This window comes from Lathyrus oleraceus, chromosome 6, assembly GCF_024323335.1.
Source record: "Lathyrus oleraceus cultivar Zhongwan6 chromosome 6, CAAS_Psat_ZW6_1.0, whole genome shotgun sequence".
Taxonomy (NCBI): Eukaryota; Viridiplantae; Streptophyta; class Magnoliopsida; order Fabales; family Fabaceae; genus Lathyrus; species Lathyrus oleraceus.
Window position 1 is genome coordinate 305,615,238 of NC_066584.1, and position 144,179 is coordinate 305,759,416.

Sequence of the window (144,179 nt, forward strand, 5' to 3'; positions counted from 1 at the left end):
TTGATCCTTTAAAAGAAGTGGTATATTTTCTGAATTCGATAGATGGTGAATGGACAAATTATCCGGATATGAAGCAATTAGTTGATACGTAAGTGAGACTGTTCTAAATATTCGTGTATATTTATGTGAGATTGTTCTAAATATATGTTTTTATTTTGTTAGATCAATAAAAGTGTTCCGATCTCAAAGACAAGCTCGAGTACCACGTACTAAATCCAGCAACATTACGTGGATAAAAGTGCAGGTACTTTAATTTTCACAATTTTGCTTATAATAGTGATGCTACTTGATAAGAAAAGATAACTATACATTCTTATTTATTTTTCTATGTAGTGTCCTCTACAGCGCAACGGTATCGATTGCGGATACTTTGTAATGAGGTTTATGAGGGAAATCATTAATATGAATCAAATAGAGATTCCAATCACGGTATGGATTTATAACTTAGGATTTGTTTTAATATTTATCGAATATTTCATATTATTTATTACTTTTAACTAAATCATGCATATTATGTTTTGTTATGTAGTACTTTGATGAATACAAGTGTGCTCATTACACGAGACTGCAGTTGGAACAAATCAAGGAGGAATTGTGTCAATATTTTATTGAGAAAAGATTAATTAGTATATAATGGTTTCAAAATAACATGAATACTTTGATGAAGAATGGTTTCTGGTTGGCAAGTGTATAGTTCTTTATATTTTTAACAGATTAGTTATGACTCCAAATAGGCCGTATAACATATTAGTTTTGACTTGTGTATAGTTCTTTATAATTTTAGTGATATCTTTAATTTCATGGATAGATTAATATGTTCATTCTTGTGTTGGTTTGCTTTAAAAAATTACAAATGCTTGAATTATGACTCCAAATGTGTTCAGTGCCTATCTATCCTTGTGTTGGTTTGCTTGAATTATGACTCCAAATGTGTTCATTCTTGTGTTGGTTTAAAAAATTACAAATGCTTGAATTATGACTCCAAATGCTTGAATTAGAGAGGCTTGATTTACAGGTTTATGGGATTATTCCCAAAAAATATTACAGGTTGAAATGGTAGGCTTAAACTAAAGGCAGCGTTTTGTTATTTTACTAGAGGAAAAGACAGCGCTTTTTAGTAAAAAGCGCTGCTAAAGGTTGTCAATAGAGAGCGCTTTTTACTAAAAAGCGCTGCTAAAGGTTGTCAATAGAGAGCGCTTTTTAGTAAAAAGCGCTGCTATAGGTTGTCAATAGAGAGCGCTTTTTACTAAAAAGCGCTGCTATAGGTTGTCAATAGAGAGCGCTTTTTAGTAAAAAGCGCTGCTATAGGTGGTATATAGACAACCTTTAAGAGCGCTTTTTACTCAAAAGCGCTGCTAAAGGTTGTCAATAGAGAGCGCTTTTTAGTAAAAAGCGCTCTTAAAGGTTGTCTATATACCACCTTTAGCAGCGCTTTTTACTAAAAAGCGCTCTCTATTGACAACCTTTAGCAGCGCTTTTTAGTAAACAAAAAGCGCTGCTAAAACCTATAGCAGCGCCACCTACGGCAGCGCTTTTAAAGGCCAAAAAAAGCGCTCTCATAGGTCTTTTTTGGCGTAGTGTCATAATCTAGTGATTCATCAAATGGATGTCAAAACAGCATTTCTGAATGGTGATTTGGAGGAAGAAGTGTATATGAAGCAACCTGAAGGATTTGTAATGCCTGATAATGAGCATAAAGTGTGTAAGCTAGTTAAGTCGTTGTATGGGCTGAAACAAGCTCCGAAGCAGTGGCATCAAAAGTTTGATGAGGTTGTTTTGTCTAATGGTTTCATTCTAAACCAAGTTGACAAATGTGTATATAGAAAATTTGATACTTCCGGTAAAGGAGTTTTCATTTGTTTATATGTTGATGACATGTTGATCTTTGGCACCGACCAAAATCAAGTTGATAAAACGAAGAATTTCTTGTCATCAAAGTTCTCCATGAAGGATATGGGAGAAGCGGACGTTATTCTTGGTATTAAGATTAAACGAGAGAATAAGGGGATTGTAATTACGCAATCTCATTACATTAAGAAAATACTCAAGAAGTTCAATTATGAAAGTTGTTCTCCAGTAAGTATTCCCATGGATCCGGGAGAAAAGCTTATGCCAAATACAGGTAAACCTATGGATCAACTCGAATATTCAAAAGCTATAGGCTCTTTGATGTATGCTATGATTAGCACTAGACCGGATATTGCTTATGCGGTTGGAAAGTTGAGCAGATTTACTAGTAATCCTAGTAGACATCATTGGCATGCGATAACTAGGGTATTCAAGTACTTGAAGGGTACAATGAATTATGGATTGTCATATATGGGATTTCCTTCGGTGTTAGAGGGTTATTCAGATGCTAGTTGGATAAATAATGCTGAAGATTCATCCTCTACAAGTGGATGGGTGTTCTTGCTTGGGGGAGGTGCCATCTCATGGGCTTCCAAGAAGCAAACATGTATAACTGGTTCCACAATGGAATCTGAGTTTGTAGCATTAGCTGCTGCTGGTAAAGAAGCGGAATGGCTAAGGAATTTGGTATATGAGATTCCGATATGGCCTAAACCGATATCACCAATTTCTATCCGTTGTGATAGTACTGCCACATTGGCTAAAGCTTATAGTCAAATACACAATGGAAAGTCTAGACATTTGGGTGTTAGACATAGTATGATTAGGGAATTAATCATGAATGGGGTGATATCTATTGAGTTTGTTCGGTCGCAACAAAACTTAGCTGACCACTTGACGAAGGGGTTAGCTAGAGACTTAGTGAAGAAGTCGGTAATTGGGATGGGATTAAAGTCCATTTAAATCTATTAGCTATGGTATACCCAATTCCCTTCTAATACAACATTAGAAGCAGAATTCAATGTGGAAAGATCATAGTTAGAGATTGGAGCAATTGTGTTTATCTTCCCAAGGTATGTGCTCAGACCTGCAAGTGATGGCTAGGTTGAATTATATCTTCTTAATGGTTCTTTTGGAAAATTGCAAATGCAGGTGCAAGATTAAAAGAATCACCTATGTGAGCATGAAGTTTTGCCGCTTTAAGAAGCTTGGACTTGGCTTCCTATATGCTTATTAATGGATAAGGACACATGGCTTGTAAAGTGTCAAGTATGAATAGTAGAGTATTGTAAGAAACATATGTGTACTATATCTTCAGACACTCAAATGGATTGACGGGTTCAATCTCTATGACACCCCGATTTTCGAGTATTTGGAATGTGTATTTGTACTAAGATGAAAATTCAATCGCAAGACATTTTCATTTATGCATTTGTTTGATCGTTATACCTGTGTGTTATACCCTTGTATATACTGAGTAAATCAAGGATTACACTAAAATGGGGGGGATTTGTTGGTGATTTTAGTATCATCAATGTATTTTAGTAGTAATGTGATTTACTATAGGCCGATGCAATTATGCGTTAAAGCTTGAAAACGAGTTAGGAGTAGTGCGGAGTGCACGCTCGTTGAGCCAACGTATAATTGAATGCGAATAATTGAAACGGGGTTCCAAGGGGCGAAGCCCCTGGCGGGGTGCGGGGCAGCGCCCCGTTCGAAATTTTCTTTTGAACAGTTGAATCCTTTCCCAACCGACGTAACCGTTTCTGAACAGTTGCGTCTTTTCGGTTTCTATTATTGATCTCCTATATAAGGAGTCATTTGGCCTCAGTTTAAAAAATATAACGAAACCAAACTTTCTCTCTACATTTCTGAACATTTCTCTTTGCCAGAAACAAATTGTTCTTCAAGAATTATCCCCACAAAGATTTCGTGAACCCAGACAAGAATAGGGTCGAAATACTTTGTTCGGAAAGTGTACGAACACGATTCTTCAAAGTTATCCAGGATTATCATACCCGATTCTCTAACAGGTATCTCATTATTAATATTGATTTAAATTCATTATTTTCATTTTTTGTGTAAAACCAACTATTTGAGTAGCCTTAGCTAAACATAGGAACAATAGATAGCAGTAATTGTAATTGGTCCCTATGGATTCGATAATTTTTTATATTACATTGATATAGCTTGATATAACTGTATTCTTGCTGTCTATCAATCATTCATCAATTTGAGTAAATTAATAATTGTTAAAGAGAGATTGAGACAATGTGTGCGGATACAAACTTTCAAAATTAATTAGTTGACGATAATTGATATAGCTGTAAAAAATCAACCACTATGCAATTGCAATAATCTAGGCGTCCCTCCATTGAGACTCACAAACTATAAAAGCACAACGCCGAAATATATCAGAGAGTTGCACTACCACAAAAACGCAATGTGGAAATACTAATAAATGTAGCGAGTACACATACATATATTTAGGTGAATGTGTGCATTGTCTTATTAATTTAGGAATTACTCTATATTTTTTACGAGACTCTAATCACGGAGACACATTATATTAAAAAAAAATCTTGTTTCTATCAATAATAATGCGACGAGTCAAGTAGATTAAAAAAAAATCTCGTTTCTATCTCTAAAGTGACCATATCCTCTCTAAACAAAAACAAAAATCTAATTGAGAAAATTGAAATTCTTAAAGAAAAACATGATTTCTTAATTAACAACTCTCCTTCCACTCCTTTTAATATTCTAAATGATAAATCTATCAAGTATGTTTAATGTAAAATTTTAGAAAATAAATTGAATATCATCTTAGGCAATCAAAGACGGGCTAATAAAGTTAGATTAAGTTATCAACTTGAAAGGAATGCTAAGTTGTTTAGAAAATTTTGTCGCTGAAATATGACCTATAATAATAAAATGCCAGGCACCACATCATTGAGAGTTTCGTCACTCAAAGTTTTAAGCCATAATGGAAGTATTTGCTCTCAAACATTAATCATCTCAAACATATTCATCTAACATTAGTTCATTATGATAATATGGATTCAATTGTAACGGTCTTGCGGGATTATCAATCAAGAATATATAAAGGATACGAGAAAAACATGCTATTTTAATCAATAGTTTAACCAAAAAAAAGTAAAAATTATTTGATCTAATACAAACATATGATTTACATACCCACATTGTTAGTGTTATGAAATTTGAGTAAATTAATAATTATTTAATAGAGATTGAGATAATGCCTACAAATATGAACTTTAGAAATTGTATTAGTTGACAACAATTGATAGGGTTGTCAAAAGTCCGTCATGCTACAATTGCAGTAATCTACACTGCTATAAAAGTGTAAAGAAATTACTTGTATAACTTACATGTGACGAGAATAAATTATATGTTCTGAAAATTCTGTTTTAAATTTAAAGTTTTATTACAAAAGTAGAAACACAAAAACACTTTTATGCGTTTGAAAGAGCAAAATCAATTATGAACTTAGAAAATCCAGATTTTTAATTATCAAATCGCCAAAATTCATTGTTTTTAATTAAGAATTTTAAATTTATAGTTATGCATTACGAAAGTGTGCGATTACAGATTTCATCCGATAATGGACTGACGAAAGTGGACACTATCTCTAATTTAGATTTTTTCTTAGAAAATAATTTTCTCGTTAGTAAATTTCATGAGGTCTAGTAGATTCAATTTGTTGTAAAAACTATTCATAGAGCATTAGTTAATTTATTTGCCTTTTAGAATGAATAATTAATTTATAATGATAGTGTTGTGTGAATAAGTTAATAAATAGATTGTAGTGGTGAAAGTAGATTCAATTTGTTCTGAAAACTATTCATAGAACATTAGTTTATTTATTTGTCTTTTAGAATGAATGATTAATTTATAATGATAGTGTTGTTTGAATAAGTTAATAAATAGATTGTAGTGGTGAAAGTAGATTCAATTTGTTCTAAAAACTATTCATAGAACATTAGTTTATTTATTTGTCTTTTAGAATGAATAATTAATTTATAATGATAGTGTTGTGTGAATAAGTTAATAAATAGATTGTAGTGGTCAAAGTAGATTCAATTTGTTCTAGATTGTAGTGGTGAATAAGTTAACAAAAGATTCATGTAAATTGTACATTTGGCTAGATTGTTCAATTCTGTTTTAAAATGAATCTCAAGTTTGCCTCTTCATGACTAGTTTTTATTCTTGTTTATAATGTATTACTGTTGCAAGAGGATTATTTTACCTGCAGTTATTCTGTTTGAGATGGAACTTAATTTACTCTTTGAAAAATACTTTAACTTAGTTATATTTCATTTTCTTTTTTTGAAAAATACTTTGGAGTATTAGTTTAAAGATTAAAATGATGGTTTATTCATATCTTATTTAGTTTTTTTTCTTTCCAAAACTTGCAGCTATATGCTCATAGGCACTTTTTATTTCATCTCTTTAGTATTGAAGGATATAATGATCGTGTGACAGCAGTGGTCCACTGTGAGTCTCAAGTATGATTATTTCCTTCCCTGCTTTGTTTTTTATTAATGATATTTATATTTACTCGCAGAAAGACGGACATGGAAAAATTTGTTACAATTCTATATATTATGACATGATCATCTTCTAATATTTGGTTGGTTTCTCAATGATTATGTTTGTCTTCTCTTTACCTTTTATGGTTATGTGGTGATTTCTAAGGACATGGAGAAACTATATTTTAATAGCAAGTGATGGAGTTTGATAAAGATCGAAAAAAGATTGACAATCTAGATAAGGCTTCTGTTATTACCGCTGAGAGACGATTATTATAATATAATTGAAAGCTTTATATACTTTGATTAAAGGTTGTACCTGGAATTTGATAGTTCATGATTATAAAATTCTATAATTTGTCTTACATTATGCTTATAATTTTTTTGTATATTTAGACAAAAGTTCTTTGTAAGAGTACAACTGAATGTGAATTATTATTAATTGAAGATGATTCAAAATTATACACTCTTCACTCCTTATGTATTTTACCAATATATAATTTTAGATAATCCTTAAGATTAATGTACCCAATTTTTTCAATGTTATCATATAAAAATGGCTAAAAATGAGACTTTTCATAAATGTGTGGAAGAGTACTGAGTGGGTCTCTCCATTGTAAGTTAATTTAAGAAAAAGATTATTTCTGCTGCCCATGGTTTACAACTGTAGCCCAAAATAAACTATTAAAACAGTAGCTTACATCTAATGGGACAGTTTTATACTGTAGGGAAAAATAAATCGCGGTCAAAGCAAATTTTATAAACCGTAGGCAATAGACATATTTCAAGCGACACTTTTGAATTTCTGTGGGGTAAAGTTAAAAAACCATACCCTTTTAGAATAGGCAACAACCGTTTACTCCACGCCTGAAAAATCGTCCCTTAAAGGTTTAGACTACGGTTTTCATAGTTTAGGCTGCGAATTTTTGTTGTTGCATAAACTCATTTTTTTTTGTAGTGAAATGTATTCACAACCCTTAGATTTGTACCCCGAATTTGATCTAGATCGTTGATTGATCGTTGGTCTTCAACTGGTTCTTTTATAAAAATGGCCTTTATCCTCATAATTTCTTTTCACTATTATATAAATGCTCCTGCATGCCATTAGGAATTTGATAGGTATACAAATGAAGCAATATGTTTTGCATAAGCAATCCTTGAAATAAAAAGAAATATATATTCTAAACTAGTAATCAAAGCAACAAAATAGAAAAGTATTATTATAATATTTATCATTTAAACCCGCCTGGGGTCCACGATACACAATTGACGACATTGCGATTATGATAATTTTTCAACTACTGCAGTCATTATACATTTTATAGTGTCATTTCATGTTTTTAACTCGATTTCAACATATTTTAGTGTCATTTCGTGTACTTTTATTGCTTTAGGTTGGTTTTGTACTTAGTTTTTCAAGTACTAATCAATGAGCAATGACTACAAAGAAAAATGGAGAAAAACGGCAAAAGCGACACAAAAATACTACTTTATGACTTTCATGACAGGTAGATCAGGGCAGTTACACCTGTCATGCCTCCTCAACAGCTAACTGTCAATCATTCAAAAGAAAAAAAAACAAGTGTGTGTTTGATGACCATGACGGGAAGACAATCAACCTTGCTGTCACTCGTCATGGACCCACGATCAGGTTTCTCACTTAAAGCGTCATGACGGGATGATTTGCACGATTCAAGATTTCTAGCAATTGTTGCCTCCACGATTTAAGGATGATTTGCACGGTTTCTGGATGTTTTGCACCACTTTTTAAGGGAAAATTCACTTATGAAAAGTACTGTAAAGACTTGAAACAATCATCCATGCTTACTTGAGCATTAAATTCACTTGTTTTAGAGCATAATAAATTCCACATTGGGGTTTTTATGCAAGTTTGATTTTCTGCAATTTTAGAATTTTGCAATGTTGGAGTATTATTGTTGTTGTATTTTACTTTCCGCATTGCTATTTCATTATTGTATTGTCGTATAAGAACAAAGTCTCCTTTATGAGCAATTATTTTATGCGAGATTCAAAATTTATACAATTGCGAGGTTCATTTACTTTGTTGTTTTTTTATTATGTCTTCAACAAAAGTATTCTATTTAAATGTTTATTTCACCATGTTTGATTAGTTTGATTCCGAAACACGAGGACCGTCATACAGACGAAACTCGTATAACTTACATGCTTATTTAACTGTAACGAGAATACATTTTATGTTCTAAAAACTTTGTTTTTAATTTAAAACTTTATTACGAAAGTAGAAACACCAAAATATTGTTTACGCGTTGAAAGAGCGAAAACAATATTGGACTTAGAAAATCCAGATTTTTAATTATCAAATCGCAAAAATTCTCCAATTTTAATTAAGGATTTTAAAATTGTAGTTATGCACTACAAAAGTGTGCGATTACGGGTTTAAAATCCGATAAGGGGCCGGCGAAAGTGGATGGTATCTCTCATTTAGTTTTTTTCTACAAAAATAATTTTCTCGTTATGATTAAATATTTTAAATTGTATGAGTAACATAGGTAGACGGAAATCAACGTTTTGGTATCTCGTTATTAATATTGATTTAAATCTATTATTTTCAATTTTTGCATAAAATCAACTATTTATTTGAGTAACCTTAGCTAAACATAGGAATGATAGATAATGGTAATTGTAATTTGTCATAGTGAATTCGATAATTTTTTATACTACATTGATATTTCTGTATACTTGCGGCCTATCAATCATTCATCACTTTAATTATGCATGTCTAGTTTGGTTTTAATATATTACCTTGATTATGAATGATTGATATGCCACAAATATAGGACTATATCAGTGTAGTATAAAATGTGAAGTGCCACACCATTGAGGCAATGCATGTGAATACAAATATTAGTTGACGATAATTGATACAGATGTCAAAAGTCAATCACGGTGCAATTGCTTCAATTAGTAAATAGTAAAATTGATATTTATAAAATGTTACAATATTTTATTTATTTGTCTCTTAGAATGAATAATTAATTTATAATGATAGTGTTGTGTGAATAAGTTAATAAATAGATTGTAGTGGTCAAAGTAGATTCAATTTGTTCTAAAAACTATTCATAGAACATTAGTTAATTTATTTGTCTCTTAGAATGAATAATTAATTTATAATGATAGTGTTGTGTGAATAAGTTAATAAATAGATTGTATTTGCATAAATGAGCAAAATGAGACAAGTAATAAGTTATTAAATGAAAATATAAGAGTTTTTAAAATTTGAGTTGGGAGAGAGATTGTTTTAGCAAGGAGAGAAGTTGGTAGAAAATAAATAAAAGGACATGAAGTTGTACACCATGTTAGAGAAAATATACTATTAAGTTGATGTGCTTAGAAATACATAGATGGGTTAAAAGAAGGTTTGAGAAAATAAGTAGTGAGGGCATGATAAAGAATGTGGAAGCAAGTATAAGTTGTAATTGGTCTGTTCCAAGTCTCCTTGCATTGTGTTGTTAGCTTCCTGCTGCATAACAAAACATAGGAGACATTACATGCTGCTGCATAAGAATTATACCATATAACATGTGAGAGAAGATAATATTAAGTTAATTTGAGGTGGTTAGAAATACAGGAATCGTAGTTTAAACTGTGAAAGGCATAATATCCAAGCAACATTATGGTAATCCTGAATGATAATGTAACCTTAAAGGCTAGTTGATGATTGATTGATGAAGCAGTAACGCAACAAGGGTTCAAAATGGTGTACTGCTTTAAGCCCCACATCGGGAAGCAAACGAAGAAGCAGAGGAAATGTGTAATATAAAAACCAGAGCCAGCTGAGGGAAAAAGCATACCTTTCTCGGCCTTTTGGCTAAGATCAAGTGTAGTATCTGTTCTTATCAGTTTAATATCTGATATGTGGGCCATTGGTCCACACGATATTAAATTTATTTCTTGAGGGGAAGAGTCCACCACAATAGCTTGCTATTGGGTCTCTTGTGTGTCGCTTTTGCGTTGCACTATAGCAATTGCTGGCGCACCCCACCAATCCAAGTATTAATCTTTTCTTATTCTTCCCTGATTTTCAATTATTTTACAATAGTAGGATTCTATTCATTATTTGTGGCAAGCGACTTATTATTTTCATTCAAGTTCACCCTATTTCAACTGTCTGTTCGATGTGGGGACTAATACCACTGTGGTAACTTACAAATTTGCTTCTCAATTTTTACAAAATACTTCCAAGTTCTTATCAAAGAATCATACTACAACGTAAGCAAAATTTTTAATATCTTCATATATATAGCAATCAAATTTTATATTAACTGAATCATTTCGTTCATCAACAACAACTTTTTACTTTTTCTTTTCAAACCACTAATCATATACCTTTAATTTTTTCTTATGTCAAATACTGTGTTTCACCTTTTCTTTTCACATAAACTCTTTACTCTTACTTTTCATTTCCATTTTTTATGTTCAAATTCTACTTGTACATTTTTTTTGTTGTGTTGTTTTTGTTCATGTCCCTAATACAACAATGCCAATTGATTAGCATGAGAATAATATGTTATATTTTTTTCTTCTGAGATTTGTGGTGCTCGTGTTGTCACACTCAATCGAAATGATAATAACTTATTTGTTGTTTCATCCATATTATTTGCACACAAAAATTATCTTCAGTGGCGTGCTCTCTGCTCTGTTTCAATTGAGAATAATGAAAATATATATCTTCAAATTTCGGTTACACACTTTATTATTTCTTTTGATTTGGTGAATTCTCTTGATTTTGATTATGTAATTGAAATTAGTAGATTGTGAGAGAAACTTAAGAAATTCAATATTTCATATTTACTATTAAGATATTTTTATGATAATTAAGTGATGAACATATGATTGTATATACATATATTTATATTTATATTTGAATTTTCCGACAAGAATGGAAGGATCTATATTGAGTCCTGCATTGGAAGCATTGGAGCATGTAAAGGTATGAAGAAGGAAAAATTCTCACAAAATCTTTATTCATGGCTTTTTAATTATTCCCTATAAAAATACGTCTCTGAATTGCAGAGATCAGAGATTCAACATGATTATGACTCTTCATAATACAAATTTTTATACATCATGATTTAGAAAGAGATTGAAACTAAAACATAAAGGATTCAATTTAGCTGCACAAATTCTATACCGTGACTATCAAGGTATGAAATATCCGAGATTTAATTTAATTAATTATTGCTAATAATTATACTATTATCTTCTTACTATTTCATTTGCAACTGCAACTTGTTAGTAGCATGAATTACACAGTACGATCATATTACATAGTTTTTGTCATAAGATGATAATTAAACTTAATCTAAAATCACTCAATTGAATTATAGGTTGGATTGAAGTTTATTCCAGATAGAAAAAGTTCTATGAAAGCTATTGGTACAGGAGACCTATAATTCCAGTATCATTTAGTATTTGCTGAGAATCATAAAGTTCCGGTATCATTTTTTTACCATATTATTGTTATATTCAATATCTAAATTAACTTGAGTTATATTTTAAACTTATTTAATGTTTTTATTTTGTTCTTTTTGTTCTCATCTATAGTGGAGCAGTTTTTTAGTTTTATTATTTATACATTTTGATATTATAAAAGTATCATAGTCGCATAATACGTAACATCCAAAAAGGGTTATAGTTTGATTGAACACCTTACTACATATTAAAGCTTTGATAAATAATGACTTTATTCATTTAATCATTCTATGGTGGGTTTCTTAAACAACATACCTTTATTTTCCAAATTCTTGGCTATTGTAACCAATTTAGTGTATTCAATGAACACACCCCTTTCAAGCTCCTTCATTTGAAACAAGATAGTTATGAAGCAAATGGTAAGTTCAACTGATACTTTTCTGATCCATTTTACATCATGCAAAGTGTGAATAAGAGTGTACTCAATCAAAGTGAAATTCATCATATTAGGATACAATAAACTCAAGTGTATTGTGCCAGAGGTACGTCATAATGCATTTTACCATAAAGAAGTGTAATTCTTTAGGGTTTGCTTTTAAAGCGCACACATGCAAGCACTAAACATGATCTCAGGACGATTTGCTGTAATATAAAGAAGGGAACAAATAATATTTCTGTATTTACTTTCTTCTACTGTCTTGCTTTCCTAATCTTTGTCTTAATATTACAAAGTGTTAATGGGAGTTGACATATCATTGACATTCTGCTACCCTAATCTTTTGAGAAATTCTTTGCAATATTTTGATTGATTTTTTTTGATGAATTTTAAGACAAAAAATAAAACAAATAGAAATTATAATAAAAATAATGATAAAACTTAAAACGAAGATCGTCCGATTATCATCATCATACGGTAAAAAAATAAAAACGTAAAAATAAAATTTGGGACCCTCTAAAAAGTTTGAGACTGTGTGGGACTTAAAATGTTAAAGCTTAAAAATAATGTTTACTGAAAGTTGGAGGAAGGTCAAAAGTGGAAAGGATATGCAAATGTATGTGTATGCATGCAAATGCATGGGGTATGCAAAAAAAGTTTTTTTTAAAAGGTATGCTAAAAGTTTTATTTTGATACTAATGGTATGATGAAATAAACATCTCTTAACTTTAAAGATTTTTGTTAGGGTGGTCATGTAAGTATGTCCTATATCGGGTAGGCTGCTTAAGATTATGTTGAATATAAGGTTAGACTACCAAATCCCCTCACTTGTAGGATATAAAGTTTTGGATAAGATAATAGTCCTAGAGTCATGGACTATACCCTTGTTTTATCATGAGAAGGAGCAAGTCTTCCTACGGTAATCCTTCGGAATAAGTCTCATCTAGGCGGGACCTTAATAACGACCTTTGCAGGTTGATAACATAAAGTCACCCTAAGTTAAGAGGGTTATAGAAGAGATCCCCAGAGTCATGGATCGAACTCAAAGCTCTATCATGAAGAAGTGCTGGCCTTCTCATGAAAAACCTTTTGAATTGATCTATTCTAGGCTGAATCGTCATCAAAGACCCTACGGGATGAAAATTCCGGTGGCCTAGACAGGACGACCCCTTACTCAAGCTTAATTTTTCCTCGAGCTTGAGTTTTAGCTTCTCACGGAATATCAATTCCCACCAATGATATATGAAATTTTAATAAGATAAGATAACAATAAGGAGCATAAAAAGAAAAATAAATAAAGGAGAATCATTAAACAAACAAATAAATAAAAGCAAACAAACAAAGATGCACACAAAACCCCTAAAACCAGAGGTTAGGATATACTCTCTCTAGGAAAAGTATAAGAACTCCCCAGCAGAGTCGCCAGCTGTCGCGACTGGAAAAATGACAGAGTCGCCGCCATCCTTTATTCGTTCCTAAGGAACATGGAAATATGATAAAACCTACTAACTAAAGGTGAGATTCTGGGTTCAGGAGTCGGTTAAGTAAGGAGAAGGTGTTAGGCACCCCTTACCTCTATTGTACTTAATATGATCTTCCTTTAATTCTAGGGTTAGTGTGTTTCTAAGTGTTTGCTTTAATATTTATTAACTATTTAATTATTTACAAAAAATGTTTTATTAAAAAAATAAAATTTATTAAGAGAAATACCTAAAAAGGTTTTTGATTATTGTACTCGCCAGAGTTTACAACTCTATGCCTACGTACCTCCAATTTTATTGGAGAATCAGAGTCTCGTAGTTCTGGTAAAAAAATTTGTTGAATGTTTTTATCCCTTGAAAATTCTCACGCATCGGAGGCGGAGAAGTGATTGATTTTAAGAAAACACCTTAATACACTAAGGTAGAGGAATTATAGTTTGAAGTGTGTTGAATTTGATTTTATCCCTTAATTGTTTGTAAAAATAATATTTAAGTTATTTAAGAAAAAAAATTAGTGATTATACTAGAATATTAGACATAACCCCTTTATCCTGATTTCATCCCTAATTTAATCCTTAAAAACCTTAGAGTTTTATCCCATAATTTTATCTTTTGTATTTTTAATAATTTAGAAGTACAAATTTACTCTCACATTATAAAATTAAGATTTACTTAATAATGAGATCCAATTCTAAAAGGCTAGAAATGAGCTAGGCCCCAAAAATACTATTATGATATATAAAAAAATAATACGATGTAAAGTGTGTCATTACAATTCATATTGACAGTATAAAAAATACTATAATGTAAATTGTATCATTACAATTCATATTACAATTCATAAGTAAAACAATAGAAAAAAAGTATATATTTTTTCTAAACAACCACGTGAGAATGTAATGAGATAATATGAGAGTTTTTAAAATAAAAAGTTAATATAATAATAATAATAATAATAATAATAATAGTAATAATAATAATAATAATAATATTCTTAAAAGGCCTAATGCCACGGTAATATAAATAAAAAGAAAAGAAAATCAATGATTAAAAAAATAACAAATAAATAACTAAATAGAGAAATAAAAGAGACATGGATTACCATGTATTTTTCTTCTCTTTAATTTCATGGGATTCACTTCCACCATGAACATGACCTTACTTCCTTTCTCTTTTTCGGAACATAAAGCAACAATTTTTTCAGCGGCGGATGTGCGACGATGGCAGGTTCGAGAGAGGCGTCAGAGATGGTGTTGTCCGGCGTCGAAGATGGCTTAGCGGAGGCTGTGTGGGCCCGGTGTAGGAGGTGTCAGATTCGCGTGTGTATGAAGTTGGATTCAGTTTCTATTTGTTGTTGTTTCTGTTCATTGTTAGGAGGATGCTGTCATTTGCATATTAGATTGGTTTCGCTTTGAGAAACAATTCGAGATTCTATTTGATTTTATTCTTGAGATCAACTTCCATTGCCATGGTGTCAAAAGTTGCTAGATGATTGAACGGAACAAATTTCCATCTTGTTTCCCCATCGATGACATTAGCAAACAAGCACAAATGCTATATCGTCGGTGGCGTCATGAATATGTCAGAGATAGCTTCTAAGGATTATCCGTTTATCGATTTTTTAGAACGAAAACACCGATTTGGAACGCTCTTTTTTGTTGGTAATGAGGTTTGTGAAAATGGAATTTTTCTCTGCAGTTTTTATTCATGTTTGAATGTTGTTGTGAGAGTGAAGTTGTGGTTTATTGATTATCAATCGATGATAAAGATATTGATTTGAAGATTTCGTGCAACGAAAATGATGGTGTTGTTTTGTTATCTTTTAAAAACAAAATTATGAGATTTTTATTTAAAAGAAACTGTTTCTAATAGTAAATTTGGTCGAAGAGTTCATAATATGCATTGCAAAATTGAAATAAAATCAACAAAAATTAGACATAAAAAAAACAAGACTATGGTGACAAAAATTCACAAATACATCATGCGTAATCTAAGTAATTAAATTCACATCGATGATTTTTTTTTATGACGGATTAAGGTAAAAAATGCAAAAAGGTAAAAAAAAAAATCAAAATTTTAAAAATAAATTAATAAAAAAATTGAAAATAATAAATAAAAAGTAAAAAGTGAAAATTTTAAATATAAAATAATGTTTAGTGAAAGTAAAATATAAAAGGAGAGAAAAATTGTTGGAGTGAGCAACTTGATTAGACCATTACACTCATAACTTTTTATTTAAGTATTAGGAAGTTCCATTCTTAATGGTAGACCATTTCACTTTTTGTCATTTCAGTTTACGGTTCTTCTACCGTTGTTACTTCTTTTAGTTCTTATACCACTATCACTACTCTCGGGGTTTTACAACAATGATAATTTATTTAGCATTGGTTCTTATATCGAGGACGATTGAATTCTCAATCCCGAGCTATACAGGTACAATTCCCAAGCAAGAATGCTTTTTGGGCTTCCCCAATAAGTAACCATCTCCATAGAGCCTTTTCAATAAAGGACTTTCCTAACAAACTCACTCACCTTAAGTTGTCAGAGGAATCTATCTGGTAGTCGGTCATCCAGAATGATCGTTATCAATTATTTAGCGGGTATTCACCTCTTACATATCCAGCTTATTAACTTATCCCATATGAGGGATATGTTCCATCAAATGCACCAGGGTTTTATCAAAGGGTTACACCGGGGTTTTTCAAGGGGTTCCACCAAGGGTTGCATCAAAGAGTTTTTACCAGGAGTTCCATTAGGGATTTTATCAGAAGTATAAAGGATTTTCATCAATGGGTTCTATCAAGGGATTTTACCAAGGGATTTTATCAAAGGAATTTTATCAAAGGGGTTCAATCAAAGGGTTTTCATCAGATCATTATCCATCAAGGGTTCACCAGGGTTTTACCAAGAAGTTTCAACAAAATATTACTATCAAGGGATTTCATCATGGATTTATCAAAAGGGTTTCACCCGAATTTTCTATCAAAGGGTTCCACCAGAATTTTATCAAGGGATTTTATCAAAAGGGTTTTGTCAAGGGATTTGATCAAAAAGGGTTTATCAGGAATGTCATCGAAAGATTCCATCAAGGGATTCTTCCAGAATTTTACCAAGGGGTTTCATCTAGAGTGATTGGGGTATCAGTAGAGTACTACCCGATTCTCATAAAATGATCAGATGAGCATAGGAATCGTATGCAAGTTTCATCCAGAAGGGTTAAATTTGATCAAAAAGGGTTTCATCAAGAGGTTTCGTCAAAGGTTCCATTAAGGGGTTTTACAAGATTTCTATCAAGGGGTTTCATCAAGGGATTTCATCAAAAGGATTTTATAAAGGGTTTCATCTAGGGATTCCATCTGAAGTTTCATCAAAGGGGTTATATCAAAGGGTTTTCATCAAAATATTATCCAAAGGGTTTCACCAGATTTCTATCAAGGAGTTTCATAAAGGGATTTCATCAAAAGGGTTTTATAAAGGGTTTCATCTAGGGATTCTATTTGAAGTTTCATCAAAAGTTTCCATCAAGGGGGTCTACTAGAACTTTATCAAGGGGTTTCACCAAATTATCACGAGAGGGGCCTTATCCAAAGTGATTGTGATATCACTAAAGTCCTACTCGACTCCAGGGACATAATCAGATGATTATAGGCAAATATTACTCGGAGAGGTTGAAACTGATCATCAGGGATTAATCAAGGGGTTCCATCAGGGATTTGTCAAATGATTTCATTAGGGTTTTATCATCAGAGGTTCCATTAGAAGTTGTATCAGTGGTTTCATCTAGAGTTTTGAAAAGGATTTTATTATGAGTTTTATTAGGGGTTCTACCAAGGTTTATCAAACAACGACCGGAGGGTCGTCAGAGTCCTACCCAATTTCGGTAACATGATCAAATGATCATAGGAATTATATACAAATTTCACCCATATGGGCTGAAATTAATCGCCATGGTATTATTGGGGTTCCATCAAAGGTTGGTCTGGATGCCAATAGAGCATCAAGGATTGTTCAATCATTGCGTATTCCCAGAATCCACTAATTACGTGGTCAAAATTAGGGTCTCTCTATATATTTAATCATCTTCCACCGTGAGAAGATGAAGGCTCAGCGTCACCATCCTTTCAGTTAGAAGCTGATTAAATAGGGGCAGCTGTCGTACCCCAAATTTTGACCACCTTTTCATTTTTATTTTTAGCTGACACTAACACATCCAGAACATACCAGTCATCTGGTCAAATGACCTAAAAAGTTAAAGGGAGACCATTTTGATTTTTTAGTCCCTCTTAGGAGTTGATTTTAGTTTAGGGGTATTATTTAGATTTAAAAAAAACATAATTTGAAGGATTATGCTAAAAAGGGTTTATAACTATTAAAGTTATTTTTTTTCTTATTTTTAAAATAGATATGATTAGTAATTATAATAGTATATCTCATTAAATTATAATATTTAAAAACATAAGTATTATATTAGGGTGGGAATTATTTAATAAAATTATAGATTAATAGTCTATGAGGTTTTAAAAAAAATATATAGGTTAAAAGTTTAGTTATTATTTGTTATGAAAATATTTTAGTTATCTCGGTATTTAAATTATTTGTTTAAGTATGTGGAAGTGCTACTTTATTTCAAATAAGTGTAATGGTCTAATGTACCTATAGTACATGGATAGGGGTCTTGAGTGCAAGAGGTCATGAGTTCAATTCCCAAATGACTAATTTTTATAGTTTTTTCTTTCCTTTCTTGTTTTACTTTCACTAAACATTATTTTAAAATTAAAAATTTCACTTTTTTACCTTTTATTTATTATTTTCGATTTTTTTTATTAATTTATTTTTAATAAATATTATAATATTCATTTTTTATGTTTTTAATTATGTTTTATTATTATTTTCGGGTCAAATTAAATCTTTCTAAAAATAGATAATCTCATTCAATTCTTGACCTAATTCTCCATCTATAAATAGTACACAAATTCACACTTTTCAGGCATCCACAATTCACCGAAATCTTAAAGCTCCATCAACATCGATATTTTCGAAAAAGGCACGAGCAAAGAAGAAGAATTACGAGAAGGTCGGATCGGAAACGCAAAGAGTAAGGAGAAACAAAAGGAATTATTTTTCTCACCGGGGACAATCTCCTCCCCGTAGGTCGGTCCTTACTCCCTCACTTATACTTATTTGACATGTTATTTCTTGTTTGATGCTTAATAGAATATTGGTTTATTGTGGAATATGTTTTGTTTTTTTTCTATTTAAAAAAAAAAAAAAATTAATTGATAATTATCATTAAAAAATATGTATACACAATTGTTTTTTAGAGAATCAAACATAGTAATTATCTAACCAAATTGAATTAATATCATATAATAGAGAAACCAATCTCATATATTTCTTGAAACTAATACCATATAATACACAAATTTTAGGAAATTAAATCTTCAATTTAAATTAACATATTTCTTTAAACCAATTTCACAATAGTTAAAACCTAAACCAAACGCTAAAAAAAAACTCACACCCTATTTTTAAACTAATCATATTTTAACATGAATCGAACTGTTATATTTTAAAATAAGTCATTTAACCTTTTTCAATTAAATCCACATTTATCTATAAAAAACAGTGAGATCACACAACCATATGTATTTTAGAAACACATCCTAAATCCACTTTATCATCTTCAATATACAACTACCTCTGTAAGTAGGGAAAATGGACCAAATTTAAAAACGGCAACAACAAATTGTCTCGAATATATCCAGACGAAACTTCAATCTTTTTATCACAACCATGAAGCCAAACTACAAAAAAAACGAAGAACAATGTCAAACTTAAAGCCATACAAAATCGAGTCGGAAATTAACAAAAACTAAAACAAAATTCAAATTAAAACCAGTAGAACTCTGATACAAAACTAATTGAAATAGTGTTTAAAAAAAATGAACCGCAAAATACATCAAAAATCAAATTGAACTCGAATCTCACCGGAGTTTGTTAACTATTTGATTCCAGCCATGATCTCGTTTGAATCCACAGAGCGCCTCCGCCGCACAGATCTGTCACCACCATTACGGATCGCATGTTAGATCTGAAATCCACCGCTCACCCTTGTTTCGTTAATAATCACCTTGCAACTTTTGTGTTTTGTCAAAATTTGGGAGGAATATACAAGGTGTTATTGTTACTGGGATGTAAGATCCATAGATTTCCTTTTACAAAAAAGAAGAGATCGAAGGTTGGGTTGTGTGTTTGTGAATGAGAGTGAAATATTTGTTGAAAAAAGAAGAGATGAGCGTTCATATCGAATGAGGGAGAGAAGAAGCAGTTTTTTCTTCGTTCATTGTCATGAGAGAGAAAGTGAGAAATTGTTTGGTATCATTATTTTCCTTTTTAATTTTAATTAATTGGTTAATTATTTAATCAAATATTAATCGGGGATTTTATTTAATAGCTAAGATTAATTCATTTTAATTAATAATTGGGGATTTCTAAATTTTTAAATCCATGATTTAATCTATGTCATAATTGAATTTATTTATTTGTGGTTTGGTTATTTAAATTGGGATTATCACATGTAATTATTTATAATAGTCATATTTAATTAATTATGGATAAAATTAAGATTAATTAAAATAAGAATACGGGATAAAATTATGGGTAACTGCTAGGGCTTTAAGGGATAAAAACAAGGGATAAAAATAAGGGATAAAAACAAGGGATAAAAACAAGGGACAAGGGATACAAACACAAGGGATACAAACACAAGGGATAAAACACAAAGGATAAAAACAAGCGATACATCAAGGGACAAACATTTATAAAATTCTATAACAATTTCAAGGGATAAAAACAAGGGATAAAATTTATGGGATAAAATTATGAGATAATTTTAGGGATAATATGAGATAAAATTGTGGGATATATTTTTAGGATTTTAGGGATAAATAATCAGGAACATGATATTTTGTTACTTTATAATCATCGAATATTGTCATGGGTTTATTTTCTAAAATTAAAATATTCATCATATTTTGGTAAATTAACTAAGGGATAAAATCAGGATAAGAGATATGTTAAATTGCATATTATTTAATTTATTTTTCTTAATCAAATTAAATTTTTACAATTGAATAAGGGATAATAGGGGATAAAAACAAGGGATACACATATGGGATAAAACATTGTCTAAAAGTCTAGGATTTTCAAGGAATAAAATCGGGGATAAAATTGGGATAAAAGGTTATGTCTAATACCTAATTATGACTCATAACTTATTTTCTTAAATGAATTAAAATACTATTTTTGCATGGGATAAAAGGGATAAAATCAATTTGAACTCACTTTAAATCGTAAGACCTCTACCCTAGTGTATTGAGGCATTTTTCAAAATCAATTATTTCTCCGTCCCTGAGGCGTGAGAATTTTCAAGGGATAAAAACAACCAACCAAACAACATTTTCAAGAAGAACTACGGTACTCTGATCCTTCGCCTAATGCGAAGGTACGTAGGCATAGAGTTGTAAACTCTAGCGAGTACAATTATGACAAATATTTTTGGGTCTCTCGTCCATTTAAAAGTAATACCTTCGGTAAATAAATAAATAATTAATAATTAATAAATATTAAAGCAAACACTTTAGAAATACACACTAGCCCTAGAATTGTAGGAGGATCCCATTGAGTACAATGGAGGTAAGGGGCGCCTAACACCTTCCCCTTTCTTAACTGACTCCCGAACCTAGTCTCTCACCCGTAACTATTAGGTTTTATCATTATTTCCCTATTCCTTAGGAATGAAAAAAGGATGATGGCGACTCTGTCATTTTTCCAGCCGCGACAACATGCATGTTAAATATGATACCTAAGCAAGTTCAAGTATAATTCAAACATAGAAATTGATCAAACTTAGATCAAACCATAAAATGAACATCAAGAATTACATAGAACAAGTATATACATACATAGTTGATCAATATAGGTCAAATAGATAGGAACGATATTACCTACAATGATGATAGACGACGAGTGCCCTCACATATCCCGCACTTATAAATCAAGGAATGTACAAGCATAGATATAGAGTAGGCATCATATATAGATTTAAACGCAATCTGAGATATCAAGAACATTAAGTTCCCTACGGATGTGGAAGAAAGGCTCTGTCGTAAATGGTTTTTTGAAAATATCGGCAAGTTGATTTTTGCTATCAACATGCTCGAAGACAACATAACCTTTCTCAACATGATCCCTAAGGAAGTGATGTTGAATTTCAATATGTTTAGTGCGCGAATGTAGTATAGGATTTATGGTTAAATTTATGGCGCTTGTGTTGTCACAAAAAATGGGAATTGAACATTGAAGTCGACTAATTGTTGTTTGAGCCCTAAAATTTGAGCGCAATAATCACCCGCAGCAACGTATTCCACCTCAGTTGTTGACAAAGCAACTGAAACTTGCTTTTTGCTGTGCCAACTCACTAAGGAATTTGAATAAAAATGACAAGTGCCACTAGTGCTTTTCCTATCCGATTTGCAACCAGCAAAGTCGGAATCAGAGTAGCCTACCAAAGAGAAATCACATCCCTTAGAAAACCAAAGTCCATACTTTGAAGTACCACAGAGGTATCTAAGTATGCGCTTGACGACCTTTAAATATGACTCTTTGGGACATGATTGATACCTAGCACACATATATACACTAAACATAATGTCTGGTCGAGATGCGGTAATATAGAGGAGAGAATCGATCATACCTCTATACCTTTTTAAATCTACGACCTTACCATTTTTATCCCTATCCATATTAACCGCAGTATGAATTGGAGTGTTGATTATTTTGGAGTTTGCCATGTCGAAGCGCTTGAGTAACTCATTGCAATACTTCGTTTGGCACACAAAAGTTCCTTCTTCAAGTTGCTTGATTTGAAGTATGAGGAAGTAATTTATCTCCCCCATCATACTCATTTCAAATTCTCCCTGCATCAACTTAGAGAATTCCTTGACTAAATTTATGTTAGTAGATCCAAAAATAATGTCATCAACATAGACTTGAACTAAAATAGAGTGTTTTCCTTGATGCTTAATAAAAAGGATTGTATCAACCTTCCCTCTTGAGAATCCTTGTTCTAGTAGATATTTGCTAAGACGCTTATACCATGCCCTATGGGCTTGTTTGAGACCGTATAAAGCATGCTTAAGCTTATAGATGTAGTTAGAATGCTCATAATTTTCAAAACCGGGAGGTTGAGATACATAGACTTCTTCATTAATGTAACCGTTTAGGAAGACGCTCTTAACGTCCATTTGAAATAGTTTGAAATTTTGAGAATAAGCATAGGCAAGCAAAAGGCGTATAGCCTCGAGTCGGGCAACCTGAGCATAAGTTTCCTCATAGTCGATGCCTCCCTATTGGTTATAGACTTGAGCAACAAGGTGAGCCTTGTTGCGAGTTATAACTCTGTTTTCGTCTAACTTGTTCCTAAACACCCATTTAGTGTTGATTACTCGATGGTCTCGCGGAGGGGGAACAAGATCCCACACCTCATTTCTTTTGAACTGATTAAGTTCCCCTTGCATCGCTATAAACCAATGTTCATCGAGTAACGCATCTTTAGAGTTTTTAGGCTCAATTTGTGAGAAAAAAGCGAAATGATAACAAAAGTTACTTATCTTTAACCGTGTGGTAACTCCCTTTGATATCTCCTAGAATATTATTAATGGGATCATCCTTAGAATATTTCCATTCTAAAGGAAGATCATTGTTATTAATCGAATGATCGTCCTCTTTCTTTTCAGATATGTGATCCGGCTCCTCCACGGCTTTTTCCGGATAGGGTTCAACACTATTTTTTTCTTGATCTTTTATTATATCTTCCGAAGGAACACATGCACCATCAACAACAATACCTTCTCCAACAATTTTCAAATAAGATTCATTAAAGGAAACATGCACGAATTCTTCAACAATAAGTAACCTTTTGTTGTATACTCTATATGCTTTACTAGATTGAGAGTATCCGAGAAAGATACCTTCATCGGGTTTTGAGTCAAATTTACCAAAGTGTTCTTTACCATTATTTAATACAAAGCATTTACATCCGAAGACATGAAGATGTGAAATATTAGGCTTCCTTCCCTTTAACAATTCATAAGGAGTTTTGTTTAGAATAGGACGAATGAGTGTCCTATTCAATACATAACAAGTCGTATTTATGGCATCGGCCCAAAAATATTTAGGAAGGCCGTTTTCATTGATCATAGTCCTTCCAAGCTCTTCTAAAATTAGGTTTTTGCGTTCCACTACTCCATTTTGCTGTGGAGTTCTTGGAGCAGAAAATTATGATCAATGCGGTTTGTTTCACAAAATTCCTCAAAGAGGTGGTTTTCAAATTCACCTCTGTGATCACTTCGAATAGTAACTATGCTAGTGTTCAATTTGTTTTGAGACATCTTGGCAAACTTTTCAAAAGCAGGAAAAGTGTCACTTTTACTTGCTAAGAAGATGGTCTAACAAAATCTAGAGTAGTCATCTACTATAACAAAACCATAGTAGTTTCCACCTAGACTTTTAATTCTAGATGGCCCAAAAGGTCCATATGGAGAAGTTTAAGGGGTCTCGTTGTGGAAACAATATTTTTAGATTTAAAAGAGATCCTTATTTGCTTTCCCATTTGGCACGCATCACATAAGTGATTTTTGAAAATTTGATTTTGGGAAGACCAACTACTAGATCTTTTGCAATAACTTTATTTAGCAAGTCAAAGTTGACATGCACTAATCGCCTATGCCAAAGCCACGAGTCTTCACCCATGGAGACGAGACATTTAGCGCTAGTCAAAGATACTTCATTCAAGTCAAGCATGTATACATTATTTACCCTCCATCCCTTAAGCACATCATTCTTTTTATCATTATGTTCAATCATGCAACAATCTTTTGAAAATGATACTTTATATCCTTTGTCTCATAATTGGCTAATACTAATGAGATTGTGCTTAAGGCCTTTAATTAAAAGGACGTCTGAGATAGTAGTAGATGAGGGATTATCGACACTACCTTTTCCGACTATAGCTCCCTTGTTATTATCACCTAAGTTACAAACCCTTTCTTCTTAGCCACAAAGTCAAAGAACAAGGAAGTGACACCTGTCATATGTCTTGAGCATCCACTATCGAGAATCCATGTTCTCTCCGTATCCTTAAGACATTCCACCTACAAATTTAAACAAGGGAAGGAGGTACCCAATTTTCATTGGGTCCTAGTGTGTGAGTGAAACTTTGGTTGCATTTGGGCAACCATTGAAAAATGCCTTTAGGAACTAAAAATCTCCTAAATTGGCATTTAGCAATAGTATGTCCCCTTTTGCAACAATATAGACAATTTAAGTTCGGATGAGAGTTGCTTTTGCTAACTTGATCCTTTACCACATAAGTGTATTTTTGATAAGGATTATTCATGTTACTTCTAAAATGTGATTGATCAATAGCAAAGGTAATTTTAGGTTGTAAAGCCTTGTCTAATTTAGCTTGAAGAGTTCTAACCTCTCTTTGCCAAATGTGACAAGTTTCACATCCATACCATCTAAAACAAAATCCCTTATCATCTTCAATTTTGCCTTTAGTAACCTCTATCATAGATTTCTTAAGAGTTTCTAATTCCTTTTCGGAATCAGAAATCTTCTTTTCTAAATAACATAAAATTTTCTTATTTGAGGCCAAACGTTTAAAAGCTTTCTTGGCCTCATTGTGTAGAGTACTAAAGGCATTCTACAATATCAACATGATCATACTTAGAACGCCTTACATTATTTTTCTTCTTTTGATGATTCGTAAGACAAATATTGACATTTTCCTCTTCATCACTTGAGTTATCATCACTTGAGGACTCACTATCGCGCTCCCATGCAATGTATGCTCTTCTAGCTTTGCTAGATTTGTTGTGACGTTTGTCTCTTCCTTTGTCTTTCTTCAACAAGGGACAATTCAGCTTATAGTGACCGGCCTTTCCGCAATTATGGCATGATCCTTTTGACTTAGTTGTCTTACCTTCCTCTCGATTCAGGAATTTTAAGTGTCTTCTATAGTTGACAATATTTTTATCCGAATGTTAAACTTCATTCTTTATAAGGTATCAGTTATACCTCCTTACGAACAACCCCATGTCTTCATTCGAATCTTTATCATCATCACTTGATTAACTCTCACACGTATTATTGGTGGATGACTTAGATCTTGAAGCCTTTAAAGTGATAGACTTCCTTTCAGTGTCCTTAGCTTTCTCCTTCTTTTCCTTCTTTTGACTCTTCTCATGTTTCTCAAGGTTCATGAGCTTTTGCTCATGCTCTTGAAGCTTACCAAACAATGTTGTCATGTCCAATGTTCTTAGATCATTGGCTTCCTTAATCATGGTGACCTTTGGTAGCCAGTCCCTATTAAGACATCTTAAGATTTTGTTAGTAGCAACATCATTAAGGGTAGTTCTATCAAGAGCATTTAACTGATTGATTAGATAAGAAAATTACTTTTGCATATCGGCAATGGTTTCACCATTATCCATATGAAAAAGGTCAAATTCTTGAGTTAAAGAGTTGATTCTAGCTAGTTTGACATCATTGGTTCCCTCATGGGTAATTTGCAACGAGTCCCATATAGCTTTAGCACTAGTACAATGGGAAACCCTATAATACTCTTCAACACCTAAGGTGGCGATGAGTGTATTTCTGGCTTTCCAATCATAGATATACTTTTTCCCATCTTCTTCATTCCATTGTGCCTCCGGTTTAGGTATAACAACACCACCTGCATTGGTCATGGTTATTTCCATAGGACCATCTTGGATGACTTTCCATACCTTCCTATCAATAGAGGTGATATGGCTACACATACAATCTTTCCAATAATTATAGTTTTCACCAGTAAAATTAGGCACCCTATTGTACGCCCCTTTAGGATCGTTACTCATTTTCTAAAAAATTATTTGCGAAACACTAGATGAACCAACACTCGTGATACCATTTGTTAGACGACAATACCAATCTAGAAGTGCGGATGAATATGTCAGTATTTAAAATTTAGCGCTTTTTAAAATGTTTTCAAAGGTTACAAAAGCTCCCTAGACCACAATCGTCTAAATGATATGTTAATGGAAAGATCAGATATGCGTGAAACCGAATGGAATAACTACGATAGAGATAATCAACCACTATCTAAATCAATCCATTAATTACCAATATCCTTGATATCATTACCTCTAATAATGAGTTAACACAATAAGAGAGCAAGTAAAATATTAATACATTTGTGTGAGATTAATTTTATCGAACACTTGGTGAGCATTCCACACCAACTCTCAATTTCACTCAAATTGAATGTGCATGATTTTACTTAGTTGCAATCAAAGTGATTGCACCAATTTATTAAACAACTAATATGCACAACAATTAAGCGAGATTGATTTTACTATTAATTTAATACAAAACATAATTAATGCAAAGTTTAAAGAGTTAAGAGAAAGAGAGAACAACACCAACTTTGTTTAGGCAGTTCCCCTTTCGCCTTCGCTTAGGGTACGTCTGCCCCCAATTCTAAAACTATATTTGAGATCTTTATTATCAATTTGCAAAGTTATTACAAGAGAAGAAATGATCACCACCAACCAACTCTTATTGTTATTGCAGATCCTATTCACTTCTCTCCCCTTGATTTTAGTTGAACCAAGTCCTTCAAGCGTTCCGAACAACCCTCCGGTTGCAGCTACCTTATTGCAAGAACTCCACGTTCTCCAAAACTCTAGCTCGCCTGATTTCAACCGGATATGCATGAAACCACCGGTTGTAGCTACCTTATTACAAGAACTTCACGTTCTTCAAAATTCCATCTCGACTGACTTCAATCGCAAGACGCTTGAACCCTAACCTTCCTTCACAATCCTCCGGTTACCGTTACTTGTTTGAACAAACTCACCGTTCTTCAAACCTTTCACTCAGATGAATATATGAAGCAAATATTAGTGCAAAAAACTCCAATTCTTGGAGGACAAAACCCCAATGGTTTTATTCAAGAAAAACCCACTTAAAGTCTCTACCCAAACTAAGATTACACAATCCTATTTGGACGTTATCACCACAACAATGCTAAATGATTAACAAAGATTGTTATGTGTGATTGTTGAGAAATGCAATGAAGAATGAAGATGAAGAGCATTTTAGTGTATATCTTTCACTTTTCTTGTTGCTAGTTGAAGAAGAGACTCTAGATTATTTATATGATGCATGGACAAAGTAACAGAAATAACAGAACAATTTTGCAAAAATGTACAACAGAAAATTGAGTGCAAAACGTGACCAGTCGACCTGTTCACATAGGTCACTCGACCTGTTCAGACCCGAGACAAAAACTACTCAAGTGAAGCAAGAGATGAGTCGACTCAAATAGGGGATGAGTCGACTCAAACAGGGTTTTTCCAGAGTTGAGTCGACATATGACTCGACATGTTCAGATCCGTGGTAATCATGGTTTAAATGAATCATACAATGAGTCGACACAATCATGTGGATGAGTCGACTCATTTGGTTTTCCCAGGATTGAGTCGACCTCTGACTCGACCTGTTTAGACCCGAGAGTTTCACAGACTGGGATATGTATGAATGAGTCGACCGGTTCAGGATGTGAGTCGACTCAAACTTCTTAGACTGTCAAAAAATGATTTTTGAGACATATTTTGATCATTTGAAACCATTCTTTTATGAACCTAAGGTACTAACGATGATCAAGTGTATTATTCAGGTTAATGAGATGCTCCTAGATGCATGAACACATTTCACATATATTTTGAGCATGTTGGAGGATGAATGTGTTTTATGAGTGTAGAAATGATTGGGACATGGTGCAAATATTAAGAATAGCTTAGGCCCAACCCAAATGACACTAAAACCCTAATTACTACATAATAATAATAATAAATTAAAAAGAAAAAAAGAAAAAAAAATGGGATAAGTTGTAAATGGAGGAGGGATGCACTGCATTTGGAAAGAGAGAAACAATTTTTTTTTTTTAAATTTCAAAAGCCTTCACTCAACTCTTGACACATGGAATTGGATTAATTTATTAAATAATAATAATAATTAAAAAAATAAAACTAAAAAAACACAATAAAATTAAATAAAACGTTTCCAGAATATTTACAGCAACACACTCATTCTTATGTCAAAGATGAATATGCCTCCCAGCAAAACATGATTTCATAAAGGGGGCGACTGACCGACCAACTCAGTGGCGGAGACACCTCCACCATCCTCTCTCATTCTCTCTTCTCTACTTCATGTTCATCATTCAAAAATAAAATTGCAAATTCCCGATCCAAATAAAAATCAACGAAATTGATCGCGTGAAAGAATGAATACTTAATCATATAAAAGATGATGGTGACAAATTTAGCGAAAAGCGATCGGCGGCGGTCAGAGAGTTGCAAGTGGCGCGCATAGTGCAGATGTTGTGAGCGGATGACGGATGTGGTGGTTCTGATTCGCGTGCATGGGAGTGAAGATGTGCGAGGTTTTATGTTTGCGGCTTCGATCTCTTCCGTTCTTCTTCTTCTTTTTTTTTCTTTTTCTTTATCGTGACCTTATTGTTTAGTTATTGTTGAGTTGTTGTGTTAAAGTTGTTTAAAGTGTTGTTGTTATGTTGATGATGGATTGCTGTTGAGGTTTGAGGCGAATGAAAGTTTGGTTATTTTTAATTCTGACGATGATGTTAGTGCATAGTGGAATCGTTGTTTTATGGTGGTGATGGGTGGATTTCAGTAATGAGGTTGATGAAGAGTTATGGAAGACGGATTGGATACATGGACATATTTTGTTGTCATGGTGGAAAGGGTGTTATGGAGATGTGAGGTTGTGATGTGTATGCTTTGTGTTAAGGTTGGGTTGAGTTTGGATGGAGTATGAGAGGTGCTTATGGTTGTATAAAGGAATGATGTTTAGTGGTGCAATGAAAGTAGAAGGGATAGGTAAGTGGTGCAACAGAAGTAGAAGGGAGAGGTAAGTAGAAGGAATGGTGTTTAGTGGTGCAACGAAAGTAGAAGGTTTATTGAGTTTAGTTGGAGGAGTTGTGGAAGTTATATGGTGGTTTGGGTGATGTAATAGTAGTAGAAGTTTGATGGTGTTTATAGTGTGTTGGTTATGAAGAAAAAATGGTGAGAGGAGGAAGATATGTATGAGTTCTGTTAATGAAGATGCAAGAGGAACTTTTAGCACCTCTGTTATGGAGAGGAGAGTGAAAGAAGAAGATAAAGGTGAGGTAATGGTTTTGAGCAAGAGAGATGAAAAAAATAGTCGTGCGGTCTTTTTCAGGTTAATGCTTGGTATTTTTTTGTCATTGCCAGTGAGAAAAAAAAAGTGATGTGGTGGTGAGGGTATCCAATGCAGACGTGTCACTAAACAAGTGGAGTCTATTTTTTGTTACAACAAGAAATGAGTAGGACAAAAAGGATTACGTGGCCCACCAAGAGTGGGCTCTTTCTTTTGGTTATTTTTAAATTGTGATTTTTCTGATTGGTTAAGAGATGATCACATGGATAGTCAATAAGAACTAATGATCAACCTCGACTCGGTTGTCAAGATGATAACAAAGAAACACAAATTATCAATTGAATTAAAATGTACATTATGCCCTTTCTAGAAGCTTTTAAAATATTTAAACTAAATTAAATCAATTTAAACCACTAAAATACACTCTTAAATAAATACAATAAAAATAAAATGAAGACATGGAAATTCCTATTTAATTTTTCTGAATCCTTTGACAAAAGAATAAAAATGAACGGAATTAAACTGAACAAAAAATTGGGCGCAAAAGTCCTCGAAAAATTAAACTGATTGTACCAAAATGATCAGTGCGAAATAAACTTCTCGAAAATATACATGTTTTGATCAAATTTTGAAGTAAAAAATGACCGATTAAAATGCTCAGACTGATTAAAATGCGACAAAAAAATAGTCGAAAAATTAAAACGAGCACACCAGGTTAAAGTACGTGAACCGTAGATTAATAAAACTGACGTCTGCAAGCTCGATTTATAAATTTTTTGCCAGCTTATTTCACATACTTTTGAGGATCAGTTCGACCGATCTGTCCGTAAATCTGGAACTTTATTATGGCTAACATTCTAAGCAATATGCGAGATGAAATGTATGTTATGCTATGCAGATAGTGTAAATATCATGATGAATGTATTGACTTGCTGAATGAGGGGCAAAGTTGGGGTATGGCAATTGCCCCTATTTAAGTATCTTCAACTAGAGAAAATGAAGAAGAATACTTTTCATATGATCACGATGAGAGATAGTTAAATACTAAAAGAACCAAATTTTATCCCTGAATGCAGATGAAATGAGAGATATATTATGAATGCATGAAAGAACCATCTTTGTTTTGGTTTGCTAGGGATATGATGCAATATGAGATGACTCCTAACATGATTTTTTTATGATGGATGAAGAATGACAGATGGACCTGTGGGGAAAATGGAGACATATGGTAGTGATGATTCACAATAAATGACAAAAGTAATAAGGCTGAAAAAAACTCACTGGAGATAAAAGATTTTTGGGGAAAAGAAAAGACAAAATGCTAGACAATGCTGGACTTTAAAATGGCAGAATGCCAACTGGACTTTAAAATGAAATGTCATGCGAGAGTGGACTTAACCGCAGGCATCAGTAAAATATTTATCGGCTTCGAACAGAGTTTTCTAGACAACACTGGACTTGACCGCAGACATCAGTAAAATATTTAACGACTTCAAACAGAGTTTTCCAAAATAAAATTGGGCTTTGAGGACAGGGGGTATAAGATCAACCATCGAGACCAGGGTCAATGCAAAATGAGCTCGAATTACACTTCAGCTATGCATGATTTGAATTTACTTCTCTGTATGATATATGAATGATCAAATGTTGATATTCATGAAATGATGCTTGGAGAGATACCTTTATTGGTGAATGGAAATGCAAGATGAAGTCATTGGGGACAGAAGTGATCAACTACTTCGACTGCTTGCATGTTCTTTCGAGAATAATCTTCTAAAGAAATTCCAACAAGAAAGACTACTAATGAGGCTCCTTGAGGAAGATTCAAAAGAAACTCACTAGAAAGACTCCTTAGGAGGTTGTCGTTACTGTTTTAGAATCGGGTTTATATTTCATCCAAAATCTCCCTGAGAGGGATAAGATGGAAATAGCTTCTGAGCTCGCTCACAACATGTTCAAACATGCTTCTATTTTTTCTCTCGTCTCTGTTGGACGAGGTGATGTTCTGGCCCCGGGTAGTCCCTTCAACGAGATGAATACTTGGAAAGAGAAGCCTGAGGCTATGGAGCTAAAGTGAACTAATATTTAGAAAGAGCTTGTTACTCCGCGGAAGAGGATTGAAGCTGCAGACTCTTTGCAAGAGACAGTTGAAGTATATGGTTTTCCTTCTGCTTGGAAGCTCGTGTGACTGAGCTGGAGGGTTCTCATTGAGGTGTAAAGAAGCGATACAAAGTAGCTTCTGATTCCATTGAGGAAAAGGCTTGTGCCAAATATATGTAGAGGATCGTAAGGCTCTCCAAGACAAGGTGGTCGATCTTGAGTTGGTCCTTCATGATACTCTTTGAAAGACTATGCGGGATATGCCCGAAGTCCAAGAACGAGTTATGGAGAAGGCGAAGAAGTTATGTTCGGGTGAAATAATTTCCGTCGAGGCTCTAGACATGTTTAAATCCGCTTTTAGGGTCAATAAAAAAGGTGGTCCTGGTGCATCGGCTTCAAACGCTCCAACTTATTTTTCTTTTTTCCTTCTATTATTTACTTCCTGCCAAGTTCCCAGACTTTCGTGCCTTGAGTGTAACAATTTTGTATTTTTTATTTAAATATGTTACCTTGATATCTCAAGTAATGATAGCTTTAGAGCTTTATGTCGGCCTTCACGTTATCATTATCGCTATTCACGATTTGTTATAGCTCCAAGCTTGATCTCTTCATCTCCAAAGTCTTTATTTAATTTTAGAATTTAGGTCAGACCATCAGTGTTCGTTGGTGATGATGGGATATTTTTTGTGGGTGGGAGAGCCTTTATAGCTTTGTTTTGAGTAGACGCAGCGTATTTGATTGCAATAAGATGGTCGACATGCCTATGAAACTTTCCTTGTAATTTTGTAACTCGTTGCATCGGCTGATGTCGGTCATCCTTTTTATTTCCTATATTCGATCCTTGCCTTTAGCGTTTGTTGTAGTAGTAGTGTATTGATTTGAATATACATATGTTGCGTTTGAAGATTTGTTTGTGCTTCCTAAGCAATGCTCATGATCGGAGAAATGGGTGTCATGTAATCGTACTTTAAACTGTGCCTGGCATCACAGAAAACCGTTCCCCGACCAAGGGTGGGATCCATATCCCTGCCCCCGAGGCTTGACTCGGATGGATGTGGACGTCTCCATGCTACATCACATACGCCTTGGGATTGGCTAGATCCGAGAGGGTGTGCCATCTATGCAAAATTGTGTTTATTAAGCCTCAAATGCGAGATGTGCATTTGTTCTCATATTCCAAACTTTATAATAAAAAGAAGGACAAATAAACACCCATTGGGGCGTCGAAATGCCTTCTCTTTGATTGCATGGTGGACAAACCCTTCCAATCTTCGTCACTCTGGTTGTCTCTAGCCTTATTCTTCTTGATGTGTTGCCTTGGGATGGTAGTGACGAGGTAGTCCATCAATGGAATAAATTGTTATCCCGCCCAAAATGATGTAATTAAACTGACCAGTTTTTCCCCGATTTATTGCAATGGACCAGTTTCTCCTTTGGTATCGATAGTCGGTGTCCCATACCAATATATGCCATGTATGAACTGCGATCTTGTGGTATATTTATAGAGTTGACCATGTAATCATCTCGGCGACGGTAGGGTGTATAGATGTAGCTAGGTCGAATGGTGGATTACGAGGCTTCGGTCCAACCTTCACGAAATTCGCCTTCAAGCCCTGACATAAACCCTAGATCCGAACTTGTAATCCTTCTGTAATTATTCTTCAGATTCCTCAGGAATATCATGGACCTTGATGGCAGGGAATTGAGGCAAAAACAACGATCAATCGAGTAAACTACGATCAAGTCGACCGAATGCCTTCGACTTGGGATCTGAAGGAGTCGTGACAGTGAAATTGAGGCACAAACGCAAGTTCAGCGAAAACATAGAAATTAGAAGTTGATTCGTTTCCGGATTCCACGTTTGAGGATGTTACAAGCTGGTAAATCGAAGATTTGGATATCAACTTCAAGGATCCAGATCTAGAATTTCCACATTCGTTCAAAGGCGTTTGTGAAGCGGTTCGTGATTTTTGTGGAAATCGTAGGAATCAAGAGTTGATTTCCATAGACGACGCCACTATTTTATTTGGGAACCAAAAATGGATAATCTAGTTTTACGGAGGAACTGGAAATGAACAGAGATTGGATAATGGTGGTCTTGAACAATGACTATGATATCCTTTACGGTGGCACAAGATGGACCTGCATGGTTAACATTCTAACATCCAAGTCAGTTCAAGATTCAAGATGAGCATATTGAAATTAAAGATCAGATATTGTGTACCTTTTCATTGCATGTGAACTATTTTTATATTTGGATAGAGTATAGTGGACTTGAGACGGATTTGACTTTTAATTGAGTCTTTGGACAATCCATAACAAGATATATATTTTTAGTTAGTCATATGTGTTTTATTTATATGTGTGTTCTTAAAGTGTATGTTTATTCAATATATGTTTAGTGAATCATATATTAGGATTAATGTCATAGTTGGTCTATTTAAACCACTTATTCTCCTTATACATAGAAATATTTCATTAGTGAAACAGTAAAGTATCATCACCCTCTCTTTTATTATAATAGGATTCTACTTTACAATTAATTGATGTGAAACCAGGGCTTCATCTTCTCATGGCATACATTGTTTTGAGTTAATCAACCATATAATAAATTGTTGACATATGATTTTTTTTACTAAAAGTTTTTTAGAAAAGTGTTAACAATTATCCTTGACAACACAAATGTAATGATGTGGTTGTATCTTATTTGAAAAAAAACACCTAAGAAATGGAAAGCTTTAATAGGTGAAAGTTTTTTTTTTTTTTTGCATATGAGGTGTGCTGTCCATATCTTAAATTTGGTAGGGAGAGATGGACAAATAGATCATGAATTGGCTATTGAAAATATTCACAATGCTGTTAGGTTTATGAGATCTTCACCACAAAGAGGTTTAAAGTTTAAGGAGTGTAAAAATTGTAAAGATAACATATAAACAAAACTTTGTCTTGTGTTTCTACACGGTGAAATTCCACTTACTTGATGTTGGATGCTGCTGAAAAGTTTCAAATAATGTTTGAAAAGTTAGATGATGAGGGTCTTGAATACATGGAGTTTTTTGACTTTTTCAATTCATCTTGTTTTGTTAATTGGGAAAAATCTAGGGCTTTAATGATTTTTTTAAAAATGTTTTATGAAGCAACCAAAGTGTTTTCATCTTCGCAAGAAGTGTCCTTGCATTCAACCTTTCATAATTTGTCTTAAATTTTTTGTGAGTTTCAAGAAACTTCTTTGAACATGAATACTTTTGTGTCCGCAATGGTTTCAAATATGAAGGCTAAATATGATAAGTATTGGAGGGAAATGGAAAAAATTAAACATTTTATTTACTTTAGAGTGATATTTGACCCTAGATTTAAGTTTGACTATACTGAGTGATCTTTTAATGACATGTAAGGGGTTGATAGTGAATTTTCTAAGAAAAGAGTTGAGTTTGTACAAATAAATTTCTTTAAAATGTACGATTGGTATAAATGTGATCATGATAAGATTGTTAGGGCTGGTATCTTAAATGCACCATCAAAGAGCACTTTCTTGGGAGAAACATCTTCCCAACATAAAAATTCTTCACATTTTACGAGGGCCGATGCTTTTAAAAAACACTTGAAGGAGAAAGTCACAATTGATAATCAAAATGAATTAGAGAAGTACTTAAGTAACCTTTTTTGTGGGGATGCTGAAAATTTTAACATTCTAAATCAATAGAAAGAGAATTGCATTTGTTATCATATATTAGCAACATTTGTTTGGTATGTCTTGACAACACCTGTATCCAACATAACTTTAGAAAATTCATTTAGTACGAGGGAGGATTTTAGACATGTATAAGAACTATTTGAGTCCATAAATGGTCGAGGCACTTATTTGTAAAAAAATTGAAGGTGGATGCCTCTGCCGACTTGGAGAGGGAGACACTTTAATATAGTGACATGTAGGGACCTTATCAAGGAACTTAAACTTCAACATCTTTAGGAATTAAAAAATTGCCCTCTTTATGTGATAAGGGTTTTAACAACATCAACTTTATATATGATCATCTTGACATGCCTGAGGAATTAAAAATGGCGATAAACATGGGCACAAAACAAATTTTACATATGGTTGAGACCTAAATGTTGAGGAAGGCTCTTATAGGGAGAGCTATGTTTGAGGACTATGAACAGGTGGAGAATAGTGAAAAAAAATGTAAAATCAAATATAGGGAGGATGAAAGAAAACTTTAATCGTAATAAGATTTTTGTAGATTCAGCGAATGAGAGGCTCCATTCCTTGGAGACTGAGCTAAAAAAATATTAGTGATCTATGGTGAAACTTGAGGCAAAAAGGTAACAGAAAAATAAGATGTGTCAAAAGTTGAGCGAGGAGTTGATGCAAGCAGAGGAATATATATGATTTCTAAAGAAGGTGATCAATGTTGATGATGATATCGTGGTTTATGTTCCGTTTATGAACCATAATTGAATACAGTAGATGAACTATTAATCTTGAACCAACAACATTGATCTCTAATACAATGAAGCGAGTTTGATCTGCAAGGTTAGCACTCCAACGCTCAAGTCAGTATAAGATTCAAGGTGAGAGTAGTGAAAAATGAAGATCAGAGAATGTACATTGCCTTTCGCGTGAGGTGACTTATATACCTTGGGTTAAGTTGGGTGGATTTAAGATGAGTTTGGCCTTTATCCATTTGGGCCTCTGGCTGGCCCACGATAGTTACCTCTAAGGCTTTGTAAGACACTAAGGGAGTCGGGGAAGCCTTAGGTGATTTTGGCCGACCTCTAGGATGTTGTTTGGTGGGATCTGGAACGTAAATTCTTCTAATCAATTAAAAAGTAGTCGGGGACATAAATATTATATAATTTATTATCACCAAAGCATTTTGTTGTCCGCTCCCAGCACATCATCATAGGTATGCATGTCAAGGAATGATTCTCCTACCTAGGGTACTTGAGTACCTCCAGTGCTTCGAGCTACTAAATGGGAAAACACTACAACATTTTTGACTTTAGGCAACAGAATAATAGACAACGACTTAAAAACCGTTGCTTAAAGTATTAATAGGCTGCAGATTTAACGCGTTGTCAAAATTCTGGAATTTTGATAAAAACTGTGGTATATACATTTTAGGCTACACTCTTAAATCGTGGGCGTAAAATAACCGTCCTTTATTCACTTAAAGTTACCGTTTTGAAGGTGTGGCCATTTGATCTTTAAAAAACAACGTTTACAAAACGCAACCTAATTCTATAGACTACCGTTTTTAAGTTTTTTCCTTTAAATGTGAATTTATGGGGTTCGAAACCTCCGTAAACTACACATATATGTTTTGCTCTACCACTGCTTTTTCTTTCAAAGCATATCATCTTAAATATTTATACATAATTATTTGTATAAATATTTTAATTATTTAGTTACCTTTATAGTAACTCGTTTAATATGAATCGCACAATTTAAAAAGTATGGTCTTGAAAAAATGTTTATTAACTTGATAGTTTATTATTTAATTGAGATAGTTAGTGTATTATGTATGTAATTATGATTCTTTTGTGCATACTCTGAATTTTTTTAATGCAGGTGGAGATGCTTAAAATTGAACTTGAAACATAAAACAGGGAAATGGAAAACTCAGGTAGATGAGTTACAACAAAAGATTCATGTAAATTGTACATTTGGCTAGATTGTTCAATTCTGTTTTAAAATGAATCTCAAGTTTGCCTCTTCATGACTAGTTTTTATTCTTGTTTATAATGTACTACTGTTGCAAGAGGATTATTTTACCTGCAGTTATTCTGTTTGAGATGGAACTTAATTTACTCTTTGAAAAATACATTAGCTTAGTTATATTTCATTTTCTTTCTTTGAAAAATACTTTGGAGTATTAGTTTAAAGATTAAAATGATGGTTTATTCATATCTTATTTAGTTTTTTTTCTTTCCAAAACTTGCAGCTATATGCTCGTAGACACTTTTTATTTCATCTCTTTAGTATTGAAGGATATAATGATCGTGTGACAGCAGTGGTCCACTGTGAGTCTCAAGTATGATTATTTCCTTCCCTGCTTTGTTTTTTATTAATGATATTTATATTTACTCGCAGAAAGACGGACATGGAAAAATCTGTTACAATTCTCTATATTATGACATGATCATCTTCTAATATTTGGTTGGTCTCTCAATGATTATGTTTATCTTCTCTTTACCTTTTATGGTTATGTGGTGACTTCTAAGGACATGGAGAAACTATATTTTAATAGCATGAGATGGAGTTTGATAAAGATCGAAAAAAGATTGACAATCTAGATAAGGCTTTTGTTATTACCGCTGAGAGACGATTATTATAATATAATTGAAAGATTTATATACTTTGATTAAAGGTTGTACCTGGAATTTGACAGTTCATGATTATAAAATTCTATAATTTGTCTTACATTATGCTTATAATTTTTCATATATTTAGACAAAAGTTCTTTGTAAGAGTACAACTGAATGTGAATTATTATTAATTGAAGTTGATTCAAAATTATACACTCTTCACTCCTTATGTATTTTACCAATATATAATTTTAGATAATCCTTAAGATTAATGTACCCAATTTTTTCAATGTTATCATACAAAAATAGCTAAAAATGAGACTTTTCATAAATGTGTGGGAGAGTACTGAGTTGGTCTCTCCATTGTAAGTTAATTTAAGAAAAAGATTATTTCTGTTGCCCATGGTTTACAACTGTAGCCCAAAATAAACTATTAAAACAGTAGCTTACATCTAAGGGGACATTGTTATACTGTAGGGAAAAATAAACCGCGGCCAAAGCAAATTTTATTAACCGTAGGCAATAGACATATTTCAGGCGACGCTTCTGAATTTTTGTGGGGTAAAGTTAAAAAACCATACCCTTTTAGAATAGGCAACAACCGTTTACTCCACGCTTGAAAAACCGTCCCTTAAAGGTTTAGACTACGGTTTTCATAGTTTAGGCTGCGAATTTTCGTTGTTGCATAAACTCATTTTTGTTGTAGTGAAATGTATTCACAACCCTTAGATTTGTACCCCGACTTTGGTCTAGATCGTTGATTGACCGTTGGTCTTCAACTGGTTCTTTTATAAAAATGGCCTTTATTCTTATAATTTCTTTTCTCTATTATATAAATGCTCCTGCATGCCATTAGGAATTTGATAGGTATACAAATGAAGCAAAATATTTTGCATAAGCAATCCTTGAAATAAAAAGAAATATATATTCTAAACTAGTAATCAAAGCAATAAAATAGAAAAGTATTATTATAATATTTATCATTTAAACACGCCTGGGGTCCACGATACACAATTGACGACATTGCGATTATGATGATTTTTGAACTACCACAGTCATTATACATTTTTTAGTGTCATTTCATGTTTTTAACTCGATTTCAACATATTTTAGTGTCATTTCGTGTACTTTTATTGCTTTAGGTTGGTTTTGTACTTTGTTTTTCAAGTACTAATCAATGAGCAATGACTACAAAGAAAAATGGAGAAAAACGGCAAAAGCGACACAAAAATACTACTTTATGACTTTCATGACAGGTAGATCAGGGCAGTTATACCTGTCATGCCTCCTCAACAGCTAATTGTCAATCATTCAAAGGAAAAATAAACAAGTGTGTGTTTGATGACCATGACGGGAAGACAATCAACCTTGCTGTCACTCGTCATGGACCCATGATCAGGATTCTCACTTAAAGCGTCATGACAGGATGATTTGCACGATTCATGATTTCTAGCAATTGTTGCCTCCACGATTTAAGGATGATTTGCACGGTTTCTGGATGTTTTGCACCACTTTTTAAGGGAAAATTCACTTATGAAAAGCACTGTAAAGACTTGAAACAATCATCCATGCTTACTTGAGCATTAAATTCACTTGTTTTAGAGCATAATAAATTCCACATTGGGGTTTTTATGCAAGTTTGATTTTCTGCAATTTTAGAATTTTGCAATGTTGGAGTATTATTGTTGTTGTATTTTACTTTCCGCATTGCTATTTCATTATTGTATTGTCGTATAAGAACAAAGTCTCCTTTATGAGCAATTATTTTATGCGAGATTCAAAATTTATACAATTGCGAGGTTCATTTACTTTGTTGTTTTTTTATTATGTCTTCAACAAAAGTATTCTATTTAAATGTTTATTTCACCATGTTTGATTAGTCTGATTCCGAAACACGAGGACCGTCATACAGACGAAACTCGTATAACTTACATGCTTATTTAACTGTAACGAGAATACATTTTATGTTCTAAAAACTTTGTTTTTAATTTAAAACTTTATTACGAAAGTAGAAACACCAAAATATTGTTTACGCGTTGAAAGAGCGAAAACAATATTGGACTTAGAAAATCCAGATTTTTAATTATCAAATCGCAAAAATTCTCCAATTTTAATTAAGGATTTTAAAATTGTAGTTATGCACTACAAAAGTGTGCGATTACGGGTTTAAAATCCGATAAGGGACCGGCGAAAGTGGATGGTATCTCTCATTTAGTTTTTTTCTACAAAAATAATTTTCTCGTTATGATTAAATATTTTAAATTGTATGAGTAACATAGGTAGACGGAAATCAACGTTTTGGTATCTCGTTATTAATATTGATTTAAATCTATTATTTTCAATTTTTGCATAAAATCAACTATTTATTTGAGTAACCTTAGCTAAACATAGGAATGATAGATAATGGTAATTGTAATTTGTCATAGTGAATTCGATAATTTTTTATACTACATTGATATTTCTGTATACTTGCGGCCTATCAATCATTCATCACTTTAATTATGCATGTCTAGTTTGGTTTTAATATATTACCTTGATTATGAATGATTGATATGCCACAAATATAGGACTATATCAGTGTAGTATAAAATGTGAAGTGCCACACCATTGAGGCAATGCATGTGAATACAAATATTAGTTGACGATAATTGATACAGATGTCAAAAGTCAATCACGGTGCAATTGCTTCAATTAGTAAATAGTAAAATTGATATTTATAAAATGTTACAATATTTTATTTATTTGTCTCTTAGAATGAATAATTAATTTATAATGATAGTGTTGTGTGAATAAGTTAATAAATAGATTGTAGTGGTCAAAGTAGATTCAATTTGTTCTAAAAACTATTCATAGAACATTAGTTAATTTATTTGTCTCTTAGAATGAATAATTAATTTATAATGATAGTGTTGTGTGAATAAGTTAATAAATAGATTGTATTTGCATAAATGAGCAAAATGAGACAAGTAATAAGTTATTAAATGAAAATATAAGAGTTTTTAAAATTTGAGTTGGGAGAGAGATTGTTTTAGCAAGGAGAGAAGTTGGTAGAAAATAAATAAAAGGACATGAAGTTGTACACCATGTTAGAGAAAATATACTATTAAGTTGATGTGCTTAGAAATACATAGATGGGTTAAAAGAAGGTTTGAGAAAATAAGTAGTGAGGGCATGATAAAGAATGTGGAAGCAAGTATAAGTTGTAATTGGTCTGTTCCAAGTCTCCTTGCATTGTGTTGTTAGCTTCCTGCTGCATAACAAAACATAGGAGACATTACATGCTGCTGCATAAGAATTATACCATATAACATGTGAGAGAAGATAATATTAAGTTAATTTGAGGTGGTTAGAAATACAGGAATCGTAGTTTAAACTGTGAAAGGCATAATATCCAAGCAACATTATGGTAATCCTGAATGATAATGTAACCTTAAAGGCTAGTTGATGATTGATTGATGAAGCAGTAACGCAACAAGGGTTCAAAATGGTGTACTGCTTTAAGCCCCACATCGGGAAGCAAACGAAGAAGCAGAGGAAATGTGTAATATAAAAACCAGAGCCAGCTGAGGGAAAAAGCATACCTTTCTCGGCCTTTTGGCTAAGATCAAGTGTAGTATCTGTTCTTATCAGTTTAATATCTGATATGTGGGCCATTGGTCCACACGATATTAAATTTATTTCTTGAGGGGAAGAGTCCACCACAATAGCTTGCTATTGGGTCTCTTGTGTGTCGCTTTTGCGTTGCACTATAGCAATTGCTGGCGCACCCCACCAATCCAAGTATTAATCTTTTCTTATTCTTCCCTGATTTTCAATTATTTTACAATAGTAGGATTCTATTCATTATTTGTGGCAAGCGACTTATTATTTTCATTCAAGTTCACCCTATTTCAACTGTCTGTTCGATGTGGGGACTAATACCACTGTGGTAACTTACAAATTTGCTTCTCAATTTTTACAAAATACTTCCAAGTTCTTATCAAAGAATCATACTACAACGTAAGCAAAATTTTTAATATCTTCATATATATAGCAATCAAATTTTATATTAACTGAATCATTTCGTTCATCAACAACAACTTTTTACTTTTTCTTTTCAAACCACTAATCATATACCTTTAATTTTTTCTTATGTCAAATACTGTGTTTCACCTTTTCTTTTCACATAAACTCTTTACTCTTACTTTTCATTTCCATTTTTTATGTTCAAATTCTACTTGTACATTTTTTTTTGTTGTGTTGTTTTTGTTCATGTCCCTAATACAACAATGCCAATTGATTAGCATGAGAATAATATGTTATATTTTTTTCTTCTGAGATTTGTGGTGCTCGTGTTGTCACACTCAATCGAAATGATAATAACTTATTTGTTGTTTCATCCATATTATTTGCACACAAAAATTATCTTCAGTGGCGTGCTCTCTGCTCTGTTTCAATTGAGAATAATGAAAATATATATCTTCAAATTTCGGTTACACACTTTATTATTTCTTTTGATTTGGTGAATTCTCTTGATTTTGATTATGTAATTGAAATTAGTAGATTGTGAGAGAAACTTAAGAAATTCAATATTTCATATTTACTATTAAGATATTTTTATGATAATTAAGTGATGAACATATGATTGTATATACATATATTTATATTTATATTTGAATTTTCCGACAAGAATGGAAGGATCTATATTGAGTCCTGCATTGGAAGCATTGGAGCATGTAAAGGTATGAAGAAGGAAAAATTCTCACAAAATCTTTATTCATGGCTTTTTAATTATTCCCTATAAAAATACGTCTCTGAATTGCAGAGATCAGAGATTCAACATGATTATGACTCTTCATAATACAAATTTTTATACATCATGATTTAGAAAGAGATTGAAACTAAAACATAAAGGATTCAATTTAGCTGCACAAATTCTATACCGTGACTATCAAGGTATGAAATATCCGAGATTTAATTTAATTAATTATTGCTAATAATTATACTATTATCTTCTTACTATTTCATTTGCAACTGCAACTTGTTAGTAGCATGAATTACACAGTACGATCATATTACATAGTTTTTGTCATAAGATGATAATTAAACTTAATCTAAAATCACTCAATTGAATTATAGGTTGGATTGAAGTTTATTCCAGATAGAAAAAGTTCTATGAAAGCTATTGGTACAGGAGACCTATAATTCCAGTATCATTTAGTATTTGCTGAGAATCATAAAGTTCCGGTATCATTTTTTTACCATATTATTGTTATATTCAATATCTAAATTAACTTGAGTTATATTTTAAACTTATTTAATGTTTTTATTTTGTTCTTTTTGTTCTCATCTATAGTGGAGCAGTTTTTTAGTTTTATTATTTATACATTTTGATATTATAAAAGTATCATAGTCGCATAATACGTAACATCCAAAAAGGGTTATAGTTTGATTGAACACCTTACTACATATTAAAGCTTTGATAAATAATGACTTTATTCATTTAATCATTCTATGGTGGGTTTCTTAAACAACATACCTTTATTTTCCAAATTCTTGGCTATTGTAACCAATTTAGTGTATTCAATGAACACACCCCTTTCAAGCTCCTTCATTTGAAACAAGATAGTTATGAAGCAAATGGTAAGTTCAACTGATACTTTTCTGATCCATTTTACATCATGCAAAGTGTGAATAAGAGTGTACTCAATCAAAGTGAAATTCATCATATTAGGATACAATAAACTCAAGTGTATTGTGCCAGAGGTACGTCATAATGCATTTTACCATAAAGAAGTGTAATTCTTTAGGGTTTGCTTTTAAAGCGCACACATGCAAGCACTAAACATGATCTCAGGACGATTTGCTGTAATATAAAGAAGGGAACAAATAATATTTCTGTATTTACTTTCTTCTACTGTCTTGCTTTCCTAATCTTTGTCTTAATATTACAAAGTGTTAATGGGAGTTGACATATCATTGACATTCTGCTACCCTAATCTTTTGAGAAATTCTTTGCAATATTTTGATTGATTTTTTTTGATGAATTTTAAGACAAAAAATAAAACAAATAGAAATTATAATAAAAATAATGATAAAACTTAAAACGAAGATCGTCCGATTATCATCATCATACGGTAAAAAAATAAAAACGTAAAAATAAAATTTGGGACCCTCTAAAAAGTTTGAGACTGTGTGGGACTTAAAATGTTAAAGCTTAAAAATAATGTTTACTGAAAGTTGGAGGAAGGTCAAAAGTGGAAAGGATATGCAAATGTATGTGTATGCATGCAAATGCATGGGGTATGCAAAAAAAGTTTTTTTTAAAAGGTATGCTAAAAGTTTTATTTTGATACTAATGGTATGATGAAATAAACATCTCTTAACTTTAAAGATTTTTGTTAGGGTGGTCATGTAAGTATGTCCTATATCGGGTAGGCTGCTTAAGATTATGTTGAATATAAGGTTAGACTACCAAATCCCCTCACTTGTAGGATATAAAGTTTTGGATAAGATAATAGTCCTAGAGTCATGGACTATACCCTTGTTTTATCATGAGAAGGAGCAAGTCTTCCTACGGTAATCCTTCGGAATAAGTCGCATCTAGGCGGGACCTTAATAACGACCTTTGCAGGTTGATAACATAAAGTCACCCTAAGTTAAGAGGGTTATAGAAGAGATCCCCAGAGTCATGGATCGAACTCAAAGCTCTATCATGAAGAAGTGCTGGCCTTCTCATGAAAAACCTTTTGAATTGATCTATTCTAGGCTGAATCGTCATCAAAGACCCTACGGGATGAAAATTCCGGTGGCCTAGACAGGACGACCCCTTACTCAAGCTTAATTTTTCCTCGAGCTTGAGTTTTAGCTTCTCACGGAATATCAATTCCCACCAATGATATATGAAATTTTAATAAGATAAGATAACAATAAGGAGCATAAAAAGAAAAATAAATAAAGGAGAATCATTAAACAAACAAATAAATAAAAGCAAACAAACAAAGATGCACACAAAACCCCTAAAACCAGAGGTTAGGATAGGCTCTCTCTAGGAAAAGTATAAGAACTCCCCAGCAGAGTCGCCAGCTGTCGCGGCTGGAAAAATGACAGAGTCGCCGCCATCCTTTATTCGTTCCTAAGGAACATGGAAATATGATAAAACCTACTAACTAAAGGTGAGATTCTGGGTTCAGGAGTCGGTTAAGTAAGGAGAAGGTGTTAGGCACCCCTTACCTCTATTGTACTTAATAAGATCTTCCTTTAATTCTAGGGTTAGTGTGTTTCTAAGTGTTTGCTTTAATATTTATTAACTATTTAATTATTTACAAAAAATGTTTTATTAAAAAAATAAAATTTATTAAGAGAAATACCTAAAAAGGTTTTTGATTATTGTACTCGCCAGAGTTTACAACTCTATGCCTACGTACCTCCAATTTTATTGGAGAATCAGAGTCTCGTAGTTCTGGTAAAAAAATTGTTTGTTGAATGTTTTTATCCCTTGAAAATTCTCACGCATCGGAGGCGGAGAAGTGATTGATTTTAAGAAAACACCTTAATACACTAAGGTAGAGGAATTATAGTTTGAAGTGTGTTGAATTTGATTTTATCCCTTAATTGTTTGTAAAAATAATATTTAAGTTATTTAAGAAAAAAAATTAGTGATTATACTAGAATATTAGACATAACCCCTTTATCCTGATTTCATCCCTAATTTAATCCTTAAAAACCTTAGAGTTTTATCCCATAATTTTATCTTTTGTATTTTTAATAATTTAGAAGTACAAATTTACTCTCACATTATAAAATTAAGATTTACTTAATAATGAGATCCAATTCTAAAAGGCTAGAAATGAGCTAGGCCCAAAAATACTATTATGATATATAAAAAAATAATACGATGTAAAGTGTGTCATTACAATTCATATTGACAGTATAAAAAATACTATAATGTAAATTGTATCATTACAATTCATATTACAATTCATAAGTAAAACAATAGAAAAAAAGTATATTTTTTCTAAACAACCACGTGAGAATGTAATGAGATAATATGAGAGTTTTTAAAATAAAAAGTTAATATAATAATAATATAATAATAATAATAATAAGTAATAATAATAATAATAATATTCTTAAAAGGCCTAATGCCACGGTAATATAAATAAAAAGAAAAGAAAATCAATGATTAAAAAAATAACAAATAAATAACTAAATAGAGAAATAAAAGAGACATGGATTACCATGTATTTTTCTTCTCTTTAATTTCATGGGATTCACTTCCACCATGAACATGACCTTACTTCCTTTCTCTTTTTCGGAACATAAAGCAACAATTTTTTCAGCGGCGGATGTGCGACGATGGCAGGTTCGAGAGAGGCGTCAGAGATGGTGTTGTCCGGCGTCGAAGGTGGCTTAGCGGAGGCTGTGTGGGCCCGGTGTAGGAGGTGTCAGATTCGCGTGTGTATGAAGTTGGATTCAGTTTCTATTTGTTGTTGCTTCTGTTCATTGTTAGGAGGATGCTGTCATTTGCATATTAGATTGGTTTTGCTTTGAGAAACAATTCGAGATTCTATTTGATTTTATTCTTGAGATCAACTTCCATTGCCATGGTGTCAAAAGTTGCTAGATGATTGAACGGAACAAATTTCCATCTTGTTTCCCCATCGATGACATTAGCAAACAAGCACAAATGCTATATCGTCGGTGGCGTCATGAATATGTCAGAGATAGCTTCTAAGGATTATCCGTTTATCGATTTTTTAGAACGAAAACACCGATTTGGAACGCTCTTTTTTGTTGGTAATGAGGTTTGTGAAAATGGAATTTTTCTCTGCAGTTTTTATTCATGTTTGAATGTTGTTGTGAGAGTGAAGTTGTGGTTTATTGATTATCAATCGATGATAAAGATATTGATTTGAAGATTTCGTGCAACGAAAATGATGGTGTTGTTTTGTTATCTTTTAAAAACAAAATTATGAGATTTTTATTTAAAAGAAACTGTTTCTAATAGTAAATTTGGTCGAAGAGTTCATAATATGCATTGCAAAATTGAAATAAAATCAACAAAAATTAGACATAAAAAAACAAGACTATGGTGACAAAAATTCACAAATACATCATGCGTAATCTAAGTAATTAAATTCACATCGATGATTTTTTTTATGACGGATTAAGGTAAAAAATGCAAAAAGGTAAAAAAAAAATCAAAATTTTAAAAATAAATTAATAAAAAAATTGAAAATAATAAATAAAAAGTAAAAAGTGAAAATTTTAAATATAAAATAATGTTTAGTGAAAGTAAAATATAAAAGGAGAGAAAAATTGTTGGAGTGAGCAACTTGATTAGACCATTACACTCATAACTTTTTATTTAAGTATTAGGAAGTTCCATTCTTAATGGTGGACCATTTCACTTTTTGTCATTTCAGTTTACGGTTCTTCTACCGTTGTTACTTCTTTTAGTTCTTATACCACTATCACTACTCTCGGGGTTTTACAACAATGATAATTTATTTAGCATTGGTTCTTATATCGAGGACGGTTGAATTCTCAATCCCGAGCTATACAGGTACAATTCCCAAGCAAGAATGCTTTTTGGGCTTCCCCAATAAGTAACCATCTCCATAGAGCCTTTTCAATAAAGGACTTTCCTAACAAACTCACTCACCTTAAGTTGTCAGAGGAATCTATCTGGTAGTCGGTCATCCAGAATGATCGTTATCAATTATTTAGCGGGTATTCACCTCTTACATATCCAGCTTATTAACTTATCCCATATGAGGGATATGTTCCATCAAATGCACCAGGGTTTTATGATCAAAGGGTTACACCGGGGTTTTTCAAGGGGTTCCACCAAGGGTTGCATCAAAGAGTTTTTACCAGGAGTTCCATTAGGGATTTTATCAGAAGTATAAAGGATTTTCATCAATGGGTTCTATCAAGGGATTTTACCAAGGGATTTTATCAAAGGAGTTTTATCAAAGGGGTTCAATCAAAGGGTTTTCATCAGATCATTATCCATCAAGGGTTCACCAGGGTTTTACCAAGAAGTTTCAACAAAATATTACTATCAAGGGGTTTCATCATGGATTTATCAAAAGGGTTTCACCCGAATTTTCTATCAAAGGGTTCCACCAGAATTTTATCAAGGGATTTTATCAAAAGGGTTTTGTCAAGGGATTTGATCAAAAAGGGTTTATCAGGAATGTCATCGAAAGATTCCATCAAGGGATTCTTCCAGAATTTTACCAAGGGGTTTCATCTAGAGTGATTGGGGTATCAGTAGAGTACTACCCGATTCTCATAAAATGATCAGATGAGCATAGGAATCGTATGCAAGTTTCATCCAGAAGGGTTAAATTTGATCAAAAAGGGTTTCATCAAGAGGTTTCGTCAAAGGTTCCATTAAGGGGTTTTACAAGATTTCTATCAAGGGGTTTCATCAAGGGATTTCATCAAAAGGATTTTATAAAGGGTTTCATCTAGGGATTCCATCTGAAGTTTCATCAAAGGGGTTATATCAAAGGGTTTTCATCAAAATATTATCCAAAGGGTTTCACCAGATTTCTATCAAGGAGTTTCATAAAGGGATTTCATCAAAAGGGTTTTATAAAGGGTTTCATCTAGGGATTCTATTTGAAGTTTCATCAAAAGTTTCCATCAAGGGGGTCTACTAGAACTTTATCAAGGGGTTTCACCAAATTATCACGAGAGGGGCCTTATCCAAAGTGATTGTGATATCACTAAAGTCCTACTCGACTCCAGGGACATAATCAGATGATTATAGGCAAATATTACTCGGAGAGGTTGAAACTGATCATCAGGGATTAATCAAGGGGTTCCATCAGGGATTTGTCAAATGATTTCATTAGGGTTTTATCATCAGAGGTTCCATTAGAAGTTGTATCAGTGGTTTCATCTAGAGTTTTGAAAAGGATTTTATTATGAGTTTTATTAGGGGTTCTACCAAGGTTTATCAAACAACGACCGGAGGGTCGTCAGAGTCCTACCCAATTTCGGTAACATGATCAAATGATCATAGGAATTATATACAAATTTCACCCATATGGGTTGAAATTAATCGCCATGGTATTATTGGGGTTCCATCAAAGGTTGGTCTGGATGCCAATAGAGCATCAAGGATTGTTCAATCATTGCGTATTCCCAGAATCCACTAATTACGTGGTCAAAATTAGGGTCTCTCTATATATTTAATCATCTTCCACCGTGAGAAGATGAAGGCTCAGCGTCACCATCCTTTCAGTTAGAAGCTGATTAAATAGGGGCAGCTGTCGTACCCCAAATTTTGACCACCTTTTCATTTTTATTTTTAGCTGACACTAACACATCCAGAACATACCAGTCATCTGGTCAAATGACCTAAAAAGTTAAAGGGAGACCATTTTGATTTTTTAGTCCCTCTTAGGAGTTGATTTTAGTTTAGGGGTATTATTTAGATTTAAAAAAAAACATAATTTGAAGGATTATGCTAAAAAGGGTTTATAACTATTAAAGTTATTTTTTTTCTTATTTTTAAAATAGATATGATTAGTAATTATAATAGTATATCTCATTAAATTATAATATTTAAAAACATAAGTATTATATTAGGGTGGGAATTATTTAATAAAATTATAGATTAATAGTCTATGAGGTTTTAAAAAAAATATATAGGTTAAAAGTTTAGTTATTATTTGTTATGAAAATATTTTAGTTATCTCGGTATTTAAATTATTTGTTTAAGTATGTGGAAGTGCTACTTTATTTCAAATAAGTGTAATGGTCTAATGTACCTATAGTACATGGATAGGGGGTCTTGAGTGCAAGAGGTCATGAGTTCAATTCTCAAATGACTAACTTTTATAGTTTTTTCTTTCCTTTCTTGTTTTACTTTCACTAAACATTATTTTAAAATTAAAAATTTCACTTTTTTACCTTTTATTATTTTCGATTTTTTTTATTAATTTATTTTTAATAAATATTATAATATTCATTTTTTATGTTTTTAATTATGTTTTATTATTATTTTCGGGTCAAATTAAATCTTTCTAAAAATAGATAATCTCATTCAATTCTTGACCTAATTCTCCATCTATAAATAGTACACAAATTCACACTTTTCAGGCATCCACAATTCACCGAAATCTTAAAGCTCCATCAACATCGATATTTTCGAAAAAGGCACGAGCAAAGAAGAAGAATTACGAGAAGGTCGGGATCGGAAACGCAAAGAGTAAGGAGAAACAAAAGGAATTATTTTTCTCACCGGGGACAATCTCCTCCCCGTAGGTCGGTCCTTACTCCCTCACTTATACTTATTTGACATGTTATTTCTTGTTTGATGCTTAATAGAATATTGGTTTATTGTGGAATATGTTTTGTTTTTTTTTCTATTTTAAAAAAATAAAAAAATTAATTGATAATTATCATTAAAAAATATGTATACACAATTGTTTTTTAGAGAATCAAACATAGTAATTATCTAACCAAATTGAATTAATATCATATAACAGAGAAACTAATCTCATATATTTCTTGAAACTAATACCATATAATACACAAATTTTAGGAAATTAAATCTTCAATTTAAATTAACATATTTCTTTAAACCAATTTCACAATAGTTAAAACCTAAACCAAACGCTAAAAAAAAACTCACACCCTATTTTTAAACTAATCATATTTTAACATGAATCGAACTGTTATATTTTAAAATAAGTCATTTAACCTTTTTCAATTAAATCCACATTTATCTATAAAAAACAGTGAGATCACACAACCATATGTATTTTAGAAACACATCCTAAATCCACTTTATCATCTTCAATATACAACTACCTCTGTAAGTAGGGAAAATGGACCAAATTTAAAAACGGCAACAACAAATTGTCTCGAATATATCCAGACGAAACTTCAATCTTTTTATCACAACCATGAAGCCAAACTACAAAAAAACGAAGAACAATGTCAAACTTAAAGCCATACAAAATCGAGTCGGAAATTAACAAAAACTAAAACAAAATTCAAATTAAAACCAGTAGAACTCTGATACAAAACTAATTGAAATAGTGTTTAAAAAAAATGAACCGCAAAATACATCAAAAATCAAATTGAACTCGAATCTCACCGGAGTTTGTTAACTATTTGATTCCAGCCATGATCTCGTTTGAATCCACAGAGCGCCTCCGCCGCACAGATCTGTCACCACCATTACGGATCGCATGTTAGATCTGGAATCCACCGCTCACCCTTGTTTCGTTAATAATCACCTTGCAACTTTTGTGTTTTGTCAAAATTTGGGAGGAATATACAAGGTGTTATTGTTACTGGGATGTAAGATCCATAGATTTCCTTTTACAAAAAAGAAGAGATCGAAGGTTGGGTTGTGTGTTTGTGAATGAGAGTGAAATATTTGTTGAAAAAAGAAGAGATGAGCGTTCATATCGAATGAGGGAGAGAAGAAGCAGTTTTTTCTTCGTTCATTGTCATGAGAGAGAAAGTGAGAAATTGTTTGGTATCATTATTTTCCTTTTTAATTTTAATTAATTGGTTAATTATTTAATCAAATATTAATCGGGGATTTTATTTAATAGCTAAGATTAATTCATTTAAATTAATAATTGGGGATTTCTAAATTTTTAAATCCATGATTTAATCTATGTCATAATTCAATTTATTTATTTGTGGTTTGGTTATTTAAATTGGGATTATCACATGTAATTATTTATAATAGTCATATTTAATTAATTATGGATAAAATTAAGATTAATTAAAATAAGAATACGGGATAAAATTATGGGTAACTGCTAGGGCTTTAAGGGATAAAAACAAGGGATAAAAACAAGGGATAAAAACAAGGGACAAGGGATACAAACACAAGGGATACAAACACAAGGGATAAAACACAAGGGATAAAACACAAAGGATAAAAACAAGCGATACATCAAGGGACAAACATTTATAAAATTCTATAACAATTTCAAGGGATAAAAACAAGGGATAAAATTTATGGGATAAAATTATGAGATAATTTTAGGGATAATATGAGATAAAATTGTGGGATATATTTTTAGGATTTTAGGGATAAATAATCAGGAACATGATATTTTGTTACTTTATAATCATCGAATATTGTCATGGGTTTATTTTCTAAAATTAAAATATTCATCATATTTTGGTAAATTAACTAAGGGATAAAATCAGGATAAGAGATATGTTAAATTGCATATTATTTAATTTATTTTTCTTAATCAAATTAAATTTTTACAATTGAATAAGGGATAATAGGGGATAAAAACAAGGGATACACATATGGGATAAAACATTGTCTAAAAGTCTAGGATTTTCAAGGAATAAAATCGGGGATAAAATTGGGATAAAAGGTTATGTCTAATACCTAATTATGACTCATAACTTATTTTCTTAAATGAATTAAAATACTATTTTTGCATGGGATAAAAGGGATAAAATCAATTTGAACTCACTTTAAATCGTAAGACCTCTACCCTAGTGTATTGAGGCATTTTTCAAAATCAATTATTTCTCCGTCCCTGAGGCGTGAGAATTTTCAAGGGATAAAAACAACCAACCAAACAACATTTTCAAGAAGAACTACGGTACTCTGATCCTTCGTCTAATGCGAAGGTACGTAGGCATAGAGTTGTAAACTCTAGCGAGTACAATTATGACAAATATTTTTGGGTCTCTCGTCCATTTAAAAGTAATACCTTCGGTAAATAAATAAATAATTAATAATTAATAAATATTAAAGCAAACACTTTAGAAATACACACTAGCCCTAGAATTGTAGGAGGATCCCATTGAGTACAATGGAGGTAAGGGGCGCCTAACACCTTCCCCTTTCTTAACTGACTCCCGAACCTAGTCTCTCACCCGTACCTATTAGGTTTTATCATTATTTCCCTATTCCTTAGGAATGAAAAAAGGATGATGGCGACTCTGTCATTTTTCCAGCCGCGACAACATGCATGTTAAATATGATACCTAAGCAAGTTCAAGTATAATTCAAACATAGAAATTGATCAAACTTAGATCAAACCATAAAATGAACATCAAGAATTACATAGAACAAGTATATACATACATAGTTGATCAATATAGGTCAAATAGATAGGAACGATATTACCTACAATGATGATAGACGACGAGTGCCCTCACATATCCCGCACTTATAAATCAAGGAATGTACAAGCATAGATATAGAGTAGGCATCATATATAGATTTAAACGCAATCTGAGATATCAAGAACATTAAGTTCCCTACGGATGTGGAAGAAAGGCTCTGTCGCAAATGGTTTTTTGAAAATATCGGCAAGTTGATTTTTGCTATCAACATGCTCGAAGACAACATAACCTTTCTCAACATGATCCCTAAGGAAGTGATGTTGAATTTCAATATGTTTAGTGCGCGAATGTAGTATAGGATTTATGGTTAAATTTATGGCGCTTGTGTTGTCACAAAAAATGGGAATTGAACATTGAAGTCGACTAATTGTTGTTTGAGCCACAAAATTTGAGCGCAATAATCACCCGCAGCAACGTATTCCACCTCAGTTGTTGACAAAGCAACTGAAACTTGCTTTTTGCTGTGCCAACTCACTAAGGAATTTGAATAAAAATGACAAGTGCCACTAGTGCTTTTCCTATCCGATTTGCAACCGGCAAAGTTGGAATCAGAGTAGCCAACCAAAGAGAAATCACATCCCTTAGAAAACCAAAGTCCATACTTTGAAGTACCACAGAGGTATCTAAGTATGCGCTTGACGACCTTTAAATATGACTCTTTGGGACATGATTGATACCTAGCACACATATATACACTAAACATAATGTCTGGTCGAGATGCGGTAATATAGAGGAGAGAATCGATCATACCTCTATACCTTTTTAAATCTACGACCTTACCATTTTTATCCCTATCCATATTAACCGCAGTATGAATTGGAGTGTTGATTATTTTGGAGTTTGCCATGTCGAAGCGCTTGAGTAACTCATTGCAATACTTCGTTTGGCACACAAAAGTTCCTTCTTCAAGTTGCTTGATTTGAAGTATGAGGAAGTAATTTATCTCCCCCATCATACTCATTTCAAATTCTCCCTGCATCAACTTAGAGAATTCCTTGACTAAATTTATGTTAGTAGATCCAAAAATAATGTCATCAACATAGACTTGAACTAAAATAGAGTGTTTTCCTTGATGCTTAATAAAAAGGATTGTATCAACCTTCCCTCTTGAGAATCCTTGTTCTAGTAGATATTTGCTAAGACGCTTATACCATGCCCTATGGGCTTGTTTGAGACCGTATAAAGCATGCTTAAGCTTATAGATGTAGTTAGAATGCTCATAATTTTCAAAACCGGGAGGTTGAGATACATAGACTTCTTCATTAATGTAACCGTTTAGGAAGACGCTCTTAACGTCCATTTGAAATAGTTTGAAATTTTGAGAATAAGCATAGGCAAGCAAAAGGCGTATAGCCTCGAGTCGGGCAACCTGAGCATAAGTTTCCTCATAGTCGATGCCTCCCTATTGGTTATAGACTTGAGCAACAAGGTGAGCCTTGTTGCGAGTTATAACTCTGTTTTCGTCTAACTTGTTCCTAAACACCCATTTAGTGTTGATTACTCGATGGTCTCGCGGAGGGGGAACAAGATCCCACACCTCATTTCTTTTGAACTGATTAAGTTCCCCTTGCATCGCTATAAACCAATGTTCATCGAGTAACGCATCTTTAGAGTTTTTAGGCTCAATTTGTGAGAAAAAAGCGAAATGATAACAAAAGTTACTTATCTTTAACCGTGTGGTAACTCCCTTTGATATCTCCTAGAATATTATTAATGGGATCATCCTTAGAATATTTCCATTCTAAAGGAAGATCATTGTTATTAATCGAATGATCGTCCTCTTTCTTTTCAGATATGTGATCCGGCTCCTCCACGGCTTTTTCCGGATAGGGTTCAACACTCTTTTTTTCTTGATCTTTTATTATATCTTCCGAAGGAACACATGCACCATCAACAACAATACCTTCTCCAACAATTTTCAAATAAGATTCATTAAAGGAAACATGCACGAATTCTTCAACAATAAGTAACCTTTTGTTGTATACTCTATATGCTTTACTAGATTGAGAGTATCCGAGAAAGATACCTTCATCGGGTTTTGAGTCAAATTTACCAAAGTGTTCTTTACCATTATTTAATACAAAGCATTTACATCCGAAGACATGAAGATGTGAAATATTAGGCTTCCTTCCCTTTAACAATTCATAAGGAGTTTTGTTTAGAATAGGACGAATGGGTGTCCTATTCAATACATAACAAGTCGTATTTATGGCATCGGCCCAAAAATATTTAGGAAGGCCGTTTTCATTGATCATAGTCCTTCCAAGCTCTTCTAAAATTAGGTTTTTGCGTTCCACTACTCCATTTTGCTGTGGAGTTCTTGGAGCAGAAAAATTATGATCAATGCGGTTTGTTTCACAAAATTCCTCAAAGAGGTGGTTTTCAAATTCACCTCTGTGATCACTTCGAATAGTAACTATGCTAGTGTTCAATTTGTTTTGAGACATCTTGGCAAACTTTTCAAAAGCAGGAAAAGTGTCACTTTTACTTGCTAAGAAGATGGTCTAACAAAATCTAGAGTAGTCATCTACTATAACAAAACCATAGTAGTTTCCACCTAGACTTTTAATTCTAGATGGCCCAAAAGGTCCATATGGAGAAGTTTAAGGGGTCTCGTTGTGGAAACAATATTTTTAGATTTAAAAGAGATCCTTATTTGCTTTCCCATTTGGCACGCATCACATAAGTGATTTTTGAAAATTTGATTTTGGGAAGACCAACTACTAGATCTTTTGCAATAACTTTATTTAGCAAGTCAAAGTTGACATGCACTAATCGCCTATGCCAAAGCCACGAGTCTTCACCCATGGAGACGAGACATTTAGCGCTAGTCAAAGATACTTCATTCAAGTCAAGCATGTATACATTATTTACCCTCCATCCCTTAAGCACATCATTCTTTTTATTATTATGTTCAATCATGCAACAATCTTTTGAAAACGATACTTTATATCCTTTGTCTCATAATTGGCTAATACTAATGAGATTGTGCTTAAGGCCTTTAATTAAAAGGACGTCTGAGATAGTAGTAGATGAGGGATTATCGACACTACCTTTTCCGACTATAGCTCCCTTGTTATTATCACCTAAGTTACAAACCCTTTCTTCTTAGCCACAAAGTCAAAGAACAAGGAAGTGACACCTGTCATATGTCTTGAGCATCCACTATCGAGAATCCATGTTCTCTCCGTATCCTTAAGACATTCCACCTACAAATTTAAACAAGGGAAGGAGGTACCCAATTTTCATTGGGTCCTAGTGTGTGAGTGAAACTTTGGTTGCATTTGGGCAACCATTGAAAAATGCCTTTAGGAACTAAAAATCTCCTAAATTGGCATTTAGCAATAGTATGTCCCCTTTTGCAACAATATAGACAATTTAAGTTCGGATGAGAGTTGCTTTTGCTAACTTGATCCTTTACCACATAAGTGTATTTTTGATAAGGATTATTCATGTTACTTCTAAAATGTGATTGATCAATAGCAAAGGTAATTTTAGGTTATAAAGCCTTGTCTAATTTAGCTTGAAGAGTTCTAACCTCTCTTTGCCAAATGTGACAAGTTTCACATCCATACCATCTAAAACAAAATCCCTTATCATCTTCAGTTTTGCCTTTAGTAACCTTTATCATAGATTTCTTAAGAGTTTCTAATTCCTTTTCGGAATCAGAAATCTTCTTTTCTAAATAACATAAAATTTTCTTATTTGAGGCCAAGCGTTTAAAAGCTTTCTTGGCCTCATTGTGTAGAGTACTAAAGGCATTCTACAATATCAACATGATCATACTTAGAACGCCTTACATTATTTTTCTTCTTTTGATGAGTCGTAAGACAAATATTGACATTTTCCTCTTCATCACTTGAGTTATCATCACTTGAGGACTCACTATCGCGCTCCCATGCAATGTATGCTCTTCTAGCTTTGCTAGATTTATTGTGACGTTTGTCTCTTCCTTTGTCTTTCTTCAACAAGGGACAATTCAGCTTATAGTGACCGGCCTTTCCGCAATTATGGCATGATCCTTTTGACTTAGTTGTCTTACCTTCCTCTCGATTCAGGAATTTTGAGTGTCTTCTATAGTTGACAATATTTTTATCCGAATGTTAAACTTCATTCTTTATAAGGTATCAGTTATACCTCCTTACGAACAACCCCATGTCTTCATTCGAATCTTTATCATCATCACTTGATTAACTCTCACACGTATTATTGGTGGATGACTTAGATCTTGAAGCCTTTAAAGTGATAGACTTCCTTTCAGTGTCCTTAGCTTTCTCCTTCTTTTCCTTCTTTTGACTCTTCTCATGTTTCTCAAGGTTCATGAGCTTTTGCTCATGCTCTTGAAGCTTACCAAACAATGTTGTCATGTCCAATGTTCTTAGATCATTGGCTTCCTTAATCATGGTGACCTTTGGTAGCCAGTCCCTATTAAGACATCTTAAGATTTTGTTAGTAGCAACATCATTAAGGGTAGTTCTATCAAGAGCATTTAACTGATTGATTAGATAAGAAAATTACTTTTGCATATCGGCAATGGTTTCACCATTATCCATATGAAAAAGGTCAAATTCTTGAGTTAAAGAGTTGATTCTAGCTAGTTTGACATCATTGGTTCCCTCATGGGTAATTTGCAACGAGTCCCATATAGCTTTAGCACTAGTACAATGGGAAACCCTATAATACTCTTCAACACCTAAGGCGGCGATGAGTGTATTTCTGGCTTTCCAATCATAGATATACTTTTTCCCATCTTCTTCATTCCATTGTGCCTCCGGTTTAGGTATAACAACACCACCTGCATTGGTCATGGTTATTTCCATAGGACCATCTTGGATGACTTTCCATACCTTCCTATCAATAGAGGTGATATGGCTACACATACAATCTTTCCAATAATTATAGTTTTCACCAGTAAAATTAGGCACCCTATTGTACGCCCCTTTAGGATCGTTACTCATTTTCTAAAAAATTATTTGCGAAACACTAGATGAACCAACACTCGTGATACCATTTGTTAGACGACAGTACCAATCTAGAAGTGCGGATGAATATGTCAGTATTTAAAATTTAGCGCTTTTTAAAATGTTTTCAAAGGTTACAAAAGCTCCCTAGACCACAATCGTCTAAATGATATGTTAATGGAAAGATCAGATATGCGTGAAACCGAATGGAATAACTACGATAGAGATAATCAACCACTATCTAAATCAATCCATTAATTACCAATATCCTTGATATCATTACCTCTAATAATGAGTTAACACAATAAGAGAGCAAGTAAAATATTAATACATTTGTGTGAGATTAATTTTATCGAACACTTGGTGAGCATTCCACACCAACTCTCAATTTCACTCAAATTGAATGTGCATAATTTTACTTAGTTGCAATCAAAGTGATTACACCAATTTATTAAACAACTAATATGCACAACAATTAAGCGAGATTGATTTTACTATTAATTTAATACAAAACATAATTAATGCAGAGTTTAAAGAGTTAAGAGAAAGAGAGAACAACACCAACTTTGTTTAGGCAGTTCCCCTTTCGCCTTCGCTTAGGGTACGTCTGCCCCCAATTCTAAAACTATATTTGAGATCTTTATTATCAATTTGCAAAGTTATTACAAGAGAAGAAATGATCACCACCAACCAACTCTTATTGTTATTGCAGATCCTATTCACTTCTCTCCCCTTGATTTTAGTTGAACCAAGTCCTTCAAGCGTTCCGAACAACCCTCCGGTTGCAGCTACCTTATTGCAAGAACTCCACGTTCTCCAAAACTCTAGCTCGCCTGATTTCAATCGGATATGCATGAAACCACCGGTTGTAGCTACCTTATTACAAGAACTTCACGTTCTTCAAAATTCCATCTCGACTGACTTCAATCGCAAGACGCTTGAACCCTAACCTTCCTTCACAATCCTCCGGTTACCGTTACTTGTTTGAACAAACTCACCATTCTTCAAACCTTTCACTCAGATGAATATATGAAGCAAATATTAGTGCAAAAAACTCCAATTCTTGGAGGACAAAACCCCAATGGTTTTATTCAAGAAAAACCCACTTAAAGTCTCTACCCAAACTAAGATTACACAATCCTATTTGGACGTTATCACCACAACAATGCTAAATGATTAACAAAGATTGTTATGTGTGATTGTTGAGAAATGCAATGAAGAATGAAGATGAAGAGCATTTTAGTGTATATCTTTCACTTTTCTTGTTGCTAGTTGAAGAAGAGACTCTAGATTATTTATATGATGCATGGACAAAGTAACAGAAATAACAGAACAATTTTGCAAAAATGTACAACAGAAAATTGAGTGCAAAACGTGACCAGTCGACCTGTTCACATAGGTCACTCGACCTGTTCAGACCCGAGACAAAAACTACTCAAGTGAAGCAAGAGATGAGTCGACTCAAATAGGGGATGAGTCGACTCAAACAGGGTTTTTCCAGAGTTGAGTCGACCTATGACTCGACATGTTCAGACCCGTGGTAATCATGGTTTAAATGAATCATGCAATGAGTCGACACAATCATGTGGATGAGTCGACTCATTTGGTTTTCCCAGGATTGAGTCGACCTCTGACTCGACCTGTTTAGACCCGAGAGTTTCACAGACTGGGATATGTATGAATGAGTCGACCGGTTCAGGATGTGAGTCGACTCAAACTTCTTAGACTGTCAAAAAATGATTTTTGAGACATATTTTGATCATTTGAAACCATTCTTTTATGAACCTAAGGTACTAACGATGATCAAGTGTATTATTCAGGTTAATGAGATGCTCCTAGATACATGGACACATTTCACATATATTTTGAGCATGTTGGAGGATGAATGTGTTTTATGAGTGTAGAAATGATTGGGACATGGTGCAAATATTAAGAATAGCTTAAGCCCAACCCAAATGACACTAAAACCCTAATTACTACATAATAATAATAATAAATTAAAAAGAAAAAAAGAAAAAAAAATGGGATAAGTTGTAAATGGAGGAGGGATGCACTGCATTTGGAAAGAGAGAAACAATTTTTTTTTTAAAATTTCAAAAGCCTTCACTCAACTCTTGACACATGGAATTGGATTAATTTATTAAATAATAATAATAATTAAAAAAATAAAACTAAAAAAACACAATAAAATTAAATAAAACGTTTCCAGAATATTTACAGCAACACACTCATTCTTATGTCAAAGATGAATATGCCTCCCAGCAAAACATGATTTCATAAAGGGGGCGACTGACCGACCAACTCAGTGGCGGAGACACCTCCACCATCCTCTCTCATTCTCTCTTCTCTACTTCATGTTCATCATTCAAAAATAAAATTGCAAATTCCCGATCCAAATAAAAATCAACGAAATTGATCGCGTGAAAGAATGAATACTTAATCATATAAAAGATGATGGTGACAAATTTAGCGAAAAGCGATCGGCGGCGGTCAGAGAGTTGCAAGTGGCGCGCATAGTGCAGATGTTGTGAGCGGATGACGGATGTGGTGGTTCTGATTCGCGTGCATGGGAGTGAAGATGTGCGAGGTTTTATGTTTGCGGCTTCGATCTCTTCCGTTCTTCTTCTTCTTTTTCTTTCTTTTTCTTTATCGTGACCTTATTGTTTAGTTATTGTTGAGTTGTTGTGTTAAAGTTGTTTAAAGTGTTGTTGTTATGTTGATGATGGATTGCTGTTGAGGTTTGAGGCGAATGAAAGTTTGGTTATTTTTAATTCTGACGATGATGTTAGTGCATAGTGGAATCGTTGTTTTATGGTGGTGATGGGTGGATTTCAGTAATGAGGTTGATGAAGAGTTATGGAAGACGAATTGGATACATGGACATATTTTGTTGTCATGGTGGAAAGGGTGTTATGGAGATGTGAGGTTGTGATGTGTATGCTTTGTGTTAAGGTTGGGTTGAGTTTGGATGGAGTATGAGAGGTGCTTATGGTTGTATAAAGGAATGATGTTTAGTGGTGCAATGAAAGTAGAAGGGATAGGTAAGTGGTGCAACAGAAGTAGAAGGGAGAGGTAAGTAGAAGGAATGGTGTTTAGTGGTGCAACGAAAGTAGAAGGTTTATTGAGTTTAGTTGGAGGAGTTGTGGAAGTTATATGGTGGTTTGGGTGATGTAATAGTAGTAGAAGTTTGATGGTGTTTATAGTGTGTTGGTTATGAAGAAAAAATTGTGAGAGGAGGAAGATATGTATGAGTTCTGTTAATGAAGATGCAAGAGGAACTTTTATCACCTCTGTTATGGAGAGGAGTGTGAAAGAAGAAGATAAAGGTGAGGTAATGGTTTTGAGCAAGAGAGATGAAAAAAACAGTCGTGCGGTCTTTTTCAGGTTAATGCTTGGTATTTTTTTGTCATTGCCAGTGAGAAAAAAAAAGTGATGTGGTGGTGAAGGTATCCAATGCAGACGTGTCACTAAACAAGTGGAGTCTATTTTTTGTTACAACAAGAAATGAGTAGGACAAAAAGGATTACGTGGCCCACCAAGAGTGGGCTCTTTCTTTTGGTTATTTTTAAATTGTGATTTTTCTGATTGGTTAAGAGATGATCACATGGATAGTCAATAAGAACTAATGATCAACCTCGACTCGGTTGTCAAGATGATAACAAAGAAACACAAATTATCAATTGAATTAAAATGTACATTATGCCCTTTCTAGAAGCTTTTAAAATATTTAAACTAAATTAAATCAATTTAAACCACTAAAATACACTCTTAAATAAATACAATAAAAATAAAATGAAGACATGGAAATTCCTATTAAATTTTTCTGAATCCTTTGACAAAAGAATAAAAATGAACGGAATTAAACTGAACAAAAAATTGGGCGCAAAAGTCCTCGAAAAATTAAACTGATTGTACCAAAATGATCAGTGCGAAATAAACTTCTCGGAAATATACATGTTTTGATCAAATTTTGAAGTAAAAAATGACCGGTTAAAATGCTCAGACTGATTAAAATGCGACAAAAAAATAGTCAAAAAATTAAAACGAGCACACCAGATTAAAGTACGTGAACCGTAGATTAATAAAACTGACGTCTGCAAGCTCGATTTATAAATTTTTTGCCAGCTTATTTCACATACTTTTGAGGATCAGTTCGACCGATCTGTCCGTAAATCTGGAACTTTATTATGGCTAACATTCTAAGCAATATGCGAGATGAAATGTATGTTATGCTATGCAGATAGTGTAAATATCATGATGAATGTATTGACTTGCTGAATGAGGGGCAAAGTTGGGGTATGGCAATTGCCCCTATTTAAGTATCTTCAACTAGAGAATATGAAGAAGAATACTTTTCATATGATCACGATGAGAGATAGTTAAATACTAAAAGAACCAAATTTTATCCCTGAATGCAGATGAAATGAGAGATATATTATGAATGCATGAAAGAACCATCTTTGTTTTGGTTTGCTAGGGATATGATGCAATATGAGATGACTCCTAACATGATTTTTTTATGATGGATGAAGAATGACAGATGGACCTGTGGGGAAAATGGAGACATATGGTAGTGATGATTCACAATAAATGACAAAAGTAATAAGGCTGAAAAAAAACTCACTGGAGATAAAAGATTTTTGGGGAAAAGAAAAGACAAAATGCTAGACAATGCTGGACTTTAAAATGGCAGAATGCCAACTGGACTTTAAAATGAAATGTCATGCGAGAGTGGACTTAACCGCAGGCATCAGTAAAATATTTATCGGCTTCGAACAGAGTTTTCTAGACAACACTGGACTTGACCGCAGACATCAGTAAAATATTTAACGACTTCAAACAGAGTTTTCCAAAATAAAATTGGGCTTTGAGGACAGGGGGTATAAGATCAACCATCGAGACCAGGGTCAATGCAAAATGAGCTCGAATTACACTTCAGCTATGCATGATTTGAATTTACTTCTCAGTATGATATATGAATGATCAAATGTTGATATTCATGAAATGATGCTTGGAGAGATACCTTTATTGGTGAATGGAAATGCAAGATGAAGTCATTGGGGACAGAAGTGATCAACTACTTCGACTGCTTGCATGTTCTTTCGAGAATAATCTTCTAAAGAAATTCCAACAAGAAAGACTACTAATGAGGCTCCTTGAGGAAGATTCAAAAGAAACTCACTAGAAAGACTCCTTAGGAGGTTGTCGTTACTGTTTTAGAATCGGGTTTATATTTCATCCAAAATCTCCCTGAGAGGGATAAGATGGAAATAGCTTCTGAGCTCGCTCACAACATGTTCAAACATGCTTCTATTTTTTTCTCTCGTCTCTGTTGGACGAGGTGATGTTCTGGCCCCGGGTAGTCCCTTCAACGAGATGAATACTTGGAAAGAGAAGCCTGAGGCTATGGAGCTAAAGTGAACTAATATTTAGAAAGAGCTTGTTACTCCGCGGAAGAGGATTGAAGCTGCAGACTCTTTGCAAGAGGCAGTTGAAGTATATGGTTTTCCTTCTGCTTGGAAGCTCGTGTGACTGAGCTGGAGGGTTCTTATTGAGGTGTAAAGAAGCGATACAAAGTAGCTTCTGATTCCATTGAGGAAAAGGCTTGTGCCAAATATATGTAGAGGATCGTAAGGCTCTCCAAGACAAGGTGGTCGGTCTTGAGTTGGTCCTTCATGATACTCTTTGAAAGACTATGCGGGATATGCCCGAAGTCCAAGAACGAGTTATGGAGAAGGCGAAGAAGTTATGTTCGGGTGAAATAATTTCCGTCGAGGCTCTAGACATGTTTAAATCCGCTTTTAGGGTCAATAAAAAAGGTGGTCCTGGTGCATCGGCTTCAAACGCTCCAACTTATTTTTCTTTTTTCCTTCTATTATTTACTTCCTGCCAAGTTCCCAGACTTTCGTGCCTTGAGTGTAACAATTTTGTATTTTTTATTTAAATATGTTACCTTGATATCTCAAGTAATGATAGCTTTAGAGCTTTATGTCGGCCTTCACGTTATCATTATCGCTATTCACGATTTGTTATAGCTCCAAGCTTGATCTCTTCATCTCCAAAGTCTTTATATTAATTTTAGAATTTAGGTCAGACCATCAGTGTTCGTTGGTGATGATGGGATATTTTTTGTGGGTGGGAGAGCCTTTATAGCTTTGTTTTGAGTAGACGCAGCGTATTTGATTGCAATTAGATGGTCGACATGCCTATGAAACTTTCCTTGTAATTTTGTAACTCGTTGCATCGGCTGATGTCGGTCATCCTTTTTATTTCCTATATTCGATCCTTGCCTTTAGCGTTTGTTGTAGTAGTAGTGTATTGATTTGAATATACATATGTTGCGTTTGAAGATTTGTTTGTGCTTCCTAAGCAATGCTCATGATCGGAGAAATGGGTGTCATGTAATCGTACTTTAAACTGTGCCTGACGTCACAGAAAACCGTTCCCCGACCAAGGGTGGGATCCCTATCCCTGCCCCCGAGGCTTGACTCGGATGGATGTGGACGTCTCCATGCTATATCACATACGCCTTGGGATTGGCTAGATCCGAGAGGGTGTGCCATCTATGCAAAATTGTGTTTATTAAGCCTCAAATGCGAGATGTGCATTTGTTCTCATATTCCAAACTTTATAATAAAAAGAAGGACAAATAAACACCCATTGGGGCGTCGAAATGCCTTCTCTTTGATTGCATGGTCGACAAACCCTTCCAATCTTCGTCACTCTGGTTGTCTCTAGCCTTATTCTTCTTGATGTGTTGCCTTGGGATGGTAGTGACGAGGTAGTCCATCAATGGAATAAATTGTTATCCCGCCCAAAATGATGTAATTAAACTGACCAGTTTTTCCCCGATTTATTGCAATGGACCAGTTTCTCCTTTGGTATCGATAGTCGGTGTCCCATACCAATATATGCCATGTATTAACTGCGATCTTGTGGTATATTTATAGAGTTGACCATGTAATCATCTCGGCGACGGTAGGGTGTATAGATGTAGCTAGGTCGAATGGTGGATTACGAGGCTTCGGTCCAACCTTCACGAAATTCGCCTTCAAGCCCTGACATAAACCCTAGATCCGAACTTGTAATCCTTCTGTAATTATTCTTCAGATTCCTCAGGAATATCATGGACCTTGATGGCAGGGAATTGAGGCAAAAACAACGATCAATCGAGTAAACTACGATCAAGTCGACCGAATGCCTTCGACTTGGGATCTGAAGGAGTCGTGACAGTGAAATTGAGGCACAAACGCAAGTTCAGCGAAAACATAGAAATTAGAAGTTGATTCGTTTCCGGATTCCACGTTTGAGGATGTTACAAGCTGGTAAATCGAAGATTTGGATATCAACTTCAAGGATCCAGATCTAGAATTTCCACATTCGTTCAAAGGCGTTTGTGAAGCGGTTCGTGATTTTTGTGGAAATCGTAGGAATCAAGAGTTGATTTCCATAGACGACGCCACTATTTTATTTGGGAACCAAAAATGGATAATCTAGTTTTACGGAGGAACTGGAAATGAACAGAGATTGGATAATGGTGGTCTTGAACAATGACTATGATATCCTTTACAGTGGCACAAGATGGACCTGCATGGTTAACATTCTAACATCCAAGTCAGTTCAAGATTCAAGATGAGCATATTGAAATTAAAGATCAGATATTGTGTACCTTTTCATTGCATGTGAACTATTTTTATATTTGGATAGAGTATAGTGGACTTGAGACGGATTTGACTTTTAATTGAGTCTTTGGACAATCCATAACAAGATATATATTTTTAGTTAGTCATATGTGTTTTATTTATATGTGTGTTCTTAAAGTGTATGTTTATTCAATATATGTTTAGTGAATCATATATTAGGATTAATGTCATAGTTGGTCTATTTAAACCACTTATTCTCCTTATACATAGAAATATTTCATTAGTGAAACAGTAAAGTATCATCACCCTCTCTTTTATTATAATAGGATTCTACTTTACAATTAATTGATGTGAAACCAGGGCTTCATCTTCTCATGGCATACATTGTTTTGAGTTAATCAACCATATAATAAATTGTTGACATATGATTTTTTTTACTAAAAGTTTTTTAGAAAAGTGTTAACAATTATCCTTGACAACACAAATGTAATGATGTGGTTGTATCTTATTTGAAAAAAAACACCTAAGAAATGGAAAGCTTTAATAGGTGAAAGGTTTTTTTTTTTTGCATATGAGGTGTGCTGTCCATATCTTAAATTTGGTAGGGAGAGATGGACAAATAGATCATGAATTGGCTATTGAAAATATTCACAATGCTGTTAGGTTTATGAGATCTTCACCACAAAGAGGTTTAAAGTTTAAGGAGTGTAAAAATTGTAAAGATAACATATAAACAAAACTTTGTCTTGTGTTTCTACACGGTGAAATTCCACTTACTTGATGTTGGATGCTGCTGAAAGGTTTCAAATAATGTTTGAAAAGTTAGATGATGAGGGTCTTGAATACATGGAGTTTTTTGACTTTTTCAATTCATCTTGTTTTGTTAATTGGGAAAAATCTAGGGCTTTAATGATTTTTTTAAAAATGTTTTATGAAGCAACCAAAGTGTTTTCATCTTCGCAAGAAGTGTCCTTGCATTCAACCTTTCATAATTTGTCTTAAATTTTTTGTGAGTTTCAAGAAACTTCTTTGAACATGAATACTTTTGTGTCCGCAATGGTTTCAAATATGAAGGCTAAATATGATAAGTATTGGAGGCAAATGGAAAAAATTAAACATTTTATTTACTTTAGAGTGATATTTGACCCTAGATTTAAGTTTGACTATACTGAGTGATCTTTTAATGACATGTAAGGGGTTGATAGTGAATTTTCTAAGAAAAGAGTTGAGTTTGTACAAATAAATTTCTTTAAAATGTACGATTGGTATAAATGTGATCATGATAAGATTGTTAGGGCTGGTATCTTAAATGCACCATCAAAGAGCACTTTCTTGGGAGAAACATCTTCCCAACATAATGAAGGTGAGAAAAACAAGAAAGGGGGGGTTTGAATTGTTTGGAAAAATAAGCGCTTTTCAAAATGAAAACCACACAATGATTTTATACTGGTTCGCTTATAACACAAAGCTACTCCAGTCCACCCGGCCAATGTGATTTCGCCTTCAACAAGGACTTAATCCACTAATCTTGAAAGATTACAAACCACGTCTAAGATAAAAATCTCTTAGCCCTCTCAAGTATACAGACTACACAGAGTCACTTGAGGAAATAAACAAACAATAGATAAAAGATTTATGTAATCTAGAGTGCTTCTAAGATAAGCAAGTATTACAATAGTATGAACAAAGTGATTCACGTTATAAGCAAAAGCTTCGTGAAGATTTAGAGAGCAAGAAGGTTTTCTTGTGTTGATGTTTCAGTATGATTTTTCCTTGTATGTGTAGTAGTTACTGAATGTTGATTTGCAATCCTTTATATAGATCAATGAGGTAGTAGTTGAAACTGATGAGTAATAAGATGAATTTACGCCATAACATAAACAGCTTCTGCAGGATAACTTTTTCTCCTTGAAATGACTACTTACCACAAGTAGTATCTTCTTTATTGAAATTGGAGATTAACGTCTCTTTCTTAATTAGGAAAACCATTTGCAAATCTTTACTTGACTTTAACGTTACTCTTTCATGATTAGCAATTCCATGCTCAGAGTATTTGTGTTTCTGGAGAGTCTTGGAATCTTGCTTCTGATGTTGAGTTCAGATAGTTTCTTCAGATAGCGCTGATAACTTCTGGAATCTAGAGATAGTATTGTTCAGAGTCAGAACTTCTAGAGCTTACTTCTTGTTCAGATGCATCTGATACTTGTTGTTTTACTCAGAGTTAGACTTTCTTGAACTTGTTTTCACTTCAGATGCTCTTGATCATTTGATAGTTTGTGTAACACCCCGATTAAAATAAGAGAATTATTTAATTGAGTTAATATTATTTTATTAATTTAATTAAATAAAGTTGAATTATTGGATTATTTTTATTATTACTATAGATGTTATTTATTTTAATAATAATTAAATAAATAAATGGAATATGAAGAGTGGAAGGGTAAAAGTGGAAATTGGATAAAAGAGGCCAAAGTGAGGACTCAGGTTGTTTTCACGTGTTTTGCCTCAGAGTCAGAGAAAGGGGGGAGAAACGCTGAAGAGAAAGAGAAGGAAGAGGAAAAGGCCAAAGATTACTCAGAGCTTCCTTCAATCCAAAGAGGTAAGGGGTCTGAACCTTATTAAACAATAATATGCTGAAAATGGTGAAATATTGGATGAACGAAATTGGGATTTTAATCGAAGGAATTCGTAGAAATTATATGCAATGATGTTAGGATTTGTGAAATTGAATAGGGGACTATTTGTATTAGATGATATGAGTGATTTTGTGTGAAATTTGGACTGTGGAAGGATGAATTTGGATAGATCCCGTAGCAGAAAAAGCCATTGCAGATCTGGAAATCTGGTTTCTGGTCATACGCGTATGGCACTAGGCAATACGCGTATGAGATTGCTGGTACGCGTATGGCACTAGGCAATACGCGTATGGATGAGGAAGATGATGTTTTGAACGTGTTTTGGTCTCTGTTGGTACGCGTATGGGAATGTGATACGCGTAGCATACGCGTATGGACATGGGCAATACGCGTATGGATTTGGTTAGGCGTGGGTAATACGCGTACGGGCATAGGCAATACGCGTATGGGCAGACTTGTGGTCTTTCCTGGGCTGTTGTTGTGCAGTTTTTGGTTGTTTAGGCTGAGCGAGGTAACTTAGCTGATGCACGGTATACGAGGGATCATTTCCCGTTGCTTTGAGTGGTATAGATATTAGTAGAGTGTGATAATACTGTGTTTGATTATGTGGCATGATGTGATATGCTTTTGTGATAGAATGTGTTAATGATGATGATAACATGAATATATGATGTTGTTGTTGCTATGTTGATTATGATGCATGCTTGGTGTGCATGCATTCATGAAAGGCCGATGCCTAGTGATGAACGGACTGAGTTCCAATGATGTTGTTGACTCCGGGCTTGTTGAGAGGCTTGGTTCCTTGCGGGGAACTCAGATTCTATGGTGATGAATCTGGGAGTGGTGATCCTGTAGTTGGTCACAAAATGGGTATACCGAGTCGTGTTGAGTCATGCATGGGTGTGTGCATTGCATTTGATATGTTGTTTTGTTGATGTTCATGACTATGTTGATTATGATGATTATGATGAGCTGTGTTGGCATATGTGAAATATATTTATGTTTATATTTCTGTAGTTATATTATTATTTAATAATGTAATTCTCACCCCTTCTGCATGTGTTTATGTTCATCTATGATGAGCAATGTGCAGATAAAGAGGAGTAGCTATTGTTGAGGTTTGAAGAATAAGTGTAGAGTTATTCTACAGAGTCGAGTCAAATGCTCTGGTCATGTGACACCGGGGTTATGGGATTCGATAGATAATTGATTATTATTTACGTTGTTTATGATGACTAACATGTTGAGATGTTTTGTTGAGATAATGTTGAACCATTATTATGAATTGTTATATGATGAATGATAATATTAATGTTGTTGTCCGCTGCGAAGTTTTAATAAAATAAATAATATGTTTTATGTTGTGATGCGATAATTGTTATGTTGTAAGAAATGTAAACTCTTCTACATGTTGTACTCTGATAATCTATTTAAATATGTCGTTTGGGTAGAAGGGTGTTACATTAGTGGTATCAGAGCATGGTCAGTCCAGTCGAGTCATAATGTGATGTTTTCCCTGTTGGTCGATTAGTGTAAATGACACTGTCGATATTTAACGGTTGTAGTTGTGTCGTGCAGAGTATGGCTGGAGAAAATGACCGTGCGATTGCTGAGGCTTTGGCTGCTATGGCGCAGGCTATGCAGGCGCAGCAGAATCCGCCGGTCGACGAGTTTAGGAATTTGGGAAGGTTTCTGAAGAATAACCCTCCTACATTCAAGGGGCGCTATGATCCAGATGGTGCTCAGATTTGGCTGAAGGAAATTGAGAAGATTTTCCGGGTGATGACGTGTACTGAAGCACAGAAGGTGCAGTTTGGTACGCATATGTTATCTGAAGAGGCTGAAAACTGGTGGGATAACACTCGACAGAGGATTGAAGTACCAGGTGCTGAGATGACTTGGGAAAGGTTCAAGACGGCCTTTCTGGAGAAATATTTTCCTGCTGATGTGCGATGTAAGAAGGAGATGGAATTTCTGGGACTGAAGCAGGGTAACATGTCTGTTGCTGATTACGCTTCGAAGTTTGAGGAGCTGGTGCAGTATTGTCCTCATTATAATAATGCTGATGCTGAGGAATCCAAGTGTGTCAAGTTTGAGAACGGGTTGCATCCCGAGATCAAACAAGGCATTGGTTACCAGGAGATTCGTAGGTTTCCTACACTGGTTAACAAGTGCAGGATATTTGATGAAGATAGCAAGGCTAGGACTGCTCACTACAAGAGTCTTAGTGAGAAGAAGAATAAGGATCGTGGTAGTCCTTATGCATCTCCGAATGGTAAAGGTAAGCAGAAAGTGGTAGATGAGAAGAAGCCAAGTGGAGGAGGATCTCCCATAGCTGGTAAATGTTTCAAGTGTGGCGAGCCAGGCCACCGTGCTGATAGCTGTACCAAGAAAGTGCTGAGATGTTTCCGATGCGGTCAGGCTGGTCATAGAGTTACTGAATGTAAGGATGCTGGTCCGACATGTTTTAATTGTGGCGAGAAAGGCCATATCAGTTCGCAGTGCTCGAAACCGAAGAAGGCGGCTACTGCAGCTCATACTACTGGTAGGGTGTTTGCTCTGAGTGGGGCTGAAGCTCCTAAAGAAGATAATCTGATTAAAGGTACTTGCTTGATTAATAATGTTGAATTGCTTGCTATTGTTGACACTGGTGCTACCCATTCGTTTATTTCGTATGAGTGTGCGACCAGGATTGGTGTGATTATGTCGTCCCTAGGCGGAAGTATGGTGATAGATACTCCTGCTAATGGTTCTGTGAAGACTTCTGTTGTCTGTCGAGGTTGTCATTTGACGATCTTTGAGAGAGAGTTCGTGGTTGATTTGGTGTGCTTACCCTTGCACCAAATCGATATTATTCTGGGAATGAATTGGCTAGAATTCTATGGCGTGTTTATCAACTGCTATAGGAAGACGGTGCGATTTCTGAAGTTGGTGAGAATGATGAGGCAAGATTTCTATCTGCTAAGCAGGTGGGGGATTTTGTGAAAGATGAAGCTCAGATATTCGCTTTATTTGCGTCTCTGCAAGCGGATAAGAAAGTGGTGAGTGTAGATTTGCCTGTTGTCTGTGAATTTCAGGATGTGTTTCCGGAGGATGTAAGTGAATTACCTCCAGAACGTGAAGTCGAATTTGCCATTGACTTAGTACCAGGTACGAGTCCAGTGTCGATGTCTCCTTATAGAATGTCGGCAACTGAATTAGTTGAATTGAAGAAGCAACTTGAAGAATTGCTTGAGAAGAAGTTTGTGCGTCCAAGTGTTTCTCCTTGGGGTGCACCAGTATTGTTAGTGAAGAAGAAAGAAGGTACGATGAGGTTGTGTGTCGATTACCGGCAGTTGAATAAGGTGACTATCAAGAATCGGTATCCATTGCCGAGGATTGATGATTTGATGGACCAGTTGGTTGGAGCTCATATTTTCAGTAAGATTGATTTGCGGTCGGGTTATCATCAGATCCGAGTGAAGTCAGATGATATTGCGAAGACTGCTTTCCGTACGAGGTATGGTCATTATGAATACACTGTGATGCCGTTCGGTGTATCTAATGCTCCAGGTGTGTTTATGGAATATATGAATCGTATATTTCATCCGTACCTTGATGATTTTGTTGTGGTGTTCATAGACGATATATTGATATATTCTAAGACGGAAGAAGAGCATGCAGGACATCTGAGAATTGTTTTGCAGGTGTTAAGAGAAAAGAAATTATATGCAAAGTTATCTAAATGTGAGTTCTGGTTGAAGGAAGTGAGTTTCCTTGGCCATGTGATTTCGAGTGGTGGGATTTCTGTTGATCCGGCTAAAGTTGATGCTGTATTACAGTGGGAGACTCCGAAGTCTGCTACTGAGATACGCAGCTTTCTGGGGTTAGCTGGTTATTATCGCAGATTTATTGAGGGCTTCTCTAGGTTGGCATTGCCGTTGACGCAGTTGACTAAGAAGAGTCAAGTGTATGTGTGGGATGCAGCTTGTGAAGCAAGTTTTGTGGAGTTGAAGAGGCGGTTGACCAGTGCTCCAGTGTTGATCTTGCCTAATCCTGGTGAGTCCTTCGTTGTCTATTGTGATGCTTCTTTGATGGGTCTTAGTGGTGTTTTGATGCAGAATGGTAAAGTTGTAGCTTATGCTTCTAGACAGTTGAAAGTTCATGAGAGGAATTATCCTACGCATGATCTAGAACTTGCAGCTGTTGTATTTGTGTTGAAAATGTGGAGGCATTATCTGTATGGTTCCAGATTCGAAGTGTTCAGTGATCACAAGAGTCTGAAGTATCTGTTTGATCAGAAAGAGTTAAATATGAGGCAGAGAAGGTGGTTAGAATTACTGAAGGATTTTGACTTTGAATTGAGTTATCATCCCGGTAAGGCTAATGTAGTTGCAGATGCGCTGAGTAGAAAGTCTCTACATATGTCTATGATGATGGTTCGGGAGCTCGAGTTAATTGAACAGTTCCGTGATATGAGTTTGGGTTGTGAAGTTTCCGCTGATAGTGTAAAGTTGGGTATGCTGAAGTTGACTAGTGGAATTCTGGAAGATATTCAGAATGGTCAGCAAGTTGATGTCGCTCTAGTTGATCATATTACTATGGTTAACCAGGGTAATGGTGGTAATTTTGAGATTGATGAGAATGGCATCCTGCGATTTAAAGGTAGAGTTTGTGTTCCTGAGGTGTCTGAATTGAAAAAGAGTATTCTTGAAGAGGGCCATAGGAGTGGATTGAGTATCCATCCAGGTGCAACTAAAATGTATCAAGATTTGAAGAAGTTGTGTTTGGTGGGCTGGTATGAAAAGAGATGTTGCTAAGTTTGTGTATGCCTGTTTGACTTGTCAGAAGTCAAAGATTGAACATCAGAAACCGGCAGGTATGATGCAACCTTTGAAGATTCCTGAATGGAAGTGGGATAGCATTTCCATGGATTTTGTGACGGGATTGCCGAGGACGGTGAAAGGTAATGATTCTATTTGGGTGATTGTGGATCGATTGACTAAGTCGGCGCATTTCTTGCCGATGAAGATTAATCACTCTTTAGAGAAGTTGGCAGAGTTGTATATTGAGGAGATAGTGAGGCTGCATGGTATTCCATCCAGTATTGTGTCTGATAGAGATCCCAGATTTACTTCTCGATTTTGGGAAAGTTTGCAGAAAGCGTTGGGAACTAAGTTGAGGTTGAGTTCAGCTTATCATCCTCAGACTGATGGTCAGACCGAAAGAACTATCCAATCCTTGGAGGATTTGTTGAGAGCTTGTGTGTTGGAGCAGAGTGGTTCTTAGGATAGTTATTTGCCGTTGGTGGAGTTTACTTATAATAATAGTTTTCATGCTAGTATCGGTATGGCTCCATATGAAACATTGTATGGTAGGAGGTGTAGAACTCCATTGTGTTGGTATGAATCAGGTGAGAGTGTTGTACTCGGACCTGAGATTGTGCAGCAGACGACTGAAAGGGTTAAGATGATTCAGGAGAAAATGAAGATTTCTCAGAGTCGTCAGAAGAGTTATCATGATAACAGGAGAAAGGCACTTGAGTTCCAAGAGGGAGATCATGTGTTCTTGAGAGTTACTCCGACGACAGGTGTGGGTAGAGCTTTAAAGTCTAAAAAGCTTACTCCGAGGTTTGTGGGTCCGTATCAGATTTTGAAGAGGGTTGGGGAAGTGGCGTATCGGATAGCTTTACCGCCGTCGCTTTCTAATCTGCATGATGTGTTTCATGTATCTCAGTTGAGAAAATATATTTCGGATCCTTCGCATGTTGTTCAGTTGGATGATATCCAGGTGAGGGATAATTTGACCGTTGAGGTGTTGCCAATTCGGATAGATGACCGAGAAGAGAAGACCCTGAGAGGTAAGAAGATTGCTCTAGTGAAAGTTGTTTGGGGAGGTCCAGCTGGTGAGAGCTTGACTTGGGAGCGTGAAGATCAGATGAAGGAGTCGTATCCGGCTCTATTTGCTTGAGGTATGTTTTCGAGGACGAAAACTCTTTTAGTGGGGGAGAGTTGTAACACCCCGATTAAAATAAGAGAATTATTTAATTGAGTTAATATTATTTTATTAATTTAATTAAATAAAGTTGAATTATTGGATTATTTTTATTATTACTATAGATGTTATTTATTTTAATAATAATTAAATAAATAAATGGAATATGAAGAGTGGAAGGGTAAAAGTGGAAATTGGATAAAAGAGGCCAAAGTGAGGACTCAGGTTGTTTTCACGTGTTTTGCCTCAGAGTCAGAGAAAGGGGGGAGAAACGCTGAAGAGAAAGAGAAGGAAGAGGAAAAGGCCAAAGATTACTCAGAGCTTCCTTCAATCCAAAGAGGTAAGGGGTCTGAACCTTATTAAACAATAATATGCTGAAAATGGTGAAATATTGGATGAACGAAATTGGGATTTTAATCGAAGGAATTCGTAGAAATTATATGCAATGATGTTAGGATTTGTGAAATCGAATAGGGGACTATTTGTATTAGATGATATGAGTGATTTTGTGTGAAATTTGGACTGTGGAAGGATGAATTTGGATAGATCCCGTAGCAGAAAAAGCCATTGCAGATCTGGAAATCTGGTTTCTGGTCATACGCGTATGGCACTAGGCAATACGCGTATGAGATTGCTGGTACGCGTATGGCACTAGGCAATACGCGTATGGATGAGGAAGATGATGTTTTGAACGTGGTTTGGTCTCTGTTGGTACGCGTATGGGAATGTGATACGCGTAGCATACGCGTATGGACATGGGCAATACGCGTATGGATTTGGTTAGGCGTGGGTAATACGCGTACGGGCATAGGCAATACGCGTATGGGCAGACTTGTGGTCTTTCCTGGGCTGTTGTTGTGCAGTTTTTGGTTGTTTAGGCTGAGCGAGGTAACTTAGCTGATGCACGGTATACGAGGGATCATTTCCCGTTGCTTTGAGTGGTATAGATATTAGTAGAGTGTGATAATACTGTGTTTGATTATGTGGCATGATGTGATATGCTTTTGTGATAGAATGTGTTAATGATGATGATAACATGAATATATGATGCTGTTGTTGCTATGTTGATTATGATGCATGCTTGGTGTGCATGCATTCATGAAAGGCCGATGCCTAGTGATGAACGGACTGAGTTCCAATGATGTTGTTGACTCCGGGCTTGTTGAGAGGCTTGGTTCCTTGCGGGGAACTCAGATTCTATGGTGATGAATCTGGGAGTGGTGATCCTGTAGTTGGTCACAAAATGGGTATACCGAGTCGTGTTGAGTCATGCATGGGTGTGTGCATTGCATTTGATATGTTGTTTTGTTGATGTTCATGACTATGTTGATTATGATGATTATGATGAGCTGTGTTGGCATATGTGAAATATATTTATGTTTATATTTCTGTAGTTATATTATTATTTAATAATGTAATTCTCACCCCTTCTGCATGTGTTTATGTTCATCTATGATGAGCAATGTGCAGATAAAGAGGAGTAGCTATTGTTGAGGTTTGAAGAATAAGTGTAGAGTTATTCTACAGAGTCGAGTCAAATGCTCTGGTCATGTGACACCGGGGTTATGGGATTCGATAGATAATTGATTATTATTTACGTTGTTTATGATGACTAACATGTTGAGATGTTTTGTTGAGATAATGTTGAACCATTATTATGAATTGTTATATGATGAATGATAATATTAATGTTGTTGTCCGCTGCGAAGTTTTAATAAAATAAATAATATGTTTTATGTTGTGATGCGATAATTGTTATGTTGTAAGAAATGTAAACTCTTCTACATGTTGTACTCTGATAATCTATTTAAATATGTCGTTTGGGTAGAAGGGTGTTACAGTTTGTATCTGATCTGGTTTTGTATCTGATGACATCATCAGATTTCTTCCTTCTTTCTTTAGAACCCTGCACACTTAGAAACTTTTCGTTAGGGTGCCATTTTTGGTTTCATCCTTTGTTATCATCAAAATCAAGGAATCTGTTGTAGAACAATTTTTGTTCTTACAATCTCCCCCTTTTTGATGATGACAAAACAACCTTAATTAGCAGATGAAACATGAAAAATATTAGATCAGATAGACAGAAGCTCCCCCTGAGATAGTGCTAGGGAGTTCAGAAGTTCTTACCAGAGTTTCTTAAGTAAAGAGGTTTCTTGATATCCTCTGCAATTTCTTAAGTCCAGGTTAGATAAATTTATTTTTAAGAAAAATATGTTGCAGAATGCTTAAGGTATTAGACAATATTTTCATCAGAGCTATTAATGACTTCTCCCCCTTTTTGTCAGAATCAAAAAGACATAGTAAAAAAAAAAATAATGGAAGAGAAAAACATTGTATTAAAATAGAAGCACAAAGGCAACAAGAAATAAGAAAACATCAGATCCAGAGAAGGCAAAGAAAAAAAAGAAACAACAGGCAAGCAAAATAATTAAAATCCTAAGTGCCTAGGGGTTCGGAGGCGGAGGCATTCTCTGAAGCAGCATTGCAAGCATGTTCTGGATGTTGTCGTTGACAGTATCTTGCTTGTCCATTCTGGCCCGGAGTTCATTCTGATCTTGCTTAAGTTCTTTCAGAGTCTGAAGAACCATAGGGATCACAGAAGAGGACTCCCCCAGAGTCAGAGCCTGCTGAGCTTCAGCTTCAGCAGCAGCTTGTGCTTCTGCATCCGCCAGAGCCTTAGCTTCAGCTTCCTTTTCCCTTAGGATTTCAGCTTGACGAGCTTTTTCTTCTTCTTCTAGTCTTCTTGCTTCTTCTTCAGCTTCCTTGGCCAATCTCTCTTCCTCCAGCCTTCTGGCTTCAGCTTCTCTGGCAAGTCTCTCCTGGAGTCTTACCTCAGCATCTTTGATGTAGCCATTTCTGACTTGTTCAGATATGCTCTTCAGTCTAAAAGACTCAGAGGTCATCCAGCCAATGACTCTGTTCCAGTGTGTCCTTACAGATTTAGGATCATCACTGATTTCAGAGTTAGTGGTCAGAGACTTGACCTTTTGTACTGAAGCTTCTGCTACCTGCATGATGGCTTCCTCAAGGGTAGGTGTAGAAAGTTCAGGTTCATGTTCAGGTTCAGAGGTATGAGGTGGAGAGTTTGGAGGGCTGAGATTTAATGTGTGAGGTTCAGATTCTGATTCAGGTTGGGGTTCAGATTCTGCTTCTAGTTGAGGTTCAGATGTTTGGGGTGAAGCGTAAATAGGGTTTAAATCTAAGGGTTCAGTTTCAGCTTCAGGTGCAGCGGAGATGTTTGGTGGGGTGATATCAGAGGTGTGGGGTTCAGAGGGTTGAGTTTCAGAAGGTATGGTGGTTGTTTGTTGTGGTGGAGGTGAAGTTGCTTCAGATTGTGTTTGTGTTTGTTGTTGTGAAGCAAGTTTATGAGCATAAATTGTGGCTATGGTTGGGGAATCAGGGTCAGGATATTCTGGGTCAGAAGAGATGGAAACATATGGGGGTGATTCTGGTTCTGAGGATGATGAAGAGGAAGTGCTTTGGTAGGTTTGTTTAGGTTCAGAGGGAGGTATGAATGTACGGGCTACATTTAGAACTGGTGAAGGTTGGGAGGTTCTGGTGGTTGAAGGTGGGATTTCAGAGGTAGTAAAAATAGGTTGTGAAGAGAGAGGGTTAGAAGAAGCCATCAGAGGATTAGTGGTAACAGAAGGAACAAACGTACCAGTAGATATATTCAGAGGAGCTGAAGATCTGCTTCCAGAAGCTTCTTCAATTCTTGCCTTCTTTGCCGGAGGTGCTATCTTCTTCTCAGAGAGACCTCTCTTGTATCTGACGAAGTCTTCTTCTGAATCCAGACAGTCGTCGAGGCTGAAGTCAGAGATGTCAACACCATCATCCAGCAGACGCTGAAGATAGATAGCAACAACATCTCTGGGTTCATTTTTGAAGAACCTGGCAAGGCCATGAGGCATCTTCCTCTGATCTTTCAAACAATCCCAGGATGTATCCAGAGTGGGTCTGACATGAATCTTCTTAATTATCCCCATACTCTTGAGATTTCTGGCATTCAGAGGCTTCCCAACATCTATTGCCAGATCTAGCATCAGCTTGGCCTTCTCCAGATGATCCACCAGCCCATTCTCAATGAAGACATCAAATAACAATCTTCCCAGAGGGATGTAGGATCTGGGCTTCATGTTGTTTCTGGTTTCTCTGACAGAATCTCTCAGATATCTGAATAGGAGAGCAGGGAGGCAGATCTTCACACCCTTCTGAATGCAGTACAGAATGCATTTCTGGTCTGCATTGATGTAGTCAGAGGAGTTAGAGGCTGGACGGTGGTGAATAGTTCCCAGAATAATCTTCAGCCACACTCTGAGGTTCTGATGCAGCTCCTTGTTCTTTGAAGGATTTCCTTCAGTGTTGGGTTTGAAGATTATTGGGTTGATTACATCAGTAATGCGCTTTGACCTAGGAGGGATGTTGTAAATCCTTTTTCCTCCACTTCTTTCCATGTTCAACAGGGAGGCAATTGACCTTTCAGTAATAACAATCTTCACCCCCAGAACATAGGATACGATGAAGTGGTCATCTGCATCTGCAAACCTCCAGAACTCCTTGATGAGAAGAGGGTAAACAGGACCATAAAGCCTTTGGAAATAGTTTTCCCATCCTTGTTTACGAAGCTCTTCAGTAAGATCAACGCCATTTCTCTTCAAGTTGTCGAAATCAACTAGTGATTCACACAACACGCCCAATCCTTCAAAAGGGGTTGAAAGGTTAATATGGCGTTCACGGTCAAGAACATGGGGTTCTTTGTAAACAGGGGTTATGGTGACGCCTGTAACCGTTGGTGTTGGAATGCTTGAGGTTTGAGCAGTAGAACTTGATTCCATTTCTTGAGAGAAGTTAAAGACTTGTTGTTGTTGAGCGTCCATGGTGAAGGAGAAGATGAAGATTGATGAAGATGAAGAACTTGCAGAGAATGCTTCAGAGAGGGTTTAGGGTTTTAGAGTGAGTGAGAGTGATAAGTGTGTGAAAAGTGAGAAAAGTGTTTATATACTCTAAGTGAAACACATGCAAAACGACACATAAAATTGCGTTAGCACAACGCTCAAGTAAGCACGCTTGGGGGGAAAAATGATTACAGCTAATTAATGAATGTCTAATCCCACAGTACGCACACTGCTCGAGGAGAACTCAAACGTCTGCCTTTTGAATTTCTTTTGACAGCTGTCTAGAAGTTCTAAGGTTAGACGCTCAGAGCTCCACGTGTTGATGTATCTGATCTTCAGGAATACCAAGGGTTTGTTCCTGGAGATTTCTAACTCAGATATCTTCTTAACTGGTAGAAGTATCAGAGTCAGAGGCAGAAGTGTATTTGTTTTTATCAGAGTCTCATTTTACATTTTCAGAGCCATGCTTCACTCAGGGCAATTTTTAATGTTCAGATGTTCTAAGATAAAAAGAAATCTATCTTCAGCTAGAGGCTTAGTAAAGATATCTGCCCATTGATGTTCAGTATCAATGAACTTCAATGTTACTATCCCTTTCTGAACATAGTCTCTGATAAAATGATGTTTTATTTCAATGTGTTTGGCTCTGGAATGTAGAATGGGATTCTTACTTAAACAAATAGCAGCAGTATTATCACAAAAGATAGGAATGTTACTTTCAAAGATTTGCAGATCTTCTAACTGATGCTTCATCCAGAGCATCTGAGTTGTGCACAGTGACGCTGAGATATATTCTGCTTCTGCAGTTGATAGAGCAATTGTTGATTGTCTTTTGCTAGCCCAGGATATCAGATTGTTTCCCAGAAGCTGGCAATTTCCAGAAGTGCTTTTTCGTTCTATTCTATCTCCTGCATAATCTGCATCACAGTAACCCGAGAGTCTATACTCTGATGTTTTCTCATACATCAGGCCCAGGTTAGGAGTTCCTTTCAGATACTTAAGAATTCTCTTAACTGCTGTTAAATGAGATTCTCTAGGATCTGATTGGAATCTGGCACAAAGACAGACACTAAAGAGAATATCAGGACGAGTAGCAGTCAGATAGAGAAGAGAGCCTATCATACCTCGATAGAGCTTCTGACAAACCTTGTTGCTTACCTCTTCCTTTTCAAGAATGCAAGTTGGGTGCATGGGAGTTTTTGCAGAGTTACATTCAGTCATGTCAAACTTCTTCAGAACGTCCTTAATATATTTATTTTGATGGACGTATGTGACTTCTGGAGTTTGATTAATTTGAATTCCCAGAAAGAACTTTAGTTCTTGCATTAAACTCATCTCAAATTCTGACTGCATTAACTTAGAAAATTCTTGGCAAATAGAGATATTAGCAGAACCAAAAATAATATCATCAACATAAATCTGGCATATCATGAGATCATTATTAAGGTTTTTACAGAAGAGTGTAGAATCAACTTTCCCTCTGATAAAATTTTGTTCCAGAAGAAAATTGCTTAATCGTTCATACCAAGCTCTGGGAGCTTGTTTGAGTCCATATAATGATTTCTTAAGTTTAAAAACATGTTCTGGAAAATTTGAATTTTCAAAGCCTGGAGGTTGATTGACATACACTTCTTCTGAAATATAACCATTAAGAAATGCACTCTTGACATCCATTTGATATAATTTGATAGAGTGATTAATAACAAAAGATACAAGAAGACGAATAGATTCTAACCTCGCGACTGGAGCAAAGGTTTCATTATAGTCAATACCTTCTTGTTGACTGTAACCTTGAGCTACCAGTCGAGCCTTGTTTCTGACAACTTCTCCTTTCTCGTTCAGCTTGTTTCTGAAAACCCATCTGGTTCCAATGACATGAGTGCCTCTGGGTTTAGGAACGAGATCCCAGACATCATTCTTTGAGAATTGATCCAATTCTTCTTGCATAGCTGCCACCTAGTCGTTATCCTGAAGTGCTTCATCACAAGACGTAGGCTCAATCAGAGACACTAGTCCCAGAGTAGTATCTTCAGAAGTCCTGAAGGTAGATCTGGTTCTGACAGGTTCGTCCTTGTTTCCCAGAATCAAATCTTCAGATACATTGATACGACTTTTGACTTTCTTTGGGATTTCTGGAGATTTAATTTCTTCAGAGTTCTGAGTGACAGTTGCTTCTGGAATTTTATCAGATTCTACAAGAGTGATTTCCAAATCTGCAAACTTTTCAACTAGCTTTGACTTTTCAGGGTCAAGCTTATCATCAAATCTGACATGAATTGATTCTTCCACAATTTTGGTTTCTATGTTGTATACTCTGTAGCCTTTAGAGCGTTCTGAGTATCCTAACATAATACCTTTCTGTGCTTTGGAATCAAACTTGTTCAGATGTTCTTTAGTATTTAATATAAAGCAAGAACATCCAAAAGGATGAAAATATGAAATGTTTGGTTTTCTTCCTTTACACAGTTCATAGGGAGTCTTTTCTAGAATAGGTCTTATAGAGATTCTATTCTGAATGTAACACGCTGTATTTACAGCTTCTGCCCAAAAGTGCTTTGCTACATTAGTTTCATTGATCATGGTTCTGGCCATCTCTTGGAGTGTCCTATTCTTCCTCTCTACAACTCCATTTTGTTGTGGAGTTCTAGGGCAGGAGAAATCATGGGATATTCCATTAGAATCAAATAATTCTTCAAAATCTTTATTTTCAAATTCTCCACCATGATCACTTCTGACTCTAATAATTTTAGAGTCAAATTCTTTTTGCACTTTGGAACAGAAACTGGTGAATACAGAGTGAGACTCACTCTTGTGCTTTAGGAATTTTACCCATGTTCAGCGACTGTAATCATCAACAATGACTAGTCTATACTTCTTTCCATTAACTGATGCTGTTTTCACAGGACCAAATAAGTCAATGTGAAGAAGTTCCAGAGGCTTAGAGGTAGAAACAACATTTTTCTTTTTAAAAGATGTTTTTGAAAATTTTCCTTTCTGACAAGCTTCACACAGAGCATCTGAAGAAAACTTCAGTTTAGGTAGGCCTCTGACTAACTCGAGTTTAGTTAGCTGAGAAAGTTTCCTCATGCTAATGTGGCCCAAGCGTTTATGCCATACCCATTGCTCTTCGTGAACTGACATTAGACATTTAACATTTTGATCTTTTAAATCAGAAAGATTTATTTTGTAAATGTTGTTTTTCCTCTTGCCTGTGAAAAGGACAGAGCCATCGTTCTGATTAATGGCTTTACATGTTTTTTGATTGAAGATTACATCATAACCGTTATCACTTAATTGACTTATGGATAACAAGTTATGCATTAATCCTTCCACATAAAGAACATCAGATATAGAGGGAAGAGTACCATTACCAATAGTTCCGGAGCCTCTGATCCTTCCTTTCTGATCTCCTCCGAAGCCTACAAATCCAGCATCTTTAAGTTCCAGACTTTGGAACATAGACTTTCTTCCCGTCATGTGTCGCGAGCATCCAGAGTCCAGGTACCATGACTGGTGTCTGAACTTTGCTGCATAGGATATCTGCAACATACACAATCTTATCTTTTGGTACCCAGAATCTCTTGGGTCCTTTCAGATTAGTTTTCCCAGAGTTTCTTATAACTTTGGGTTTTCTAGCATTTTTAAATTTTTGTTTTTGTGTGTGTGTGTAATGATATGAAAAGGGAGACTTAAGTTGGTTACTGGTAGAAGTTTTATCTTCCTTAGAATCATACCCAATTCCCTTTTTATTGTTCTGACTAACTCCATAAATCATGGATGCCATAATACTCCTATCTATCCCATTTTTCAGAAATTCTTGAAAGGCTTCTTCATATTGATAAATTATTTTATTTGAAGTTTGTGGTGCTTGAGATAATGCTTCTTCTAATTCTGAGCTTTTTGTTTTTGCTTCATCTCTTTCTAACATTAAAGATTTGATTGTATCTTCTCGTGATAAAATTGTTATCTCAAGCTCTCTACATTCTTCAAATTTTGCTTTAAGACAGCCTTTGATGTTTTTAAACTTTTGTTTTAATTTCTGATATGAGCTTAGAGTTTCTGACAAGCATGATTCTAAATCAGAACGAGAAAGTTCAGAAAATACCTCTTCAGATTCTTCATCTGAGCTGCTGGATGTGGTAGCCATAAGTGCTACGTTGGCCTGTTCATCAGAGTCAGATTCTGATGATCCAGATTCACTATCATCCCAGGTGGCCATTAATCCTTTCTTTGTTCTGAAGGTATTTTTCTTGAAGCTTTCTTTTCTAGAGTTGTCTTTCTTCAGCTTGGGGCATTCATTTCTGTAATGACCTGTTTCTTTACATTCATAACAGGTAATATCTTTGTTAGCTTTACCTTTTGAAGTTGACTCTGATCGATCCCCTCTGGGTCTTGGTCTTCTGAAGTTGTTGTTCCTCTTTTTCCAGAGTTGCTTGACTCTTCTGGTTAGTAGGGACAACTCTTCTTCATCATTAGAGTCTTCTGGTTCAGAATCGTCAGTATCTTCAGTTTCTGCCTGGAGAGCTTTGGTTCTGTCAGGTTTCCGTCTTTCAGATCGGGACTTTAGCGCTACGGACTTGTTCTTTTTCTGAGGCTTATCCTCCTCTAGTTCTATCTCATGGCTTCTGAGAGAACTAACAAGTTCTTCAAGGCTGATATTGTTCAGATCCTTTGACAGCTTTAGAGCAGTAACCATAGGTCTCCATTTCTTTGGCAGACTTCTGACTATCTTCTTAACATGATCTGCAGTCGTGTATCCTTTGTCTAGCACTTTAAGACCTGCAATAAGAGTTTGAAATCTAGAAAACATAGCCTCTATAGCTTCGTCATCTTCCATTTTGAAGGCTTCATATTTCTGGACAAGCGCCAGAGCCTTCGTCTCCTTGACTTGGGAGTTTCCTTCATGGGTCATCTTCAGAGAGTCAAGTATATCTTTGGCTGTCTCTCTGTTGGTGATTTTTTCATATTCGTTGTATGATATAGCATTTAGAAGTATTGTTCTGGCCTTGTGATGATTTTTGAAGATACGTTTCTGATCTTCTGACATCTTGTTTCTGGGAACTTCAGCTCCATTTTCTAAGACTGGAGGTGTATATCCATCTGTGACTATGTCCCAGAGGTCAGCATCATAACCCAGAAAGAAACTTTCGATTCTATCTTTCCAGTAATCAAATTTCTCTCCATCAAAAACAGGAGGCTTAGCATTGTAAGAATCTCTTTCATTTGAGTGGGCCATTGTTTTTCTCGTACTGGATCTCTCTACACGGTTAAGTGTTTGATTAGAAAATCAATAACAGAGCCGGAGCTCTGATACCAATTGAAGGTGAGAAAAACAAGAAAGGGGGGGTTTGAATTGTTTGGAAAAATAAGCGCTTTTCAAAATGAAAACCACACAATGATTTTATACTGGTTTGCTTATAACACAAAGCTACTCCAGTCCACCCGGCCAAGGTGATTTCGCCTTCAACAAGGACTTAATCCACTAATCTTGAAAGATTACAAACCACGTCTAAGATAAAAATCTCTTAGCCCTCTCAAGTATACAGACTACACAGAGTCACTTGAGGAAATAAACAAACAATAGATAAAAGATTTATGTAATCTAGAGTGCTTCTAAGATAAGCAAGTATTACAATAGTATGAACAAAGTGATTCACGTTATAAGCAAAAGCTTCGTGAAGATTTAGAGAGCAAGAAGGTTTTCTTGTGTTGATGTTTCAGTATGATTTTTCCTTGTATGTGTAGTAGTTACTGAATGTTGATTTGCAATCCTTTATATAGATCAATGAGGTAGTAGTTGAAACTGATGAGTAATAAGATGAATTTACGCCATAACATAAACAGCTTCTGCAGGATAACTTTTTCTCCTTGAAATGACTACTTACCACAAGTAGTATCTTCTTTATTGAAATTGGAGATTAACGTCTCTTTCTTAATTAGGAAAACCATTTGCAAATCTTTACTTGACTTTAACGTTACTCTTTCATGATTAGCAATTCCATGCTCAGAGTATTTGTGTTTCTGGAGAGTCTTGGAATCTTGCTTCTGATGTTGAGTTCAGATAGTTTCTTCAGATAGCGCTGATAACTTCTGGAATCTAGAGATAGTATTGTTCAGAGTCAGAACTTCTAGAGCTTACTTCTTGTTCAGATGCATCTGATACTTGTTGTTTTACTCAGAGTTAGACTTTCTTGAACTTGTTTTCACTTCAGATGCTCTTGATCATTTGATAGTTTGTATCTGATCTGGTTTTGTATCTGATGACATCATCAGATTTCTTCCTTCTTTCTTTAGAACCCTGCACACTTAGAAACTTTTCGTTAGGGTGCCATTTTTGGTTTCATCCTTTGTTATCATCAAAATCAAGGAATCTGTTGTAGAACAATTTTTGTTCTTACACATAAAAATTCTTCACATTTTACGAGGGCCGATGCTTTTAAAAAACACTTGAAGGAGAAAGTCACAATTGATAATCAAAATGAATTAGAGAAGTACTTAAGTAACCTTTTTTGTGGGGATGCTGAAAATTTTAACATTCTAAATCAATAGAAAGAGAATTGCATTTGTTATCATATATTAGCAACATTTGTTTGGTATGTCTTGACAACACCTGTATCCAACATAACTTTAGAAAATTCATTTAGTACGAGGGAGGATTTTAGACATGTATAAGAACTATTTGAGTCCATAAATGGTCGAGGCACTTATTTGTAAAAAAATTGAAGGTGGATGCCTCTGCCGACTTGGAGAGGGAGACACTTTAATATAGTGACATGTAGGGACCTTATCAAGGAACTTAAACTTCAACATCTTTAGGAATTAAAAAATTGCCCTCTTTATGTGATAAGGGTTTTAACAACATCAACTTTATATATGATCATCTTGACATGCCTGAGGAATTAAAAATGGCGATAAACATGGGCACAAAACAAATTTTACATATGGTTGAGACCTAAATGTTGAGGAAGGCTCTTATAGGGAGAGCTATGTTTGAGGACTATGAACAGGTGGAGAATAGTGAAAAAAAATGTAAAATCAAATATAGGGAGGATGAAAGAAAACTTTAATCGTAATAAGATTTTTGTAGATTCAGCGAATGAGAGGCTCCATTCCTTGGAGACTGAGCTAAAAAAATATTAGTGATCTATGGTGAAACTTGAGGCAAAAAGGTAACAGAAAAATAAGATGTGTCAAAAGTTGAGCGAGGAGTTGATGCAAGCAGAGGAATATATATGATTTCTAAAGAAGGTGATCAATGTTGATGATGATATCGTGGTTTATGTTCCGTTTATGAACCATAATTGAATACAGTAGATGAACTATTAATCTTGAACCAACAACATTGATCTCTAATACAATGAAGCGAGTTTGATCTGCAAGGTTAGCACTCCAACGCTCAAGTCAGTATAAGATTCAAGGTGAGAGTAGTGAAAAATGAAGATCAGAGAATGTACATTGCCTTTCGCGTGAGGTGACTTATATACCTTGGGTTAAGTTGGGTGGATTTAAGATGAGTTTGGCCTTTATCCATTTGGGCCTCTGGCTGGCCCACGATAGTTACCTCTAAGGCTTTGTAAGACACTAAGGGAGTCGGGGAAGCCTTAGGTGATTTTGGCCGACCTCTAGGATGTTGTTTGGTGGGATCTGGAACGTAAATTCTTCTAATCAATTAAAAAGTAGTCGGGGACATAAATATTATATAATTTATTATCACCAAAGCATTTTGTTGTCCGCTCCCAGCACATCATCATAGGTATGCATGTCAAGGAATGATTCTCCTACCTAGGGTACTTGAGTACCTCCAGTGCTTCGAGCTACTAAATGGGAAAACACTACAACATTTTTGACTTTAGGCAACAGAATAATAGACAACGACTTAAAAACCGTTGCTTAAAGTATTAATAGGCTGCAGATTTAACGCGTTGTCAAAATTCTGGAATTTTGATAAAAAACTGTGGTATATACATTTTAGGCTACACTCTTAAATCGTGGGCGTAAAATAACCGTCCTTTATTCACTTAAAGTTACAGTTTTGAAGGTGTGGCCATTTGATCTTTAAAAAACAACGTTTACAAAACGCAACCTAATTCTATAGACTACCGTTTTTAAGTTTTTTCCTTTAAATGTGAATTTATGGGGTTCGAAACCTCCGTAAACTACACATATATGTTTTGCTCTACCACTGCTTTTTCTTTCAAAGCATATCATCTTAAATATTTATACATAATTATTTGTATAAATATTTTAATTATTTAGTTACCTTTATAGTAACTCGTTTAATATGAATCGCACAATTTAAAAAGTATGGTCTTGAAAAAATGTTTATTAACTTGATAGTTTATTATTTAATTGAGATAGTTAGTGTATTATGTATGTAATTATGATTCTTTTGTGCATACTCTGAATTTTTTTAATGCAGGTGGAGATGCTTAAAATTGAACTTGAAACATAAAACAGGGAAATGGAAAACTCAGGTAGATGAGTTACAACAAAAGATTCATGTAAATTGTACATTTGGCTAGATTGTTCAATTCTGTTTTAAAATGAATCTCAAGTTTGCCTCTTCATGACTAGTTTTTATTCTTGTTTATAATGTACTACTGTTGCAAGAGGATTATTTTACCTGCAGTTATTCTGTTTGAGATGGAACTTAATTTACTCTTTGAAAAATACATTAGCTTAGTTATATTTCATTTTCTTTCTTTGAAAAATACTTTGGAGTATTAGTTTAAAGATTAAAATGATGGTTTATTCATATCTTATTTAGTTTTTTTTCTTTCCAAAACTTGCAGCTATATGCTCGTAGACACTTTTTATTTCATCTCTTTAGTATTGAAGGATATAATGATCGTGTGACAGCAGTGGTCCACTGTGAGTCTCAAGTATGATTATTTCCTTCCCTGCTTTGTTTTTTATTAATGATATTTATATTTACTCGCAGAAAGACGGACATGGAAAAATCTGTTACAATTCTCTATATTATGACATGATCATCTTCTAATATTTGGTTGGTCTCTCAATGATTATGTTTATCTTCTCTTTACCTTTTATGGTTATGTGGTGATTTCTAAGGACATGGAGAAACTATATTTTAATAGCATGAGATGGAGTTTGATAAAGATCGAAAAAAGATTGACAATCTAGATAAGGCTTTTGTTATTACCGCTGAGAGACGATTATTATAATATAATTGAAAGATTTATATACTTTGATTAAAGGTTGTACCTGGAATTTGACAGTTCATGATTATAAAATTCTATAATTTGTCTTACATTATGCTTATAATTTTTCATATATTTAGACAAAAGTTCTTTGTAAGAGTACAACTGAATGTGAATTATTATTAATTGAAGTTGATTCAAAATTATACACTCTTCACTCCTTATGTATTTTACCAATATATAATTTTAGATAATCCTTAAGATTAATGTACCCAATTTTTTCAATGTTATCATACAAAATGGCTAAAAATGAGACTTTTCATAAATGTGTGGGAGAGTATGGTCTCTCCATTGTAAGTTAATTTAAGAAAAAGATTACTTCTGTTGCCCATGGTTTACAACTGTAGCCCAAAATAAACTATTAAAACAGTAGCTTACATCTAAGGGGACATTGTTATACTGTAGGGAAAAATAAACCGCGGCCAAAGCAAATTTTATTAACCGTAGGCAATAGACATATTTCAGGCGACGCTTCTGAATTTCTGTGGGGTAAAGTTAAAAAACCATACCCTTTTAGAATAGGCAACAACCGTTTACTCCACGCTTGAAAAACCGTCCCTTAAAGGTTTAGACTACGGTTTTCATAGTTTAGGCTGCGAATTTTCGTTGTTGCATAAACTCATTTTTATTGTAGTGAAATGTATTCACAACCCTTAGATTTGTACCCCGACTTTGGTCTAGATCGTTGATTGACCGTTGGTCTTCAACTGGTTCTTTTATAAAAATGGCCTTTATTCTTATAATTTCTTTTCTCTATTATATAAATGCTCCTGCATGCCATTAGGAATTTGATAGGTATACAAATGAAGCAAAATATTTTGCATAAGCAATCCTTGAAATAAAAAGAAATATATATTCTAAACTAGTAATCAAAGCAATAAAATAGAAAAGTATTATTATAACATTTATCATTTAAACACGCCTGGGGTCCACGATACACAATTGACGACATTGCGATTATGATGATTTTTAAACTACCACAGTCATTATACATTTTTTAGTGTCATTTCATGTTTTTAACTCGATTTCAACATATTTTAGTGTCATTTCGTGTACTTTTATTGCTTTAGGTTGGTTTTGTACTTAGTTTTTCAAGTACTAATCAATGAGCAATGACTACAAAGAAAAATGGAGAAAAACGGCAAAAGCGACACAAAAATACTACTTTATGACTTTCATGACAGGTAGATCAGGGCAGTTACACCTGTCATGCCTCCTCAACAGCTAACTGTCAATCATTCAAAAGAAAAAAAAACAAGTGTGTGTTTGATGACCATGACGGGAAGACAATCAACCTTGCTGTCACTCGTCATGGACCCACGATCAGGTTTCTCACTTAAAGCGTCATGACGGGATGATTTGCACGATTCAAGATTTCTAGCAATTGTTGCCTCCACGATTTAAGGATGATTTGCATGGTTTCTGGATGTTTTGCACCACTTTTTAAGGGAAAATTCACTTATGAAAAGCACTGTAAAGACTTGAAACAATCATCCATGCTTACTTGAGCATTAAATTCACTTGTTTTAGAGCATAATAAATTCCACATTGGGGTTTTTATGCAAGTTTGATTTTCTGCAATTTTAGAATTTTGCAATGTTGGAGTATTATTGTTGTTGTATTTTACTTTCCGCATTGCTATTTCATTATTGTATTGTCGTATAAGAACAAAGTCTCCTTTATGAGCAATTATTTTATGCGAGATTCAAAATTTATACAATTGCGAGGTTCATTTACTTTGTTGTTTTTTTATTATGTCTTCAACAAAAGTATTCTATTTAAATGTTTATTTCACCATGTTTGATTAGTCTGATTCCGAAACACGAGGACCGTCATACAGACGAAACTCGTATAACTTACATGCTTATTTAACTGTAACGAGAATACATTTTATGTTCTAAAAACTTTGTTTTTAATTTAAAACTTTATTACGAAAGTAGAAACACCAAAAATTGTTTACGCGTTGAAAGAGCGAAAACAATATTGGACTTAGAAAATCCAGATTTTTAATTATCAAATCGCAAAAATTCTCCAATTTTAATTAAGGATTTTAAAATTGTAGTTATGCACTACAAAAGTGTGCGATTACGGGTTTAAAATCCGATAAGGGACCGGCGAAAGTGGATGGTATCTCTCATTTAGTTTTTTTCTACAAAAATAATTTTCTCGTTATGATTAAATATTTTAAATTGTATGAGTAACATAGGTAGACGGAAATCAACGTTTTGGTATCTCGTTATTAATATTGATTTAAATCTATTATTTTCAATTTTTGCATAAAATCAACTATTTATTTGAGTAACCTTAGCTAAACATAGGAATGATAGATAACGGTAATTGTAATTTGTCATAGTGAATTCAATAATTTTTTATACTACATTGATATATCTGTATACTTGCGGCCTATCAATCATTCATCACTTTAATTATGAATGTCTAGTTTGGTTTTAATATATTACCTTGATTATGAATGATTGATATGCCACAAATATAAGACTATATCAATGTAGTATAAAATGTCAATTGCCACACCATTGAGGCAATGCATGTGAATACAAACTTTAGAAATTATATTAGTTGACGACAATTGATACAGATGTCAAAAGTCAATCACGGTGCAATTGCTTCAATTAGTAAATAGTAAAATTGATATTTATAAAATGTTACAATATTTTATTTATTTGTCTCTTAGAATGAATAATTAATTTATAATGATAGTGTTGTGTGAATAAGTTAATAAATAGATTGTAGTGGTCAAAGTAGATTCAATTTGTTCTAAAAACTATTCATAGAACATTAGTTAATTTATTTGTCTCTTAGAATGAATAATTAATTTATAATGGTAGTGTTGTGTGAATAAGTTAATAAATAGATTGTATTTGCATAAATGAGCAAAATGAGACAAGTAATAAGTTATTAAATGAAAATATAAGAGTTTTTAAAATTTGAGTTGGGAGAGAGATTGTTTTAGCAAGGAGAGAAGTTGGTAGAAAATAAATAAAAGGACATGAAGTTGTACACCATGTTAGAGAAAATATACTATTAAGTTGATGTGCTTAGAAATACATAGATGGGTTAAAAGAAGGTTTGAGAAAATAAGTAGTGAGGGCATGATAAAGAATGTGGAAGCAAGTATAAGTTGTAATTGGTCTGTTCCAAGTCTCCTTGCATTGTGTTGTTAGCTTCCTGCTGCATAACAAAACATAGGAGACATTACATGCTGCTGCTGCATAACAAAACATAGGAGACATTACATGCTGCTGCATAAGAATTATACCATATAACATGTGAGAGAAGATAATATTAAGTTAATTTGAGGTGGTTAGAAATACAGGAATCATAGTTTAAACTGTGAAAGGCATAATATCCAAGCAACATTATGGTAATCCTGAATGATAATGTAACCTTAAAGGCTAGTTGATGATTGATTGATGAAGCAGTAACGCAACAAGGGTTCAAAATGGTGTACTGCTTTAAGCCCCACATCGGGAAGCAAACGAAGAAGCAGAGGAAATGTGTAATATAAAAACCAGAGCCAGCTGAGGGAATAAACATACCTTTCTCGGCCTTTTGGCTAAGATCAAGTGTAGTATCTGTTCTTATCAGTTTAATATCTGATATGTGGGCCATTGGTCCACACGATATTAAATTTATTTCTTGAGGGGAAGAGTCCACCACAATAGCTTGCTATTCGGTCTCTTGTGTGTCGCTTTTGCGTTGCACTATAGCAATTGCTGGCGCACCCCACCAATCCAAGTATTAATCTTTTCTTATTCTTCCCTGATTTTCAATTATTTTACAATAGTAGGATTCTATTCATTATTTGTGGCAAGCGACTTATTATTTTCATTGAAGTTCACCCTATTTCAACTGTCTGTTCGATGTGGGGACTAATACCACTGTGGTAACTTACAAATTTGCTTCTCAATTTACAAAATACTTCCAAGTTCTTATCAAAGAATCATACTACAACGTAAGCAAAATTTTTAATATCTTCATATATATAGCAATCAAATTTTATATTAACTGAATCATTTCGTTCATCAACAACAACTTTTTACTTTTTCTTTTCAAACCACTAATCATATACCTTTAATTTTTTCTTATGTCAAATACTGTGTTTCACCTTTTCTTTTCACATAAACTCTTTACTCTTACTTTTCATTTCCATTTTTTATGTTCAAATTCTACTTGTACATTTTCTTTTGTTGTGTTGTTTTTGTTCATGTCCCTAATACAACAATGCCAGTTGATTAGCCTGAGAATAATATGTTATATTTTTTTCTTCTGAGATTTGTGGTGCTCGTGTTGTCACATTCAATCGAAATGATAATAACTTATTTGTTGTTTCATCCATATTATTTGCACACAAAAATTATCTTCAGTGACGTGCTCTCTGCTCTGTTTCAATTGAGAATAATGAAAATATATATCTTCAAATTTCGGTTACACACTTTATTATTTCTTTTGATTTGGTGAATTCTCTTGATTTTGATTATGTAATTGAAATTAGTAGATTGTGAGAGAAACTTAAGAAATTTAATATTTCATATTTACTATTAAGATATTTTTATGATAATTAAGTGATGAACATATGATTGTATATACATATATTTATATTTATATTTGAATTTTCCGACAAGAATGGAAGGATCTATATTGAGTCAAGCATTGGAGCATGTAAAGGTATGAAGAAGGAAAAATTCTCACAAAATCTTTATTCATGGCTTCTTAATTATTCCCTATAAAAATACGTCTCTGAATTGCAGAGATCAGAGATTCAACATGATTATGACTCTTCATAATACAAATTTTTACACATCATGATTTAGAAAGAGATTGAAACTAAAACATAAAGGATTCAATTTAGCTGCACAAATTCTATACCGTGACTATCAAGGTATGAAATATCCGAGATTTAATTTAATTAATTATTGCTAATAATTATACTATTATCTTCTTACTATTTCATTTGCAACTGCAACTTGTTAGTAGCATGAATTACACAGTACGATCATATTACATAGTTTTTGTTAGGGGTGGACATAATGCAACCACCCGACGGTATCCGACCGTTCTGATCCAAAATTTGAGACACCATTCGGGTTTAGTCGGTTGGTGGGTTAGGTCGGAAAGTTGCAAGAGGTGTATACGGGTTTGTGCGGTCGGATTCGGAGATTGGTTTTGGGCCCGTCGGAAAACCGAATCCGACCGAACTCTGATTTTGATTACATTCAACGTGTGGGGCCCTCTCTCCCTCCGTTTCAATTTCATTCTTCTCTTTCTCATCTTCATCTTCCTTCTCTCTGACAACTCTCCTCCTCCTCCGCTTCTCCTCCGAATCTAAGGGTATCTTTATGCAAAGTTTAACAGGGGAATTTTCACAAACATGTAGAGCACAGGTTGGTAGGCGAAACAAATTATGGCACGATAATGCTCGTCTGATAAATTCCTAAATCAACCGGCCGGCCCAACCAAAACCAAGACTCTCTCTCAGTCTCAAATCTCAATTCATTAGTTCCACTTCTTCGTGAGATTCATACGCACAAACAGCAACGTTACTCCGCTAGGGTTCATCATTCTCTCAGGTAATCGGTTGATTCTAGGGTTCATCCTTTCAATTTCCAGTTCGTGGTTTCATCGTTTAAGAACTAACTCTTTCTACCTTCCAATTTTTCGGTTGATCTTTGAGACAGTAACCTTGAGGTGGAAGTTGAATCATTCTCTTTCGGAGTAACAGCTTCAGGTTGGTTTCTAACTGAGTTTTGATATTTATGCCTATAAATGAATTTCATTTACTGAGAAAGCTTGTTGGTTAAATATTCCATGTGTATTTCTCATTTCATGGTCCAAAATCATGAATCTTGTCTTACTCATTTCAAGGTCTCACTCGTAATTGCATATACATGAATCTTGTCTTACTCATTTCATGGTATTTCTCATTTCAATTCTCATTTCTCATTTCAAATGACTATGAATCTTGTCTTACACGTGTAATTGCATATACATGTATTTCTCATTTCAATTCTCGAACTTTCAAACATAAACAAAATACAAAAACTAAAGGCAGTGAATGTCTTACTCATTTCATGGTCCAAAATCATGAATCTTGTTTGTTCTCAATAGTTTGTATGCAAAAAGTTGTAGTATAACTTCCACATGTCAAATATGAGTTTCACAAAGATAACCTTGTTGTTGAGTCTCAAAGTGACTCCAAAACATCCACACACAAAATTTACATATATGATATATAGATAGTTTAATAAAATCAAATTAATATAGCTAAAACCATATAATATGACCAAAAAATATAATTATATCTTTCGTACTTAAGAGTGAATTAAATTGATCCAGACTATCTAGGATTAGTTGCTTCACCAGCTAGATGAAATTCTGTAATTTATTAAAAGAAATAAAATAAATCTTAATTTTAACAAATGTTTTTTAGAATAATTTTAAAAAAGAAAAAGTTTTGATTCCTAAATTGTCCAAATGTTTTGAATCAATTATCTTATATCTTTAATAATATTAAAGACTTTTAAGCCGTTGTTAGAAGGCTTCAACCAGTTTTAAGAATAAATAAGTGTCTCGACCATTTCTGAACTCAAATAGTTCTTATACATGTCTAAAATCCTCCCTCATACTAAAAGAATTTTCTAAAGCTATGTCAGATACATGTGTTGTCAAGACATACCAAACAAATGTTGCTAATATAGGATAACAAATGCAATTCTCTTTCTATTGATTAAGAATGTTAAAATTTTCAGCATCCCCACAAAAAAGGTTACTTAAGTACTTATCTAATTCATTTTGATTATCAATTATGTCTTTCTCCTTCAAGTGTTTTTTAAAAGCATCAGCCCTCTTAAAATGTAAAGAATTTTTATGTTGGAAAGATGTTTTTCCCAAGAAATGCTCTCTGATGGTGCATTTAAGATACCAGCCCTAACAATCTTATCATGATCACATTTATACCAATTGTACGTTTTAAAGAAATTTATTTGTACAAACTCAACTCTTTTCTTAGAAAATTCACTATCAACCCCTTACAAGTCATTAAAAGATCACTCAGTATAGTCAAACTTAAACCTAGGGTTAAATATCACTCTAAAGTAAATAAAATATTTAATTTTTCCATTTCCCTCCAATATTTATCATATTTAGCCTTCATATTTGAAACCATTGCGGACACAAAAGTATTCATGTTCAAAGAAGTTTCTTGAAACTCACAAAAAATTTAAGACAAATTATAAAAGGTTGAATGCAAGGGCACTTCTTGCAAAGATGAAAACACTTTGGTTGCTTCATAAAATATTTTTAAAAAAATTGTTAAAGCCCTAGATTTTTCCCAATTAACAAAACAAGATGAATTGAAAAAGTAAAAAAACTCCATGTATTCAAGACCCTCATCATCTAACTTTTCAAACATTATTTGAAACTTTTCAGCAGCATCCAACATCAAGTAAGTGGAATTTCATCTTGTAAAAACACAAGACAAAGTTTTGTTTACATGTTATCTTTGCAATTTTTACACTCCTTAAATTTAAACCTCTTTGTGGTAAAGATCTCACAAACCTAACAGCATTGTGAATATTTTCAATAGCCAATTCATGATCTCTTTGTCCATCTCTCCCTACCAAATTTAAGATATGAACAGCACAACTCATATGCAAAAAAAAAAAAAACTTTCACCTATTAAAGCTTTCCATTTCCTAGGTGTTTTTTTTTCAAATAAGATACAACCACATCATTACATTTGTTTTGTCAAGGATAATTATTAACACTTTTCTAAAAAACTTTTAGTAAAAAAAATAATATGTCAACAAATTCTTTTATAAGCACTTGTATTAATACGCACAAGGGGTGCAACCCAATACAAAGGGAAAAGTTACAATCCAATGAAACTTGCAGGATTATCAAACCATAATTCTCTATTAATATCTATACTCCCCTTAGACAAAATAGAAATCCAATCCCATCCAACAGATTTAATAATCAATAAAATCTCTACCACATTCCAAATGGAATGTTTAAAAACCAAATTATTTCTCGCATTCCAAATGCTCCAACAAACCAAAGACCAAATAAACGCGAAAAAAGACGACTTCACTCTTCCATCCAAAGAATTAGATAAAAATAACAGCACATCTTCTCCGGTAACAATAATATCAATATTCGAAAAATCCAATATATCAACAATTTATTATATGGTTGATTAACTCAAAACAATGTATGCCATGAAAAGATGAAGCCCTGGTTTCACATCAATTAATTGTAAAGTAGAATCCTATTATAATAAAAGAGAGGGTGATGATACTTTACTGTTTCACTAATGAAATTTTTTTATGTATAAGGAGAATAAGTGATTTAAATAGACCAACTATCACATTAATCCTAATATATGATTCACTAAACATATATTACCTTGAATAAACATACACTTTAAGAACACGCATATAAATAAAACACATATGACTAACTAAAAATATATATCTTGTTATGGATTGTCCAAAGACTCAATTAAAAGTCCAATCCGTCTTAAGTCCATTATACTCGATCAAAATATAAAAACAGTTCACATGCAATGAAAAGGTACACAATATCTGATCTTTAATTTCAAAATGTTCATCTTGAATCTTGAACTGACTTGGATTTTAGAATGTTAACCATGCAGGTCCATCTCGTGCCACCCTAAAGGATATTAGAGTCATCGTTCAAGACCACCATTATCCAATCTCTCTTCATTTCCGGTTCCTCCGTAGAACTAGATTATCCATTTTTGGTTCCCAAATAAAATAGTGGCGTCGTTTGTGGAAATCAACTATTGATTCCTGCAATTTCCACAAAAATCACGATCTGCTTCACAAACGCCTTTGAACGAATGTGGAAATTCTAGATCTGGATCCTTGAAGTTGATATCCAAATCTTCGATTTACCAGCTTGTAACATCCTTAAACGTGGAATCCGAAAACGAATCAACTCCCAATTTCTACGTTTTCGCTGAACTTGCGTTTGTGCCTCAATTTCACTGTCACGACTCCTTCATATCCCAAATCGAAGGCATTCAGTCGACTTGATCGTAGTTTACTCGATTGATCGTTTGGTTTTGCCTCAATTCCCTTCCGTCAAGGTCCATGATATTCCTGAGGAATCTGGAGAATAATTAAAGAAGGATTAATAGTTCGGATCTAGGGTTTATGCCAAGGCCTGAAGGCGAATTCCATTAAGGTTGGACCGAAGCCTCGTAATCCACCGTTCGACCTAGCTACATCTACACTCCCTACCGTCGCCGAGATGATTACTTGGTCAACTCTATAAATATACCATAAGATCGCAATTAATAAATGGCATATAATGGTATAGGACACCGACTATCGATACCAAAGGATCTCAAACCAACATCCAAAGCCCCCTGGTCCATTGTAACAAATCGGGGAGAAACTGGTCTGTTTAATTACATCGTTTGGGCAGGATAACAATTTATTCCATCGATAGACTACCTCGTCACTACTATCCCAAGGCAACACATCAAGAAGAATAAGGCTAGAGACAACCAGAGTGACGGAGATTGGAAGGGTTCGTCGACCATGCAATCAAAGAGAAGGCATTTCGACGCCCCAAATTCTATTTGAAAAGGGAATGAACAAACTGTAACTCCGTACTTCCACCGGTATAACTACCCTAAAGGGAAGACTAGACAAGAGAGGTACCTCGAACACAAACTGTAACTCCGTACTTTCTCTAATGGGTGTTTATATGTCCTTCTTTTTATTATAAAGTTTGGAATATGAGAACAAACGCACACCTCGCATTTTAGGCTTATTAAACATAATTTTGCATAGATGGAACACCCTCCCGGATCTAGCCAATCCCAAGGTGTATGTGATGTAGCCTGGAGACGTCCACATCCATCTGAGTCAAGCCTCGGGGGCAGGGACGGGGATCCCACCCTTGGTCGGGGAACAGTTTTCTGTGATGCCAGGCACATTTTAAAATACGATTACATGACATCCATTTCTCCGATCATGAGCATTGCTTGGGAAGCACAAACAAATCTCCAAATGCAACGTATGTATATTCAAATCAATACACTACTACTACAACAAACGCTAAAGGCAAGGATCGAATATAGGAAATAAAAAAGATGACCGACATTAGCCGATGCAACGAGTTACAAAATTACAAGGAAAGTTTCATAGGCATGTCAGCCATCTTATTGCAATCAAATACGTTGCGTCTTTCTCAAAACAAAGCTATAAAGGCTCTCACGCCCACAAAAAATATCCCATCATCACCAACGAACACTGATGGTCTGACCTAAATTCTAAAATTAAATAAAGACTTTGGAGATGAAGAGATCAAGGTTGGAGCTATAACAAATCGTGAATAGCAATAATGATAAAGTGAAGACCGATATAAAGCTCTAAAGCTATCAATACTTGAGATATCAAGGTAACATATTGAAATAAAAAATACAAAATTGTTACACTAAAGGCACGAAAGTCTGGGAAGTTGACAGGAAGTAAATAATAGAAGGAAACAAGAAAAATAAGCTGGAGCATTTGAAGCCGAGGCACCAGGACCACCTCTTTGAATGACCATAAAAGTGGATTTAAACATGTCTAGAGTCTTGACGGAAATTATTTCACCCGAACATAACTTCTTCGCCTTCTCCACAACTCGTTCTTGGACTTCGGGCATATCCCGCATAGTCTTTCAAAGAGTATCATGAAGGACCAACTCAAGACCGACCACCTCGTCTTTGAGAGCCTTACGAGCCTCTACATATTTTTGGCACAAGCCTTTTCCTCAATGGAATCAGAAGCTACTTTGTATCACTTCTCTACACCTCAATGAGAACCCGCCAGCTCAGTCACACGAGCTTCCAAGCAGAAGGAAAGCCATATACTTCAACTGCCTCTTGCAAAGAGTCTGCAGCTTCAATCCTCTTCCACGGAGTAACAAGCTCTTTCTAAATATTAGTTCACTTTAGCTCCATAGCCTCAGGCTTCTCTTTCCAAGTATTCCTCTTGTTGAAGGGACTACCCGGGGCCAGAACATCGCCTTATCCAACAGAGACGAGAGAAAAAAATAGAAGCATGTTTGAACATGTTGTGAGCGAGCTCAGAAGCCATTTCCATCTTATCCCTCTCAGGGAGGTTTTGGATGAAATATAAACCTGATGCCAAAACAGTAACGACAACCTTATAAGGAGTTTTCTAGTGAGTTTCTTTTGAATCTTCCTCAAGGAGCCTCAGTAGTAGTCTTCCCTGTTGGAATTTCTTTAGAAGATTATTCTCGAAGAACATGCAAGCAGTCGAAGTAGTTGATCACTTCTCTCCCCAATGACTTCACCTTGCAATTCCATTCACCAATAAAGGTATCTCTCCAACCATCATTTCATGAATATCAACATTTGATCATTCATATATCATATAGAGAAGTAAATTCAAATCATGCATAACTGAAGTGTAATTCGAGCTCATTTTGCATTGACCCCGATCTCTTTGGTTGATCTTATACCCCCTGGCCTCAAAGCCCAATTTTATTTTGGAAAACTCTGTTTGAAGTCGTTAAATATTTTACTGATGTCTTCGGTCAAGTCCAGTGTTGTCTAGAAAACTCTGTTCGACGCCGATAAATATTTTATTGATGCCTGCGGTTAAATCCAGTCTCGCCTGACATTTCATTTTAAAGTCCAGTTGGCATTGTTTCATTTTAAAGTCCAACACTGTCTAGCATCTTGTCTTTTCTTTTCCCCAAAAATCTGTTATCTCCAGTGAGTTTTCAGCCTCATTGGTTTTGTCATTTATTGTGAATCATCACTACCATATGTCTCCATTTTTTCCCACAGGTTCATCTGTCATTCTTCATCCATCATAAAAAAAATCATGTTAGGATTCATCTCATATTGCATCATATCCCTAGCAAACCAAAACAAAGACGGTTCTTTCATGAACTCATAATATATCATCTCGTTTCATCTGCATTTAGGGACAAAATTTGGATCTTTTAGTATTTAACTATCTCTCACTATGATCATATGAAAAGTATTCTTCTTCATATTCTCTGGTTGAAGATACTTAAATAGGGGCAATTGCCATACCCCAACTTTGCCCCTCATTCAATAAGTCAATACATTCGTCATGATATTTACACTATCTGCATAGCATAACATACATTTCATCTCGCATATTGCTTACAATGTTATCCAAAATAAATTTTCAGATTTACAGACAGATCGATCGAACTGACCCTCAAAAGTATGTGAAATAAGCTGGCGAAAAATTTATAAATTGAGCTTGCAGACGTCAATTTTATTAATCTACGGTTCACGTACTTTAACCTGGCGTGTTCGTTTTAATTTTTCGACTATTTTTTTGTCGCATTTTAATCAGTCTGAGCATTTTAACCAGTCATTTTTTACTTTAAAATTTGATCAAAACATGTATATTTCCGAGAAGTTTATTTCACACTGATCATTTTGGTACAATCAGTTTAATTTTTCGAGGACTTTTGTGCCCGATTTTTTGTTCAGCTTAAGTCCGTTTATTTTTATTCTTTTGTCAAAAGATTCAAAAAAATTAAATAAGAATTTTCATGTCTTCATTTTATTTTTATTGTATTTATTTAAGAGTGTGTGAATTTTAGTTGTTTTAATTGATTTAATTTAGTTTAAATATTTTAAAAGCTTCTAGAAAGGGCATAATGGACATTTTAATTCAATTGATAATTTGTGTTTCTTTGTTATCATCTCGACCACCGAGTCGAGGTTGATCATTAGTTCTTATTGACTATCCATGTGATCATCTCTTAACCAATCAGAAAAATCACAATTTAAAAATAACCAAAAGAAAAAGTCCACTCTTGGTGTGCCACGTAATCCTTTTTGTCATATTCATTTCTTGCTATAACAAAAAATAGACTCCACTTGTTTAGTGACACGTCTGCATTGGATACCCTCACCGCCACATCACTTTTTTCTCTCGCTGGCAATGACAAAAAAATACCAAGCATTAACCTGATAAAGACCGCATGACTGTTTTTTTTTCATCTCTCTTGCTCAAACTCATTACATCACCTTTATCTTCTTCTTTCACTCTCCTCTCTATAACAGAGGTGATAAAAGTTCCTCTTGCATCTTCATTAACAGAACTCATACATATCTTTCTCCTCTCACCATTTTTTCTTCATAACCAACACACCATAAACACCATCAAACTTCTACTGCTATTACATCATCCAAACCACCATACAACTTCAACAACTCCTCCAACTAAACTCAATAAACCTTCTACTTTCGTTGCACCACTAAACATCATTCCTTCTACTTACCTCTCCCTTCTACTTTTGTTGCACCACTTACCTCTCCCTTCTACTTTCATTGGACCACTAAACATCATTCCTTTATACAACCATAACCACCTCTCATACTCCGTCCAAACTCAACCCAACCTTAACACAAAGCATACACATCACAACCTCACATCTCCATAACATCCTTTCCACCGTGACAACAAAATATGTCCATGTATCTAATCCGTCTTCCATAACTCTTCATCAACCTCATTACTGAAGTCCACCCATCACCACCATAAAACAACGATTCCACTATGCACTAACATCATCGTCAAAATTAAAAATAACCAAACTTTCATTTGCCTCAAACCTCAACAACAATCCATCATCAACATAACAACAACACTTAAAACAACTTTAACACAACAACTCAACAATAACTAAACAATAAGGTCACGATAAAGAAAAAGAAAAAAGAAGAAGAAGAAGAACGGAAGAGATCGAAGCCGCAAACTCAAAACCTCGCACACCTTCACTCCCATGCATGCAAATCAGAACCACCACATCCGTCGTCCGCTCACAACATCTGCACTATGCACGCCACTTGCAGCTCTCTGACCTCCGCCGATCGCTTTCCACTAAATCTGTCACCATCATCTTTTTTATGATTCAGTATTCATTCTTTTACGCGTTCAATTTCGTTGATTTTTGTTTGGATCAGGAATTTGCAATTTTATTTTTGAATGATGAACGTGAAGTAGAACAGAGAGAATGAGAGAGGATGGTGAAGGCGTCACCCCGACTGAGTTGGCCAGTCGATCGCCCCCTTTATGAAATCACGTTTTGCTGAGGGAGGCATATTCATCTTTGACATAAGAATGAGCGTGTTGTTGTAAATATTCTGGAAACGTTTTATTTAATTTTATTATGTTTTTTTAGTTTTATTTTTTTTAATTATTATTATTATTATTTAATAAATTAATCCAATTCCATGTGTCAAGAGTTGAGTGAAGGCTTTTGAAATTTGAAAAAAAATCTTGTCTCTCTATTTCCAAATGCAATGCATCCCTCCTCCATTTACAACTTGTCCCAATTTTTTTTCCTTTTTTTTCTTTTTAATTTTTTTTATTATTATTATTATTATTATTATTATTATTATTATTATTATTATTATGTAGTAATTAGGGTTTTAGTGTCATTTGGGTTGGGCCCAAGCTATTCTTAATATTTGCACCATGTCCCAATCATTTCTACACTCATAAAACACATTCATCCTCCAACATGCTCAAAGTATAAGTGAAATGTGTCCATGCATCTAGGAGCATATAATACACTTTATCATTGTTAGTACCTTAGGTTCATAAAAGATAGGTTTCAAATGATCAAAATATGTCTCAAAAATCATTTTTTGACAGTCTAAGAAGTTTGAGTCGACTCACATCCTGAAGCGGTCGACTCATTCATACATATCCCAGTCTGTGAAACTCTCGGGTCTGAACAGGTCGAGCCAGAGGTCGACTCAATCCTGGGAAAACCAAATGAGTCGACTCATCCACATGATTGCGTCGACTCATTGCCTGATTCATTTAAACCATGATTACCACGGGTCTGAACATGTCGAGTCATAGGTCGACTCAACTTTGGAAAAACCATGTTTGAGTCGACTCATCCCATGTTTGAGTCGACTCAACGCTTGCTTCACTTGAGTAGTTTTTGCCTTGGGTCTGAACAGGTCGAGTGACCTGTGTGAACAGGTCGACTGGTTGCCTTTTGCACTCAATTTTCTGTTGTACATTTTTGCAAAATTGTTCTGTTATTTCTGTTACTTTGTCCATACATCATATAAATAATCTAGAGTCTCTTCTTCAACTAGCAACAAGAAAATTGAAAGATATACACTAAAGTGCTCTTCATCTTCATTTTTCATTGCATTTCTCAACAATCACACATAACAATCTTTGTTAATCATTATGCATTGTTATGGTGATAACGTCCAAATAGGACTGTGTAACCTTAGTTTGGATAGATACTTTAAGTGGGTTTTTCTTGAATAAAAACATTGGGGTCTTGTCCTCCAAGAATTGGGGTTTTTTGCACTAATCTTTGTTTCATATATTCATCCGAGTGAAAGGTTTGAAGAACGGTGGGTTCGTTCAAATAAGTAACGATAACCGAAGGATTGTGAAGGAAGGTTAGGGTTCAAGCGTCTTACGATTGAAGTCAGCCGAGCTGGAATTTTGGAGAACGTGGAGTTCTTGCAATAAGGTAGCTACATCTGGTGGTTTCACGCATATCTGATTGAAATCAGGCAAGCTAGAGTTTTTGATAACGTGGAGTTCTTGCAATAAGGTAGCTGCAACCGGAGGTTTGTTCGGAACGCTTGAAGGACTTGGTTCAACTAAAATCAAGGGGAGAGAAGTGAATAGGATCTGCAACAACAATAGGGGTTGGTTGGTGGTGATCATTTCTTCTCTTGTAATAACTTTGTAAATTGATAATAAAGATCTCAATTCTAGTTTTAGAATTGGGGGCAGACGTACCCTAAGCGAAGGCAAAAGGGGAACTGCCTAAACAAATCTGATGTTGTTCTCTCCTTCTCTTAATTCTTTAAATTTTGCATTAATTACGTTTTGTATGAAATTAATAGTAAAATCAATCTCGCTTAATTGTTGTGCATAATAGTTGTTCGATAAATTGGTGCAATTACTTTGATTGCAACTAAGTAAAATTCCGCACATTCAATTTGAGTGAAATTGAGACTTGGTATGGAATGCTCACCAAGTGTTCGATAAAATTAATCTCACACAAATCTATTAATATTTTACTTGCTCTCTTATTGTGTTAAAGCATTATTAGAGGTAACGATATCTAGGATATTGGTAATTAATGGACTGATTTAGATAGTGGTTGATTAACTTTATCGTAGTTATTCCATTCGGTTTCACGCATATATGATCTTTCCATTAACGGATCGTTTAGACGATTGTGGTCTAGCGAGCTTTTGCAACCTTTGAAAACATTTTAAAAAGCGCTAAATTTTAAATACCGATCTATTCGACCCCACTTCTAGATCGGTAATATCGTCTAACAAGTGGTATCACGAGTGTTGGTTCATCTAGTGCTTCGCAAATAACTTTTTAGAAAATGAGTAACGATCCTAAAGGGGCGTACAATAGGGTGCCTAATTTTACCGGTGAAAACTACAGTTATTGGAAAGATTGTATGTGTATCCATATCAACTCTATTGATAGGAAGGTATGGAAACTCATCCAAGATGGCCCTATGGAAATAACCATGACCAATGTGGATGGTGTTGTTATACCTAAACCGAAAGCACAATGGAATGAAGAAGATGAGAAAAAGTATAGCTATGATTGGAAAGCCAGAAATATACTCATCGCCGCCTTAGGTGTTGACGAGCATTATAGGGTTTCCCATTGTACTAGTGCTAAAGCTATGTGGGACTCATTGCAAATTACCCGTGAGGGAACCAATGATGTCAAACTAGCTAGAATCAACTCTTTAACTCAAGAATTTGACCTTTTTCATATGGAGGATGGTGAAACCATTGCCGATATGCAAAATTAATTTTCTCATCTAATCAATCAGTTAAATGCTCTTGATAGAAGTACCCCTAATGATGTTGCTACTAACAAAATCTTAAGATGTCTTAATAGGGACTGGCTACCAAAGGTCACCGTGATTAAGGAAGCCAATGATCTAAGAACATTGTACATGACAACATTGTTTGGTAAGCTTCAAGAGCATGAGCAAGAGCTCATGAACCATGAGAAACATGAGAAGAGTCAAAAGAAGGAAAAGAAGGAGAAAGCTAAGGACACTGAAAGGAAGTCTATCGCTTTAAAGGCTTCAAGATCTAAGTCATCCACCAATAATGCGTGTGAGAGTGAATCAAGTGATGATGATAAAGATTTGAATGAAGACATGGGGTTGTTCGTAAGGAGGTATAACTGATACCTTAGAAAGAATGAAGTTCAACATTCGGATAAAAATATTGTCAACTATAGAAGACAATCAAAATTCCTGAATCGAGAGGAAGGTAAGACAACTAAGTCAAAAGGATCATGCCATAATTGCGGAAAGGCCGATCACTATAAGTCGGATTGTCCCTTGTTGAAGAAAGAAAAAGGAAGAGACAAACGTCACAACAAATCTAGCAAAGCTAGAAGAGCATACATTGCATGGGAGAGCGATAGTGAGTCCTCAAGCGATGATAACTCAAGTGATGAAGAGGAAAATGTCAATATTTGTCTTACGGCTCATCAAAAGAAGAAAAAGAATGTAAGTCGTTCTAAGTATGATCATGTTGATAAAATGTCTTATTTTGATTTGTAGAATGCCTTTAGTACTCTACACAATGAGACCAAGGAAGGTTTTAAACGCTTGGCCTCAAATAAGAAAAAAATTTGTTATTTAGAAAAGAAGATTTCTGATTCCGAAAAGGAATTAGAAACTCTTAAGAAATCTATGATAGAGGTTACTAAAGGCAAAACTGAAGATGATAAGGGATTTTGGTTTAGATGGTCTGGATGTGAAACTTGTCACATTTGGCAAAGAGAGGTTAGAACTCTTCAAGCTAAATTAGATAAGGCTTTACAACCTAAAGATACCTTTGCTATTGATCAATCACATTTTAGAAGTAACATGAATAATCCTTATCAAAAATACACTTATATGGTAAAGGATCAAGTTAGCAAAAGCAACTCTCATCTGAACTTAAATTGTCTATATTGTTGCAAAAGGGGACATACTATTGCTAAATGCCGATTTAGGAGATTTTTGGTTCCTAAAGGCATTTTTCAATGGTTGCCCAAATGCAACCAAAGTTTCACTTACACACTAGGACCCAATGAAAATTGGGTACCTCCTTCCCTTGTTTAAATTTGTAGGTGGAATGTCTTGAGGAAATGGAGAGAACATGGGTTCTCGATAGTGGATGCTCAAGACACATGACGGGTGACACTTCCTTGTTCTTTTACTTTGTGGCTAAGAAGAAAGGGTTTGTAACCTACGGTGATAATAACAAGGGAGCTATACTCGGAAAAGGTAGTGTAGATAATCCCTCATCTACTACTACCTCGGACGTCCTTTTAGTTAAAGGCCTTAAGCACAATCTCATTAGTATTAGCCAATTATGTGACAAAGGATATAAAGTATCATTTTCAAAAGATTGTTGCATGATTGAACATAATGATAAAAAGAATGATGTGCTTAAGGACTGGAGGGTAAATAATGTATACATGCTTGACTTGAATGAAGTATCTTTTACTAGTGCTAAATGTCTCGTCTCCATGAGTGAAGACTCGTGGCTTTGGCATAGGTGATTAGTGCATGTCAACTTTGACTTGATAAATAAAGTTATTGCAAAAGATCTAGTAGTTGGTCTTCCCAAAATCAATTTTTCAAAAGATCACTTATGTGATGCGTGCCAAATGGGAAAGCAAATAAGGATTTCTTTTAAATCTAAAAAAATTGTTTCCACAACAAGACCCCTTAAACTTCTACATATGGACCTTTTGGGCCATCTAGAATTAAAAGTCTAGGTGGAAACTACTATGGTTTTGTTATAGTAGATGACACTCTAGATTTTGTTGGACCATCTTCTTAGCAAGTAAAAGTGACACTTTTTCTGATTTTGAAAAGTTTGCAAAGATGTCTCAAAATAAATTGAACACTAGCATAGTTACTATTCGAAGTGATCACGGAGGTGAATTTGAAAACCACCTCTTTGAGGATTTTTGTAAAACAAACAGCATTGGTCATAATTTTTCTGCTCCAAGAACTCCACAGCAAAATGGAGTAGTGGAACGTAAAAACCTAATTTTAGAAGAGCTTGGAAGGATTATGATCAATGAAAACGGCCTTCCTAAATATTTTTGGGCCGATGCCATAAATACGACTTGTTATGTATTGAATAGGACACTCATTCGTCCTATTCTAAACAAAACTACTTATGAATTGTTAAAGGGAAGGAAGCCTAATATTTCACATCTTCATGTCTTCGGATGTAAATGCTTTGTATTAAATAATGGTAAAGAAAACCTTGGTAAATTTGACTCAAAACCCAATGAAGGTATCTTTCTCGGATACTCTCAATCTAGTAAAGCATATAGAGTATACAACAAAAGGTTACTTATTGTTGAAGAATCTGTTCATGTTTCCTTTGATGAATCTTATCTGAAAATTGCCGGAGAAGGTATTATTGTTGATGGTGCAAGTGTTCCTTCAGAAGATATAATAAAAGATCAAGAAAAAAAGAGTGTTTAACCCCATCTGGAAAAATCCGTGGAGGAGTCGGATCACATATCTGCAAAGAAAAAGGACGATCATTCGATTAATAACAATGATCTTCCTTTAGAATGGAAATCTTCTAAGGATCATCCCATCAATAATATTCTAGGAGATATCTCATAGGGAGTTACCACACGGTCAAAGATAAGTAACTTTTGTTATCATTTCGCTTTCGTCTCACAAATTAAGCCTAAAAACTCTAAAGACGCATTACTCGACAAACATTGATTTATAGCGATGCAAGAGGAACTTAATTAATTCAAAATAAATGAGGTGTGGGATCTTGTTCCCCCTCCGCGAGACCATCGAGTAATCAGCACTAAATGGGTGTTTAGGAACAAGTTAGATGAAAACGGAGTTATAACTCGTAACAAGGCTCGCCTTGTTGCTCAAGTCTATAACCAAGAGGAAGGCATCGACTATGAGGAAACTTATTCTTAGGTTGCCCGACTCGAGGCTATACGCCTTTTGCTTGCCTATGCTTATTCTCAAAATTTTAAACTATTTCAAATGGACGTTAAGAGCGTCTTCCTAAACGGTTACATTAATGAAGAAGTCTATGTATCTCAAGCTCCCGGATTTGAAAATTATGAGCATTCTAACTACGTGTATAAGCTTAAGTGTGCTTTGTACGGTCTCAAACAAGCCCCTGGGGCATGGTATAAGCGTCTTAGCAAATATCTACTAGAGCAAGGATTCTCAAGAGGGAAGGTTGATACAATCCTTTTTATTAAGCATCAAGGAAAACACTTTATTTTAGTTCAAGTTTATGTTAATGACATTATTTTTGGATCTACTAACATAAATTTGGTCAAGGAATTCTCTAAGTTGATGCAGGGAGAATTTGAAATGAGTATGATGGGGGAGCTAAATTACTTCCTCGGACTTCAAATCAAGCAACTTAAAGAAGGAACTTTTTTGTGCCAAACGAAGCAATGAGTTACTCAAGCGCTTCGACATGGAAAACTCCAAAATAATCGACACTCCAATGCCTATTACGGTTAATATGGATAGGGATAAAAATGGTAAGGTCGTAGATATAAAAAGGTATAGAGGTATGATCGGTTCTCTCCTCTATTTTACTGCATCTCGACCAGAAATTATGTTTAGTGTATGTATGTGTGCTAGGTATCAATCATGTCCCAAAGAGTCATATTTAAAGGTCATCAAGCGCATACTTAGATACCTCTGTGGTACTTCAAATTATGGACTTTGGTTTTCTAAGGGAAGTGATTATTCTTTGGTTGGCTACTCCGATTCTGACTTTGCCGGATGCAAATCGGATAGGAAAAGCACTAGTGGCACTTGTCATTTTTATTCAAATTCCTTAGTGAGTTGGCACAGCAAAAAACAAGTTTCAGTTGCTTTGTCAATAGCCAAGGCGGAATACGTTGTTGCGGGTAATTATTGTGCTCAAATTTTGTGGCTCAAACAACAATTAGTCGACTTCAATGTTCAACTTGAATGTATTCCCATTTTTTGTGACAACACAAGCGCCATCAATTTAACCATAAATACTATACTACATTTGCGCACTAAACATATTGAAATTCGGCATCACTTTCTTAAGGATCATGTTGAGAAAGGTGGTGTTGTCTTCGAGCATGTTGATAGCAAAAATCAACTTGCTGATATTTTTAAAAAACCATTTGCGACGGAGCCTTTCTTCCACATCCGTAGGGAACTTAGTGTTCTCGATATCTCGGATTGCGTTTAAATCTATATATGATGCCTATAATATATCTATGATTTTCTATTCCTTGATTTACAAGTGCGGGCTATGTGAGGGTACTTGTCGTCTATCATCATTGGAGGTAATATCGTTCCTATCTATTTGACCTATATTGATAAACTATGTATGTATATACTTGTTCTATGTAATTCTTGATGTTAATTTTATGGTTTGATCTAAGTTTGATCAATTTCTATGTTCGAATTATACTTGAACTTGCTTAGGTATCATATTTAACATGCATGTTACTGTATTTAGTTATTTGTCTTAAAGTTTATACTAAACAATTATGGCAATGTTATTTACTTATTTTCTTTTGCTCCGTGCAATATTTATGCCTATAATTCTTACATTGACTTCATGTTATGTGCATGGTTGTTAATGTCTATCTTTTGCAAAGTAGTTGACAAAGTACTTATGATTATCTTTGTTTCCCGTTGACCGTATCATTATTTCTTTTTTATGTTGTCAAAGGGGGAGAAGCAATGGAAACACAATAACACAATAGCAGATTTATAATAGCAGAATGTTTGAAGGCATGCATAAAACCAGGGGGAAGATGTCTATCAAAGTACACGATTGTGCCACGGTTTGCCATCATAAAAAATGGGGAGTATGTGAGGGCAAAGATTACTAGGCCTTATTTTAATGATGTCAAACCTTTCTAGTTGCTCATAACGTGTGCTTTGGACGGTGTCACCATATCATAAAACGCATTCATCCTCCAACATGCTCAAAGTATAAGTGAAATGTGTACATGCATCTAGGAGCATCTCATTAACCTGAATAATGCATTTGATCATTGTTAGTACCTTAGGTTCATAAAAGAATGGTTTCAAATGATTAAAATACGTCTCAAAAATCATTTTTGACAGTCTAAGAAGTTTGAGTAGACTCACATCCTGAAGTCGTCGACTCATTCATACATATCCCAGTCTGTGAAACTCTCGGGTATGAACAGGTCGAGTCAGAGGTCGACTCAATCTTGGGAAAACCAAATGAGTCGACTCATCCACATGATTACATCGACTCATTGTCTGATTCATGTAAACCATAATTACCACGGGTATGAACAGGTCGAATCATAAGTCGACTTAACTCTAGAAAAACCCTGTTTGAGTCTACTCATCCCCTGTTTGAGTCGACTCATCGCTTGCTTCACTTGAGTAGTTTTTGCCTCGGGTCTGAACAGGTCAAGTGGCATGTGTGAACAGGTCGACTAGTCGTCTTTTGCACTCAATTTTATGTTGTACATTTTTGCAAAATTGTTCTGTTATTTCTGTTACTTTGTCCATGCATCATATAAATAACCTAGAGTCTCTTCTTCAACTAGCAACAAGAAAAGTGAAAGATATACACTAAAGTGCTCTTCATCTTCATTCTTCATTGCATTTCTCAACAATCACACCTAACAATCTTTGTTGATCATTGTGCATTGTTGTAGTGATAATGTCCAAATAAGATTGTGTAATCTTAGTTTTGGTAGAGACTTTGAGTGGGTTTTTCTTGAATAAAACCATTGGGGTTTTGTCCTCCAAGAATTGGGGGTTTTTGCACTAATCTTTGCTTCATAGATTCAGCCGAGTGAAAGGTTTGAAGAATGGTGGGTTCGTTTAAATAAGTAATAGTAACCTAAGGATTGTGAAGGAAGGTTAGGGTTCAAGCGTCTTGTGATTGAAGTCAGCCGAGCTGGAATTTTGGAGAACATGGAGTTCTTGCAATAAGATAGCTACAACCGGAGGTTTCACGCAGATTCGGTCGAAATCAGCCAAGCTAGAGTTTTGGAGAATGTGGAGTTCTTGCAATAAGGTAGCTGCAACCGGAGGTTTGTTCGGAACGCTTGAAGGACTTGGTTCAACTAGAATCAAAGGGAGATAAGTGAATAGGATCCGCAACAACATTAGGGGTTGGTTGGTGGTGATCATTTCTTCTCTTGTAATAACTTTGCAAATTGATAATAAAAATCTCAATTCTAGTTTTAGAATTGGGGGCAGACGTACCCTAAGCGAGGACGAAAAGGGAATTGCCTAAACAAATTTGTTGTTGTTCTCTCTTTCTCTTAACTCTTCAAATTCTGCACTAATTACGTTTTATGTGAAATTAATTGTACAATCAATCTCGCTTAATTGTTGTGCATAGTAGCTGTTCGATAAATTGGTGCAATCACTTTGATTGCAACTAAGTAAAATTATGCACATTCAATTTGAGTGAAATTTAGACTTGGTGTGGAGTGCTCACCAAGTGTTCGATAAAATTAATCTCATACAAATCTATTAATATTTTACTTGCTCTCTTATTGTGTTAACGCATTATTAGAGGTAAAGATATCAAAGATTGTGGTAATTAATCGATTGATCTAGAGAGTGGTTTATTATCTCTATCGTATTTATTCCATTCGGTTTCACGCATATCCGATCTTTCCATTAACGGATCGTTTAGACGATTATGGTCTAGGGAGCTTTCGCAACCTTTGAAAACATTTTGAAAATTGCTAAATTTTAAATACTGATCTATTCAACCCCCCTTCTAGATCAGTACTATCGTCTAACAAAAACAGCATTAAGAAGAAAAACAACAACAACAACAAATTATATAAATAGAATCATTAGACAAGAATTTTTTTCCTGACACTATAACAACAACTACCATTGCTAAGTTGAATCCATGATTTTCATGCCTGATTTAATTTGGAGAAGAAATGATGGAGTATTGAAACTCGTTAATGGAATAAATGTTTTTGAGTTTCGTTTATGGAAAAATGATGTTTTCAAGTTTTGTTTAGTGTAGGAATAATATTTAGTAAATGAAAGAAGTTTGAAGGTAGAAGATGAAGTTTGTCTAATTACGTCTAGGGCAAAAGTGAATGAACTAAGAGCGTTATATATCTTTAAAAAGATTACAAGGCGCAACTTTTTACCACGGTTGGAATTCCAACCATGGTGAAAATTTTCTTTAAAATAAGTAAAAAATAAAAAATGTTGGTATTGAGATTCGAACCCATGACCATACGCACTTCTTGCCACGGTTGGAATTCCAAACATGGTGAAAAGTGGCTTAAAAATAAGTAAAAAAACCAAAAATGTTGGTGCTGGGATTTGAACTTGTGATCAGGCGTCACTTTTCACCATGATTGGAATCCCAAACGTGGTTAAAAGTGACACATTCTTATTTTTCATCACGGTTGGAGAAGAAATGATGGAGTATTGAAACTCGTTAATGGAATAAATGTTTTTGAGTTTCGTTTATGGAAAAATGATGTTTTCAAGTTTTGTTTAGTGTAGGGATAATATTTAGTAAATGAAAGAAGTTTGAAGGTAGAAGATGAAGTTTGTCTAATTACGTCTAGGGCAAAAGTGAATGAACTAAGAGCGTTATATATCTTTAAAAAAATTAGAAGGCGCAACTTTTTACCACGGTTGGAATTCCAACCATGGTGAAAATTTTCTTTTAAATAAGTAAAAAATAAAAAATGTTGGTATTGAGATTCGAACCCATGACCATACGCCACTTCTTGCCACGGTTGAAATTCCAAACATGGTGAAAAGTGGCTTAAAAATAAGTAAAAAACCAAAAATGTTGGTGCTGGGATTTGAACTTGTGATCAGGCGTCACTTTTCACCATGATTGGAATCCCAAACGTGGTTAAAAGTGACACATTCTTATTTTTCATCACGGTTGTTATCAAGGATCTTAGTGAAAAGTATTTTAATAAAATAAAATAAAAAATACAGGCGCCTAAATATCACCTATTACTTCGGTTGATTGAATAGTCGGGGTAATAACGTGTTACAAAAAATATATTTTGTAGTAGTGTTTAGTAATTCCAATCGTCTAGTCATGGTAAGGTCTTGAAAAACAAAACGAGAAGTAAAAAATGTTACTTTACAATTGTGATAATGGGTAATCTTATGGATGGAAATTAAATTGTTGGAAAGTTTATGAACATGAAATACCTATTTTAACTTAAATGAAGGTTGTAAGTCAATATTTCTAGTGCTAACAAGAATGAAAGTCCTTAGCAATATTGATATAAGAAATACTCGAATGTGAAGTATAAAAGGATATTAATGTGTAATCAAATGTGATATGGGTTTGAGTGCTTCTATGGGATTTGAATATCTAACCAAATCACATGACTCAAACAAAGTAACAAATAAAATAAGAAACACAAACAAGAAAAATATCGAGTATGGAAGAAATGAAAGAAATCGTCACTCCACAAAGGAATGCTAATATTAATGTAGAATCATCACAAGAGTAAGAGGCTCTTGATAAGATTCAAGTTTGGTTCAAAGAACAACCCTTGAGAGCATTTCTCTAAACTCACACAAAGTGTCTTTTTTTCTATTTTGAAAAATTATCAAATTTTATCCAAATAAAAATACATTCTAAGATAAAAGGACATAGTATCTAAGATGCACACAACTAAAGACATGGTACCTAAAATAACAAGTTCTTAGGCACACACAAACCAAACTTAATTTTTAATTTAAGATATTATTATCACATTCAAAAATAAAAATTGATCTTAAACTAGTTCTGTGATCAAGATATGAGAATGATATGGATTAATCTTGTCACGTGATTTTAAGTCAATAAAGTTAATAAGTTGTTGCTCCAATTGTGACATTAACTTTCTAGTCTTTCCTATATTTAATGCTCCTTCCACTCAAAGCTCTTGAGTACCCTAAGACTTTATGTAGGATAGGTCCTCATCAAAATGTTACATGATTAGTAGCACTAAAGTTAAGAATCTAAGCATTCTTAGAAAAATTACCACATATATTAAAAGATTGGGAGTGCAAACTCTTACTAGTAATTGTTACTTGATTGTGAGGTATGTTTTACAATACCGAATTTTAAATATTACCTTGATTGTGGTTGTTCAAAGCATATGAATGAAAATAAGTCTTTGTTTTCTTCTTTATCTCCTAAAAATAGAATTTTTTGTTTTCTATGATAATAATAACAAAGAAATGATTGTTGGTTTTGGTACTATAAATAAGTCTTTGTCAAACTTGAATTTTGAAAAGAATCCGTCGAGAGATTTGTGTCAAAAAGGTAAACAAGTAAAAATTTTATTTAAAACAAAATATATTATTTCTACAAATAAGCATTTATAACTCTTACATATGGATCTTTTTTAGTCCATCCAGAACTATGATTTAATATATTATAACATACGAGATATTCTTCATTTATAAACAATAATGTGATGAATCAAGTAGATTAAAGAAAAATTGGTTTATCTTTAAAGAGACCACATCCTCTCTTGAAAATTAAAATTAAAATTTAATCAAGAAAATTGAACTTCTTGTATGTTTTAAATGCAACCTAAGTTTTGAAAATATGACATAATTGTTTTACTAACATCGTGTCAAAATGAATTTTAAACTTCTAAGATGAGTGAGCCCCGCAATGATGACGGGACAAGCATCCCTTGATGAGAACTTGATTAGAGCTTGAGTGATCTTGAGAATAGCTTGCATATTGAGTGATGTGGCATAAACACATGAACCACCTCTGAATTAACATGAACAAATTTGCATTTCCCTTGATCAAAAGGCCTTTGTCTTGCCTTGATTTGAAGTATGATCACCTTATGAGCAATAAGAATAAACAAGTACCAACTCTTGTAGAAGTTATGGTTAGTTGTTAAGCAAAACAAGATGAAACCTTAATGTTAAAATACAAACCAAGATGTGGTCATGCTTGTGATTCCATGACCAAATGCAATGGTCATGCATGATATGTTTTGATGTATGCAAATGAAATATGCAAAAGGATAGAAAGGGGAGGGTAAATTTTGGGGTATGGCATATGGCAAAGACAAAAAAAATTCCAAAGCTTTTCTGATAGCTCCTAACTCATCTGAAAAGACTTTAAGGCAATTATGAAAATATTTTCTTAAGAAAAATAAGTTTAAAAATATGTTTTAGGTAGTTTGATTAGTCGTATACTTTACGAGAAAACCCTAGTGCTTTTACAATATATATTCACTCAAACGCATTTGGCCAGGCTTTCACACACTTCAAGACTTTGGCATAAACCTCCATTTTATAAACACTTGCTTGACCTTTATTTTAAGATGAGGTTTGAGTTATATTCCTTTAATTGCCATCATCGGAGAATCTAACTTATCAAGCTATATTAATTTAGTTGCATCTTTAATCGCTCTACACTTTACTTTAGTTGTTGTCATCAAACACTAGTTGTTGTCATCAAAATCATGTTTGTCTTTAATGGAACTTCCTTGATTAGTAACCTGAAAAACAAGGTTTCACGCCTTTAAACGATTGAAGCTTATGGACGGTGATGATTCTTATTATACTCTTTAAATATCTTCATGCATCGCTCTACAAGATAAACCCACCTTAAATAAACCAGTCCATAAAATATAATCTCCCTAACTAGATAAAAAGTTAAGTGAATCATAATTTCAAAAAAATTATAGAGGTAAATACATTTTCAATTGACACATGATAATTCCAGCGTCATGTTTCAACTCATCTAAGTTTTCTGGATCAATAACTTTATTTCCTGAATCCAGTCACCTAAATTCTTACCATATTTTTTCTTGCCTTGAATGTTGAGAAGTTTTCTAGTAAAAATATCACACACATTTTTCTCCACGTGCATCACATCAAGACAATGTCTTACATCGAGGCTAGGCCAATATTGAAGATCAAAAGAGCAGTGGCCTCTTTTTCCATATATTTTTCTCCACAAACCCTTTTTGGTTCTTTCCAAGGAAAAAATTAATGTGTTATTGTTGTTTATAAATTTTCTCCTTGGTTAAGATCTTTGGAGCGATATCAAACTTTTTCTCTCCATTAAAAGCCTTCCACAATCTACGATATGGATGATTGGATTTTTGAAATTTTTTATGCCCAAGGCAAACACTTTTTTTTTCATTATTTATTTGGTGGGAGCATGTATCATCTTCACATATACGACACATTTTATATCCCTTAATGGTGTACCCATACAAGTTATTATATGAAGGAAAGTCATTGATTGTGCAAAACAACATGGCATTTGTCTTTAAATTTTCACCCACATGCGCTTCATTAACATCAATGAATTTCTCCCATAAAAATCTTAAATCTTCAATCAATAGACTTAGATAAACATATATCTCATTTCCTAGTTGATTTGAACCCTAAATCAACATACATAACATCATATATTTGCGCATTATGAACAACCACATAGATAGTGTCGTGCCCCAAATTTTGACCATTCATCTTTTCCTTTTCAGCTAACTCAGAGTTTATATTATCGATATGTCTAGAGTCTCATACAAGTTGTTTGTTAAAATCCAATGACCTAAAAGAGTCAAAGGAGAATCATTTTGACTCTTTAGGAGTTTTGATCTCATCATACTTTAGTTGCTATTTTTGAGTTTTCCAAGGTATAATTTTAATTTTTTATTTAATATATAGTTTCAATTAATTAGCTAATTAGGATAGCATATATTCCTTACTTTAGAAAAGAAATTAGGACTAACCAAAAAATATTTAGAGATTTATTATTATTAGTTAGAATTTGATTATGATTAACCAATAAAGTTAAATAATTCATTAAGTATTTAAATTATTGGTTTTTTATTTAAGTATTCGGAAGTTCCATTTTATTTTGAATAAGTGTAATGGTCTAATGGAGGATAGCACATGGACAAAAAGTTATGAGTGTAATGGTCTAATCAAGTTGTTCACTCCAACAATTTTTCTCTCCTTTTATGTTTTAGTTTCACTAAATATTATTTTATAGTTTCACTTTTTACTTTTTATTTATTATTTTCAAATTTATTTATTTTTAATTTTTTTTTTTTTACCTTTTTGCATTTTTTACCTTAATCCGTCAAAAAAAAAATCATCGATGTTAATTTGATTACTTAGATTACACATGATGTATTTGTGAATTTTTATTAGCATAGTCTTGTTTTTTTATGTCTAATTTTTGTTGATTTTATTTCAATTTTGCAATGCATATTATGAACTCTTCGACCAAATTTACTATTAGAATCAATTTCTTTTAAATAAAAATCTCATAATTTTGTTTTTAAAAGATAACGAAACAACACCATCATTTTCCTTGCACGAAATCTTCAAATCAATATCTTTATCATCCATTGATAATCAATAAACCAGAAATTCACTCTCACAACAACATTCAAACATGAATTTAACCAAAATTCCTAAAACCCAACACAATCACAAACAAAAATAACAACAACACACCAATAGTTATTGTTATTGTTACCATGTTTCATTATAAACTCATCATCCGATCATTTCTCATTACTCATATTGTTTGTTTCGATGACTATTATTCAAAGCCAGATTAATATATGTCACGAAAAAACTGCAGAGAAAAATTCCATTTTCACAAACCTCATTACCAACAAGAAAGAGCGTTCCAAATCGGTGTTTTCGTTCTAAAAAATCAGAAAAAAATCGATAAACGGATAATCCTTAGAAGCTATCTCTAACATATTCATGACGTCACCGACGATATAGCATTTGTGCTTGTTTGCTAATGTCATCGATGGGGAAACAAGATGGAAATTTGTTCCGTTCAATCATCTAGCAACTTTTGACACCATGGCAATGGAAGTTGATCTCAAGAATAAAATCAAATCGAATCTCGAATTGTTTCTCAAAGCGAAACCAATCTAATATGCAAATGACAGCATCCTCCTAACAATGAACAAAAGCAGCAACAAATAGAAACTGAATCCAACTTCATACACACGCGAATCTGACACCTCCTACACCGGGCCCACACAGCCTCCGTTAAGCCACCTTCGACGCCGGACAACACCATCTCCGACGCCTTTCTCGAACCTGCCACCGTCGCACATCCGCCGCTGAAAAAATTGTTGCTTTATGTTCCGAAAAAGAGAAGAAAAATACATGGTAATCCATGTCTCTTTTATTTCTCTATTTAGTTATTTATTTGTTATTTTTTTAATCATTGATTTTCTTTTCTTTTTATTTATATTACCGTGGCATTAGGCCTTTTAAGAATATTATTATTATTATAATTATTATTATTAATATTATTATTATTAATATTATTATTATTAAAATTATTATTATTATATTAACTTTTTATTTTAAAAACTCTCCTATTATCTCATTACATTCTCATGTGGTTGTTTAGAAAAAATATATACTTTTTTTCTATTGTTTTACTTATTTATTTATTTACGTCATAATATGAATTGTAATATGAATTGTAATGATACAATTTACATTATAGTATTTTTTATACTGTCAATATGAATTGTAATGACACAATTTACATCGTATTATTTTTTTATATACCACAATAGTATTTTTGAGGCCTAGCTCATTTCTAGCCTTTTAGAATTGGATCTCATTGTTAAGTAAATCTTAATTTTATAATGTGAGAGTAAATTTGTACTTCTAAATTATTAAAAATACAAAAGATAAAATTATGGGATAAAACTCTAAGATTTTTAAGGATTAAATTAGGGATAAAATCAGGATAAAGGGGTTATATCTAATATTCTAGTATAATCACTATTTTTTTTTCTTAAATAACTTAAATATTATTTTTACAAACAATTAAGGGATAAAATCAAATTCAACACACTTCAAACTATAATTCCTCTACCTTAGTGTATTAAGGTGTTTTCTTAAAATCAATCACTTCTCCGCCTCCGATGCGTGAGAATTTTCAAGGGATAAAAACATTCAACAAACAATTTTTTTCTACCAGAACTACGGGACTCTGATTCTCCAATGAACTTGGAGGTACGTAGGCATAGAGTTGTAAACTCTAGCGAGTACAATAATCCAAAACCTTTTTAGGTATTTCTCTTAATAAATTTTATTTTTTTAATAAAACATTTTTTGTAAATAATTAAATAGTTAATAAATATTAAAGCAAACACTTCTTAGAAACACACTAACCCTAGAATTAAAGGAAGATCTTATTAAGTACAATGGAGGTAAGGGGTGCCTAACACCTTCTCCTTACTTAACCGACTCATGAACCCAGTATCTCACCTTTAGTTAGTAGGTTTTATCATTATTTTCATGTTCCTTAGGAACGAATAAAGGATGGCGGTGACTCTGTCGTTTTTCCAGTCGCGACAGCTGGCGACTCTGTTGGAGAGTTCTTATACTTTTCCTAAAGAGAGTCTATCCTAACCTCTGGTTTTAGGGGTTTTGTGTGCATCTTTGTTTGTTTGCTTTTATTTATTTATTTGTTTAATGCTTCTCCTTTATTTATTTTTCTTTTTATGCTCCTTATTATTATCTTATCTTATTAAAATTTCATATATCATTAGTGGGAATTGATATTCAGTGAGAAGCTAAAACTCAAGCTCGAGGAAAAATTAAGCTTGAGTAAGGGGTCGTCCTGTCTAGGCCACCGGGGTTTTCATCCCGTAGTGTCTTTGATGACGATTCAGCCTAGAATAGATCAATTCAAAAGGTTTTTCATGAGAAGGCCAGCACTTCTTCATGATAGAGCTTTGAGTTCGATCCATGACTCTGGGGATCTCTTCTATAACCCTCTCAACTTAGGGTGACCTTATGTTATCAACCTGCAAAGGTCGTTACTAAGGTCCCTCCTAGATGAGACTTATCCCGAAGGATTACCGTAGGAAGGCTTGCTCCTTCTCATGATAAAACAAGGGTATAGTCCATGACTCTAGGACTATTATCTTATCCAAAACTTTATATCCTACAAGTGAGGGGATTTGGTACTCTAACCTTATATTCAACATAATCTTAAGCAGCCTACCCGATATAGGACATACTTACATGACCACCCTAACAAAAATCTTTAAAGTTAATAGATCTTTATGGCATCATACTATTAGTATCAAAATAAAACTTTTAGCATACCTTTTAAAAAACTTTTTTTGCATACCCCATGCATTTGCATGCATACACATACATTTGCATATCCTTTCCACTTTTGACCTTCCTCCAACTTTCAGTGAACATTATTTTTAAGCTTTAACATTTTAAGTCCCACACAGTCTCAAACTTTTTAGAGGGTCCCAAATTTTATTTTTATGTTTTTATTTTTTTACCGTATGATGATGATAATCGGACGATCTTCGTTTTAAGTTTTATCACTATTTTTATTATAATTTCTATTTGTTTTATTTTTTGTCTTAAAATTCAACAAAAAAAATCAATCAAATTATTGCAAAGAATTTCTCAAAAGATTAGGGTAGCAGAATGTCAATGATATGTCAACTCCCATTAACACTTTGTAATATTAAGACAAAGATTAGGAAAGCAAGACAGTAGAAGAAAGTAAATACAGAAATATTATTTGTTCCCTTCTTTATATTACAGCAAATCGTCCTGAGATCATGTTTAGTGCTTGCATGTGTGCGCGTTTAAAAGCAAACCCTAAAGAATTACACTTCTTTATTATAAAATGCATTATGACGTACCTCTGGCACAATACACGTGAGTTTATTGTATCCTAATATGATGAATTTCACTTTGATTGAGTACACTCTTATTCACACTTTGCATGATGTAAAATGGATCAGAAAAGTATCGGTTGAACTTACCATTTGCTTCATAACTATCTTGTTTCAAATGAAGGAGCTTGAAAGGGGTGTGTTCATTGAATACACTAAATTGGTTACAATAGCCAAGAATTTGGAAAATAAAGGTTTGTTGTTTAAGAAACCCACCATAGAATGATTAAATGATTAAAGTCATTATTTATCAAAGCTTTAATATGTAGTAAGGTGTTCAATCAAACTATAACCCTTTTTTGGATGTTACGTATTATGCCACTATGATACTTTTATAATATCAAAATGTATAAATAATAAAACTAAAAAACCATGAATAATAAAAGAAAAAAAACTGCTCCACTTCAGATGAGAACAAAAAGAACAAAATAAAAACATTAAATAAGTTTAAAATATAACTCAAGTTAATTTAGATATTGAATATAACAATAATATGGTAAAAAAATGATACCGGAACTTTATGATTCTCAGCAAATACTAAATGATACCGGAATTATAGGTCTCCTGTACCAATAGCTTTCATAGAACTTTTTCTATCTGGAATAAACTTCAATCCAACCTATAATTCAATTGAGTGATTTTAGATTAAGTTTAATTATCATCTTATGACAAAAACTATGTAATATGATCATACAATATTTTTATTTTTTTACATTGAAAGTAGAACTTGCTAGCAAGTTATGCCACTTTTTAAATGTTTCGTGGTATGAATGCTTACAAAATGTTTCATGCTCCAATCCTTATGTTCTTTTAAGTTTTTGAACAATCGTACTGTGTAATTCATGCTACTAACAAGTTGCAAATGAAATAGTAAGAAGATAATAGTATAATTATTAGCAATAATTAATTAAATTAAATCTCGGATATTTCATACCTGGATCACGGTATAAAATTTGTGCAGCTAAATTGAATCCTTTATGTTTTAGTTTCAATCTCTTTTTAAATCATGATGTATAAAAATTTGTATTCTAAAGAGTTATAATCATATTGAATCTCTGATCTCTGCAATTCAGACACGTATTTTTATAGCGAATAATTAAGAAGCCATGAATAAAGATTTTGTGAGAATTTTTCCTTCTTCATACCTTTACATGCTCCAATGATTCCAATGCAGGACTCAATATAGATCCTTCCATTCTTGTCGGAAAAATTCAAATATAAATATAAATATATGTATATAAAATCATATGTTCATCACTTAATTATCATAAAAATATCTTAATAGTAAATATGAAATATTGAATTTCTTAAGTTTCTCTCACAATCTACTAATTTCAATTACATAATCAAAATCAAGAGAATTCACCAAATCAAAAGAAATAATAAAGTGTGTAACCGAAATTTGAAGATATATATTTTCATTATTCTCAATTGAAACAGAGCAGAGAGCACGCCACTGAAGATAATTTTTGTGTGCAAATAATATGGATGAAACAACAAATAAGTTATTATCATTTCGATTGAGTGTGACAACACGAGCACCACAAATCTCAGAAGAAAAAAATATAACATATTATTCTCATGCTAATCAATTGGCATTGTTGTATTAGGGACATGAACAAAAACAACACAACAAAAAAAAATGTACAAGTAGAATTTGAACATAAAAAATGGAAATGAAAAGTAAGAGTAAAGAGTTTATGTGAAAAGAAAAGGTGAAACACAGTATTTGACATAAGAAAAAATTAAAGGTATATGATTAGTGGTTTGAAAAGAAAAAGTAAAAAGTTGTTGTTGATGAACGAAATGATTCAGTTAATATAAAATTTGATTGCTATATATATGAAGATATTAAAAATTTTGCTTACGTTGTAGTATGATTCTTTGATAAGAACTTGGAAGTATTTTGTAAAAATTGAGAAGCAAATTTGTAAGTTACCACAGTGGTATTAGTCCCCACATCGAACAGACAGTTGAAATAGGGTGAACTTCAATGAAAATAATAAGTCGCTTGCCACAAATAATGAATAGAACCCTACTATTGTAAAATAATTGAAAATCAGGGAAGAATAAGAAAAGATTAATACTTGGATTGGTGGGGTGCGCCAGCAATTGCTATAGTGCAACGCAAAAGCGACACACAAGAGACCCAATAGCAAGCTATTGTGGTGGACTCTTCCCCTCAAGAAATAAATTTAATATCGTGTGGACCAATGGCCCACATATCAGATATTAAACTAATAAGAACAGATACTACACTTGATCTTAGCCAAAAGGCCGAGAAAGGTATGCTTATTTCCTCAGCTGGCTCTGGTTTTTATATTACACATTTCCTCTGCTTCTTCGTTTGCTTCCCGATGTGGGGCTTAAAGCAGTACACCATTTTGAACCCTTGTTGCGTTACTGCTTCATCAATCAATCATCAACTAGCCTTTAAGGTTACATTATCATTCAGGATTACCATAATGTTGCTTGGATATTATGCCTTTCACAGTTTAAACTACGATTCCTGTATTTCTAACCACCTCAAATTAACTTAATATTATCTTCTCTCACATGTTATATGGTATAATTCTTATGCAGCAGCATGTAATGTCTCCTATGTTTTGTTATGCAGCAGCAGCATGTAATGTCTCCTATGTTTTGTTATGCAGCAGGAAGCTAACAACACAATGCAAGGAGACTTGGAACAGACCAATTACAACTTATACTTGCTTCCACATTCTTTATCATGCCCTCACTACTTATTTTCTCAAACCTTCTTTTAACCCATCTATGTATTTCTAAGCACATCAACTTAATAGTATATTTTCTCTAACATGGTGTACAACTTCATGTCCTTTTATTTATTTTCTACCAACTTCTCTCCTTGCTAAAACAATCTCTCTCCCAACTCAAATTTTAAAAACTCTTATATTTTCATTTAATAACTTATTACTTGTCTCATTTTGCTCATTTATGCAAATACAATCTATTTATTAACTTATTCACACAACACTATCATTATAAATTAATTATTCATTCTAAGAGACAAATAAATTAACTAATGTTCTATGAATAGTTTTTAGAACAAATTGAATCTACTTTGACCACTACAATCTATTTATTAACTTATTCACACAACACTATCATTATAAATTAAGTATTCATTCTAAGAGACAAATAAATAAAACATTGTAACATTTTATAAATATCAATTTTACTATCTACTAATTGAAGCAATTGCACCGTGATTGACTTTTGACATCTGTATCAATTGTCGTCAACTAATATAATTTCTAAAGTTTGTATTCACATGCATTGCCTCAATGGTGTGGCACTTCACATTTTATACTACATTGATATAGTCCTATATTTGTGGCATATCAATCATTCATAATCAAGGTAATATATTAAAACCAAACTAGACATGCATAATTAAAGTGATGAATGATTGATAGGCCGCAAGTATACAGATATATCAATGTAGTATAAAAAATTATCGAATTCACTATGACAAATTACAATTACCGTTATCTATCATTCCTATGTTTAGCTAAGGTTACTCAAATAAATAGTTGATTTTATGCAAAAATTGAAAATAATAGATTTAAATCAATATTAATAACGAGATACCAAAACGTTGATTTCCGTCTACCTATGTTACTCATACAATTTAAAACATTTAATCATAACGAGAAAATTGTTTTTGTAGAAAAAAACTAAATGAGAGATACCATCCACTTTCGCCGGTCCCTTATCGGATTTTAAACCCGTAATCGCACACTTTTGTAGTGCATAACTACAATTTTAAAATCCTTAATTAAAATTGGAGAATTTTTGCGATTTGATAATTAAAAATCTGGATTTTCTAAGTCCAATATTGTTTTCGCTCTTTCAACGCGTAAACAATATTTTGGTGTTTCTACTTTCGTAATAAAGTTTTAAATTAAAAACAAAGTTTTTAGAACATAAAATGTATTCTCGTTACAGTTAAATAAGCATGTAAGTTATACGAGTTTCGTCTGTATGACGGTCCTCGTGTTTCGGAATCAGACTAATCAAACATGGTGAAATAAACATTTAAATAGAATACTTTTGTTGAAGACATAATAAAAAAACAACAAAGTAAATGAACCTCGCAATTGTATAAATTTTGAATCTCGCATAAAATAACTGCTCATAAAGGAGACTTTGTTCTTATACGACAATACAATAATGAAATAGCAATGCGGAAAGTAAAATATAACAACAATAATACTCCAACATTGCAAAATTCTAAAATTGCAGAAAATCAAACTTGCATAAAAACCCCAATGTGGAATTTATTATGCTCTAAAACAAGTGAATTTAATGCTCAAGTAAGCATGGATGATTGTTTCAAGTCTTTACACTGCTTTTCATAAGTGAATTTTCCCTTAAAAAGTGGTGCAAAACATCCAGAAACCGTGCAAATCATCCTTAAATCGTGGAGGCAACAATTGCTAGAAATCATGAATCGTGCAAATCATCCCGTCATGACGCTTTAAGTGAGAATCCTGATCATGGGTCCATGACGAGTGACAGTGCGTTCGCATAGAATTCACGCACTATCTTGTCGTCCAAGTGAAAGGCTCATCGTCATTAGGAAGTGCGTTCAAGTGAAAGGCTCATCGTCATTAGGCAGTGCGTTCGCATAGAACTCACGCACTATCTCGATGTCATAGCTCTCGAGTGGAGAGATCAACCGGTCCCATTTCTTGCTATGAATCAACCCAGCAAATGTCCGGTAGTCGCCTTCGGGGTTGATCATAAATCTCTTCTCTAGCAAAAAAATTCTTTTTTCCAATGCCACATAGTGAGCGGCTTGCTTTGCCCCGACGAATTTGTCGGTGTCGAATTGTATTGGCACAGTACGGGAAGTGCTCCCGACCTTTCTCTTTTTCGAAGCGCTTGATCGGTCACCATTTCCATTGAATTCCCGCCGTTAATCCGACGTATTTTCATCACTCTGGTAAGATTTATGTTTGTTTTTAGTTGCATTTGAGTCAAGTATCAAGTTTTGTTGGTTTGGTATTACATTACATTCGATTACGAGTTTAAGTCAAAAAGACCTTGTTTATGCTTCGTTTGGGTAGTGTCATTGTTCCAGGTTTAAAAAGCAAGAATGGTGAAGTTCGGGACACTCTGAAGGACGAAAATATGACAGAACAGCAGGTCAACACGGCCACCCGTGTGCCACCACACGGCCGTGTTGTTGGTCAAGCAGAGAAAAAGATGAAGCAGAAAACAGGGATCAACACGGGCACCCGTGTGTACACACACGGCCGTGTTGATTAAAACAGTGCATCTACACGGGTACCCGTGTGTAGGGACACGGCCCGTGTTGTTGCTACTGTAACAAATGCTGAAATTAATTAATGCAGGAGAAAAAACACGGGCGCCCGTGTGTACACACACGGCCGTGTTGATTGCACGCAGCCTGGAAAACCTAATTTTGCATTGTGAACCGATTCTTCTCATTAAGGGCAGTATGGACCTTTTGCTTGGAGAGGAGGCATCTGAAACTATAAGAAGGCTTGGAAGAGAAAGAAAAAGGAACCTTTTGACAGACGAACGAAAGCATTACCGTGGAGAAGATAGCGAATACAACGGATTCGAAGACGGCGAGATTCAAGGGTAGCCACCATTGAAGATCAAACTCTCCTAATTCTTTGTAATGTCTAATCTTTACTTTATGAGTTCTTTAAGTACTATGAGAGGCTAAACCCCCTGATGCTAGGGGGTGGTCCTGATGTTATCGTATGTATGAATCTGAACCGATGATTCCTTGATTACTATGTTATGTCTTTCAATTTAATTGTGTGATGTTATTATGCTTTTGTATCGGACAAATACAAATTAATCTATGACTTCCAATTACAGGACTGTGATTGGTAGGGTTTTCACACAATTGGGTTTATGAATGCATCATCTAGGACTAGTAACTTTCATAAATTACCGTAAACCTTGATATATTGTATGATTAAAACGAATGATTAATTGAATGGACATTTGAGTAAGAATTGGTAGTTTAATAGTTTCTCACTTAAGGACTTAAGTAAGAACATTCTGAGGTTAGGTGATTGAATGTATCATAGGCATTAAGGAAATCGGGATAAATTCATAACGGGCTAACTCAACCACTTACCCTAGCATCTTTTATCTTAATCAGTTATTTTTACTATCTTCGTGTCACTATTCGCAATTCCAAAACAAACCAACCATTATCTTTTTGTTTGAATAGAATCGAATTGAAATAAGTAATTCCTACGCAATCCTCGAGATCGATACTGGGAAATAAACTCCCTATTACTACATCGGTGAAAATAGTACACTTGCTATTTTTCCGATCAAGTTTTTGGCGCCGTTGCCGGGGATTGCCAAACTACATATTTTAATTTCTATTCTATCGAAATTTTGTTGCTCGCCAACCAAAATTTTATCTGTGACAATTTTGTTATTCAATTTTAATCTTTGTCTAACTTGTTTATGCGAGGTAAGTCCTCAGCTGATTTTCATTTTGACGCAGAACCAGAGAGAACATTGCGGGCAAAGCTCAGAGAAGCTAGAAGAAAGAAACTGGCAAACTCTGACAGCGAAGAACCGGCCACACCGAGAACACCAGCTTCCGTTCACTCCGAAAAATCTGAGTCAAACACAGATTCCCATCCAGACACTGTAAACATGGCTGCAGACCCACCTCCACCGGAGAGACTTTTAGGTGACTATGGCAGACAGAATAATCCAGCAGTGCGGTTGACCATTGTGAATCAACCTGTTAATGTTGCTCACTTCCAGTTACACCCGTCTACTATCCGCCAGTTAGAAAGCAAACCTTTTGCAGGAAAGATCAATGAGGATGCAAACAAGCATCTGCAGAGGTTTCTGACTATGACTACATCACTGAAAATTGATGGGCATTCTGAAGAGGCAAAGAGATTGGTCATGTTTCCCTTCACGTTATCTGAGGACGCCGAGGAATGGTTCTATGCCCTACCTGCAGGAAGCATTACTACATGGCAACAAATGGAAACAGCATTCTTGAATGAGTATTTTCCTGCTTCTGTGTATATCCGTAAGAGGTATGACATTGTGAATTTTAAACAGAAAGAAGGAGAGACACTTGGAGATGCCTACAAAAGATTCAAAAGATGTTTAGTTGCATGTCCTACACATAATCTGGATGAAACTGAACAAATGCAGAATTTTGTAAATGGGCTGAAGATGAAAACTAAACAACTCATTGATACAGCTGCTGGTGGCTCGTCTAATTTTTCTACAGCAACCGGTATCAAAAAAATCATCGAAGCTATTGCAGCAAATGAGCATTTGGAATTGTATGACCGTACTGTAAATCAGCCGGAGGGAAAAATTGACTTGAAATTAGCAAATCAGGTAGTGAAAATGGAAGACCAGATTGCTGCTGAGGTTGAAAGGAGATTGAAAGCTATGAATTTAGGTACCCAGACTGTTGCTCAAGTTCAGCCGGTTCCGACCATGATTTGTGAAATTTGTAGTGGACCACACAATACTGTTCATTGTTTTGCAACACCGCAACAGATTGAAGAAATAAAATTTTTAAAGCAGAACAATCCCTACTCCAACACATACAATCCGGGGTGGAAAAATCATCCCAACTTTGCATGGAAAGATCCAAGAGGGAACGTGCAACAGCAGGCACAAGGTCAATATCAAAATCAATATCAGCAGCAGCAGCAGCAACAGGTACCTCAGAAGGCAGATTGGGAGATTGCAATTGAAAAGATGGCAACTCAAAATATGCAATTTGAAGAAGAGACTAGAAACAATCAGAAAAACACCACCGCCTCCCTAAGGAATCTCGAAGTTCAGCTGGGACAGATAGCACAACAACTGTCAAGTTCTAGAACACCAGGTTCCCTACCTAGTGAAACAGTTCAAAACCCAAGAGGTCAGGAGAATGTTAATACTGTCACGACGATAGAGAAAGAGGTTGCAAAAAAGAAAAAAATTATGTCACCGAGCGAGCCGACTAAAGAAGAAACTACAAAAGGAACTAAACCGGTGACTAAGTTGCCCTACCCTCAGAGAGTGACAAAGAAGGAACCTAGTGAGTCCGACCTGGAGAAATTCATGACTATGTTTAAAAGGATTGAGGGTCATATGACTTTGTTTGAAGCACTTGAAAGGATGCCCATGTACAAGAAATTCGTGGAAGAGGTAATGGCTGAAAAGAAACCAACCACTGAAGAACAGGTATCTGGTAAGGAACAATATAATGCAAACTCCCTGGAGCAGAACATTCCTAACAAACAAAAGGATCCAGGAACCGTCACAGTACCGTGCACAATCAAAGAAAGAACCTTCAAAAAGGTACTAATAGATTCGGGAGCCAGTGTGAATCTGATGCCATTATCGGTCTATCACAGGTTGGGTATTAAAAATATTAGTGATATAAAGACCAATCTGAAGTTTGCGGATCACTCAAGGAAAGATGCATATGGTATAGCTGCAGATGTGCTGGTAACAATAGCGGACTTGACTTTCCCAGTTGATTTTGTAATCCTAGACATACCTGAAGACAATGAGGCAACCATTATTCTGGGTCGACCTTTCATGAAGACGAGTCGATGCAAGCTCGACATGGATGAGTGCACCCTAACCTTGAAAGTTCACAACAAGGAAATAACATTGAATGCTATTGAAAATCAGGAGATGGAAGAAAATACAAAATCTCAGTATCAAGTAGGCTTAATCAAGACATTGAATACTATCAAAGGCTCACCACTGCCAGTAGCCACCCGAAATGGAAAGATTCCTAACACTGGAAGGATAGTTAAAAAGGAATCGTGGTACAAAGGAGTCCACACTGATAAAAGAGACAATTTCTGTGTTGTGGACAAGAGGTGCAACAAGGTTTTGAACCTGAAATACCCCCCATGATAAGGGAAATGAACCGTCGAGCCATGCGACGTTAAACGAAGCGCTTCGTGGGAGGCAACCCACGCGGTTGATTTCTAATTTATTTCGTTTTTAATTTTTTTGGTGTGTGCTAAAATTTTGTGTAGGGGAGGAGGAGAATTAAAAGGGCAAAGTTACAAACACCTCCAAGTGGAAGGAAATTACACAAGTGCATTAAACCAACAGTAGTCGCTGTGAGTCCCCTTAGTATCTGGATTTAAACATTGAGGTCAATGTTTAGTTCAGGTGTGGGGGGGTTTTCCTTTCATGTTTTATTTCCATCGCTTTTGTTTTTGTTTGTTTTCGTTGTTTACTTGTGTGTACAGAGTGATGAGAAATGGTTGGACGAATCCGGGATCAATGGTAGTGGATGAATGACACCCCTCATACTTATTCTGATATGGCACCCCGGAAGTTGATGCAACCTTGAGAAAAGAAAGTCAGACACATTTTGGGAACACCGGACCAAGAAAGCGGTAGGGAAAGACCAAGTCAGGAAAGAACCACATAACACGAAGAGACTTCAGAGCTTGCAAGCTAACCAACATGGTGAGATCACAAAAAGCCAAACACGAAACATCAATATGAGAGTTCAGCCAGGTATAACTTTATCACTCTGATTTTGCGTATGTTCTGTTGACACGTCACAGCATGACAACACACACTGAGGCAAGTTGTTTGTTTAGCCAGGGCCTTTCTAGCCATCCCTATATGTATGTTTCCCTTCGTAAAACCCCGTTGAGCCTTAGCCATTTGTTCATTGTAAACCCCATGCTAACGTCAAGCATTATTCCTCATAAATCCATGTTAACTTTTAATTATCCATTCCCTTTTGTGTCATAACTCGGTATGATTGTGTGAATTGCAAGATGTGCAATGAAAATAAGTTTGGGGTGAAAATTTTGAAAGGGAAGGCAAGTGCATAAGATGAGATCATACAAAAAGAAAAACAGTATGTATGTCCTTTATAAGAAAAAAAAATAAGAAAAGAAAAAAATGCACTTGCCGAGACCTTAGAGATATGAAAGGCTCGGAAAGAGAAAAAAAAAAAAGAAAATAAGAAAAGAAAAAATGCACTTGCCGAGACCTTAGAGAGATATGAAATGCTCGGAAAGTTGAGTAGAAAAAGAGTCAAAAGAGTTTTTACCCCAAAAATATATGTGATGCACAGGAAAAGAAGAAAGAGTACACAATATGATTACCGAGTTCAAAACCCTTTGTTACCCAATTTTTGTTTATCCCACCGTACCCAAGCCCCGTTACAACCTAAAAAGACCTCAAAAAGTGTGTGAAATCTGCTGTGGTAATGACATTAGAATGTGTTCAAAGTTAAGAGTCTGATACTGTATACTGTGCTGTGAGTGTACACACCTAACCCCGAGAGATATTGTGAGTGAGTGAAAAGCTTGCAGGTGAAGAGGTTTCTGATGTGGAAATATGGTAAACTGCCTGAATTGGAGAGACCTGAAACTCGATTGGAAAGGAAGAACACAAATGGTGAAAGACTAGGTTGCAGTGTGGAAAACGAATTCGGAGGTGACCTTTGTTTGGACTCAATACATCACTTGAGGACAAGCAATGAGACAAGTTTGGGGTTGTGATCGGTCACCATTTCCATTGAATTCCCGCCGTTAATCCGACGTATTTTCATCACTCTGGTAAGATTTATGTTTGTTTTTAGTTGCATTTGAGTCAAGTATCAAGTTTTGTTGGTTTGGTATTACATTACATTCGATTACGAGTTTAAGTCAAAAAGACCTTGTTTATGCTTCGTTTGGGTAGTGTCATTGTTCCAGGTTTAAAAAGCACGAATGGTGAAGTTCGGGACACTCTGAAGGACGAAAATATGACAGAACAGCAGGTCAACACGGCCACCCGTGTGCCACCACACGGCCGTGTTGTTGGTCAAGCAGAGAAAAAGATGAAGCAGAAAACAGGGATCAACACGGGCACCCGTGTGTACACACACGGCCGTGTTGATTAAAACAGTGCATCTACACGGGTACCCGTGTGTAGGGACACGGCCCGTGTTGTTGCTACTGTAACAAATGCTGAAATTAATTAATGCAGGAGAAAAAACACGGGCGCCCGTGTGTACACACACGGCCGTGTTGATTGCACGCAGCCTGGAAAACCTAATTTTGCATTGTGAACCGATTCTTCTCATTAAGGGCAGTATGGACCTTTTGCTTGGAGAGGAGGCATCTGAAACTATAAGAAGGCTTGAAAGAGAAAGAAAAAGGAACCTTTTGACAGACGAACGAAAGCATTACCGTGGAGAAGATAGCGAATACAACGGATTCGAAGACGGCGAGATTCAAGGGTAGCCACCATTGAAGATCAAACTCTCCTAATTCTTTGTAATGTCTAATCTTTACTTTATGAGTTCTTTAAGTACTATGAGAGGCTAAACCCCCTGATGCTAGGGGGGTGGTCCTGATGTTATCGTATGTATGAATCTGAACCGATGATTCCTTGATTACTATGTTATGTCTTTCAATTTAATTGTGTGATGTTATTATGCTTTTGTATCGGACAAATACAAATTAATCTATGACTTCCAATTACAGGACTGTGATTGGTAGGGTTTTCACACAATTGGGTTTATGAATGCATCATCTAGGACTAGTAACTTTCATAAATTACCGTAAACCTTGATATATTGTATGATTAAAACCAATGATTAATTGAATGGACATTTGAGTAAGAATTGGTAGTTTAATAGTTTCTCACTTAAGGACTTAAGTAAGAACATTCTGAGGTTAGGTGATTGAATGTATCATAGGCATTAAGGAAATCGGGATAAATTCATAACGGGCTAACTCAACCACTTACCCTAGCATCTTTTATCTTAATCAGTTATTTTTACTATCTTCGTGTCACTATTCGCAATTCCAAAACAAACCAACCATTATCTTTTTGTTTGAATAGAATCGAATTGAAATAAGTAATTCCTACGCAATCCTCGAGATCGATACTGGGAAATAAACTCCCTATTACTACATCGACTATTTTTCCGATCAGCGCTCGACCTGGATGCCATCTGTAAAGTCATAGAAAAGAAACAGCACAACCACAAAACAGATTAGAGAGCAAAACAGAAAAACCAATTGTTGTCATGGTCGTTACTGCTTCGCCTAGCGAGGACCTAGCGAAGCTTCGCTACAGGTTCGCCTAGCGAAGTGGCAGCGAATGCTCGCCACTAATTCGCCTAGCGAAGATGCTAGCGAATGTTACGGGTTCTGGGTTCTCATTTGATAACCATCCAAATTCAGAAAACCCTAAGTTTAATGGTACCCATTTCAGAAACAAAGTGATTTATCATGCAAGGCATCGTTCTAAACATTCATGCAAACCTAAACATACATGCAAAACCTAATGATACCCACTCTCCCAAATTCATCTATAAATGTCTCATACTTCAGAAATTTCAAATTGACAGCATAAAGTAAATGAGATAGGACAAACCTGATTGGAGAGATCGATTGAATTTGAAATGCAACGGTGGTTAGGGTTTACAATGTAACAGTTAGGGTTTTTGTGAGGTGGAAAGTGAGAGAGTGATTGTGAGTTCGTGAGGTTCAAACTACAACACTTAAAAATGGTTTTTGGGCCCAAATGAGTGGCCTGCTGAAAATTAAATGGATTTCTGCCACGCAACGCTCACTACTGCTTCGCCTAGCGAGCAGTTAGCGAATCAGCTCGCTACTGCCTTCGCATAGCGAGCAGCTAGCGAGCATGACAGTATTTTGTTTTTTCAAAACAGCATGCAAAGCATATTTCAGCAAGTTTCCAACAATTTGAACACCAATTCCACACAACAGAAAGCTGTAAACACTTACAATGTTAGGGTGCCTCCCAACAAGCACTTGTTTAACGTTGGATAAGCTCGACGGTTCGAGATGCTCACAGAGGAGCATCCAAGGAGATAGCACAGCTCTCGCGATCCACAAGACCGCCAAGATACACCTTCAAACGCTGGCCATTAACCGTCCAACTCTCTTTCTTGTCCAAGTCCTCAATGACAATAGCTCCGTATTCTTTGACTTGTTTGACACGAAATGGCCCGGACCATTTGGCGCCATTTTGTTGGATAGTGTTCAGAGTGTCGGGTTTTTGTTATCGTCTCCACAAGGATTGTGAGATATCGCCGCCGTTCGACAGTGTTTAAGTTCTTAACTCGTAGTAACAAGGGGGGTTTTGGTTTTAGGTCACGGTATCTTGCATAAAAGGTAAGAAATTGCGGTAAAAGCTTTGGTTTTAAGATTTGAGAAATATTGTCAAAGTTAGGGTTCGACGATCACTTTGCATGCATATGTTCGATCAAACAAAACTCATAAACTCCTTTAGATGATAAACTATTTCACAAAGTCCTCCCAATGTGTTTATCTCTAACACACATTGTGGGTTTTCCCATTTTGATCCATTGTTGATCTCTCACACAATCTATCAAAATGACAACTTTTTGGTTCAACTTTATGGTGAACAAAATCATTCATTACTATCTCTAGCTAACAAACAAGATTGGATGAAAACCTAGGTAAAGAGTTGGAAAACATCTCTCGATCATAAACCAACACAAAGAGTTATCAATAAAACAAAGTTTTCACCATATATTCATCATCAAAGAGTTTACAAATGAAGATCATCCCATATACATACAAAGCTTATGATCATCTACATCTAACCTTGACAAAATGAAGGACTTAGCTACTCATTTTCATGGTAGCTTGGTCAACAAATTCCGATTGAAGGTTGATCAACATCCGAGTCGAAGAATCAAGATTGGATGGGAATCCACCTTCTTTTTGTGGAATATTGTTAAGAGATGAAGAAATATGAGAAAAATGGGTTTCTAGGTTACAAAAATATGATCCCAAGAAATGCTGAAAAAATATCTAAGTGTAAAAGTTGTGTCCTTTCCAAAAAGTAGCCCCTGCTACTTATAGTACTGGTTCCTGAGCTGTCATGCTCGCTAGGCGAGCAGAATGGTTCGCCTAGCGAGCCCCAAAATAAGCCACCTGAGGCATCTGCGCCCAGAAGAAATAACCAAGTCCAGATTTCATGTGTTCGCTAGGCGAAGAATCCTTCGTTAGGCGAAGCACATGCTTCCTCCTTCGCTCCAGCGAGTTTTGATGTTTTGCTACTGGAATTGCTCGCTGGAAGCTCGCTAGTGGCTCGCCTAGCGAGTAAGTGCTAGCTATGGTTTTGTCCAAGTCTGGGCGTGTTCGCTACTTCCTTCACCACAGCGAGTTTGATCATTTTGCTACTGTAAAATTCTTGGAATGTTCGCTGGCAGCTCGCTGGGTGCTCGCCTAGCGAGCACTTCGCTACATCACTCGCCTAGCGAGCATGCTGATGATTGCTTCCTTTCTTGGTTCCTTTGCCAACTTTCTTGTGTCTTTGTTTTCTACTCTTTCATGCCTAATTCCTGCATAATAACACACAAATTAAGGGTACCAAGATCATTTCACATTGTATTGCAAATCATCAAAAGCAAGGGCGGTTTCAAACACTTTTTCTACAAAAAAGAGTGAAAGATGCCCACATATGATAGCTCAAATAAGCACTTTTGGGCATCTAACAACAACTTGTCCCAACTTTTTTTAATTTTTTTTTAAAAATTTATTATTATTATTGTGTAATAATTATGATTTTAGTGTCATTTGGGTTGGGTCCAAGCTATTCTTAATATTTGCACCATATCCTAATCATTTCTACACTCCTTTTTTTTCTTTCTATTTTTACTTATTAATAATTTATTTAGATTAGTAATTAATTGATTAATTAAATGTCTATTTGATTAGTTGATTAGATTTTATTTAATTATTTTTTAATTTCCAAAAGAATTATTTGATTAGTCGATTTCAATATGTTAAGTTGATTAATTAGGTATTATTTTTCCCATGTCAATACTTGCACCTATATCATTTTTGTTATTTTTTTTTGTTATTTTAATCTTATTGTTTCATTTGTTTAGTATTTAATTTTATCGATTATTATTGATTAGTTTGATTAGATATTAACCATTTGTTTTTGCTAATAAATAGATTATTTGATTATTTTATTTCATTAGGTTTAGTCATTTAGATATGTAATCTTTATTCATATTCGTACCCTCACATGTAAATAATCACATTGTTCTCAAATATTTCCACACGAATCAAACCTCGATCAACATCGAGTGACTTTCCCTAAATTAAATGTAATATCTAATCCTTTTTCTAAATAAACACGAAAGAAGAGGACTGTTGGAATCTAACATTATAGCATAACCCTCGAATGATTGATTCTGAGGCACGCATATTGGGATAGTCATTCATTTTTTCTTTCGCTCTTAAAACACTTAATAACTTTGGAATAAAAAGAGCTGTTGGGATCTAACATTCCGATGTAACCCTTGAACAATTGATTCCAAGGCATGCGTCTTGTTATTATCAAGTGTTCGTTGTCCATTAAACCATTTCTTAAATAGCTTGAATGAAAAATGACTGTTGGAATCTAGCATTCCGGTGGAACCTCGAATGTTTGATCCTGAGGCTTAGATCTCGTTCTCATCAAACATTCATCATTCACCTATAAAATACATTCAACCAATCAAACTTTTTTATCTCGCCGTCGTGCGATCTCAAAAACCTTTTTATAAACGAAAGACATTTTGTCATAAGATGATGAAAAGCAATGTTTCATCCACAATCATTGAATTAAGATAAGTGACATTTTTGTGTGAATGTTAATATGTATAAATCATTCAATATGATGCAAACACCCGCTCCTCGCCTGTTTTTGGTAAAACAATGTTTTTCGTCAATTAATACAAAATAACCTTTGCTAAAATCGACCAACAAACAAACACTTTCTACCCAGAACTACGTATGTCTTGAGTTCTCCATCGCACTCGGAGATACGTAGGAGCAAGACCCGCAGTATTGTCAGGCACAATAATAAAAACGTTTTTGCGACCCACTTCTTTTTCTTTTTTACACTTTTAATAATTTGAAGAAAATAATTCATATAAGCTAACATTAAAATCAGAATTTAACTAAAAGGTTCTCGTTGAGTACGACGGACGTGATATGTGCTAATACCTTCCCCTTGCATAATCGACTCCCGAGTCCAAATATGGTTGTGAAGACCATGTTCTTTCCAAAAGGTTTTATCGATATTTTTCAATTCCTTCATTGAAATAAATAAAGTTCGGCGGCGACTTTGTTCGAACATTTTTTGTACGAGCGTGTGACGCGCTTCGTGAAGGATCGTATTTTTTGAGGTATGAGAACAGTGAATTAGCAATTAGCTACTTGTCCAATCTTTCAAGTATCCTTTATATAGGAAGTTAAAAGATTCGTTGGAGGATGAAATTAGAATAACAAAATTGAAGTTGTCTCTTTATATAACGGTTTGCATTTTGGGAGGCAAAATGGTACAATAATATTGTCCTTAGCCCACAAAAACAGTGTAGTGGAGGGAAGGGTGATCTTATATTATGTACTATTTTCCTAACGCAAAAGCATTTGATTTTATCTTCTAATATTCAAAGGCTTATGAATAAATGATGTTTAAGCATGCTTAGAAGGATCAAGAGACTAGTTTGGAGAATCTTCAAAACCTCAATCTTTAGAGTCTTGACACAGTTCCTCAGAATTTAGTCTTCAAATCTTGTTCTTCAGAGTCTTCAGAACTTGAGAGCGCAAGATCTTGAAGGCTTGACAATCCTTTAGAAGCTCTTCAATCAGAGTCACAGTTAAAAGTAGGGGTGGCAAAACGGGCCTGACTCGCTGGGCATGCCCGTTTTGCCCGCACTTTATGAAGGAGAATTGTGATCCAAAACGCAACGGAAATTAAAATTTTCTCCTTTAGAGATCCTTACGAATGGTCATGATCAGTGATAGAATATTTACCTCTTGTGACGATTGAAACCTTTGGTGTAGATCTCTTGTGACGATCAAAACCTTTGATGCAGATCCACGGAGCGATCACGAACGTTGAACGATGACAACGTCTCTACTCAGTCCACACGAACGGATTCCTTCAATCTCAGTGCTAGCTGGTACGAATGAAGGCTTTGAGTGAGAGAGAGAGAGAGAGAGAGAGAGAGAGAGAGAGAGAGAGAGAGAGAGAGAAAACAAAAATAATGCAATCGCTATGAATGCTTCTGCACAAGGGTTCTATTTATAGAACCACTTGTGTGAGCTTCAAGCTAAAAAGCCCACTTAAGTGTATTTTGACCCATATCTTATAATATGCCCAAAATCACTTAAGCCCATGGTACCTTACCATATTTCGTATTCTACTCAAGTACACCGTACCTTACGATGTTCTATAATTCACTTAAGGGCATCGTACCTTACGGTATTCCTTAGTTATTCTATCTCTCATCAATCCGTCCTTTGTGTGTGACCCTGTAGGTTTTCGTGACGTTGGCAATTATATTAAATCACGCATTTAACATAATAAACAGTGAGTGGTATCTAGCAACACATCACTGCTACCCAAGACACGAAAATGTCATGTGATCTGACAATTCCTTCTGTGATAATACTTATGTGTATAATTACCCTTTTGCCCTTATGTCTATATTGAACACAAGGCATAGACCGTGTCATCCTTGTCCAGTTCAATATTGGGCCCATACACATTTATCCTGTTATGTAGGATGGGCAAATTCCATCTAGGTCACTCATGTCCCTCAGCATGCTTCGTGGAGTACCCATCAACTGTCTTTATGGTTATCCAGTTACGGACAACGTTGGATCAGCAATAAAGCACTCGACTCTACATCTAGGATCCATAGTGGTTTCAGGTCGAAGAGTGATATACACCATTATCACCATGAGAATAACTTATGACACTTTGCATAACTTTCTATATAGTATTCTCATAGCGGGTCAATCCGGTATAAATATTACTCCTAATATTCATACCTATGTTTAAGACTTGATAACTCTTTATCCATGATCCATGAGATGTGATCATCAGTCTACAAACATAATAGTCTTAATGCTTTAATGTTATCCCACTTCACACTAAAGCTCGACTAGGGATACTTTAAGAATAATGTCCTTATGTTTAATGTGTTCTCATGATTAAGTCACACTTAATACATTAAACGGACTATCTATTCCAGGGACTTTATTAATCAACCATAATAAAGAAAAAGCCTTTTATTATTAATAAATAATTCGATACAAGTACCAAAAGTATTGGCCTCTAGGGCTTACACCAACACTTTAATGCAGGGATGACCAAGGATTTAAGCCCCCACCCTCTAATGTGTCCACCCACCCCGTTTTTTTCGCGGGCTTTTGTGGGCACATGCATTTACATAAAATTTTGCATTTTTAGGCTTAAAGAGTGCAGTGCCCGCGGGCTTTCCCCGCCCCGCCCTCACTTTTTTGCGGGGCGAGCCTAAGTTTTAGTCTTACATCCTCAACTATGACCGCCCTGCCCCGTCCCATTTTTTTGCGAGCTTTTGTGGGGCGGGCCTAAATGGGACGGGCATGCCCATTTGCCACCCCTAGTTAAAATCTTTAGCACAAACGTTCATCAAAATCGTTGTCTAAGAGAATTCTAGAACTTGATAGCATCTTATAAAGAACTTTGTATCTCTTCATAGTCAGAGTGTGTTGAGTTCATAATATGATGATGTCACACGTCAATTCTTCAGAGTCAGAACCTGTTAAAAAAGCTACAAACTAGATAAAAACCATTAGGATACAAAATTATTCTCTAAGAAACAATACATTGTTATCATTAAAACTAAATGCCAAATGCATAACCAAATCTTTTTCTTACACATATGACATTGGTCCACCTAAGATAGAGCTAAGATATCTTCCCAATTTGAAATTTAAACGGGTGACTTTTTCTTTCGCACTACAAAACTTTCTAAAATTGGAGAACCCAAAATATATTGGAGGAGGAGTTTAGAAGGCTTAAAGAAATTCCTCAAATCTTTCTCATTTTATTATAATACTTTTAAAATTAAAAATATATTAATCATAAACATTTATTTATGAGAAATTCTAGGAACACTCTCTTTTCAATACACACACACTCTCTAACATATTAATCATAAACATTTATTTATGAGGAATGCTAGGAACTCTCTCTCTCTCTCTCTCTCTCTCTCTCTCTTATTAGGTAAAACACATGTGAATCCTACCACTTTATGTGACACTCATTTCTAAAGCGAGAGACCCATATGTGTTTTATCCATTAAAAGTGTGAGTGTTAAAAAAAGATTATTCCTAGCACTCCTCTTAATTTATTATTCTTTCAAAAAACTATGTCTCAAATAATGTGAAATATTTTCTCTCTTTCTCCCTTAAAGCCCTATCTTGAAAAAAACTATCGATGATATGATTTTAACTTCTCATTAATCAATATAATTGTTCAATTATGTACATTTGCCCCAAATGTATTATTGAATACAAGATATATGAGTAGACATATACGAACAAATGTTTTAAATATCATATATTGGTTCATTATAACATGATCGTGCATTTCTCACGTGTCACTCTGTTGAGAAACACAAGAAATCACTCTTATTATACACAAGGGTCGATTCTTTCTACATCACTCACATCTCTCGACATAAATCATCATAGGCCCAATAACTACTCCCCAAAGTTGTCTTGTTGGTGAACACTTGATACTTGACAAAGGTCTTATGAAGCTATTATGTCCCTCCTACTAGGTCTTTACTAGTTTGGATATTAATGCACAATAGCATTTATAGTGATGAAACTCTCGAAATTTGAGGTTTTCATATTATGTGTAGCATCTGTAATAGCAATGAGGACTCAACATCTCATGTTTTTTTAGTTGTGGTTTTACAGTTAATATTTGGAATTGGTTGAGTGGTATGATGCACTTATCCTTCTCTTTTTTTAATCCTAATGGCCTCTTGAGTGTCACTAACAATAATTGGAGCCCTTAATGCATGTTGATGGTTAATGCATCCATCATCAACACCACAAATGTCATCTGACTCCACAGAAATCAGGCCAAATTCAACAATTCAAAGCATAATTTAGCTCATTCTAAGGCATGGATTTTGCTTAGTTATAAGATTTTTGGCAATACCACCAATCTTTCCTCGAGCCTTCCATTATAGACTTCATCATTTTAAAAGCCTTCAAAGTGACTATCTGTCCTCCCAAGTCCACATCCATCAAAGAGATATTTCAGATGCCTCATCTTCCTAACTAGTACATGTGTAACACAAATTGAGTAACATTTAGATGTCTATGTCAAACCTCGTATGCATGAGTGTCTAGAGATCATGAGGTCAAGTTTATAGGCTGCTTTGCTGTTAATTTTGGCATTAGTATTTCTTTCCATGCTAGGCTTTTATAGGTCGTCATCCTTGCTATTGAAGGTGCTCATGCCAAAAATGGGATAAACCTTTGGATATAAATTGAATCCAAAATGGTTATTTTGACATATAACTCTTTTATTCTAATCCCTTTGCATCTTAGGAATATATGGAAAACTGTTTGACTATGACCAAAGACATCAATTTCTTCATCTCAAACATATATAAAGAGGGCAATAGCGTAGTAGACAAATTGGTTGCCCTTAACCTTTGTTCCCCTAATTTTGTTTGGTTTATATGTCTAATGAGGTCTTATCCTTGTATAACCATAATAAATTGGGTATTTCCACCTTTAAACTTTTTCACTCTCAAAGGATTTGATTTTGCATTGTTCTCTCTCTCTCCTCTCTCTCTCTCTCTCTCTCTCTCTCTCTCTCTCTCTCTCTATATATATATATATATAATATATATATAATATTATATATATATATAATATATATATATATATATATATATATATATATATTATATATATCGAGCTTTTAGCTTGCCTTTGTTTAAAGAAAATTGTGAGTAAAGAAATTTTTTTATTTATTATCGATTAAAAATAATATTCTAAAGCGGACCCTATATTTTGAATTAAATACCACACATATATTTTTTTGACAAAATTAAATTTGAAAAAAAATAATTATGAATGATTCTATAAAATATTTTTTATTAGTAATATATAATTAATCATTTAAAAAAGAAGATAACAAATAAATAAAATTATAAAAAAAATTAACACTATTATTTTATTAAGATTTTAATGGATATAATGCAATTTTTTTCTTCTTCAAATAACCTAATCATTGTACTTTATTTATTTTTTAAAATAAATAAATGAGATGTTGCAGATTCAAACTCGTCTTCTTGTATTTGATGTCCATTCACAACGATTAACCGAATTATAACTACTAACTAAATTGATTTAATAGAATAATATTAATTAATTTTATATTATTGTTTAATAAAAAACTATATGTCTTTCTTATCATTTATATTAATTAATAAAAAACGATATTAATTAATTTTAAAATATACATATGATTCACTAAATGATTTAAATTACATCTTTTGTTTTCTCTTTTATTAAATCGTAAAATAATTAATAAGAAGCCATAATTTAGGTATGTGGTAAACTTTTTCAATACTATTTGATTCTCTATTCCAATTCTATAAAAACACTTAATTTGGTTCCATTTTCACAAATAAAACATAATTTGATTCCTTCCCATTGGACATTCACATAAGACGACACAAAACCCAAAGTGAGCAGTGTCGTTTAACTCTCAGACTCTTCCTCATTTCTTCCTCTCTTTCTCTCACAACATTGTTTTTCTCGCGCAACACAGTGAGCGAGAGCTAGAGAGAGAGAAAAATGGGGTTCTTCTCCTTCCTGGGCCGCGTTCTCTTTGCTTCCCTCTTCATCCTCTCCGCATGGCAGATGTAAGCTCTCTCTATCCCTCTCCCTTCAGATCCATTATTTTTTTCACATTACTTCAAAATGGTTCCTTTTATCTTTTTTGCTTTGTATTTTGGTTTTGTGAATATGGATTTTTCTCAGATTTGGGTTTTCTTTTTAATAGAATTCAGAATCTGGGTTTTATCTCATTGTTAATGAATTAGGAATAACTCTGCATGCTGATTTGTGGTTTTTATATGAATTTTTGATTCGTTAAGTTTTTTAATTATGCTTACATGTTGGGATTGTTGTGTTTTCTTGAACATAAATTATCATGCAGTAGCAATTAAAACTATCTTGAGCACATAGTGTTGTGTAATAGCTGCTATAGCAGCTTTATAGAATTGTATGTAGCATAGGGAAATTTGAACCTGAGATCTGAGATTTTGACAACATTGATTCATATTGGGTTTAATTGTTGTTCCTTATGAGTTGCATCCTTCATTTCATTGAGGATTTTCAAGTTTGCATTTAAATCCAATTCTGTGAGCTGATATAAAACATTTCATATGTTACATGCATTTCAAGTTTTCTTCTTCTGCTTATTGTTATTGTGAAAGTCCTGGTGTTCACTTATGAATTCAGCTTCCTTTGATGTTACATGTTTTTGTCTATATATTGAGTGGAATAGAGTAGAATATCGGAG

At 34.4% G+C, this 144,179-nt stretch overlaps 1 protein-coding gene, 1 long non-coding RNA gene and 4 other non-coding genes across 9 annotated transcripts in view; 5 read left to right on the forward strand and 1 right to left on the reverse strand.

The window, feature by feature from the left end:
* The first annotated feature begins 10,227 nt into the window (after positions 1-10,227).
* On the forward strand, positions 10,228-10,422 carry LOC127099769 (U2 spliceosomal RNA). The gene has a single exon (XR_007794241.1). It is a non-coding gene; the product is annotated as a U2 spliceosomal RNA (small nuclear RNA).
* On the forward strand, positions 10,235-94,775 carry LOC127096713 (uncharacterized). 4 transcript variants are annotated; one of them, XR_007792779.1, is made up of 3 exons: positions 10,235-11,370; positions 93,625-94,526; positions 94,635-94,775. It is a non-coding gene; the product is annotated as an uncharacterized LOC127096713 (long non-coding RNA). The 4 variants fall into 4 exon arrangements; XR_007792778.1 differs by having other exon boundaries at positions 93,708-94,526; XR_007792776.1 differs by lacking the exon at positions 10,235-11,370 and adding an exon at positions 42,071-43,207.
* LOC127099780 (U2 spliceosomal RNA) lies at positions 42,064-42,258 on the forward strand. Its single transcript, XR_007794252.1, has one exon. It is a non-coding gene; the product is annotated as a U2 spliceosomal RNA (small nuclear RNA).
* Positions 92,492-92,686, forward strand: LOC127099757 (U2 spliceosomal RNA). The gene has a single exon (XR_007794230.1). It is a non-coding gene; the product is annotated as a U2 spliceosomal RNA (small nuclear RNA).
* A 29,083-nt stretch (positions 94,776-123,858) lies between the features above and the next one.
* Positions 123,859-124,053, reverse strand: LOC127099838 (U2 spliceosomal RNA). Its single transcript, XR_007794305.1, has one exon. It is a non-coding gene; the product is annotated as a U2 spliceosomal RNA (small nuclear RNA).
* A 19,259-nt stretch (positions 124,054-143,312) lies between these two features.
* Positions 143,313-144,179, forward strand: part of LOC127091883 (uncharacterized) — a 2,225-nt gene continuing 1,358 nt past the window's right edge. Inside the window, exon 1 of the mRNA XM_051030607.1 lies at positions 143,313-143,517. Coding sequence (XP_050886564.1) covers positions 143,450-143,517 — 68 coding nt within the window. The 5' untranslated portion in view covers positions 143,313-143,449. The remainder of the gene's footprint in view (positions 143,518-144,179) is intronic.